This window comes from Hibiscus syriacus, unplaced genomic scaffold (genome assembly GCF_006381635.1).
Source record: "Hibiscus syriacus cultivar Baekdansim isolate YM2019G1 unplaced genomic scaffold, ASM638163v2 tig00008013_pilon, whole genome shotgun sequence".
Taxonomy (NCBI): domain Eukaryota; kingdom Viridiplantae; phylum Streptophyta; class Magnoliopsida; order Malvales; family Malvaceae; genus Hibiscus; species Hibiscus syriacus.
The window spans coordinates 2001-146179 of NW_024062150.1; the positions used below are offsets into that span (position 1 = coordinate 2001).

Genomic DNA, 144179 nt, shown 5'->3' on the forward strand with positions numbered 1-144179 from the left:
ATGGTTTCAATCCATCCACCTGCATATCTTTTAGTAGATAACTGCTCGATCTAATCATTTGGTTCATATCCAGCAATCATAGAGTTCATGGAGACCACGCTCCATTGAGGCATATCATAGAGGACTTGTCTGCATCCCCAATGGCCCCAGATTTGGCATACATGTCAATAAGGAAACTTCCTGCATAGAGGCTCTTATCTAACCAGATTTGACTGCAAGAAATGGACTTGCTTCCCTTGCTCAGACTCTGAACATTTGCACAAGCACTGAGTATACCAGTCAAGGAAACTTCATCGGGAACAATCCCATATAAAATCAGTCTTCGAAACATTCTAAAAGCCTCAAGCTCATTCTAATCTTGTATGTATCCAACAATAATTGTATTCCAAGAAACGTTATCTCTATCTTTTATGATCTCAAATTGCTTCCTTGCATCCTCTAAAGCACCAGATTTTGCATACATATCAACCATGCATTTGCCACAAATAATTTGATGCAAATTGTTCTTTATAATAAACCCATGAAATTGGCATCCTATTTCCAGATCCTAAGCTAGCACATGCACTCAAGATACTTGTATAGGTGAACTCATGAGGGTGAGAATCAGATCCCTTCATCTGAGAAAACAACACGAGGACCTCATCGGCGTATCCATACCCATTTTGCACAAACCTCCGAGCATTGCATTCCACAAGACAACATTTTTCTCATGCAACTCATCAAAACTCCGTCTACGTGACCCACGGCTATGGCTCCGACACCGGCTGACCCTTCCAGAAGATTTGCATCAGTTTTTTTTCCACTTGGGGTTACGCTGTTTTTTTACCACCGATCCTTATGGCCTCCGTTGCTACTTAGGTACTTTCCACTGGAGTGGCGTATTGAATCATCACCGCCGTCGACATTGGAGTTCCACTGGGAAAAGAACACATATGTCACGTTATAGCGAAAGTTTAAGACGATAACAAATGGCCATGTCGCAAATTCTAAATACCTTTGAAAACGATGACGATTTAACTCTACCTCCAGTGCCTCCAACACGGTAAGAAAAAAACGACGAGGCGAAAAAGGAAAATGACACCGAAAAACCGGATGAGCACTCGTCGGCCGAGAGCGGATTCTTACCAGCAGAAGCTTTGAAGAATAAGGTATTAACGACAGAGAAACGGAAATCCTTATTTCATCTTCGAGGAGCTTCTCCACTGATTCCCCCTCAGAGATGTTTAACACCAACTTAAAAATTATACTGTAAACAAAGCCTACGAGGCAAAGCAAGAAGAAACCAAAGAAAATTAAGAAGACAAGAAGATACGCTATAAGATTTTCGTTGGAGACGAATCGCCAGCGAGGTTGTCGAGCTTTGCAACGGATGATACCGTGCACAGTTGACGGCAAGTGAGGGAGAGTTTGTGGTGGTGAAGAAATGGGAGTTTTGTGGTGGCGCATCTCCAACTTTTCTCAGGTAATACAGATGTTACGTGGACTAAATAACTTTAAAAGTCGCCACGTCATCACCGTCACGACCCGTCCATACCATGTCATTGTGCCATTAACGGATTAACGGCGGAGTGGCAAAATTGAAGTGAAACATAAACGTCAATGCTAAAATTGACAAAATTAAAACGTCAACGACATTTTCGATCCAAACATAAAGATGAGTGATATTTGACGTAGATTACACTAATTTTTAATAGTTAAGATATTTAAAATATCTTATAATTTGATAATTAATTTATAATTTTTAATATTACTAAAATTCAATAAAATAATATTTATAATTGAAGACGGTTTGATTCTTCATTATTATTATTATTATTATATATTAAAAAACTTCTACTTGTTCTCTTCTGTATTGATGTTCTGCACACAAACACAGTCACACGCGCAGCCCCTTTGTTTGCTGAAAGCGGAACGGAAGTACTCTATGAACACTGTTCTCTTATTGTTCCATCACTTCAGATTTATTTCTACCCGAAATTCCCAGAAATAAAGTCCAAATCTTTCACTTTCCCCCTTTTCCCAGATTTTCCATATGGAAAATGATCCGTTGCTTCAATACACAAGTCCCCGGAAGAAGCCAACGCCACCGCCCACTTTTTCCTCTCCCCCGAAAACGATGAAGTCTCTCTCCCAATCCCTTTAACCCCATCCGAGTTAAAAGACAGACTAATCTTTGGTCCATCTCCTCATCTTCACAATCTCCATTCGGTTCATCTCTTATCCTCGACGCCTTAACTTCACCCAGAACCTTCCTCTTCTTCTCAAGACAGCACCCTTGTAAATCTCCAGACCCTCTTTTGCAACAGAACCAACTGAACTCACCCTCCACAGCTTCGTGGTTTATAGACCCAGATTTCATATGGGAGAATCCAATCTCCACAGGTCCAAACGGCACCCGCCATGGCGGTGTTGAACGACATCGTTCGCCCTTCAATTCCCAAGCCTCAATTGGGTTCCCAATCCATTGTAAGGCAAGCTTTTGTGCTTTAGTTGTGTATTTGTCTTTGGGTGTTGTTATCTATTGGTTTAATCGTCATAATTTCCTGGGTCATGAAACTCACCCGGTTGTTGATGCCTTGTACTTTGTATCGTCACAATGTGCACAATTGGGTATGGTGATATAATCCCTAATAGTGTGGCTACCAAGGTGTTTTCGATATTATTCGTGTTGGTCGGATTCGGGTTTATCGATATTTTGCTTAGTGGTATGGTTAGTTATGTGCTTGATTTACAAGAGAACTATTTGTTGAGAACCGTTGAAGATGAGGGTCGAAAGAAGGATTCCGCGAGATCTTATATAATTGATGTGAAAAAGGGGAGAATGAGGATAAGGATGAAGGTTGGATTGGCATTAGGAGTTGTGGTTCTTTGTATTGGAATGGTGTTGGTTATGCATTTGTTGAGAGTCTTGGGTGGTTGGATGCATTTTATCTTTCTGTTATGTCGGTCACTACCGTCGGGTACGGTGACCGGGCATTCAAGACGTTGCCCGGTAGGGTTTTTTGCTGCTTGGTTGCTCGTCGACTCTGGCTGTTGCCCGAGCGTTCTGTATTGGCTGAGGCTAGAGTTGATAAGAGGCATAGGAGAATTGCAAAGTGGGTGCTGGGCAGGACATGACTATCTCGGAGTTTCTTGCTGCCGATATTGACAACATGGCTTTGTGAGGTATGTTTTTTATGACATTTGGTTAGTACTTGAATTATGCATCTTCATCTTGTCAAGTTTCTAGTGGTTTTATGCTTGAAGTTTATTTGTTGGTGCAATAATACCTGAAAGGTTAATATACTAATTCCGAAACTTACTGTAGTTTCCTTCTTTCTTCTGTAACTGCTGTAGTCTTTGGTTCATTAGTTGACAACATATTTTGTGTTGGAACGCTGATTTTAGCTTCGTTTGAGTTTCAATATAAGTTATGGGGAGTATGTATTAATGAAAGCTTGAAACAACTCATATTCGGAATCATTAACATGCAATTGCTTAAATTTTCAACTAATAGGTTCTCAGTCAAAGAACTTTTAATTGCATAACTCCTCGAAAAGGAATTATATTTTCTCTCAAGGCCCTATTCGTCGGAATTGCTGTATACATGCTATTCAAATCGCGTGTCCCCCTTGCGAGCACAATTTCTATACCACATCTGCTCCTTCTAATTTGTTCTGTCTGCTTGATCAAGTATATGATCTTCTGGAATTGAGTTATGATAATCATCCTCGCTCTTGTGTGATGCATTGGACGGGTGCTTTCCATCTTATGTCGTAATATGTTAAGCTGCCGTGTTTCCTTCTTATGTGATGATTGAAGTCCTTAAGGTTTACTTCATTTGACTAGATTTTGCACTGGACACTGAATAGTTTCGCTTTCGTATGTTGCATCACCCTCTAACATTCTAGTTCTTAAATTGTTCTTGGTAATTTGTCTGACAATATCTTGTCATGACGTTTTTATTTTATGTTCCTGTACTGTCGAACTAAAGTGTAGTTTTCTTGATTTGTTGTTGAGTATTAATCTTGTTTTCTGTATGCAGCAAATCTGAGTTTGTGATATACGCTGAAGGAGATGGGAAAGGTCTCAGACAAAGACATTATGCAGATCAGCGAGAAGTTGATAGGCTGGATGCTGGCAATTGCGGGAAGATAACTCTTGCCGATCTTATGGATCATAATCATTAATCTGCAAGAGACGAGCTTATAATCATTGTTAAAATACGATGATGGCATAGATAGATAGTCATGGATGGCATCGAATCGTCAACTTCAGAAACGGCTGGTTGGTTAGCATTTAAGGCAAGAGACGGCAACGTTTAAGGTAGTCTTCTTTCTCATCCACAATGCACTATTCAATAGGTGAACCATCTCCTGTTCCAGTTTAATTGGTTTTCAAGGTTAGAAACTTGGTCAGAGAATCCTGGCCAATGTTGGTCGGAAAAAGTCCGATGCCCTCTGACCGGCGGCCTATGTTATCATATGCGGTCAGGGTATGTGTCAGATACAGACATGAGTCCGATATGGGCATGTTCAGTTTAGGGGGTTGGATGAATACCTTTGAGCGTGTCTGAATGTAATGTTTAATCCAAGTGGTTGGACTGGATGAGCACCTTATGTTGGCAGATACGGGTATTTAGGAAAAGTGAAGAGTCGAGTATTTTGTACATTTTCCTCAATATAAATAAATTACATTTATTCTTATCAATATCTTATTCACCTATGCTTTTTCTTTCATTTTTAGGAAAAAATTAATATCTTTGTATTTAGGTTTATTATTTACTTTTGTACAAGTATCTTGGTGATTATTGTCTCCAAAATTCTCTATATTCTGATGCTTTGCAATTTTGATTCTTTTATTATTAATAAAATTCAGTTGCCATGTGTTTAGAAGTCGTGGATGTATTAATTTGACCTTATCAATGCAAATTATTCGTCTACAATAGTTTACGACTACAGTTTCAGACTGTGTTTAGTGGTCAATGAATGATGATCAACAATGATATCTAGAAATATTTTGTGAGTCGATATATATATATATTCTATATAATTCTTTTGTACGTGGTTGGTATAAATTAATTTTAGGCTAGTCACCATTAGTAAATAGACAGTTAGGTCTTAATGGACTTTCGAGTGATTCGAGATCGAATATGACTTAAAGTGAATAATTTACCTTTTGGAGCTGTTACCAACTTTCTCGATTAGATAAGGTCGATACCTAAATTTTATCTTTTACCGAATCTACGTCTTACAAGATATTCATTTGTAAGAATTCGAGAGTCGGTTATGTGTGAGAAATGATAATATATCCACATCATTTTTCGATACCAACACAATTATGAGTTGTTTTAATAAAAAAAAATTAAAGTTAGAACCAAAATTAAAGAGAAGACCTAAAGTATTTATCTTGAGAGTCTATCACAGTAAAATTTAAATAAATTAAGATACAAAATATATAATAAAAAAATGAGTTTAATCTTAAAAAAAAATGAAATAAAAGGGTTACATGTACCGAAATAAAGAAATTAACCTAAAAACATAAATGAAATGGTAAATTGAAACAAAATGTGCATAGAAAAATATTTAAATGACACACAATAATAAATAAATATTAAAATCAATGAATAAATACAATAAAAATTAATTTAAAAAAAACATATATTTTAGAATGATAATTAAAAAAATAATAAAGAAAAGTTAGAGAAAACCATAACATTTTTCATTAACGGTAGATAATTAATTAAAAGAAAAAACTTAAAAAATAAAAAAAATCTTAAATTACAATTAAATAAATAATGAAAAGTTACACCTAAATTTAATTACAAATAATCAATAACATAATGGAATATTCATAATAAATTAAAATTCTAGTATTGGACTCGCATTTAATTTTCTTCGCATGTTGTCTTCGTTAAAATAATATATATTGATTTCCGAGACATTTCAAAATACGTTGAAAACTAACTAAAAGCTACTTTATTTCAAAAATACATCATGCCTAGAAAATATTTGGATTCCACTTAAAAATTTATTGCAAGTCGATTGATGCCTATACTTTAAAATCAAATTCAATAAAAATATTTGGATCTTAAAATTAGGCCAAGTAAAATCGAATATTACATTAATATAAGGAACTCAAATTTTAACATTGCCCACCATGAATAATACGCCTCTGCCATTGATGGTGAAAGGCAGTTTGTTGTTTGTGGCAACATTTTAGATATGTTTCAAGAAGTATAATTTTATTTCTAATTTGTGACTTTCTAATCGATTATTAGGCTTACTATTTTTATTTTGAAATATTAGTTTGGTTTTAAATTGTGACACTTTGGATTTGATTGTAATATCGAGTTTAGGATATTACAACACTTCTATCCATATCACCTCATTGATATTGATGCTCACCTCGAGTACTAATATAAAGTCTACCCTCAAAGTTCTATAACATAAATGGGTATTGATATTACCATATTAGCACCGATACCACCCTATAAATATTGATACTCTCCTAGAATTGATATTAAAATTAACCCCAAAGTTTGAATAAATTCACTCGACATCTATATCAATCCCTTGATATCGATACCTAAATCATTTTAGCCTAGATTTCTACACTAATTTAATTAGTATCGATATTACATGAAATGCACAATATCAAAGTCTAGAAAATAATTTCTAAAGCTTGATAAACACTCCTAAAGCGCCTATATTGCTTATTAAGGACAAATATTATTTTAGTGTTCAAGGGGTTCAATTCATTTAGCAAAATTTTTATTATAGGATTATTTTGACTGACTCCTAATGAACTTTCAAAAATCCTAACACAATATGCTTAAATTGAGATCTCTAGAGATAAAAATCATCTCTTTAACCACTGAATAGCTTTAACACTAAAATATCCAATGTTAAACATCAATCAAACATTTAAAGCCAAAATCAATCATAACAAAAAAATCCTTTCAAGTCACATTCTACATAAGATATTATTTTTTGATGACCATGATATTAAAAGGGATTACACTATCTTATTCTTACACAAAATAAACCAAAGAAGACTTATTGATCAAGATTCACCAAGCTTTCCTTTGCCTCTATATCTAGGGTTCTCCTTGCTCCTATGCTAATCAACACATCAAAAATAATTTCTAATCACTTCAATAATCCAATAAGTCTGAACGAATTTGATACATGGACATGCTTTAGAAACTCCTGAACTACCCCTCAAGCTTAAACCTCTTCAAGACCCTCTTTTAATTTAGCTTCTACAATGGATGATATGAGTCTTGTAATGAAGCTCATAGAATTCTTATAATATTTCTCACTTTAATTGGGGTTGAAATTCCTTCTTTAGGATGCAGATAATGAAGATTGAAGATTTAGAGCGGAATGGGGGAAAAAAGGAGACAAGATGATAAATAAGGGTGGGTGAAAGTGATCATATTCCCCCCCCCCCGCTTAATTCCACGTGGCATCACCCAAATCAACCAAGAGATCAACCCTGAAAATCCTCAATATTAATTATTCTTTAGTCCCTTATTAAACCTCATAAAATCCACTTTTTTAGCGAGTCCATTATCACTCAATTGTCGCCCAACATGCGTCAATAGTCCAATAAGATCTTAAACCGATTCAACAGATTAATTCTTATACTTTGACGCAGAAATAAGCCGTTATGATATTTGTGTATAGAAGAATAGATTTGTCAATAAATAAATAATTTAATACATTTGTTTAAAAAACTTGTGAAAACATTAATTAATTTTTTTAAAAAAAATTCAAAAATAATTATTACACTTACAAACCAATAAATTTATGAAATTACTAACCAACAAGAGTGATGATATATTTATGATTTTATTAAGTTACTTAATATAAGAACCACATTGAATATAAAGAATGAGCTCATTGGTAGAGCAGTTCTTATTGATGTGGGATATGGAGGGTACAAGGGACGGAAGTTGCTCTCAGCCTTAATGTTGGGGGCAGCCTACTATCTTATCTCTCCTTACCCCATTACATAGGGAAACAAGGGACAGCCATTTTATTGAAATATAAAAATTAGATTCGTACCTTACATTTTTTTAATAATATGAGGTAAGTACATGGCAATATCTGATCAAGATAACTTTCAATCTTTTGATATTGATCTCTCACAATACACTCCTAACATTTATGGTGTTCAAATTTGTCCTATAAGAATAACTATTCCTTTACCATGGAAGTCACTTTGGTTCGTGCTCGTACCTTACACTTAAATATAAATATTTAACAATTTTTTTGGATAATGTATTTTTTTTAGTTTTTCATTTTGGTCATTAGCGTGAATTTGTAAATGAAAATAGAAATTGAATGGTAAAGTAAAGAACAAGGAAAATGGACCCCCCAAGGGCAGGATCGAGCTTCTCTAGGCAGGACTTTAAAATCGGTGGAGACCTCGGTCCTGCAGAGCAAGCCCAGAGTTGGTACAGGTTTCTCATTACAAGGTGCACAATACCCATCAATGCCATGCATTTTTCCTTTCTCTATTTCTCCGCCTTCAACTTTCTTTTGCTTACTGTTTTTCTTCAACCAGAAATAACAACAATGCTGGATCATTCAGCTGCTCAAAACTTTGCCATGGCGGAAGCTCCAGAAATACAACTCCAGATGGTAAGTTACCCTTCACTTCATATATATATATAGTTTTGATTAAGAACTTGAATAACCTTATTAATTAGCTACATGCAAATTACTGATTGTTTAGCAGTCGACGAAGACAAACTAGATGAAAATTCAGTTGAGCATGAAACAAATGGAAGCATCACTCGACAAAGAACTACAAATGGTGGCTCCTAATGACAATCTATACATTTTTCCTCCTCGCCGGTCAGTCGATGTCTACACTTCTCGGAAGATTGTACTATGACAAGGTGGAACTAGCAACTGGCTAGCAACCTTCGTTCAAATTGCCGGTTTCCCGATACTTATGCATTGTATTACTTTTCATCGTATAATTCTTCAAGCCAAACACAAGAAAAGCAACATGAAAATGAACACGCCATCTGTTTTAGTTCTTTCGGGTATGTATTTTGGACTCGGAATACTTTCGGCCGTCAGTTGCCTGTTGTATTCAGTTGGCCTTTCGGATCTTCCGGTTTCAACTTATTCCCTCATTTGTGCTTCCCAGTTAGCCTTTAATGCCTTCTTCTCTTCTTCCTCAACTCACAAAAGTTCACCCCTTTCATAATCAACTCTTTAGTACTCTCACGATCTCCTCAGCCCTTCTCGTGTTCCAAAACGATTCCTCAGGCTCCACGCCGGTTTCCAAGGCAAATATGTGATTGGATTGTATGTACGCTAGCTGCGTCGGCAGGGTATGGATTATCGCTGGCTCTAACACAATTTTGCTTCCAGAAGGTTGTGGAAAAACACGTTCAAGGTTGTGTTTGGACATGATAATCACCGGCAATTTGTTGCAACTTTGATAATCTTTGTGGGTCTCTTCGCCAGTGGGAATGGAAGGGTTTGGGCAAGAAATGGAAAGGTTTGAACTGGGGAAATTATCGTACGTGAACGTTTTGGTTTGGATCGCCATAGGGTGGCAAGTTTTCTCGATCGGTGCGGTGGGTTTGATAATGGAAGCGTCTTCGCTTTTCTCGAATGTCATCAGCACGTTGGGGCTGCCTATTGTTCCAGTGTTTGCAATGGTGTTTTTCCACCCGATCCGGGAGTAAGGTCGTTTCTATGGTGTTGGCCATTTGGGGATTTGTTTCTTATGTTTATCAGCACTATCTCGATGATCAGAACTCTGAGACTGGAATAGTTTGAGCAAATTTGTCATGAAACAGCGTTACCTAGATTTCTCTCATGCTTTCCTTCTTGCAAACGGAACTAATTTTATTTTACTCCTAGTTTAATGTTGTTGGTGCATATTTCAAGATCAAGTGCTATACAGTTGATTGCTATTGCAATATTGAATGCTAAAAAATGGGTTTCCCCCCCAGTTAAATCATGGTTGTTTTGAAGCAGATGCTTGGTCCATGGCGTTCATCACTCGATTTACGTTGTGAGTTTAAGCTACAGAATTTATTTATTTATGATGTATGAATGTGTCGAATAATTTATTTCTATCAGGAGTGTAAAGAAAAACCCATTATTGTTTACTTGCAAAGGCAAACAATTTTAAAACTTGTTAAAAAGTAGATCATGTGGTTGCTATAATAATATTACTTCAATCTGGATTGATATTAAATTTGGGGTTCGATTCCAAATGATCTTTTGTTTTCTCCATCAAAACTCGTTAAAAAATATTTGTCAGAAGTAAAAAAAAAAATCCAATTATCATTTTAAACTATGTTGTAACCAGCGATGGTAAAATTAATTGATATGTGAAGCACCTTTTCTTTTATTATTTTGAAAATCATATTTACGTAAGTTGGAGACATTAATAAATTGAATTCTGAGTCAATGCGAGCTTCAGAAATGACCTGTTTTTACTTGATCTAATATATTTATAAAAATACACCTTTCATATATATATATATATATATATATGAAAAACCATTTGAGATGATAGCGTCGATGCTCGATTGATACAGCGTTTTTGAGAAGACCCCGTCCGACACAACGTTTTTAGAGAAACGCATAAAAAGCAATTTGTTTTAGAATATGCATAAATCACCCGACAGACTTTAACTTTCCCATGCCGGACGCATGGAATTTGGTAGGGAGGAGATTTCGGGCATACAATATGGGGCAACAGATTTAGGACTTGTAATTATATTTCAAATTGATATCAGAGATTTCTTACGATATTTTGCTTCGTTTTAACTGGTGGATCATTACTTTAAGTAAGTATTATTTTAATAATTTATATTTTGTTTGTTGTATTAGATAAAATTGTTTCCATATCTTTATACAGATAAAAAGGCGTGAGAAATTGTTTTGAAATAACTATTTGTTAAATTATGATTTATATTATATTTTAGTATTTTTTATAATATTAGTATATATGCGTAACACTTTAATTCGATCCTTCCCTAATCTGAAAAATCGAGTGTTACACGAAATTAACAAAGTACTAATCGATTTTTAAATCATTTACTTGAAAATTGAATAACATCACCACCAAATCGTAATAAGAGCATAAATTAAGTCTACGAAATATAAATTCTGATGGGACAAATCAAAGTACAAATATTAAATGTGATAAAATAAGTTACAACTCAAATATACATGAAGTCAATGAATAATACATACCCTCTACAAATCCAATACATACTATAATAACGCGAATAATTGTAATCTCTAACCCACGACGTTTCATCGATCTCCATCAAAGAACTTACAAACAGAAAGACAACCACAATCTCTATTATATTGCATGCATTCATCATATGAAAATTTTTGTTTTAATTAAAATTAAATTTTATTAAAATATAAAATATTTTGATATCCAATCACACCATAATCAAATATTGATGACGACTCTCAAATTTTATTATTAGAAGAAAATACCAAATTATTCGAGATATATTTTAAAAATCAAACTTTTGAAAATTTTAAATTTATTTTTTTAAGAATTGTCCAAATCGTTTCGACATTTCTCTCCAATTTTTTTTATCGGACTATTTTTTTGAAAAGGTTAATGAAGTCTCAAGTAATCTTGAATCTTTCTACTTTTTTCCATCTCAAAATCATGTCTGATAATTATGTACATTCTGATCATTGGAAAACCACCACCTTTCTTCCTTTGCACATAAACTTCTCAAATAGCCATTTAACTTTGAGGTTGGTGTTCATGTGATGATTATACTTTCAAATTTTGATAATATGACTACATAATTATCTAAGTGGTTTCAATATAGTCATTTGTCGTTAAAAAGAAACGTCATAGCTAATGTGACTGTTATTGACTACCATGAGTTAAAAGTCCACATCAACAACCCGTCTATTTTTAACAATAAGTGTAACCGTTTTAAATAATCATGTGGTCATATCACCAAAATTGAAAGTGTAGTTGTCATATTGACACGAACCCCATGGTAAGTGATCATTTAGTAGTTTTACCCTTTTTACTATACTCTTGTACTTTCATTCTATTCTTTGTTTTTATTTGCTTGACATTGATCGTTTAATAATGATGAAAGAAAAGTAAGAATTAAAATGGCTATTGAGATGAGTCGAAAACATCGTTATTTACTTTCCATATCGGAATCTTAAAAATGTGAAAAAGTTTCGCTTGTAGTTAACAACAATGAGAATACAATTTCAATACGAAAGAATAAAATAAAGATTTCGTATATAGTTATTAAATTAATGTTCTTTATTTGTTGTAATTGTGATGCTAACCGACTAATATGGTGTGTGTTTGCCAAGAATATTTGCCTCAATTTCTCATATTTATTATCGTTAGATTTGGCTTGAAATTAAGTTGGTAAGTTGGAAATTTGATCTTGGTTGGTGGCCAACTTATTGGAAATTTCATCTTGATTGGTGGCCAAACTTTGAACATGGGAATTTCATGTTTGGTGGCTAACTTGTACACATTGAAAAATTCTTTGGTAGGTGGCCAACTTATTTTCATGTTTGATCCCTAAAATATTAAGTTATTTATAAGTTTAGTCCTTAAAACTCAACAAAATAGACCTAAGTATTTCATTGGAAATCATCCCAAAACAAGTTATCTCTCCTCTTGTATTCTTCATTCTCCCACTTTGGGAATTCTAAAGAATTCCATTTGTTGTAATTTGGCGATATAGTGAAGTTATCATCCGGTGTGTGCCCGAGGAGTAGACGATATTCTCGTCGAACCTCGTAAATTTAGTGTGTTATCTCCTTTATTGTTTTTATTCGATTTTTCCATTAAGTTTCAATATTCAAAAGTTTGACAGGTTTATCCGCTGTGCAACCTTTAGTGGTTTTAATCTTGACATTTTAGGTCAATTTTGAAACTACGTTCGTGTGGGAAATAACATGATTTCCCAACAATTGGCATTAGCTTCGGTTGAGGTTATCCTGGTGGTTCCGTTGCTAAAAGATACAGTTTCGTGCTATTGAATATTGTTCGTTGGAATTAAAATGCCAAAATACGGATCAGTTAGACATCAAGCTCTTCATCCGACCGGTGAGGAGGAGGATGTCAATGCAAATTTCTCGGTGGAGTTGTTCGACGAATTCAGTCATTTTGGCATGTGGCAAGGCGAGGTGTTAGACACTTTATTCCAAGGTCTAGACATCACCATTGAGGAAGAAAAGCTCGAATATGTGGAGAAAAATAATGGGGAACAATCAATCGTTTGGATTGCAGCACGATTCGATCTTGTCTTTCAGGGAGCAGAAGTATGGCTACAAGAACGAGACTTCTGCAAGAATGTGAAAGCATTGGAGGAAAAATTCCTAAAGAAAAGCTCTCAGAATCGTCTCCACATGAAGAAAAGATTGTTCAGATTTGATTATCAACTAGGCACCAGTATGAATGAGTACATCATTGAATCTAGTGGCAGACTTATTGGGCATGGATGAAACCTTCAAAGATGAAGATTTTCTTGATATTGTTGTCATCTCTTCCAGATAAATTTGAGCACCTTGAGATAACGTTACTTCATGGTAAGGATAATGTTACCCTTAAAGATATAACTGTTGCTTTGTATAGTTATGAGCTTAGGAAGAAAACCAAGAAGGAGAGCAAGTACGAAGCAGCGGAGGCCATGGTGGCAAGAGGTCGCTCAAAAAAGTCAAAAGCCAAAGTGGAGAGGGAGATCAAAGTCGAAGTCCAGACTAGGAAAAGATGAATGTGCCTTTTGTCATGAGAAATGCCATTGGAAGAAAGATTGTCCGAAGCTGAATAAGAAAGGAAAAGCTACTCCATATGCATGTGTTGCAGAGCATGGTGCAAATGACTCTGACATATCATTGGTTGTTTCATCAACAATATTCTATTCAGATGAATGGATATTATAGGGTTGCACATATCATATGTCCCCTAATCAGGAGTGGTTCTGTGATTTAGTAGAACTAAATGCAGAGTTGTTTATGGGAAATGACAATGCCTGTAAAACTATTGGGATAAGTTCAATTCGATTGAAGAATCAAGATGGATCAACCAGAGTTCTGACAGATGTCCGATACATGCCCAGTTTGAAGAAAAATCTCATCTCGTTGGGAGCCTTGAAATCCAAAGGCTCAGTATCACTATGAGAGATGGAGTTTTAAAAGTCACATATGGCACACTTGTGATGATGAAGGGCATCAGGAAAATAATTTGTATTACTACCACGGTAGTACAATTATTGAGCAGTTGCAGCAGCTTCCGGAGGTGATGATTTGGACGCAACCTAGTTATGGCATATGCGGTTGGGGCATGCTGAAGAAAATCCTTGCAAATTCTGGCAAAGAAATGATTGTTGAAATGTGCAAAGACTTGCAAATTGAACTTTTGCAAGCATTGTGTTCTGGGAAAGCAGAAGAGAGTGAAGTTTGGCACCATTACATAATACAAAAGGTATTGTGGATTATATTCACTCAGATGTATGGGGTCCTTCAAAGATATCGTCTTTGGGAGGAAACCATTATTTTGTAACTTTTAGATGACTTTTCCAAAAGAGTTTGGGTGTATCCGATGAAGTCTAAAGATGAAGTGCTCTAAATTTTCCTGAAATGGAAAAATATGATCGATAACCAGACTGGTAGAAAGATCAAACGTCTTAGGACGGACAATGGAGGGGAATATAAAAGTGACCATTCTTTGACGTTTGCCATGAGTATGATATGTTTGACACTTCATGGTTAGAAATACACCACAATAGAATGGGTTGGCATAGCGTATGAATCGAACATTATTGGAGAAAGTTCGATGTATATTGTCTAATGCTGGGTTAGCAAGGCATTTGGGCTGAGGCTATGACATATGTTGACCATCTCATCAATCGTCTGTCGTCATCAACGATAGGAGGAAAAACACCATTGGAGGTATGGTCTGGAAAACCTGCTACTGATTATGATTCCTTACATATATTTAGATCCACTGTTTATTATCATGTAAAGGAATCCAAGCTTGATCCAAGCAAAAGGCTTTCTTTATGGGAATCACCCATGGAGTGAAGGGATTTGCCTTTGGTGTTTAGACACCAAGAAGATAATTTGTAGCAGAGATGTTACCTTTGATTAATCTGCCTAATAAAGAAGGTAACAATGAAGTTGTCCAGACAAGTATCCGCAGCAGGTGAAGTATACAAAACAGGTAGAGTTTCAGCAGACGATGATCCTAGAAGTTGATGCAACTGATTCTTCAACTCCAATAGAATAATCAGAAGATGAAGAGGTTCAAACCCAAGAACCATTGGAGACACCAGAACCACTTGCAGTTACAAGGCCAATGAGAGAAATTCGTAGACCCTCGATTTGTTGATATGGTGGCCTATGCTCTTCCAGTTGTTGATGATGATATCCCTATCACTTACCAAGAAGCAATACAAAGCTTGGAAAGTGAAAAGTGGAAAAATGCCATGGATGAAGAAATGCAATCTCTCCAAAAGAACAACACTTGAAAACTGGCTCATTACCGAAATGTAAAAGATCAATTGGATGCAATTGGGTATTTGCAAAGAAAGATGGATCTCATAGCAAGAAAGATGTTCGCTACAAGGCACGGTGGTAGCTAAAGGCTACGCTCAAAAGGAGGGAATCGACTACAATAAAGTATTTTCCCCTGTTGTGAAGCATTCCTCCATTAGAATATTGTTGGTCTTGGTAGCATAGTTGAATTTGGAGCTAGCTCAACTTGATGTAAAGACGGCTTTCTTGCACGGTGATTTAGAAGAGGAGATCTATGACTCAGCCAGAAGGATACAAAGATGGTGGTCGTGAGAAATGGGTTTGTAAGTTGAACAAATCGCTATATGGATTGAAGCAATCTCCCAGTGGTACAAGCGATTTGATAGCTTTATGAGGAGGCAAAGTACCTAGAAGCAAATATGATCATTGTGTGTATTTATAAAAGCTCAAAGATGGATCTTTCATTTATCTTCTTTGTACGTTGACAATATGTTGATCGCTTCGAAGAGTCAAAAGGAGATAGACAAATTAAAGGCTCAGTTGAATTAAGAGTTGGGATGAACGATCTAGGTGAGGCCAAGAAGATTTTGGTATGGAGATAAGCAGAGATAGACAGAGAGGGAAACTTTGTTTAAAATAAGCAGTATCTGAAAGGTATTACAATGTTTTGGCATGAATGAAAATACCAAACATGTAAATATCCCACTGGCTTCTCATTTGAAACTTAGTTCTCAATTCTCCTAAAACTAACGAAGAACGAAAGTATGGAAAAGTTCCATATGCTAATGCAATTGGAGCTTGATGTATGCAATGGTGTGTACGCGTCCTGACATTTCACAGCAGTTGGAGTTGTGAGCAGGTCACATGATCCTGGAGAAGGACATTGGCAAGCTGTGAAATGGATTCTACGGTATCTCCAACAAACCGTGGATGTTGGTTTAGTTTTTGAACATAATGAAGCACTTGGTCAGTGTGGTTGGATATGCTGATTCCGATTATGCTGGTGATTTGGATAAGCGTCGATCAACTACTGGTATTTGTTTACTCTTGCTAAAGCCCCAGTAGGTTTGGAAGTCTACATTGCAATCTACGGTGGCCTTGTCTACTACAGAGGCAAAATACATGGCAGTTTCAGAGGCTGTAAAGGAAGCAATTTGGCTTAACGGGTTGATGGAAGACTTGGGAGTTGTTCAAAGTCACATTAGTCTCTATTGTGACAGTCAGAGCGCTATTCACTTAGCGAAAAATCAAGTCTACCATTCAAGGACTAAGCATATCGACGTGAGGTATCACTTTGTGCGAGAGATCTTTGAAGAAGGAAGATTCTACTCAGAGAATTGCATCAAAAATCCTGCAAATATGACCAATGTGGTAACAGTAATCAAGTTCAATCATTGTTTGAACTTGATTAACATCCTGAAAGTATGAACACCTTCGGGTGTGTGGCACTTGTGAGTGCAATTAGAGCCACTACAAATTTGGGAGTTGAAGAAGTTGAGTAGGCTTGGTAATTTCAAGCCAAGTTGGAGATTTGTTAGATTTGGCTTGAAATTAAATTGGCAAGTTGAAAATTTTATCTTGGTTGGCCAACTTATTGAAATTCATCTTGGTTGGTGGCCAAACTTTGAACATGGGAATTTCATGGTGGCTAACTTGTACACATTGGAAAATTCTTTGGTAGGTGGCCAACTTATTTTTCATGTTTGATCCTAAAATATTAGGTTATTTATAAGTTTAGTCCTTAAAACTCAACTATAAATAGGCCTAAGTATTCATTAGAAATCATCCCAAAACAAGTTCTCTCTTCCTCTTGTATTCTTCATTCTCCCACTTTGGGAATTCTAAATAATTTCATTTATAATATTGGTGATATAGTGAAGTTATCATCCGGTGTGGTGCCCGAGGAATAGACGATATATCGTCGAACCTCGTAAATTTGGTGTGTTATCTCCTTTATTATTTTTATTTTTTTTCGGTTTTTCCATTATGTTTCAATATTCAATAGTTGACATGTTTATTCCGCTGTGCAACCTTTGGTGGTTTTAATCTTAACATTTAGGTCAATTTTAAAATTACGTTCGTGTGAGAAATAACACGATTTCCCCCAACAATTATCCCATTAATTTCTCTACACCACCACCTTCTTGAATAAATCCATGAAATAGAATGGAGAAATAAGAAATGAGCTTAGTTATTGTTCCATCTCGGTTTCATCATTTGAAAACATAGATGGATGTACCAAATTTCGATTTTAGATTTAATGAGATTTTTTAAACATTGATAACTAAATTAATAAGATTTTTAAATATTGAAAGATTTTATAAACCAAAATTATTATTATACGAGAACACTCACTATTTTTATTAAATTTTGATGAAAATTCAAATTCAATAACCAATAACTTAAGAATGTGATATTAATAATGATTTTATTAAAAATTTAATTACCAAACATAAAAATATATATAATTAAATGATAAAATAAATAATAAATAATTATCCTTAAAATATCCAAAATAAATCATAAAGGAAAAGTATAATTTTTTTTATCGATTTATCAGATTATGAGTTTAGCTAAATCTATCAATCTTTTTTTATTCAATCATTATTACATAACGATGAAATATAGCATATGTTCTCAACAACCAAACCATGCACATGAATACTCCGGCAAAAAAGAGCCAACTATCGGCATGAATACAGGGAATCTAGTTCATTATATCTCTTGTGAATGATAACAGTACAATTTCATGACAATTTTTGTTTAAACCCTTCCAGTCTCAGATTTCCGATCATCGAGATAGTGCTGATAAACATAGGAAACAAATCCCCAAATGGCCACACCATAGAAATGACCTTAATCCCGGTCATGGGATCGTGGAAAAACCATTGCAAACACTGGAACAATAGGCAGCCCCAACGTGCCGATGACATTCGAGAAAAGCGAAGACGCTTCCATTATCAAACCCACCGCACCGATCGAGAAAACTTGCCACCCTATGGCTATACAAACAGCACGTTCAACCGTATGACTTCCCCATCTTAAACCCTTCCATTTCTCTGCCCAAATTTCCCCCCCCCCACTGATGAAAAGCCCACAAAGATCACCAAAGTTGCAACCAACGACTGGTAGACTATCATCCAACACGATCTTAAAGGTTTCCTTTTCAGAAATCTTTTGGAAACAAAATTGAGTTAGGGACATCATTAATCCGTACCCCGCAGACGCAGCTACTGTACATACAAATCCGATCACGTATTTCCCTTTGGAAACCGATGTGGAACCGGAGGAATCGTTTTGGAATACGAGAAGGGCTGAAGAGATTGTTAAGAGAACTAGAGAGTTGATTATGAAAGGGTGAACTTTTGTGAGTTAAGGAAGAACGAACAAGGCATTGAAGGCTAATTGGGAAGCACAAATGATTGAATAAGTGGAGACCGAGAGATATAAAGACCAACTGAATACAACAGGCAATCGGCTGCTAATAGAACTCCAAGTCCAGAATACATGCCGAAAGAAGGAGAAACAGACGTGGGTTTATGATGATGATGTTGCTGTTGTTTGTGTTGGTTTGAAGATTTGTATGATGAAAGGTAATACAAGGGAATGAGGATCGGGAAACCGGCAACTTGAACTAAGGTTGCCAGCCACTTGCTGTTTCCACCTTTGTCGTAGTACACCTTCCGAGAAGAGTGGCCGTTGACTGACCGGCGAGGAGAAAAAGTATAGATTGCCACTAGGAGCCACCATTTGTAGCTTCTTTTTGACTGGCTCATGATTCCATTTGTTTTCCGCTCAGCTGAATTTTCATCTAATTTGTTCTCGTCTGGTAAATTATCAGTACTTTTTACATGTGAATTGATTCTTTAAATAAATTATGGAAAATCATAATTATATAGATGAAGTGGAAGCACTTACCCAGGATCTGGAGTTGTATTTCTGTAGCTTCCCCCATGTCAAGTTCAGAGTAGTTCAATATTTCAATCGAAGAGATAAGAAAAAAAACTAAGAAACAAGACGAGAGAGCTAAATTAAAGGCGGTGAAGGAACTCTGGGTTGCTCTGCTCTGCAGGGACATCCACTAGCTTTAAAGTCCAAGAAGAAGGTCGATCCTGGCCCCGAGTGGTCCCTGTTTTGATTTTCCTTTACCATTTTATTACAATCCACGCTGAAGACAAAAAATGAAAACAAAGCATCAATCACTCTTTTTGTTTTTATTAGTCGAGTTAATTATGTAGTATATATCTCTTTTAGGAAAAAAGTAACTATTAAATAATAAATATTCAAAAGAGAAGGATTAAGGGGCACGTAGAGACAATCATCTCTTGTAAAAATTTCCAGATTCCCTCCATCCCAGAATTTTAGAATTTCTTCCCTTGATTTAAAAATAATCGTTCATCCTTATCTATAGATATCATATTTAAACTTCCAATTACGAATAATAATTATTTTTTAACCATTAAAATTATTTAATACATACCATTTCTCTTTACTCTTTAATTCGCCTGTCAGTAATAGTTATCCCTTGTTCCCATATGTAATAGCGTAAAGGGGTAAGATAGTAGACTGCCCCTAACACTAGGTCGAGAGCAACTTCCGTAGGAAACCTCCAAATTATAAAATACCCTCAATGGGAACTAACAATTATTTGTTTCATCATTAAAATCACTTAATTAGTACACTGTTCTTTTCTCTTTACTTCGGAGACTATTATGTCTAGCGTTTAATACTCAGTTATATCAAAATTTAATATGCGGTTTACTTAACAACTTCTATATTTTCTTCAAGCACGTGCTAGATTTGTATCCGATTAAGTATATGCAAATTATTTTACCTTTAATACAATACCTAATCTATTAAATGTTGAATTGTAATAGTATATTTAGGGTAAATTATTAGTAACCACCTAATTATAATCCATTTTCATTTGATCAACATTTCTAATACAAATACCCAATTCTTATATGTTTACTTGTAGTAATATATTTTAGGTGAACTATATCAATTACTACCTAATTATAGTTCATTTTATTTTGACCATCATTTTAAATTATCGTCAATTAGGTCACCATACTATTTAAATATTTCAATTAAACCACTTGTCGTTAACAGTAATATGTTGTACTGATGGCAATTAAACAATTTTATATATTACATAAATTCAATCATAATTTTAGATTGATTCAATATAATTATTCAATGATATGACAATACGTGCAATGACAAGATTAAAGGAAAGTAAATTGGAAGAGAGGTAATCTAATGGTAGGAATCGAACCCTGGCTTCGCGTGGCCTACCACTACTCCAGCTTCCATATCATGTTATAGATTTGCAACGCATGCTATTTAATTTATATTATAAGAAATTACAGGATAATAGAAATAGCAATGATAATTAATAGAATCAAACCTAGATTATAAGGGAATATAAAATCATCCAAACATAAAGAAATATAATTATTGAACTATAATTGATATAAAAATTGATTTTTTTCAACTCGAATTGGTTTCGAGTTGCAATTTCATAGGCTCGATTAAAAAATTCAAATTCAAATCAAATTGTAAAATACAATTCGAATAATTCATATTTTTTAGTAATTAGTGGATTTGTTTTAAATTTGAGTCGAGTCCTTCGTTTTTTTTATGTATGCATATCACATATGAAAAAAATATGAATAATTTGTATTGTATATAGGTTATAGAAAGTCACTAAATTGGAATCAATGATATAATAATATTATAAATATTTACAATTAAATTTAAATAGAAACTCAAAAAATGACTTGGATCGAATTTTATAAATCGATTCGAAAAATTTCAAGTCAACTCTGAGTTGTAAAATAGAACTCGTCAACTCAAAATTTTTTACTCGATCGATGAATGCTCACCCTATATATATATAATATATATATATATATATATATATATATATATATATCTAAAATATAATAAATATAAGATTTTAAAAAAATTAAATTAAATTAAATAAATTTTTATCTCACTTCCTTTCTCCGTTTCATATAGTCTAGTTTCTAGAATTTTCATTTAGCAAAGCCAAGTTCTCCTCGCAGAGGAATTTTTAGAAAAAACCATTTCCTAGATATAAGATTTAACTCGATCACAATGACACCCCTTATATCGTTATTTTAGCAAGGAATAAAGTCATGAAAGTGCATGCATGAAGTAGAGAAAACGGAGACAAAAATATATTAAATTTAGTCTAAAAATATTAAACTTACTTTTATTTTAAATATATTATTATTTATATATATATATATATATAATGTAGTCAATTATAATTTAAAAATTACTTTTATTTAATGGTTTAGATGTTTTATATTCCTAATAGACTTGGGCTTGACTCCTTTTGTATTACTTTTATTTTCACTTTTCTGCATTACTTATAAGATAAGATAAATAAATATGTTGTAAGATTGAACAAATGTGGGTGCAAGCATAGCGGTAGGATTGAGTGTTAGCTCTCCCATTGACTTAGGATCAATTACCCTTGGAGTTGCTTCTTTTTTGTTTATTTTCCTTTCCTCACATGGCGACACGTGTCGTCATGTGATTGGAGAGGAAACATTTCAATTAAATATAAATTAAAGATTTCAATTAAATATAAATTAAAGATTCCAATTAAATATCTTGACACATGTCGTATGAATGGATAATTAATATATTGAATTAATTTAAAATTATGATTAAATTAATAGAATATATAAAAATAAAAACTAAATGTGTAATTACAAATTATTTTAACTGTCGCATCAATACAGTCGTTAATTGTTAATAGCAAATTTGATTAAATGTATTTAAATAGTTTGATAACATAATTGACAAAAAATTAAAGTTTGGTTAAAATAAAAATAGACTAGTTAATGGTTAGCGTATAGCTTTATCTATCTTTAAGGGTGCAATATGGTGAGTTTTGCTTCCTTTGCTCTTGATGGGGACGAAGGTATATCCACCGCAGATTTTTATGTATAATTTTGTGGAGTTAATTACAAAATTAAATCATTGTTTTGTGTACAAAATTTATGGGTTGGCTGGACATCAAATAACAATAGCATATAAATGACGTAGTCAATAGTGAGCACATTTATGAGAAAGATTGTGTAGTCTAGATCAAAGGAGAGGTGGATCAATATGAATGTTGATACGACACGAAACATAGAGACGTCAATAAATATGCAGAGACTATTATGTCTTGCTTGTCTAGCTTTTAATAAAAAAATGGTTATCCCTTTTTCTATATGTAATGGAATAAAAGGGAGGTAAGATAGTAGGTTGTACTTAAAACTAAGTTGATAGCAGTTTCCGTAGGAGACCTTCGAATTATGAAATACCCTTTATGAGACTCGATCTCACAACCTCAAAATTAAAAATCTTGTATTCTACCAACTGAGCTGAATAATCATTTCAATACTTTTAGTATGCGGTTTACTTGACAACTTCTATATTTTATTGAAGCACGTGCTAGATTTGTATCCGATTGAGTATATGCAAATTATTTTACCTTCAATACAAATACCTAATCTATTAAATGTTGAATTGTAGTAATATATTTTAGGGTAAATTATATTAGTAATCACTTAATTATAGTCTATAGTAATCACTTAATTATAGTCTATTTTCATTTTGATCAACATTTCTAATAAAAATACCTAATTTCTTATATGTTTACTTGTAGTAATATATTTTAGGTGAACTATATATGTAATTGTCCATTTTTATTTTGTCAATCATTTTTTAATTTTCGTCAATTAAGGTCACCCTATTATTTAAATATACTCAATCAAACCGCTTGTCATTAACAGTTAATTGTTGTACTGACGTGGTAATTAAATAATTTGTATAATTACATATTTAGTTCTTATTATTTATATATTACATAAATTCAATCATAATTTTAGATTGATTAACTATATTAATTATTCAATCATATGACGATACGTGCAAAATTAAAGGAAAAAAATGGAAGAGAGGTAATCTAATGGTAGGAATCGAACCCTGGCTTCGTGTGGCCTACCACTACTCCAGCTTCCATATCATGTTATAGATTTGCAACGCATGCTATTTAATTTATATTATAAGAAATTACAGGATAATAGAAATAGCAATGATAATTAATAGAATCAAACCTAGATTATAAGGGAATATAAAATCATCCAAACTATTAAAGAAAATATAATTATTGAACTATAATTGATATAAAAATTGATTTTTTTCAACTCGAATTGGTTTCGAGTTACAATTTCATAGACTCGATTAAAAAAATTCAAATTCAAATCAAATTGTAAAATAAAATTCGAATAAATCAATTTTTTTAGTAATTAGTGGATTTAGTTTCAAATTTGAGTCGAGTCCTTCGATTTTGTATGATATATGTATATCACATATGGAAAAAATTGAATAAATATATTTGTATTGTATATATGGTTATATAAAAGTCACTTAAATTGGAATCAAATGATATGATAATATTATAAATATTTACAATTAAATTTAAATAGAAACTTAAAAAATTAACTCGACTTGAATTTTATAAACTCGACTCAAAAAAGTTTCAAGTGAACTCGAAATTTTTTTACTCGACTCGATTGAATGCTCACCCTATATATATATATATATCTAAAATATAATAAATATAAGATTTAAACTAAAAAAATAAAATTTTAAATTAATTTAATATATTTTTTGTCTCAACTTTCTCCTTTTCATATACTCTAGTTCCAGAATTTTCATTTAGCAAAGTCAAGTTCTCTTAGCAGAGGAATTTTTAGAAAAACCATTTCCTAGATATAAGATTTAACTCGATCACAATGACACCCCTTATATTCGTTATTTTAGCAAGGAATAAAGTCATGAAAGTGCATGCATGAAGTAGAGAAAACGGAGACAAAAATATATTAAATTTATTTTTATTTTAAAAAATATATTGATTATATTTAATGGTTTAGATGTTTTTATATTCCTAATAAACTTAGGCTTGACTCCTTTTAGTATTACTTTTATTTTCACTTTTCTGGCATAACTTATAAGATAAGATAAATAACATATGTCGTAATATTATGAACAAATGTGGGTACCAGCATAGCGGTAGGATTGAGTGTTAGCCCTCTTATTGACTCAGGATCAATTACCCTTGGAGTTGTTTCTTCCTTGCTTATTTTCCTTTCCTCACATGGTTACACGTTTCACCATGTGATTGGAGAGGAAAACATTTCAATTAAATATAAATTAAATTAAAAAAAAGTTATACAATCACTAATATATTGAATTAATTTAAAATTATGATTAAATTGATAGAATATATAAATAATAAAAATAAACTATAGTTAAAAGATTACTAATAAAACTTTATCTATCTTTTAAGGGTGCAATATGGTGAGTTTTGCTTTCTTTGCTCTTCATGGGGAGACGAAGGTATATCCACCGGAAGATTTTGATGTATAATTTTGTGGAGTTAATTGCAAGATTAAATCTTTGTTTTGTGTACAAAATTTATGGGTATGGTTGGAAATTAAATAGGCGATTTTTCCGATATATCACTGTTGAACATTATATTTCCCGATCAGGCATCGTTCAAACTATATTTCCCGATCTAATACCCTTTGCAGAAAGGTACGGCCCCTGTAACGCGCTTTACGCTGATTTAGTGCCACGTGGGGTAAGGCGTGCCCCCTGAAGCGCGAGGGCGCGACTTACGCTGACATGGTGTACACGTGTGTAAAGCGCGGCCCCGGAGGCGCGTCTTAGGCCACCTAGGAGTATAGCGCAGCGCAAGGACCGCGCCTTACCTTTAACACAATTATATTAGGCGCGGAACAGGGGTCGCGTCTTAAATTTATCTAATATAATTATGTAAGGCGCGGTGCAGGTACCGCGTCTTGTAGCTTTTTCCGGCTATAAATACCCTTCCCCCGGGGTAACTCCTCACATCTCCTCTCGATTAGAAAAAAAATTAATACAACAATCCGACAATCTTCTCATATTTGATTCAGAAGTTCGTGCGATTTTTCGTTATAATGTAATTTTGTGATAAATTTTTTTATTATACTTATTGTTTATTATGATTATTTGAAAAAATATTATACTGAATGTTGTCAATTAATTTCTGTGTTTGTAAAATTAGAAAGCGAGAATATACGTCGAAATAGTTTTGCGGTACATGTAATAATATAAAATTATATTATTTAAATTATTTACGTTTATGTGTAAAAAATTTATTCTGTTATATTTTCGTTCATATATTATTTATTTAATCAACATTGTTTCAGTTGTTTTTTTTGCAGATATAATATTGTCGCACTTTTAAACTCAAAGAATGGTGCGACTTTCAGCTATTGTTTATTATGATGGTGAAATTCGAGAAGATGAAACTGGCATTGTTTTCGTATCAAATGATCGTGTTAAAATATCATTGAAAAGAAACATAACTCTTGAGGAGCTGATAACGAAGATTTCGATGAAGATTCATGTTGGAAGTAGTAGAAGAATGTCGTCGTTGCAGTACAGATTTCCAACATCATTGTTGCCATTAAATTATATAGCGTTCGAACTTTTGAACAATGATGATGTTGAAATGATGGTTAAAGCTCAAAGTAATTATTCAGACGCTGATATTGAGATGTATGCAAATTTTATTCAAGTGCGTGTTGTTCGGGGTCAATTATTAAGCTCGCACTATGGGCTGGCTGAACAAGTTGATCAAGTTGACAGCCCGACGACAGTAATGTGTAATGATTTTAATGCCATAATGGGGAGACATTCATCCGCAACTCCTTACGATATGTACCAAGGTGGGTCGACGAACAATCCGTATGGCAACATCGCGTCGAGTTCAAGGGGAAGACATTCATCTGCAAATCACTTTGACCTTAATATGGAGATGCCATCGACGCAACATCTATGCAGTTTCCATTTGACACGATGGCTTCAAGCTCCAGGGGGAGGCATTCGACTGCGAGCTTTTTCGATCTGAATGTCGATATGCCTTCCAGTTCAAGGCGAAGGCGTACAAGTAGTAGGTTCTTCGACCTAAATGTAGAAAGCATGGAGGAACCATCATCTCCACCAGAAGAACCGTTTCGTGAGCCTGGTGCGGATGGTGCTGAGATTGGACTATTCATTCACCCAGAATCACCGCAATTCAACTCCGATAATGATGATGATATGGATGAAGTTCCAGCAAATGTGGCATAAATTGACCCTCCAACACATATGTATGAAGCTGATTATTGTGCAATGTATGGGCCAGAATTGCATATATGCCTCATCTCGGTGACTATGAATATTACTCATCAATAAATAATGGTGAGTTATATTTAGGCATGGAGTTTTCAAGCAAAGAATAAGCGATGATGGCTATAAAAAAATACAATATCCATAATTCTGTTCAATCGAGAGTCGACCGCTCCATGACAGAAAAATATGTATGTTACTGTGCCCGACGTGAAAAAGGATGCAATTGGATGGTTCGCGTATCGAAGAGGAAGAGAAAAAATAACAGATGGGAACTAACAGTATACAACGGTCCTCACACATGTTGTGCTGGAGGGGTCAACCAAGATCATCCCAACTTGGACTCTGAAGTGATATGCCAAGTCATCATGCCCATGGTAAAAGCAAGCTCTCATATAGATGTTGTTGTGTTGATTTCAGCTATACAATCGCAGTATGGGCACATTGTCTCCTATAAAAAAGCTTGGTTGGCAAAACAAAATGCCATTCTCAAACTTCATGGCGAATGTGATGCATCTTACAACGAACTTCCAGGCTGGTTTAGACTGGTGCGGATGTTGAATCCTGGGACAATTGTGGACTTCGAAACCTCCTATGCATACCATAATGATCGAGTTCTCCACGATCGATGCCAATTCTACCGGGTTTTTTGGACTTACCCACAGTGCGTTAATGCTGTGAAATACTGCAAGCCTGTGGTCCAGATCGACGAGACTTTCTTGTATGGAAAATACAAACAAGTTTTATTATTGGCAGTTGTCCAAGATGGCAATCACAATATTCTTCCAGTTGCTTTTGCTCTTGTCGAAGGAGAAGATACATATTATTGGACTTTTTTCCTCCGAAATTTACGTGCACATGTTATCACGAGGGAAAACATCTTGTTCATTTCAGATCGCGGAGCTGTGATCAAAGCAGCAATGGATTCTTTGGGTCTAATGTAGCAACCACCCTTTATCTAACATAGGTATTGTCTCCGACACATTGCTGCGAACTACCATGGAAGATACAAGAAGAATGATGAGCGTCAATTACTTGTGCGCATGGGTAAGTGAAACTGATGTAGTTTGTTTTCTTTCGATCCTTTTGATCATGTTAGTAAGTTATACATTTTTTGATCAGGTTACGAACTACTTCCTTGAATCTTTGAATCAATGCTTCAAGATTTACGGGCGAATAACAAAGAAGGATACGATTACATCAGCCTCATCGATAAAGAAATGTGGACGAACGCATATGATGGTGGATATCGATATGGACACATGACGACCAACTTGACAGAGGCAATCAATTCAACCTTAAAGGGTGCACGTCACTTACCTGTAGCGGCTTTGGTAAAGACTACATATTTTTGTTTGGGGGCACTTTTTGTGAAGCTCAGGGGACAAGCTCAAACCTGGATGCAAGGCGGTCATGTGTAGAAACCAAGGACACACTAGAAAAACATGTCCACTTCTGTTGTCATCAAATAACAATTGATGAGGAAATGATGTAGTTGTTTATCAATTAATAATTATTGTACTTTAATTTATATTTACTTCAAGTTAATGTTATTCGATAACCGCTGATGAAGATTAAAAAAACGATACAATTATACGAGATTGGACGTTGGCGTTATATTAACAAATAACTGATATCAACGATACAATAAGTATTAAATGGTAAATGATAACTAAATTACAATAACTAATATTAAATGGTAATAAACAAAATAAATTAACAAAAAGTTCAACAAATTTATCAAAATAAATTAAAAAAAATCCAACCATATTAACGAATTAAAGTAAACATTAAATGATAAATAAAAAAATATTACAATAAAAAAGTCCAATAAACAACTACAATAAACAATACTAAATACAAATATAATAAAAACACAAAATCTATCGATGCATGCGACGCGAATGTGTTCCGCAGGGCGGTGGCTGTCGGTCTCGAGGAGGATTTCTTCGTATCACTGGTTGTGACTCCTCGTTGTCATCATCATCAGCATCATCATCATCATCGTCGTTGTCGTCGTCGTCCTGAGCAGCTAAATTTTGTTGATGAGGAGCTGATGACGATGAAGCACCTCCATAGAATAAGGACCCTGGAGGTGTATGACTGACTATCCCTCCGGCCTGCGAAAACTGGGAAAACTCATAAAACCCAGACATCGCTGAGTGTGAAAACTGTACAGGAGGCTGAACCCGCCAAATATCCAGCATATGAACCTCAAGTCAGATTTGCAAACATAGACCCATAATAGCCTCCAGGATGGATCATATAACTCTGTGAAGGTGGCGGCGGCGGGGTTATAAAACCAGGTGATGGTGGCGGTAGCGGCATAACATATGGCTACGGTATGTAAGTCGCTGTAGGCGGTGGCTACTGTGAAGGTCCTACTGGTGCAGCTGAGGATGAACCGAAAGCACCTGCTCTCCGTCCACGAGTCAGGGGACGATGGTATTGTGTCGGTGAACGTCTCTGTCGACGTCATGGAAAGGTTCGCCCTCGTACATCCTCGGGAAGTAGAAACGGTTTCCCGTTACTGTTGAACCACTCATAATAACCCTCACCAACCATCAAGAGGTCAATAAAAATGGGCTCTCTACGGGGAAGACGCCGATGTCAATCCTCCCACAACACGACCCACTTATGATGCCTCACCAGCCAATTTGTATCGGTCTTGCCGCGTCTATCTGTGCTATGAAACTCGTCCATATTGTGAGGTACTTCCGGAATTGGTTGAAAACAACCAAATTGTCGGAGCACGCGATCAGTTGAGTGCCACTCGACGGTCGCATAACATATCAAAGGGACCATCGCCATCCAAACATCTGATGGGCCCCTCAACTCAGGTAGGATCACCATCCTCACATCATCAATAGAATATGGCACCCATTCAAACTAAAACAAATATATAAAAATTTTATCAAAATAATAATCTAATTATATAACTATAATCTAAAATTGATTTTTAAACATTAAAATTCATACATGTGTGCCAGCCTTCTGATAGATGAGCACCCTAATTTTTTCTAAATCATCAGGTAGCTCCTGATGATTTTTCCTATCAGTCGACCACCTATTCAAGAAAAAAAATTTGTTATACGCTATATAAAATGATTAATATACGAAATCAGTTTTATAATTACCTCAAGAGTAGCGGAAATACGAATGGGTTCTTCACAACGGGACATAAAAAGGTCAATCGATACCATGCCCAAGACTGCAGCAGGAGGAGACATCTGCCGATAGTATTTCTGCTGTAGTTAGTGGCTCGACACATCTCCTTGTACAAAAAAGCCAAAACTACCGAGCCACAACTGAGTTATCCGGCCAGACGAAAGTCGACAAGATGTCACAACCACATACAATGAACTTGGTTGCACGATTTGTCCGATATCAGCAACCCTCCTATCAGCTGCAATATGCATGCCCATGCAAACATTTTAACTGCATAATCTGACGCGTCCTCGCTCAACTCCCAAAATTGGCATATAACCAATTTAACGGTATCCGACCACTGTTAAAACTTTCCGGGACACGTCTTAGATTATCCCGACACAAAGCAGTCTAGGAACCCTGCGTGATCCCCGATATCACATCTCCATCCACCGGAAGCCCCAGGTGCATAGCAACATCCTCAAGTGTAATCATGCACTCTCCACACGAAAGATGGAATATGTGGGTCTCCGGCCTCCACCGCTCTACTAAGGCAGAAATAAGGTCTGGTTCTATCTTACAGTGGTCATGATATCTACCTATGTAACTGAATCCAACCTCTACTAAATACGGCAAGACACAACTAGGTATCACTAACTTAAGATTCCTAATAAATGGATCTAATACACGATACTTCTCCTAAAATTAAATAATTACAAAAATTAATTCTTAATTTAATAATCATGCATTAAATAAATCAACAAATAATTACTAATAATTTAAATTAAATTAAAACGTTAAAATGTTACCGTATCAGCAAAGTGTCGAGATATATGATTTCCATCCAAGCGAAGTAGACCGGCTTCCATTTTATATATACAAAAAATTAATTAAATAAAATATTAAATAAATTAAATACTTAAATAAATTAAATATAAAATAATAAAAATATAATAAAATATACCTTAAACAGATATTATAAGAGAAGTTGAGAGAAGTTTGTGTGATGAAAGTGATTGAGGATAGGGGTATTTATAGGGAGGGATTGGGGTGTGAAACGTCAGGATAGGTGGGTAATTATACCCAAGGCGCGCCGCAGGAGGCACGTCTTACTGACGCGTGGCAGATTCTGGGGTAAGGCTCGGCCCCTGCACCGCACTATACCCCTGTACACACGTGTATACCATGTCAGCATAAGGCGCGTTTAAGGGGGCGCACCTTACCTCACGTGATACCAAATCAGCGTAAAGCGCGTTGCAGGGATCACACCTTTCTGCAAAGGGTGTTAGATCAGAAAATATAATGTAAACGGTGTCTAATCAAAAAATATATTGTTCAACGATGATATATCAGGAAAATCGCCCATTAAATAGCAATATAAATGACGTAGTCAATAGTGAGCACATTTATGAGAAAGATTGTGTGTTGTAGATCAAAGGAGAGTTAGATCGATATGAATGTTGATGGGACACGAAACATAGAGACGTGAACAACTTTTATTGAAAGAATTCTTCGTTATACTAATGGTGACTGATTAGCGTGTTATCCAGGGATGGGCATGAGTTGGAACTGGTCGGTTCGATCTCAAGACCATCCCTAATTATGAGTGCACAATAAGTTACGATTTAATTTTTTAAATTAAGTTGTGTGGTGCTTTCGAAAGGTTGTGCTAGGCTTGGGATATAGGGGCATGTAATATGAGAAAAGCTTGATAATTAGACAGAGTTAGACAAAGAAAGTTATTTGAGAACTTTGCATCACTTGAAGATGATATTGCAATAGTTTTAGAATGTATGAATACAACACGACAGTGTTGGCTGCAAACTATGCTACTAGTTGCATTAGGTTCACTCTGTTGGAAAAATAATGGATTGGTTGACTGATATTAATGTTATTAATAAATCTCATCATTTGGTGATAGACATTAATAATAAGTCATTTCATTTGAGTAAACTTATTAGTTATTGATTTAAAGTTACATCTATCTTATCATATCTATTAGCTTTTATCAATTCTTTTCATCGAAGGTCAAGCCTCTTCATCGAATGTTCTTAATCTTTAAATTCATTTTTCCTTCCACTATATAAAAACTAGTTGAGACGCAATTTAAAAACAACTTAAAAGAAAAAGACTTTAAAAGATTGGTTAACTACATTATTGATCATTTATATTTGTGTTTTGTTCATTTTTTCTCATTGATTTCAAAAAGCATAATATATAGTCACTTTTGTTTTTACTTAATTAAGATATGATCACTTTCACTTTTATTTAAGATGTGGTCACACGAGTTAACTATTTTGAACAGTTAACATATTAGGTAACGTGACAATTAAATATTTTGGTATAATCACATATTTGGTCCATATTATTTACATATTCTCTCAATTTAGTTATACTTTTAATAAATTAAAATAAATTTAATCCTCCAATTGATTGACATGTGTCACTGGTGCCACATGGCATCATTCGATTGGAGGATTAAATTTATTTTAATTTATTAAAAGTATGACTAAATTGAGAGAATATGTAAATAATAGAGACAAAATATGTAATTAATCTAAAATATTTAATTGTCACGTCACCTAATATGTTAACTGTTAACGACAGTTAACTCATAAAAACTACGTCTTAATTAATTAAAAATAGAAGTGGACATATATTATATTTTTGAAATCAATGAGGAAAAATTAACGAAACACAAACATAAGTGATCAATAATGTAGTTAACCCTAAAAAAGTTCTTTCAAAAATCATTCTTTTAGCGATAAAGGAATGCAAAATTGTGTTTGACTATTTACTATTATTATGTTTAATGCTTTGATCTTTTATTGTTAGATTTTGGGAGATCGGCGTCAACGTTACTTAAAGCATCAAAGAGAAAACGAATTTGTGTTAAGAAAATTAAAATTTTAACTCTAATAATCAATTTTTAAGAATAGATAGTCGATACAAAAATCCTTCTAATGATAGTACTATAGATGCAATTGGGGGTTGTGATCCATCGTTTAGCTATTTTTGAATATTAGAGTGCACAATAAAAAACGTGATGTTCCAATACGATTCATGAATGGAAAGTCGAGTTGTTGGAAATTTATGTTAATTTGTTAGAGTTGATCAAGTTAATCTGGAAAGAAATAAGCACTCGTTACCTGATTTGAAGACCCTTAAAAGCAATTAAAAGGAGTATCCATGTCTTTAACGATCGACTCCCGATCTGACAATTACCGGGTCGGATCGATTCTCGTCAAATTTATAACGACTAAAAAAATCCAATGTGAATTTTTATGACTAAATTTGGCATTTTAAAAAATAATTCTTAATGTCACTGAAAATATATTTTCTTTTATTGATTGATATATGTAGGTTAAAAATGTACTCATCAAAAACTAGAAATTCGATGGTGTTTCCTTTTTTTTTCTATGTCGAATTATAGATTTGATATGCTAGAGGGCTTGAGTAAGAGTATGATTATGATAGTTGAGGGTCACACCACTCACTCTAGCATTGGTGAGAGTGATTTGACCGTAGTGACTAAAGAGTTTGAGGTTCAAAATAGGAAGGTTAATAATACTTTTATGCTCTTTTATAAGTTTGTAAAGAGGGTCGGTGGGTACCAACGGAGATTTATTTAAGTGATAAGTAAATGAATATCATTTAAGTAATGTTTTAGGTTCGAGTCATTGTGTATATATAAAATTTTAGTTGGGAGATTCATCCACCAAAGTTAATTGTACGACTCGAGTCGGTCTAGATTAATCAATGCAAAACCTTAGAGTTAGAGGGAAACTAAAAAAAAGAGGGCCAGAGGTTTCAAAGATATCGGAGAGCTTCAAGATCATCGAGCTATGAACAATGCCGAGTACACAGTCAGTAAAGTGTTTGAAACGTGATAGAGTTCGACCTTAATGTTGTAACTCTTATGTTGAATGTTGGTTAATCATAGAGTTTTTATAAGCTCGCAGTCATTATTAATATTTTCAGATAGTTAGGAGTTTACTCGAAGCTTGAGAGACTAGCATCCCGTAATGATCGAATCAAGAACAATCTTATTAATGTATGTCGAAACTTATTTTGAATTGAGGCAATGTGGAAACTTTAAATGTGGTGTACGGTTGACTTATCATTTTAGTACTTTGCTAGTACTTATGTCACTTGATATGACGTGTTTTGAATGATAAATTTGAATTTAAACCCTAATTGAAGTTTGATGATATGGCATGCAAGTTGTTTGGCAAAGTTCTCATATAATACTATGGGGAATGTTTAATTCTCAAACTAAAGTGCTCATTCGATTAATTTTTTAAATGATGTGTTTTTTACAGTAAATTTGAGATTTCTCGACGCCTTCAGGGTTAACCAGATTTTTTGGTGGGATCTCCCGACGTTTTTAGGGTGTTGGATTGTTTGTGTTTTCTACGGTAGATTTGGGATCTCTCGACGTCTTCAGGGTGAACCATATTTTTTTTATTCTTGCTTGGATCTCTAGGCGTCTTTACTTGAAATCCATGAAAAAATTTGGCATTTTTACACAAATATCACCTTAACATAAATTAATTACTTGTTAGGCACTGTTTAAGAATATTTTACAGATCAAACAAAATTTTAAATACTTTATATAAAATTAATCATATTTTGTTAGTATTTTATTTAATTTTTTTATTATTTTATTTAATTATTTTATTTTTTTGCAGTTATAAAAATGGAAAGTAGTCCTTGAATAATTATATTCGGATTTCTAAGCTTTTAAACTTTTCTCTCGGCTATAAATACGCTCTCAACACGTGGATATCTATACTGAAGCGACGACATTCTTCTAGTTTAGAGGATTGATGTGAATGTTTACAAGTTGAGAGCGTATTTACAGCCGAGAGAAAAGTTTAAAAGCCGAGAAATATGAATATAATTATTCAAGGACCACTTTCCATTTTATAATTGCAAAAATATAAAATAATTAAGAGAAAATAACCTCAGTGACCAAAAATCCCATATAATATACGATTTTAACCAATTTTTTTCGGATTTGCCAAAATGACCAACAAAATCGCAATGCGATCGCTAATTCGCAACGCGATCTCCATTATCGCAAATCAGTTTCCAGATTCGCAACGCGATTATTACTATTGCAATACGATTTTCCAATTTCGCGTTGCGATTTTCCCAATTCGCAATGCGAATAAGTAAATCGCAATGCGAATTTGAAAAATCGCAATGCGATACTGACTATCGCAACGCGATAATACAAAATCGCAACGCGATACTGACTTTCGCAACGCGATACTTACTTTCGCAACGCGATACTGACTTTCGCAACGAGATATCTGTCTGATGCATTTTGTGAACTATGATAGAATAATGACTTGGGTGAATACAATGCAAGTTTGAAACATATTTGTCTTTGTTTAATATCATGTCTGTTTATTTACTGATTTATGTATTAATTTTTTTTAGCGGCCCGATAAGGTGGATGCTTTACGTCGGGTTTTCCTTGCACGACAGAATTCACGCATCAGACGGCGTGCACGTGCTATTACGTCTCTGTTCACCCCAATGGTGCGAAGACTCCGCAAGAAGAAGCCCGACTCACCTGTCATCCCTCAAGAGTCCCCTCCAATCGTTCAAGAGGCCCCTATCATCCCTCAAGAGTCCCCCCCACCGTTCAAGAGGCCACTGTCATCGTTGAAGAGGTCCCTCCCACCATTCCAGAGCCCGATTCACATGGGGTAATATATCGAATTATTGAGAAACCCCCACCATTGTCGAACATGATGGATGAGAGTTAGCTCTCGTATGAGTTACCGGCTAGTACCCTTCCGGTATCTGAAGTGGAGAGGAGACAACAACCGGAAACAATTCTGGATAATACCCTTTGGGCTAAGACCGCAGTTGATTTTTATCTACATGAGCGGAGCCAAGGGTGTTACACTGACATAAGCAAACTCGACGATGAGATGTATTTGTTGCTTAATCGGTCTTGGTGGGGTGTGTTATTAGGGATTGAAGACAGTGGCTATTTCGATGGGGAGGTAAGTCTTATATTTGTCTTATATATGATTTTGATTAATTTTTTTAAAAATTAATGTAATTCACTAATATATGTCTTTTTTTGTAAAACAACATATTGATGCGTGGGTGTCACGTCTTCTAATAATAAGGAAGCTTAGGAAAAATAAAAAAAATTCGCGATATACAATAATGCCGGCGGCTTTTCACGCAGTTCACTTGAAGAATCAACGAGATGAATCATTTTCATTGGGCAATGGACAAGCTAAACTTTATCCTGCATGGTGGGAGGTCGATAAGGTTAGTGTTTATTTTTTAAATTTTTTAAAGGTGTTCATAAATAAGTGCGCAAATAAATGAATTATTACTTATGATTGCAGGTGTTTATCCCTGTTTTGGAACGTCGTCATTGGCTTCTCGTCCAACTTCAACTCCCATCCCTGAAGTTAATAGTATATGACAGCATGATAAATTACATATCACTGTATGATTTGAGAGATATTATCAAGGGATGGAGCTCTCATTTGGCTAAATTCTTGGATGAGATTAATTATTGGACTCATTCTAGACACAAGAAGCCAAATAAGTTCAATGTCACAGTTGTCAGAGACGAGACCGCGCCACAACAATCGCCGGGAGCCAGAGGGGATTGTGGACCTCTCGTATGCATGTGCTTGGCGCGTTTGACGACGGGAAGCACAGAGTTTCTACCTCCCACCGATAGAGATAGAGCTGTAGTAGGCTTGTGGTTTCGGCATTATATGGCTAGAGCGATATATTCGAGACGCTGCCTACCTGCATCCGCGTTATGAAAGTATCCATTGTTAATTGGTAAGTCAAATGCAATTTTTGTTAACATATATACTCCTTTTGGTTTGAAAATGTTTGGTTAAATACCTAGAATTCAATAATTTGCTGTTTGTAGGTTTTAGATGTGTAGGAAGTCTTGTTTGAGCAAATGTTTGGTTTCTGCAGGTTAATCCTTAAGTGAGCTGCGTGAAATGGATGTACGGGTGCAAAAGTTGATTCATTGATTCAATAATTGATGAGGAAATAAGAATTATTATTATTTTTTGATTGTTTAATTGATTTGTAAAAAATGATTTGTAAATGTTGATTTGTTTAATTGATGTGTACATAATTCTTATTTGTGCTTGTTTAATTGATTGAAATGTAATAGTTAATTTGTTGATTTTCAATCTGCATTATGTTGAAGGCAAAACAGACTATCGCAACACGAAACTGACTATTGCAACGAAAGAATCGCAATGCGAAATGAAAATTGCAATGCGAAATGAAAATCGCAACGAGAAAATCGCAATGCGATTTTGTTGAAAACATTTTGATATTTCGATATAACAAATTAAGTTAAATGAATTTTAAGATTTTCCAAAATGATTTTCTAAGTATATTCGATATAATTATTCGAATATCAAAACATTACTCAAAATATTTCAAAAATCATTTTTAATCCTTACTTAAGTGTAAAATTAAGTTTTAATCTTAAAACAATTTCAAAATAATCTTTCAAAGTATTTCGAACCATTTCAAAGCCAAAAATTCCAGATTGCTCAGAGGGAACCGATTACCCCCCAAGGGGGTACCGATTCCCGATTCCCCCCTGAATGGTTTGGCTCTGAGATTTCCAGAATGCTCGGAGGGAACCGATTCCCCCATAGGGGGTACCGATTCCCCCCTGTTCAATGGTCGAAATATTTGAATTTTACACTTAGGGAACCGATTCCCCATAGGGGGTACCGATTCCCCCCACGCTCCAAACTGTTTTATTAATTGTTTTCACACTAAAACGGCTATATGATCTTCACTAATCATCCCCAACGTTCAAAAGAGATTCAATGTGTATTTAAACAAGTTCTGAAGCCCTTGATCAACAAGAAATCATAGAGAAACAAGAGAGAAAGCATCAAACACCAAGTTTGTGCAAATCAAGCTAATTTTCCTTTCAATATTCATTTTTGCTTTCAAGAACACCATTTGTGCTCATTTGTAATTATCTTTGAGTGTTCTTTTTCTTGTTCTAGAATTGTGCAAACATCTTACCTTGTGAGGTTTTCTTGTAAGTTTGCAAATTTGTAATCTTCTCTTTGGGAAAAAGAGTGTTCTCAAGAGTTGGGGTATACTCTTGAGGGATTTTGTAAGGTTATCTCTTTGGCCTCAAAAGAAAGAACAAAATAGTGAATTTGTTGGAAAATCCTTAGTGTGGATAGCTAAGGTAGTGGACGTAGACTTTGTTTGAGAAAGTCGAACCACTGTAAATCGCTGTGCAATTACTTTCAATTTTTCTGCAAAAGCTTCCACGAAATTTTTAATTGCCAATTCACCCCCCTCTTGGCCGATTCCGTCGATCGATTAACTCAACAATTGGCATCAGAGCCTAACTCATTTGAAGGTTTAATCGCCTCTTGAGTCGATTCGGGAAGAGTTATATCGATTATTAAAGTTATCAATGGCCTCCGCTTCAAACTTCGAATCCGGTCTCGATTCGATGCCCGTCAACAAGCCTCCTTTCTTCAATGGAGCTAACTATGCCTATTGGAAGAATAGAATGATGTACTTCATTCAAGCAAGTGACATGGGAGCATGGAATGCTGTAGAAGAAGGATACATCAAACCTCTCACTCATCCAAGGTTGTGGAGTGAAGGAGAGACAAGAATGTTCCAGCTCAACTCCAAAGCCATCCATATTATTTTTTGTGCTCTTGGACCAGATGAATACGGAAGAGTTTCATCGTGTACAACCGCCAAAGAAATATGGGACAAGCTTCAAGTCACACATGAAGGTACAGATGAGGTAAAGAAATCAAAAATTAGTATTCTAACGCATAGCTATGAAAATTTCAGGATGAAACCAAATGAAGACATCAAAGCTATGACGGATAGATTTTCAACGATTGTCAATGGTCTCAAATCATATGGAGAGATCATCTCAAATGAAAAGCTTGTGAGGAAGTTAGTCTACTCCCTCCCAAAATCATGGCAATCAAAGAAGACGGCAATCATCGAGTCTAAGGACCTATCGTCCTTAACTCTTGAAGAACTTATCGGTTCACTCCTCACTCATGAGATGATGCTTGAAGATGAGGTGGACCTTGATAAAGTTGAAGAGACACCAAAGGAAAAGGAGAAGAAGAAAAATATTGGAGTTGCTCTCAAATCCACAAAAGATGAGAGTGATTCTAATAATGATGATGATGACGAGGAAAGGCATTGTTTGCCAAACGGTTCAGAAAATGATGAGACCTTACCAAGGAAGAAAATTCAAACGAAACGAATGCCTCAAAAATGAACCAAAAGAGAATGACTCAATCATTTGCTATGAATGCAAAAAGCCGGGGCATGTCAAATATGATTGCCCACAATTGAAGAAAAAGGGTCAATCAAAGAATAAGCACAAGGCTCATGTGGCTACATGGAGCGATGAAGAAAGTTCCGATGAAGAGGAACAAGAAGTAGCAAACTTGTGCTTGATGGCATTCGGGGAAGATTCTAAGGTAACCTCTAACTCATCCGATTTTGATGATTTATCTTATGATGAGTTATTTGAGGAGTACAATGGGTTGGCTTCGGATTATGAGAAATTGTTTTTAAAATATAAAAATGATGTTTCAAAATTGAAAAATGAAAACAAACTCATATCCAAAACCAACAACGATCTTGAAAGTAAAATCAAAGATTTGCAAATCAACTAGAAGAGTTTGAAAAGAAAAATTTAGATTTGCAAAATTTACTTTCAAAGATCAATGATGATCATCAAAAGAAAATTGATGATCTTAAAACTTCTTTTGATAAAGTTGGAACAAAACATTTTGAAAAAGGTGGAAATTCAAAATCCAACTTTGTTAGAAAAAGTTTTAGAAACTACAATCATAGAGGTCCCCAAAGAACCTCTAATGGAAAAATCATTAGAAGTATGTGGGTTCATAAAGAACTCATTACTACTAAAGATAAAAATATCCTACACAAATGGATACCTAAGGGGACTAGGATTTTGGAAACTAATGAATATAGACCCAAAAGAATTTGGGTACCAAAAATTAAAAATTATTCTATGTTTGTAGGGAAAGGAGCATTGCTACAAGGCACGGGAAACAAATTCAAATTCATGGTACCTTGATAGTGGATGCTCAAGACATATGACCGGAGACAAAAGCCGGTTCATTGAGCTTAACGCCAAAAATGGAGGAGAAGTGACTTTTGGAGACAATTCAAAAGGTCACATTGAATGTATTGGTACAATAGGTAATACCTCTTCCATACAAATTAAGAATGTTTTATATGTGAATGGATTAAAGCATAATCTATTGAATATTAGTCAATTATGCGATAAAGGATTCAATGTCTTATTTGAAATTAATGGTTGTAAAGTCATTGACATTGCATCTAATCGGATTATGCTTGTTGGTCATAGAATAGGAAACATTTACATGGTGCATTTAGATTCTATTGATATGACTAATTTATGCCTAGTTGCTAAGGATGAGCATGATAGTTGGTTGTGGCATAGGAGACTAGGACATGCTAGTATGAGTGTTTTGCAACGGCTAATTCAAGGAGACTTAGTAAGAGGGTTGCCTAAGCTTAAATTTGATAATGATAAAATTTGTGATGCTTGTGCTAAAGGAAAACAAAAACGAGTTTCTTTTAAATCTATTAATGATGTATCAACTAGTAGAGTATTACAATTGATCCATTTAGATCTTTTTGGGCCAACTAGAACTACTAGCTTGGGAGGAAAACAATATGCATTTGTCTTGGTAGATGACTATTCTAGATACACTTGGGTTCTATTTTTAAGTACTAAAGATGAAGCATTAGAACAGTTCATCACATTTTCAAAAATAATCCAAAATGAAAAAGGTTACTCTATAACTAGTGTTAGGAGTGACCATGGTACTGAATTTGAAAATCTTGGATTTATTGATTTTTTTAATTCTAATGGTATTAGCCACAATTTTTCAGCACCTAGAACCCCTCAACAAAATGGAGTTGTTGAGAGGAAAAATCGAACTTTAGAAGAAATGGCTAGAACCATGCTTTGTGAAAATAATTTGCCAAAATATTTTTGGGCGGAAGCCACAAATACCGCTTGTCATGTTGTAAATCGAGTAATGATTAGGCCAATTTTAAAGAAAACTCCATATGAAATTCTCAAAAATAAAAAGCCTAACATTAGCTATTTTCATCCTTTTGGATGTAAATGTTTTGTTTTAAACAACGGTAAAGAAAACCTTGGCAAAATTGATGCTAAAAGTGATGAAGGAATTTTTCTAGGTTATTCCTTAAATTCTAAAGCTTATCGTGTATTTAATAAAAGAACTTTAGTTGTAGAAGAGTCTATACATGTTGTTTTCGATGATAATCCCCTTCCGAGGAAGGATTCTTCTGTTAATGATGATGTAGGTATTGTACAAGCAAATGACGTTAGACATAACGTTGGAGAATCATCATCAAAGGAAGAAACAAAAGATGAGGAAACTCATGATCCCCTCGAGAATCCAACCAGTGAAGAAAGGGAAGTATCTTTTCCAAGAGAGTACAACTATGTCAAGGATGGTGAAATTATAGGTGATCCATCAAAAGGGGTAACTACTCGATCTTCTCTTAGAAATATCTGTAATTATGTTGCATTTATTTCATGCATAGAGCCTAAGAACATCAAAGAAGCATTAAAAGATGAACATTGGATTATGGCTATGCAAGAAGAATTAAATCAATTTGAGAGAAGTAAAGTATGGACATTAGTTGAAAGGCCTAGTAATAAATCTACTGTAGGTACTAGATGGGTTTTTAGAAATAAACTTGATGAAAGTGGTAATATAGTGAGGAACAAGGCTAGACTTGTTGCTCAAGGCTATACTCAAGAAGAAGGCATAGACTATGATGAAACATACGCTCCCGTAGCTAGGATGGAAGCAATTAGAATGTTATTAGCATTTGCATGTTTCAATGAATTTAAATTATATCAAATGGATGTTAAAAGTGTATTTTTAAATGGTTTTATAAAAGAAGAAGTGTACGTGGAACAACCTCCAGGTTTTGAAGATTCAAATTTTCCGGATCATGTTTTAAAATTGACAAAAGCTCTTTATGGTTTAAAACAAGCTCCTAGAGCTTGGTATGAAAGATTGTCAAATTTTTTAATTGAAAAAGGTTTTTTAAAAGGAAAGGTTGACACTACATTGTTTTTAAAGAGAAAAGGTAAAGATTTATTAGTAGTTCAAATTTATGTTGATGATATAATATTTGGTTCTACTAATGATGTTCTTTGCCAAGAATTTTCTAAGCTAATACAAAGTGAGTTTGAGATGAGCATGATGGGGGAGCTCTCATTTTTCTTGGGACTCCAAATCAAGCAAATAAAAGATGGCATCTTCATTAATCAAGCGAAGTACGTCAAAGATATGCTCAAGAAGTTTGGACTGGAAAATGGGAAACCTCATGACACTCCAATGAGCTCTTCAACAAAGCTTGACTTAGATGAAGGAGGTAAATGTGTAGATGTTAAATTATATAGGTCAATGATTGGCTCATTGCTTTATCTAACCGCAAGTAGACCGGATATTATGTTTAGTGTTTGCTTGTGTGCTAGGTTTCAATCATGTCCTAAGGAATCACATTTACTAGCTGTTAAGAGAATCTTTAGATACCTTAAGGACACTCCTAGTTTAGGACTTTGGTATCCTAGAGACTCTAGCTTTAGCTTGCATGCCTTTTCTGATGCGGATTATGGATGATGCAATTAGATAGGAAAAGCACCTCCGGTACTTGTCAATTCCTTGGAAATATGTTGATTTCTTAGTTTTCATAGAAGCAAAATTGTGTTGCATTATCTACCACTGAAGCGGAATACATTTCAGCCGGTAGTTGTTGTGCACAAGTTTTATGGATGAAACAACAACTTTTTGATTATGGAATTGAAGTAGGTACCATTCCTATCAAGTGTGACAATACTAGTGCTATTTGTCTCACTAAAAATCCAATCCAACACTCTAGAACTAAGCACATTGAAATAAGACATCACTTCATTAGAGACCATGTCACTAAGGAAGATGTAGTTCTAGAATATGTTGATACTTTGCATCAATTAGCGGATATCTTTACAAAACCCTTAGACAAGGAAAGATTTTGGACACTTAGAAGAGAATTAGGTTTAACTAACCTATCTTCACTTAGTGTTTAAAATAATTTAACACTTTTAATAAATACTGAAAAATGCTTATAATAATAATTTTTGATTGCATTCTTGCTATTAGTTAGGGGGAGTTTATGATTCTTAGTGAAAATTAATTTTATGTTCAAATAATGTTTAAAGATTAATTTAATTGTTTGAACATAATTATTTTTCAATATATGAGTTGCCTATACCACTAGAGAAGATTAATTTAGCATTTTATGTGCTTAAAAGTCGGATTTTAGCATTTTGGTGCAGAGGGAATCGATCCCCCCATGAGGGAACCGATTCCCCCTTTGAAGGGGAACCGATTCCCCCCACAGGGGAATCGATACCCCCTGGGGTTCTGTTAAAATCGGGCAAGAACACCCAAAACCCCAAAACCTATTCCGCCGTTTCTCTCCCTCAAACACTCAAATTTCCATTCTTGCCTCAAATCATTGATTTTAATCGGAAATCACTTCAAATATCATCTCCTAAACTTGCAATCATCATTAAAATCGTGCAAACAACATCTAAATCCCCTCAATCTTCATCTTTCAAGGTAAATTTTTCTAAACTCTCTATTTTATTGATTTTGAACATAGGATTAGTTTTAATTAGTTCTAGGTTGAAATAGTGATCGGGCATTGATTGTTTAGTGATTAGAAACTAGATGTTACAACTAATTTCATCAAAAACACAAAAATTTCCAAAATTTTTAAATTTTCGAAATTAAAAATAAAAAAAAATATTGTTTTTCAAATCATTGTGTTTTGATTAAATTATGTTATTGTTATGAAAACTATACATATATTGTTTCTCAAAACCATATTTTTTTTTCAAAAACTTTGCCCATTAGGATTGATTTAGAGAACCTTGAAATATTGAGGACTCAATTGAGTTTTGGGATTAATTGAATTGCATACATTTGTTTTTAAAATTACAGGTTATCCAATCTATTCCGATTTCCTTCACCATGTCTAATCCTAAACGTGCTAGGTCTTCATCTAGTCGTTCACACCGACAACCAAATCCACCTCCAAATCCTCCACCTATTCCAATTTCTAATCCTAATCCTATTGATCCTAATTTGACTATCCAAAATTCGTGTTTCAATCATCCTGGTCCTAGAAATCATCGTTTTTGGTATTATCAATATTTCGACTCTTACAAAATCCGGGAAGAACGTATTCCTTCTCGTCAAACTATGTTAGCTATCAATTTTAAATATCTTCCTCTTTTACAAGAGTGGAAATTTGATAAACTCTTTGACCTTGAACCCATCGTTTACCATCAACTTGTTCGTATTTTCTATTCTAATGCCGTTTGTGTTAAAGACCAAACTGAAACCGAAACCATAGGAATTTGTTCCTACCTTCTAGGACAATTCTTATATATATTGACTCGACTTACATAGCCAATACATTCGGATTAGATAATGAAGGGATTTCAAATGAAAAACAGGTTTTAGGATCTCGTTATAAAAGAAGGGATAGTGCAAGTGTCCTAGACCTTCATGAACGTTTTCTTCATCTAATGATTTCTTGGTGGTTTCGACCATCTGGAGGTCGTTATTCTACTCTTAGAGCCTTAGATCTTTGGTGGTTACATTGTTTCGAAAACAATATTAAAATCAACCTACCTCAGATTATTTTTGCTAAAATTGTTGAAACCGTAAATCTTGTTCCTAATAAAAAACTTTGTTCATCTCTTGTTTACGGTTGTATTTTGAGTAATCTGTTTTCCAAAGCTGGGCTTAGAGTCGGTCTAGATGCCGTTTTTCCTCTTAAGAAACAAATTAACCTTCTTTCCTTAACGAGAGCGGGATGGATTAAGGATAAGGAAACCGGGGGAATGAGTTCGATCTTCTGCAACTACTCCGGGAGCTAGTTCTTCACAAGCTCCACCCGAAGCTGAAGAAGATCTCGAGCTTGAGCAACTAATGCGAGACATCGATGAAGCTGAAGCTGAACATGAGCAGGCCGAGGAGCAGCCCGAAGAGCAAGCACAACAATCGACTCAAATGCCTCCATATTTTCAATCTTTTATGGAGACATTTGATTACCGATATGCGACCATGGATTCGCGCTTTAATTCTATAGAGTCCCATTTATCCACAATGGGAGCTCAACAATTAGAAATTCTTCAGGAAATGCGTGCAAATAATGAAGCAACCAACGCACGTATTAATGACCTCACTAACGAAATGGCCGCTATGCGAGCTCATTTTCCTCCTCCTAATCCGGATATATGATTAAATGTTTTACTTTGTTTTCCAAACTTATTGTTTTAACATTTTGAATATTTTGGAATGTTTGAATTTATGGATGGTGTGAACTTATATGTTTGGTGTGATTTATTCATTATTGCATCATTTACATCATTATTAGCAAATATGACCAATTTTACCATATCACATTGTTTATGAATATTGATTATGGAACTAATGGCTAACGGTTCTCTTGATAGTGATCTTAGCAGCTTATGCATACATATACCTAATCAATTGGCTTAATATTTTTTCACGTTTATTTGAATCTTTTTGATTTAACAAAAAGGGGGAGAAGTGTGTTTTAAGTGTGTTTTTAAAATGCTAAATGGGAGAAGTGTTAAAGTAAGGGGGAGTAATTTCAAAACTTGATTTCAAAATCTTAAAATTACTAAAATGTTTTGTTATATCAAAAAGGGGGAGATTGTTGAAAACATTTTGATATTTCGATATAACAAATTAAGTTAAATGAATTTTAAGATTTTCCAAAATGATTTTCTAAGTATATTCGATATAATTATTCGAATATCAAAACATTACTCAAAATATTTCAAAAATCATTTTTAATCCTTACTTAAGTGTAAAATTAAGTTTTAATCTTAAAACAATTTCAAAATAATCTTTCAAAGTATTTCGAACCATTTCAAAGCCAAAAATTCCAGATTGCTCAGAGGGAACCGATTCCCCCCCAAGGGGGTACCGATTCCCCCCTGAATGGTTTGGCTCCGAGATTTCCAGAATGCTCGGAGGGAACCGATTCCCCTATAGGGGGTACCGATTCCCCCCTGTTCAACGGTCGAAATATTTGAATTTTACACTTAGGGAACCGATTCCCCAAAGGGGGTATCGATTCCCCCCACGCTCCAAACTGTTTTATTAATTGTTTTCACACTAAAACGGCTATATGATCTTCACTAATCATCCCCAACGTTCAGAAGAGATTCAAGGTGTATTTAAACAAGTTCTGAAGCCCTTGATCAACAAGAAATCATAGAGAAACAAGAGAGAAAGCATCAAACACCAAGTTTGTGCAAATCAAGCCAATTTTCCTTTCAATATTCATTTTGCTTTCAAGAACACCATTTGTGCTCATTTGTAATTATCTTTGAGTGTTCTTTTCTTGTTCTAGAATTGTGCAAACATCTTACCTTGTGAGGTTTTCTTGTAAGTTTGCAAATTTGTAATCTTCTCTTTGGGAAAAAGAGTGTTCTCAAGAGTTGGGGTATACTCTTGAGGGATTTTGTAAGGTTATCTCTTTGGCCTCAAAAGAAAGAACAAATTAGTGAATTTGTTGGAAAATCCTTAGTGTGGATAGCTAAGGTAGTGGACGTAGACTTTGTTTGAGAAATTCGAACCATTGTAAATCGCTGTGCAATTACTTTCAATTTTTCTGCAAAAGCTTCCACGAAATTTTTAATTGCCAATTCACCCCCTCTTGGCCGATTCCGTCGATCGATTAACTCAACAGATTTTCATTTCGCATTGCGATTTTCTCGTTGCGATAGCCATTTTCGCGTTGCGATAGCCATTTTCGCGTTGCGATAGTCATTTTCGCGTTGCGATTTCCCCGTTGCGATAGTCAAATGAATGTCTAATAAGTGATAACAACTGAACAGATCATAGCAATGTTCAAACTCAAGTTACTAATACATGCCTAACTGAAAATGTTAAAAGTGCACACATAAAATACACATAATACAACGTTTGCATTTAAAAATCACCTAAGTTAACAGTCCCAAAAGGTGAAGCCGGTTGTGATTGGGATTTTGAAGATGATTGCGATTTTGATTGTCTTTTGCTTGACACCATATGAGCTTTGGATTTTGATGAGGATCCATATTTTGGTAGAGGAAAAGATGATTGTGACCTTGTATAACCACTTTCCTTGCACCGACTACATGTCGATCTCTTCTTCTCTTCACCCTTAGACGGTATACGATCGTGACTTTTTGGTCGGCCAGGTAGCCTTCTGTCCATGGCTGGTGGCAAAACTGTTTGTAAGTCATCTGGTATGTCCCACTCAAAAGGATGTTGCGAAACTAAAACCTGTTGTGAACTTTGAAAATCGCATTGCGATTCTGTATTATCTCGTTGCGATAGTCAGAATCGCGTTGCGAAAGTCAGAATCGCGTTGCGAAAGTCAGTATCGCGTTGCGAAAGTCAGTATCGCGTTGCGATTTTGTATTATCGCGTTGCGATAGTTAATATCGTATTACGATTTTCCAAATTCGTATTGCGATTTACTTATTCGCATTGCGAATTGGGAAAATCGCAACGCGAAATTGGAAAATCGTATTGCGAAATTGGAAAATCGTATTGCGATAGCCATAATCGCGTTGCGAATCTGGAAACTGATTTGCGATAATGGAGATTGCGTTGCGAATTAGCGATCGCATTGCGATTTTGTTGGTCATTTTGGCAAATCCGGAAAAAGTTGGTTAAAATCGTATATTATATGGGATTTTTGGTCACTGAGGTTATTTTCTCAATAATTAAATAAAATAATTAAATAATAAAATAATTAAAAAAATACTAACAAAATATGATTAAATTTATAGAAAGTATTTAAAAATTTGTTAGATTCGTAAAATATTCTTAAACAGTGTTTAACAAGTAATTAATTTATGTTAAAGTGATATTTGTGTAAAAAAGCCAAATTTTTTCATATATTCTACTAAAGACGCCTAGAGATCCCAATAAACAATCCAAAAATCTGGTTAACTCTGAAGACGTCGAGAAATCCCAAATTTACTGTAGAAAACACCCCATTTAAAAAATTAATCGAATGAGCACTTTAGTTTAAGAATTAAACATTCCCTGTAGCATTATATTGGAACTTTTGCCCAAGTTGTTTACAATGATTAAATATGTAAGTTTAGTCAAATTATGAACTGATCATAATTAAGTGTAATGATCACCTGGACAAGTTTTAAAGTTGATACATGATGTGTTAAGCGTATAAAAATATGAAATGACCTATAATGATTAAATGACTACTTCAGTTGTGCAAAGTTAATTTTCTTATGTAATTATGACTTTTGATTTCGAAGGTGTGTTTATTTATGTTATAAATGTGTATCATATATATTTTTAACATATTCTAAGTGTAAGAAGTACGTTCTAAACATATTTATAGACCATAAGATCGATTGTATGTTCATACATATTCACATGACTTTTTAGTTTTTTAAAAAATGGATCAATACTCTTCATGAACGGATGATCCCCCCCCCCTTAAAAGATCGATTCCTTAGTAATTCTTCCTTAAGGTTTTTATTGTTGAATAATGGCTAAGGGTCGTTTGTTTGGTGTAAAATGTTTTACAGAAAACATTTTCTTGGGTTTGGCAATGCAAAATAAACTAGTCAATGTAAAATAATTTACAGTCAAAGGGAAAAAGGGTGTGTTTTGTGGTAAAATGACTTACCACACAAACTCTCTTCTTTCTTACGTTTACAAGAATATTTTCTTGCCTTCTCTTCTCCTCGTCGGCGGCACTATCTTGTCTTCTCTTCTCCTCACCGGCGGTACCATCTTGCCTTCTTTTCTTCTCGCTTCCTTCTTTTCTCCTCGCCGGTGGTACCGTCTTACCTTCTCTTATCCTCACCGACGGTACCATCAAAATTTTCTTTAATCGGCGACACAATGAGTAAGATTTCACTCTTGATTCATTTTTTTTCTCTATTTCCCCCCTCAATTGTACTAATAGAACAAACACCCATTTGTATCTCTCATTCATGTCCTTATTTCAGTAGAAAAATAAAACAGAATGCCTCCTTTTTCTCTACTTCAACGCCCTTGTTCCCGCAGTTGTTGAACGGTTAGGTGACGCCAAACAGCCTGTTAGAGACGCCGCCAGACGCCTACTGCTCACTCTCATGGAGGTAAAGTTACCAGTTTCTTGCTGAGTTTGGGATGCTTTAATGTTTTAGGGTAAGTGGTGAAGAATTCGTCTGATTTCTAAAATGTGCGTGTGTATATATTGTTTCAGGTTTCTTCTCCAACAATTATTGTCGAAAGAGCTGGCTCTTATGCTTGGATATATATAGAAGTTGGAGAGTTCGAGAGGAATTTGCCCGGACGGTTACATCATCAATCAGTCTTTTTGCATCTACTGAACTTCCACTTCAACGGGCAATTCTTCCTCCTGTATGCTCTTTAACATTTCCAAAATGGATTTTTATTTCTCGTCATGAAATGCCACAGAGATTAGCTGACATATAAATTCCTTTATCAGATTTTGCAGCTGTTGAATGACCCAAATTCGGGTGTTCGTGAATCTGTTATATTGTGCATTGAGGTCTGTGAAACATTTCTTCCAGTGTTCTTTTAGAAGAGCTTAGCAACTTGTTGACCTTATGTGTAGGAAGAATTTGACTGTCTTCAAATGAAATATGATTTGTTGTCCTTTTTTTTTGTTATGTTGGGGTCATATTCAAAATTTTAACATATGGTTTATAAGAACTTTCACCATACTTGAGCACACAGCTAAAAGCCTGAAATATGGCTTACATAAGAGGCAGTTCCTCTGTTCTCAGTTATAGAAAAACATGCTGAGCTCCTCATGATAAGCTTTTTATATGCCTTTAGAGGATGGAAATTACAATGAGAAAATTAATATGAATAAACACAGGAACGTGAACTTTGTTTATTGCCATGGTAATTATATTTAACAATTAAACAAAGAGAAACCATCTCAATTTAGGTTGCTTGTCACTCGAGTTTTATACCCTTTTTTGCAAAAAAAAAAAAAATTCATATTCTCGTTCATGAACATTTAATACTCAATATAGAGTGTTTGTACCGGTGTTGTCTGCTCCTTGGATTGGTTTTAATGCAAGTTATTATGCAAAGTGGAGTGCTTCTTTTGAAAAATGTAAGCCATTAATAGTTTTAATCTCTTGTGGAAGAACTATTCGGTAATTATTCATTCGGTGAGTTTTTTCCTTTACTATTTCTGTTTTGGATGGTTTATTAAGTGTTGCAGTAACTGAGAGCATTAGGTCCACTTCTGTTGTTATTCTTGCAAATTGCTCTTAGAGATTTCATGGGTCCTACATTAAAGGTTCTCATATTTGATGGGAAAATTCTGATAAGATAATTTCCTTTCCAGGAAATGTATACACAAGCTGGAACTCAATTAACAGTGACAAATAGGTGATAGCTGGAATAAAAAAATTGATCTCATGCAATGAGTTTTGTGATTAAATGCTATGATCGTTCTATTTTAGGCGATAATGTTCGACAGCAATTGGTGGCCGGCAGGTGAGAGTATGATGATAGAAGAGAGGAGATACTAGGTTGTGGTTGATTTTATGAAAGCATATATGATTTAGAAATTTAGGGATGTTGTAATTTCAGGATTTTAGGTATTTTAAAAAATTAATAATTTTAATTTTTTGAAAAAAATAAAATTAAAAGAAATTAGAAACGTGTTATATATCAGGTATCTAAATGATTTTTTTAAAAGTTATTAATGGTCAAATATGTTAAATGATAATAGAATAAATATTATACATCCATGTTAAATGTTCAAATGGAGAATGGCTAAAAATGCATTCATATTCTATTTCAGGTTATTGTGAAGCAAAATGGAACATCTCAAACTTATATTTTAAGTTTTGAAGAATCATTGTTTAATTCTGTGTTTTGTTCATACACTAACATTTTAAAGTTGAATTTTTAGTTTGGATTGCATCTTTCTTTATATGTTATTGTTTCACTGTTTGGATCATTTTCTTAATTTGTTATAATATTGGATTTATTTGGTATACTTATAGAAATAAAACATTTAATTTCAAAATTTTATAAAATACAATTTTATAAAAACAACTTAAAAATTTTTAAAAGGTAAATAACAAGAAAAATATAAAAAAAATGTATACATTTTTACAAAAACTAGATTTCGTAAATTGTTTTCAGAAAAACTAGCCAAACAGTGTAAAACATTTTACAATGCAGCATCCAAAAAATGTAAAATGTTTTTTGGAAAATGATTTCTGGAAATGTAATTCTTTTTCCAGAAACTGTTTTCAGTGAAACAAACGGACCCTAAGTTGCATTAATTAAAGATCAATAATTTGGCTTAGACCCTAGGTTGGTCACTAAACTTTGAATTGAGTTCAAAATGGTTTAGAATGTGATTTCTTCATGAAACACTGGTTTAAAGTAGGATTTGCATGAATCTTGTTTTGCCACTATTTAATAACACTAATTTCCTAATGAACTCTTCAATTCTATATTTTTAGATGAATCCCATGGTTTGAACGGTCTAGAATTTAGTCCATAAATGATTATTTGTGCAATTGAGTGCTTGATTGAATTGTGATTTAGATTAAATTTGAAACATGATTAATTCATATCTGTTAATATTAAATGGGACGGTTAATTCTGGAAATTTATGTCAATTACGTAAGGTGAGACAACCTGAATATTGTTGTCCACTCGATCAATCAGTGAAAAGTTTTAATCTCATTTTTGCATGAATGAAACCCCGACTTGTATAAATAAATTCGATTTAGTTTTAAATACTTATGATTCACTTAATAATCTCTCTTATTTACCAAATGTGATATCCTCGATCCATTCGAATCTTGGAGTTAAATTAGAAGTGTTATGCTTCTTGTGAAGCTCATATATACGGTTTTCTAGAAATTAGATGGAGGGATAGTATCTAAATACACAACTTTTCAAAATGGAAAAAGAAATATTGATGGTTAAATTTAACTCAAAATATAAAGATTAAATTAAAAAGAAGGTTAAAATTGAGGGATGTTAGTAGGGCTGTAAATGAAATGAGATAGATCGGGAGCTACTTGACATTGACTCGGTCAAAGTTCGATCCACACTCGAATCGAGCTCGAACTCGACTCAAATTCTTAACGAGCTTCTTAATACTCGACTCGAAAAACTCTCGAGCTACTAAAAAAATGTTATATTATAATTTTAGATTTTTTAAAATTACATTATTAAAAATATAATAAAAATACATTATTGATAATTATAAATTTTTAAAAATATATTTTAAAAGTAATATTAGATTTTTGTATGTTCAAATTCGAGTTTGAGTTCGAGCTTGAATCGAGCTCAAAATCTAGCTTCAATTTGAGCTCCTGAATATTTTTTTAGTTCGAACCTTTTCAAGTTCGAGTCGAGTTTCAATATTATATTTTGAATTTGAGCTGAGTTTGATAATTTTTAACTTGCGAATTTTCGAGTCAGATCGAACTTAATTTTAAACTTTTCAAATTCGAGTCGAGCTCTGCTATACACGCGCTCGACTCGGCTGATTTACTGCCCTAGCTGTTAGATTTATCATCATGCCATTTTTCAAATTGTCAAAAAAGAAAAAGAATAGATCCACCATTAGTCCATCCAACGAAGAATATGAATCCCATGTTAAGCAAACTCAGCGTAGCTGGATGTTAAGTGCAGCTCAACGCCCCCTCCAACTCCAAGAATTTAAGATTCAGTAGCCCATATATATAGCTATACATATAGACGTCCTTTTTTAGTCTCTTCAGTCTTCGCTTTGTTATTATCGCCGTCGCCGCCTTCACTTCAATCGACCATGCAAGTCCTTCAATCTTCATCTCTTCGAGCTTCCTCTCTAAACCCTCTCCAAAACCCCAAACCCAAATCCCATTTCCCCCATGTATCAAGACTCCCTCCCAGGCCGACCAAGAAATTCTCTCCCATCACCGCTTCATCGCCCACCCTTTCTGCTCCCAAGCGCGAGAAGGACCCCAAGAAACGGGTAGTTATTACGGGCATGGGGTTGGTTTCCGTTTTCGGGAACGATGTGGATGCTTACTATGATAAGCTGCTGGCTGGAGAGAGCGGGATCGGACTCATCGATCGTTTCGATGCTTCCAAGTTCCCCACTCGGTTCGCCGGTCAGATCCGGGGGTTCAGTTCTGAAGGTTACATTGATGGAAAGAACGATAGGAGGCTTGACGATTGTTTGAGGTACTGTATTGTTGCTGGCAAGAAGGCTTTGAAAGATGCTGATCTTGGGGTCGATAACTTGTCTAAAGTTAGTTCCTTTTTCTTCTTCTTTAGTGGTTTTTGGTTACTGAGTTTTTTTTTAATCGGCTTGTTTTAAGAGGGTTGTCCTTGATTGCATAGTGATTTGCTTCCCCCCCCCCCTTTTTACTTTTAGATCCATAGATAATCCTTTTATTGGCTTGCACAACGTGCCACATTTACAAATCTTGATGCTTTTCTCTGCTCGTTACTGCGTGTTTGCTTGCTGCAACTTTTGTCATTATTTTGTTAAGCAACTTGATCGCTTTGTGTGTGTGTATTCTGGTCATTTTCTTCCTTTTCCTTATCAGTTGCTGGCAATCTTTGTTTTTTTATATAGTTTGACTCAATATATCTAATTCATAATGTGATTTAAGTCATGGGCTCATAAGAATTATTTTGTTCAATTTTTATGTTGAGATTGTCTTTTGATGTCTATATTTCATTCAAGCTCATAGCCTTTTTGTCCCTAATTAGATGCAGCTTTCATATAGAGAATCTGTACATTTTGGAAAATCGAGTTATCCTTTACATTTGATTTAGAGCATCTTCATTGAAACAATTTCAACAATGTTAATATGATCATATTTGAAAGCAATTATTGGTAAGACTACTAATGCTGCATCCACCAGAAATATGCCTTGGAAAAGGTGTATAGAATGTCAAAATTACTGCTTAAGCTTATGATCCCTTTGGATGATTTGTTACCTTATAGACTGAAAGATGCAAGAGCAATAGATATCTTGAGAGTGGAAACAGGTATCTATTCTTTGAGATATGCGAGTAGCAGAGGATATCATATTCGTTATTCTACCTCTTTTAATCTTATATATGTCATATATTCTCCCTTGGTGCTCAAGAATGTGTATTTGTCGTAGATCGATACGGAGCGAACTGGAGTGCTTGTTGGAACTGGTATGGGTGGTCTTACAGTGTTCTCTGATGGAGTTCAAAATCTGATAGAGAAAGGTTATAGAAAAATAACACCATTCTTCATTCCTTATTCTATAACAAACATGGCATCTGCCTTGCTTGGAATTGAGCTTGGTTTCATGGGTCCGAATTATTCAATTTCAACTGCTTGTGCTACCTCCAATTACTGCTTTTATGCTGCTGCTAACCACATCCGTCGAGGGGAGGCTGAATTGATGATTGCTGGTGGAACTGAGGCTGCAATTATTCCTATTGGTCTTGGAGGTTTTGTTGCCTGCAGGGCATTGTCTCAAAGAAATGATGATCCTAGAACTGCGTCAAGGCCATGGGACAAAGATCGAGATGGCTTTGTTATGGGTGAAGGTGCTGGAGTATTGGTAAGCATGCATGTATTAACATTACATTTGAATCCTATATGTGCATGATTTATCTTTTTGTTGGTTGTTTTGTTGTCTATTTCTGGTTACCAATTTATCATCTTGGTTTGCCTCAATTGGTGATATGTGATACTGTTATTAAGAGAAGTTGGCATTATCTTTGACGGAGCCTGGCTCTCAGGTGTTTGTGTGCTCAATGACATACTGACCATTTCCTTTATGATAATTTGCTGTTGTAGTGTGTTGTTTGTAGCTGATGAGCCTAATTCACTATTTACGATGACTTTCTTGGTCATTAGTTTGCTGTTCAGTAGTAATGAAGTATAAATTTTAACTGGGGAAATGATTTCCTGTTATTCTTGCATTTTTTCTGTCTTTCATCACATTGAACTACTTAATTAGACATAATCTTGTGGTAATGGCTCTTTGCTTTTGCACACTGATATTTGGTTCAATTGTTACAGAGCTTTTTTTTTAGAGTTATATTCCATCAACTGATCTTGATGAGAGTGGAAATGCAATATCCTTTATAATGAGTTATTTTTTCTTATGCTTTCCAGGTAATGGAAAGCTTGGAACATGCAATGAAGCGAGGTGCACCGATTATTGCTGAGTACTTGGGTGGAGCTGTTAATTGTGATGCTCATCATATGACAGATCCAAGAGCTGACGGTTTTGGGGTGTCTTCATGCATTGAGAGAAGTCTTGAAGATGCCGGTGTGTCCCCTGAGGAGGTAATAATAATGTTTCAAATGTAGTTATTTTCTGAAAAGTGTGCATAATTTCAAATATTAAAATATGCAAACTAAGCAAGTCCTTTTTTACAGGTTAATTACATCAATGCACACGCAACTTCAACTCTTGCTGGTGACCTAGCCGAGATAAATGCTATTAAAAAGGTATTCAAGAATACATCTGACATCAAAATCAATGCAACAAAGGTAATTTCTTTTCCTCCCCCTCATTTTGCAAAATTTGAGAGGATTGTACTCTAATGTTGATCCCTTGCAATTTGGCTAATTGTTTTTCTTGTTTCAGTCTATGATAGGGCATTGTCTGGGTGCAGCAGGTGGTTTAGAAGCCATTGCCACTGTGAAGGCCATCACGACAGGATGGCTGCATCCCTCGATAAATCAATTTGTACGTTCTCCTTGTTTGTTTAATGCACCTTTTTTATTGTATGTATTTCATTAATGCTTGAAGTGCTAAATTTTTAATGTAGAATCCAGAGCCTTCAGTTGAGTTTGACACCGTTGCCAACGAAAAGCAGCAGCACGAGGTTAATGTTGGTAAGCCCCCTGAATGATCCTTTCAAGACTACATGACAAGTTCCTGTTTAAGTTTCTTCAAGCCTTTAATTTCAGTTTGATTTGGACCAGAACCCCATAATTCTTACCAAGTTCGTTAATTGATTCTCAGCAATTTCGAATTCTTTCGGATTTGGTGGACACAACTCTGTGGTGGCGTTTTCGGCCTTCAAACCATGAAAGTCTGCGTCACTTGGTTCTGCATTTGTTAGGAAAGATGGACAGATAATGAGCTGTTTATCCCTTGTCCAAGTTCGAATTCTTTCGACTTTTTTATGATAAATTTCTTACGTTTTGGTGTTGTAATAATAATTTTAACTGAAATTCTAGAATAGAATTCGGAATCCAAAAAAAAAACCTATTTGCTTGGTATTAGTCTGATTTGGTACACGAGTGTTTCAATAACATTCAAGTCGCAAATGAAAAAACAAAAGCTGAAGATGAACGACTCCACTGGGGATTGAACCCAGAATCTCTGGTTTCGTAGGCCAGCGCCGTATCCATTGGGTCATGGAATCATGCTTTGATGCCTCTTTATGGCCTTCCTACTGAAGGAATAGAAAAGCAAAGAGCCTTATTTTCATAGCCTATGGTGTTTTCATTGAATAATTGAGAAGAAAACAATGGAAAAAGCTCCAGATTATGCAGGCAGGAGGAAAATATCAGCCAATTCTTGTCTCAAGATTAGATACCTATTATGGCTGCTGGGTTGAGAATTGTCCCATCTCATGGGAAGGCATTGTTTCAGGGTGAAAATGGAAAATTATGTCTACAAAAGATCACCTCTAAGGAACTTTAACAGTACATTGGCTTCTAATACGAACTGCACTCTCCTAGCAGCGTTGTGAATCTCCACTTCATACTAGTTTCTTTAATATTCAGCATGATAAAGATAATACTAGTCAAGGTTCAGATTAATGTGGGATTAATGGGTCTGAGAAATGTTCTAAATTAGCTGATAATATGTCCGAAATCAAACTAAATGATAATTATTAGTATCTTTGGAGTCTTGTGATTTCCAGGGTTACTTTGTGCTTCAATCATCTACTCCCTCTGTGAATTGCTTGCAAACTAGCTATTGACTTCATTGTTTCATTTCCTTTAATTACTGAGAGTCAGTCTAACTCTCCAATTCATTTGTGGGATCCAGGAGACAATTTAACATATAATAAACATCAATTAATTTTTCAGTGCCAGTAAGTGAAAGCAACTACTGGCACCGGGTAAAGTTCTAAACAATAGTAGTTATCTCCACTTTATTTTTGCTCTTGAAGGAAGTAGTTATTCACAATACACAATTTAAAAATAAAAGTGGCACAATATACAATTTAAACATCATGATGTTTAGAACTTTACCCGGTGCCAGTAGTTGCTTCCTCTTTTTAATCTTTATTATTATTTAACTGCATCATTATCCTTCAGCTTTCTTTAAGACAAAAAAAAATTTGAATTCCTCAATTAAATAACCTTTATAAAATTTAAATAAGAAACTGACAAATAAATATATAAATTTTATATAAAACTTGACATGAAAAAAATTTACACGAGAGGAAAATTATTATGGTCCAAATTGTACAAGAAAGATATAAATTTAAGCATCATTATCCGCATAAATTTTTATTTTTTAAAATATTTTCTACCAAACAACCTTATTAGAAATTTTTAAAAATAAATTAAATAAAATTAGAATCACAATATTTAACATCAGTTTTAGAAGATTTTTTTTAAAAAAAAAAGACAGTAACACCCGTTAAGTGAATTAACACATCCACTAACATTTATCAAACATAATCACAATACCATTTTTTTCCTTTTATCCTATAGACCCCAACCCCAAAATCCAAATTTTCATCACAAACAAATAAGTATTCATGACATAAAAATGATGATCATACTCCACTTTTTGAACCATTCACCGAGGACTGGGTGTATTTGCTTTTGCTTTACTATATGCATCAAAGGCATCAAAAAATAGAATATGAAAACATATTGACTCCCAACTCAGATAAAAACCTTAAAATGAATCCGAAGTTAGTCGAACAAATTCCTAAGTGCATTACTTTTGGCGCATGGTTCAGGCATCAACACCTTTTGGTTAACCCTTTGAGTCACCACAATCACTGCATTCTCTTGGTGACCAGAGGGTAGGGTTCGCTGCTGAGAAGAAGCCTGTGAGTTGGGTAATTGCTTTTGTATATGCTCCCATTTGTCTTGGAAGAGGTAAAAGAAAGCGATGAAGGAGACTTGTGCTGTGAAAAGTATGGTCCAAATGCCACTGCTTTTCGATGTCTTCTTATGGTAGGCTTCTAAACCGGTGTAGATGTTAATGATCCCCACCATGGATGTTGCTGTCCCAAGAATCCAATGTGTTAAGTACCACGTACTTCTTCTCTTACTTCCTCTGCATGAAAAGGGAAAGAAAATTTGAACCAAAAAAGTAAATGTTCTATTTATTCATTTTTTTGAACTGTATACATATTTGTTTAGAATTTCTTTTAGAGCGAATCTTATAGGGAGAACATCATCCTTTACCGCTTAGGTTAGTCAAGGAAAATTGAATTGATGGTTACCTAGGGGGCCTGAAAAACCCAACCAAAGCTTGCATCAATATGGCACCATAAAGGGCAAGGCCTAATCTTTGGTGGTTGTTATTGAATGAGTTCTCGAAGTTCTTTATGGACACTACAGCCCCCACTGTTGCAAGAAGCACTGCAACTGTCTGCAAAATATGCAGACAATTGGCAAAACAAAACATTAACATATGAGAATGTAATTATATGGGAGGAAATGAAGTACATAATCTCCCATTTCTAATAGTATAAAAAAATACCCATTAATAATATATAATTAAAGTACACACTGTGAGCAAATTCACAAATATTAACTCATAACATTTGCACAAGGAATAAGATAGAGATTATTACCTGCAATATGGCATGGAGATAGAATAAAACTTTAACCCTTGTTCCACCTTCCTCTAATTTATTGGCCATTCTAATGGTAAGTATACCGAGTGGCATTAAGAACCCCATGGAAACCCATAGGATAAGGCCATGAACAGCGATATAAGATGTCATTTGTTCACTCATCTGCAATATTTGTAAGAAAATAATATTAAAATTTTGAACCCTCGTTCTTAAATTTCTGGATCCGCCATTATCCCAGTAGTAACAATCCCAGTAGTAACAACAGACAAATAAACATTGCATGCATGTTCAGTTTTCATGTTGAATTACCTTGTGCCCATTTTCGTTAGTGCTGGTGTGATTGCTGATAACCTCTCCATGAGATGAGCAAGAAACAAGTGGTGCAATAAAAAGATATGATGTTGCAGTAATGGTGGAAAACCTTAGCAAATGATCAGAAACTTGCATTTTTTACTTGTTTATGGAGGAGATAAAGAAAGACTCATTTAGAAGGAAGTGCTTGAACCTTTTTTTGTGGATGAAGAGAGGTAATGAGATATGATTACTGAAATACAAACCTAAGATTCAGTAATGGTTTGAAGAGTTTAAAAGCATGGACAATTAATGGTGCTTGTAGGAGGAGAAGGTTATTAAAATACTATAAATAAGATACAAAAGGTGAGTGAGGGTTATCAGTACCCAATAAGAAATTGAGTATTGTGGGGTTCACATTTATCTATTTGCATGCACTCTTAGGTTGCATTTGATACACAAAGATGGGTCAAGATTTTAATGGATGGAGAGTCTAGAAGGGCGGTTTGTGTGGATTATACAAAGTTGATAATTAAGCTAAAATAATATTTTAGATTCCTCAACCAATGTGTGGTTTAAGTGTAGGATGTGTGTACGTTGCCATTAGATTGAGAATACTTATGAATAAATAATATATTATAAACATCTTAGACTAATTAAAAATATATATCTTAAATGAATTTATTGAGTGGTCTTAGTAGTTAAAGAAAATGTTGTTCTCGCTTGAGGTCATGTGTTAGAGGCTTAGAGCATTTGCGTTTGTCATATGTATATATTATCAATAAATAAAAAAAACTATGAACAAATGTCATCTTATAATACTCAGACTATTAAATAATATATATAGGGTTATAATCCAGTTACACAATATAAATTTTTTTAGTTGTACACAGATTTAACATCATAAGATGAATGAAAATAGATGGTTGAAATTAAAAGTAGGAAATGCGAAGATATTTACTGGGGAAAAATAATCAATATCAATCATCTATTTTCACTCATCCAACAGTCCAAAATGTGTAAAACCAAAGAGTTTTACATTAGATAAGTAAATCATAATCCTATATATATATATATATATATATATATATATAGCATTCAATAATGCATACGTCATTAAATCTTTTGAAAAGATAATAATTGTTCTTTGGACATTAAGAGAGCTGAATTACTGCAATGTTGAAATTGATTTTTAAAAAAGGTGTTTATAAATTCATTTGGGATATTCAAATTCTTTCCCTTTTCTCTATACTTTTTCTTTATCAGTCTCTTTACCTTTTCCTTTTTCAACCTATCATCTCTATTTTTTTTAAATATAACCCATCATCTCTTAGTAAATATGCTTTGCATGTGTTTGATAGTCTTTTCTGAATTGATGACAGGAAAGGTAGAGAACATCGTTTTCACTTTGGTAATATTTTTCCCACTCAAGACAAAGATAACGCAAAACACAGGATATACCAAATTTATAGGGTAAATTACACGTTTAGTACCTAAAATATCAATTTTAGTTTATTTTACAACTTAAATTTTATTTTTTGTAAAATCATATCTAAAGTTTAGTTTTTATTTCATTTTAGTACCTCGTTGTTAAAAATTTTAGTTTTTGTTTTATTTTAGTACTCTGTAAAACTTTAACGACAAGTTTTGAAAAAATAGAAAGTTTATATACTAAAACGGACTAAAATGTATAGTTTATGTACTAAATATGTTAAGTTTGTAACGTCGGGTACTAAAATGAAATGAAAACTAAACATTAGATATGATTTTGAAAAATTGAACATCTAGATTTTAAAATAGACAAAAACTGATAGTTTAGGTACCAAATGCATAGTTTACCCAAATTTTTAAGTCAGACTCCAACTTAATTTGGGATCGATCAGGACTGATAAAAGGGAAGAAAGTTTAATCTAACCATATCGCACGAGCGAAAAAGGGCAAGATGCCCCCTAGAAACTTTCTACTTGAGACTGAGCCTTGACCCGTAGGTTGTAGCACATAAAACCATCGGAGTTTTTTCGGTAATTCTGGCATAACTTTGGGCACTCCACAATGCACTAAAGTGTGCTGGAAGAGTAAATCTTAAGAAGATCATAGTTGAGATGGATATTGATGCCTAGGGTTGGCATCACTACTCACCGAGGATATTGATGCCAAAGAAAGGTTCGACACATCATTTCTATTCACTAGATATTGTACTATAACACAAGTATCGTACTTTAAGTAAGCATTGATATTTGAATAGCTCACTGAAAAGTATTGGTTTTACACATTTGGTATAGTATCAGTACCCTTAAGTAGGGTATTGATACTTTGATATTGAAATACTTTAATCAGACATATTTCTATTAACTTTAAGAGTCTTTAAGCATACTTCTTTTCTACAAATTTACCTAATCACTCGAGGAATAATGTAATTCAATAAGAAGTCGGGACATAGACACCTAAGTTCCTTTATGTAACCTTATGCAAGTTCCAATTACTAACAGGGGTTTAAGTGAGTCATCCTTAGCTTTATCTAATTTATCAAACAAGTATTGACCCTAAAAGTAATGTAACATGCATCCTTATAATATACCAAATGTCATACTTGAACCAAAATAGCCTAGCATGCCCTTTAATGTACCACAAGCATGACACAATTATTAATATTCATATGACATCAAAAGGCATATGATAATATTCTAACATTGAGAATTTAACCATACAAGTATATTAAGCATCAAAAGGCATGTACTCATTTTTCTCAAACGAAAATTTTACCTTCTCTATAATATTTTTGATTAAAACTGAAAATTTTACTTTTTTTCATAATATTTTTTGGTGTAAGCTTCTAAATCCCTCACAATATAACATTTCGGTTACAACAAAAAAATATCATAAATTTATATAAATTTTATTTAAACAGAAAATTAAAATCATCTTAAATTAATCTTAAATTAAATTATCGTATAACCAATCTAATTGCAAAGTTTAAAAAGAAGTAGGGTAAGAGAGGTGCATATAGTGATTGGAAAAGCCCAAGGAATATTTGTCCTACTACGCTCCATTTCGTCATACTTATCATTACGATGCGCACCATCACTAACTTCCAATTTCTCTAAAACACAGATAGGTCCTAAGCTTTTTTTTTTTTTTTTGGCTTACCATCAGTTTTGTGATTGATTCGTAATTTTATGAAAGTGATATCCTAGAACTTATTTTTTCTTTTAAAAATAAAATTATAAGAATAATAATAATCTTGACCTTTAATTTTACTAGTTTAATTATTTAAATTCTTACTATTTTTGCTTTTTTATTATTAATATTTTATTTTTTATTAAATGCGACGGAATAATAATAAATCATTAAATTAATATAAATTATTTTATTCTTATGAAATTTTGATGTCATTTACTTGAACCTTTTATGTTATATCATATTTTTTATTTTTTAAATACAGCTGATGTCGATTTTCAATAAGGATAAGTAACTATTTTTTTATGATGCAACAATAAATTTCAAAATAGTTAACATCAAATTAACGTTTGTTTCGTCATGTTTGCATTAATTTTTTTTTAAAAAGTAAGCATTAATTTTTTAAAAAAAAGTAAAAGTTTTAAAGAATAAAATGATTAAATTAATAAAGTTAGGCCAATAAAAGCATCCTATTAGTTGCGAAAGTGATAATTTCCTTAGACATAATAATAAGTTATAATAAATAAATAAAATAAGACGATCTTTATTCATTATAATGCAAATCATGTTTGAGTTAACTCGTAGATTCTATTTTTGGGTTGAGTTCCATCTTGCATGTTTCTTGTTCAAATGCATTATGGCCATTTACTTCAAAGTATGCATTGTAATGATTAGTTTAGTTATTTTATTTATTTTTAAAATACTATAATAATAAATTTAATCTTTAAAGTCTATATATTTATAACTTTAACTCTGATTTTTTAATTAAATCTATTAATTAATCTTTATTTTTTGATCAAAGAAATAACAACAACAAAATCCTATTCCCATATGTAATGGGGTAAGAGGGAGGTAGGATAGTAGGCTGCCCCCAACGCCAGATTGAGAGTAGCTTCCGTGGAAGACCTCCTGCAGTCAGAAAATTAAAAATATAGATAAAATTCAATGCATGTATAAATAAAATAAATACATAGTTGAACAGTCTTCATATGCAGTCATCATATACGCGTCTGTAATGGGAAGTAATCCCACGACACTCCATCAAAGAAACTTTAATGTAAATGATAATTAGATAGTTAAAATTTTACTTGACGCGACACCCTTTGCGGTGATATATATACTTCATTGTTTATGTGGCATTAATTTATCGATTGTGTCAGGTTAATAACAAGTGGTTAAATGCATAAGTTGTCATTTAATAAATTTATTGAATAATATCAGTAATAAAAGAATGTTATTTTCTCTAAAAAAATTAGATTCGTGTAACTGAATTTATATAGTATGTATATGTTATCAATGATTAAGGAAATTTCTAAACATATATCATCTTACATTCACTAACTATAGAAAAAAGTTGCCAAGTAACCAACTTTTGGGATCGAAAACTTTCTAATATATCGAATGAAGTAAATGAATCTCAACTTGAACAACCAAAGTGGAAATATTGTTCCAAATAAAAAAAATTGTAATAAAATCAGTTATCAGAATAGTTAAACTTGCAAAATTACAAGTTGAATCTTTTAGCATATGATACATGTATCATAAGGCTCACATTAAAGGAAGATGGACTAACGCTTTCAATTGATCTCACGACCAAGCCTTGGAAAATAAGAACAGCTGAGCAACATACTTGCGACTGTTTTTTGAATGAGATCATGATGTTATTTGGTCGACATATCTTCTAGAATTACGACTGGTTGTCTATTAGCTTTTCAACGGTTTTTGAATCACATCAATCAGATATCGAAAACTCAAGATACGCTCATTTTAGTGAAGATAGTTAATATCGAAATTTTTATACTAGATTAATACGAGAATTTATAAATATTATGAATTTTTAATATTTTTATTGATTATTTGTAATATAACTTAATATAGGAGGATTATCATTTATGATTAAATTTATTATTTTATTAGGAATTAAGATAAAGTTGAATCAGTTATCTTTAGTTTATTACTTTTAGGGATTAGGATAATATTGTTATTGTTATTTTATTATTATTTTCAAGTATTAAACAATTATTCTTTCACTCTATATAAAGAGGCTCCTCCCACCATTTTAAATACATATTTTTTTGAATACAATACGTTGAGAGTTTATATTTGCAAGTGTTAATTACTTATGCCTTCGAAGATTCTTTTTATTGAGTTATTTTCAAGTTCTTTGTAAGAGAGATCTTTACATTTAGGTGTATATTTTCATTAGGATTAAGAGGGTTGATTAGAACTATTTATCAAGTTTGTATTTCGTTGTGATTAAGAAGGTTCGATAGGATAATTATCCATCTTCCACAACTCCTTCATCTTTTTCTTTCATTTAAATTCTTCTGCTTTTCATAGTCTAAAATTTTCTAATTTTGATTCCTCAACGAGAGTAACATTCCTTCATTCGCAGTTGCTTCTCTATCAGAATACAGGATTGGTTTAACCTTCGTTCTGTGAAGAAAAAGTGATAGACAGCATGGAAAAGGATGTTGGTCAAGGAAATAATATATTAAATCTTTTGGCAAAGTCGTAGTAATCATTAGGCATTGCGTTAAAATTCAACGATATATTATTAAAGAACGGAAAGTAGATCATCACGGATTTGGCAGGCGATCAACATCATCATTATTCTCATTAATTCTTTTCTTTGCGGTTGGGAGTGGATTAACCTGGTACGTTTACATGCTTGTTAATCAGTTCGTGTGTGTGTATGTATATATATATATATATATATATAAATCGAAATGACATTTTCCTTGCAACTTTATTTTAAAGTTATGGGTTCCATGTTCAAAAGTGAGAAGAAAAAAAAGATAACATTGTCTTTAAAAGTTGACTTAAAGTATAGTAATATTTAATTTGGATGAAACGTTGGTTTTTTCTCTCTAAATAATTGAAGTTAATTATAAAATAGCATTTGTGAACAATATTTTTTAATTATTGAGAGCGCGTGAACACCCTCCTACGTAGTTGTTCAAACTTAAAACTTCAAACAATAACAACATTTTATTTAACCATTAAAATTACTTAACAGATTTAGATTAATTTCTTACCTTTATAGAAACAAAAAAAAAACCTACAGGTGGAATGGTTTCAAAGGTATTTAGTGTAGGCTGATATGATTATGTCAATTAAATGATTAATATAGCTTTTGGTTATGGACAAAAATTGATATTATTAATTAACAAAATCCAATGAGTTAGTAACTGATTAAGTTTGATTGAAGGTAAGATGAGGATGGTGCTTGTGTTTTATGAGGGTGAAGTGCTTGCATATGATTTTCTAATCAGTTCTGATTAAAAAAAAAGATCCCACGGAGTAAAAATAATTCAAATGTTGAGAGAGTTTAAGGATATGTTGTATTGATGACCAACAGAACTCTGAAGAGGCAAGCTTCAACACGACCTGCTCGCTCATTGCCAATCATATGTCGACTTAAACAAGTATTTACACACACAAACACAAATTATTATGAAAAAAAAACCTTTCAGAAAACAATCTTAATAGTTAAAAGGAATATTATTTATCTTTAAATAATCTTAATGGTTTTCTCTAATGAGTACCGGAGAGTTTGATAATGTCAAGTTCTTGGCTTATTTTTGTTCTTTATCTCTCCTTCTTTCTCTTTTCACTCTCTTTGTTTTTCCTTGGGGAAAAAAATCAAATCAACAGTTTTTTTTTTGGTATGTTTTAATATACTGTTTAACATGTGTAAACACACATTTTTCGTCCTATTAGGATTCAAACTCCTAAAAATATGATAGAATTTTAGGATTCAAACTCCTAAAAATAGGATAAAATTTTGCTAGGATTCAAACTCCTAAAAATAGGATAGAGTTATACTATTATTTAAATTCCTAAAGATAGGATCCACAAGCACTATAAATAGCTATTGTAACTCACCATTGTAGAAGAGGATTTACACACAAAACACAGAGGAAAGCACGGAAAATACAAAGACAAAGCTATTGTAAACGATTCGAAAAGGAAATAAAAGGTAGCATCTTTTTTTTTTTTGCATGTGCACGTTATTTTTCTTGAGATTTGGTTCGAATAACCTAAAACGTGGGTTGCGCCGATGACCAAAAAGGAGTGGGGTTTCGAAGTTTCGAACCTAGATCTACTCCCGAGACATATTCATTTTTTTTAGTATTTAATATTCCCCCGATTACTTCAAAATTTGACCCCTGATTTTTTTTGTTCCAATTTAATCCCTTCATGTTTTAATTCCTTTTCTTGATTTCGCATTTTTTACCTATTATACTATATTTTATTTGTTATTACTTTCACTAACAATTATATCTATATATTTTATATATTATTATTTGTTTCCTCCTCTTCTTTTTATTCGTATATATATTATGTACATATAACTACATATATGTATTTTAGTGTTTCATTCTAACATCTATTTATGTATATTACCTTTTATCATTATTATATATATTATATTTATTGCTTCATTTTCTTTATGTGTATTTTATTTATTTATATATATTACCTTTTTTATTTTATATTTATACTATTATTTACTATCATTTTTCTATGCTTTATTTATTTATTTATTTATTATTTTATTTTATTTCTTTTTATTTTGGTTGAATTTATTTATTTATTTTATTTTATTTATATCTAACATGTTTCTCAACTCTTTAAGGGTACATTTTCAATCGAACATAGGTAAGTTTTGGATCGTTATTTTTACCTTTTAATTTAAAATTACAATTTTCTTAATTAAGACAACTGAAAATTACGTAGTACCGAAAAGGCGGTTCAAGGGTGCTAATCCTTCCTTGACCGTAACCGACTCCCGAGCCCGACATATTTCTGGAAAGACGCAGATCAGGTAAGAAATAAGGTATCTGATCAACCCATTTACTTTTAAATAAATGATCGGTGGCGACTCCAATCCATTTTCCTAAGTCGAAGCCCAATTCCGGGGCCCAACCGAAAGACGGTTGCGACAGCTTGGCGACTCCGCTGGGGACCAGGTAAGTGAGTCAAGCTAAGGTAATTTCCAGTTGTCTTTTTAACGAAAAGGGTAAGTTTAAATTTTAAGGTAATATTCCGATCCTTTTTACTTACTTTTGATTATATTTTCGAGTAAATAGTTGGACTAATCGTTTTCTCATGATTTCAGCCTTCAAAGTTTTTTTTCATCTAAGGCTCTATACCCGAGCTCCAATTCCTTTTAAGTGGGGGTGAAAGCGATGCCTTCGTGTGAATTTATTCACCGTGTGGGCCTAGCAAGTAGCCTTCGGGATACATATACCTTATGCCTTTGTGTGAATTTATTCTCCATGTGGGCATAAGGGAATGTTTCCTCTCGAGTTTAACTTAGTCCACACAAACCTGTGATGGGTTTAGGACTAAGGGTCTAGCAAGCCCAAGGGGGCACCGGTAAGGAGAACTCGGGTACCGTTTTTTAAAACCTAAACCGGGAGACCATGGAGAAATAGAGCCTACCACGAAACCACGTTCCAAAACCTAGGATTGTTTTTTTACCTTAACCATATCTTTTTGTGTTTTTTTCTTCCGTCATTTTTTTCGTTTGTTTTTATTTTTTACTAACATTTTTGCCTTTGTGTTTGTTTTCTAGCATTTGCATCATTACAAGAGGCTATTGATCCCTAAAAAGCGTTTGTTATACACAAAATAATTCGAATTAATGGACAAAGGTGTTGTAATACAAGAGATTGAAAACGCTGAGGCACGACTATGGTCCGAGAAGGCTCAGAAAGAGAAGGGAGACAGTCTTCAGGGGAACTATGTGTCAGAACTGGTTAGTTACGCCGCTGTCAGCCTGAAACAGAATAATCTCCAAGAGCTGCGAAACATTTGGGACAGTTGGAAGAATGACAGAAAGCAGAAGTTCAGCCAACGATATGGTGATATCGCCCTCTTGCTCCATATCAAGACTGATGAGCCCTTACTCCGAGCATTAATTCAATTCTGGAACCCGGGATATAGTTGCTTCACCTTTAACTGGGAAGACATGGTGCCTACTATCGAAGAGTATACTACTCTACTGCACTGCGAAAGCATCAAACTAGAGAGGGCATATATTAAACATATCAAGAGTCAGCCTTTCAAGAACGGACTGGCCAAGATTGCAGGGGTTGATGAAAAGTGAGTGACTGATCGACTCCGGCACAAAGGTAACGGGCAAGGAATTGAGTGGATCCACATAAGACAACTAATGAAGGACCACCCTGATGAATGGAAGACTATAGACATTTTTGCACTAGGTCTGTATGGCTTGATCATCTTTCCGAAGGTTTTGGGATGCATTGACGCAGCCGTAGTAGAATTATTTGAACAACTTCCAAGGCGAGTCAACCCAGCACCGACCATCTTAGCCGAGACCTTTCGGTCCCTTAATCATTGCAGAAGAACTGATGGAGGAATGTTCATTGGGTGTGTTCAACTCCTTCAAGTCTGGATTCACGGCCACTTCTGGAAGATAGCGGGGTTGCCTACCGCTGATTTAGCACTACGTATTCACCTTTGAGAGAGTTCATCACCATGACAGGACATGAAGGCGCTTCAAAAGAGAAATGGATGAAAGTCTTCACTCATCTTCAGGACCGGGATATTACCTGGAGAGCCCCCTGGTTGTTCCTCAGTGATGTTCTTTTCAAGTGTGGGAATTCTGACACTATGACCCTATTTGGACTTTGAGGTGCAGTTGGGTATGCTCCGTTGTTGGCACTTAGACAGTATGGGGCACATCAGTTTGTCCCAGCAACATATGGATTATCTATATCAGAGTTTATGTATCACGGTGACAGTTATAAGAAGATGATCAAAGAAGCAGTCGAGTCATGGAAGAAAGTATCTCGGATGGATGTCTAGAAGATTTAGTCCGAACATACCTTTTATTGTTTTTATGTCTCTTACAAGATAAAACATTTTTGTCTGAATAAGGATTATTTATAATAATGGACACTTTTCTGGATCAATGCCTCGAACATTTCATGCATTCTTGCATTCTTGCATTTTTGCCTTTTTGCATTTTCATCTACATTTTAAGCATTTTCACAAACATGAAATTAAGTCGTGAAGGGCTTGATGAAGAGAATTTAACCACATGGAAGCAAGATTGTAACAGTAAGAGCCTGATCAGCTGATTGTAGGACAAAGCTTGCCAGGATGATCTAAGAAAAGAATCCCTATATCCTAAGGGCCACGATGTTGAAGCTGCTAGCTGTTACCACGTAAAAAGCCCCAAACATTCCTCTGAAACCTGTAAGGCGCTTGCCGAAGAAGGAGGCATGGCATATACCATTTGCACTTAGAGGATTGTTTTGTTTGAACACGTCTTTGATCTTTCGCTTAATCTGTTAAATGATTGAATTTATGCTACTTTCTAAGGTGGAGCAATTGAACAAATTTTAATCTTTAGTTCTTCGAATATTAAATGAATTAAGGATTCTTTTAACTCTTCAAGAATTATAGATTTTTGACATATAACAAGATTAGACCTTTCTTATCATGTCTCAAACCCCAAAATGAAATACCTTGATCATTACCAAAAAGACCAAATTTTGACATAACTTCCCTTTGAAATTCTTGAACATTGTCTTTATCTTTTTGATACACCCATACCTTTCTTTGAGTCAAATAAAGTCACACCATTGTCTTTTTAGACTCAAAATTGACATTTTAATACCCAAGGCATTGAGTTGTTCATTTGAACATGAGCATTCTTCTAAGACACAATTTGGGGCATCTCGCCGGGAGCCTGAACATTGAGATATGTTGGGAGCAATGAGCAAAAAAACAATTCATTCGAAATAATTCTATCACGCATTAACTACACTATTTTCATGTGAATGAAATTAATCCTGAAAATCTATCCCCCTGGGGATACCTCTTCTGTGAGGACAATGAGCAAAAAAACAATTCATTCGAAATAATTCTATCACGCATTAACTACACTATTTTCATGTGAATGAAATTAATCCTGAAAATCTATCCCCCTGGGGATACCTCTTCTGTGAGGACTTCCATGTATGAAATGATGAACGACTTTCTTTCTTTATCCCTTTACAACAGGAGAAAATATATATCCCTTGTTTCCCCTTTTGAGCCTGTAGTATTTTTCTTCTGATTCAACCCTAACTAAGGATCACCCTCCACATTGGGGGGCAAGGTGGAAGAAATCTGCTCACATGAGTGAAGACATCAATCAAAAGGAGACACCAAAAGGTGGACCAAATGGCAAGTGCGAAGATCCAATCAAGAACAAAAAAGAAAAGAAGCAAAAAAGTAAAAAAAACAAAGAAAAAGAGAAACAAGAACAAAAGGAAAAAAGAGCAAAAATCAAAAAGACGGTTCAAGGGTGCTAATCCTTCCTTGACCGTAACCGACTCCCGAGCCCGACATATTTCTGGAAAGACGCAGATCAGGTAAGAAATAAGGTATCCGATCAACCCATTTACTTTTAAATAAATGATCGGTGGCGACTCCAATCCATTTTCCTAAGTCGAAGCCCAATTTCGAGGCCCAACCGAAAGACGGTTGCGACAACATGTTTGACTGTTCTCACTTCAATTTAAAAAATGGTTGTCCTTTGTTCTCATATGTAATGAGGTAAGGGGAAGTAAGATAGTAAGCTGTCAAACATATTCCAAATTCTAAACTCGAGCCTTGAATATAACAATTTTTAGTAATTAAAAATGTGTTGTATTTTTTTTTGAAGTTTGACTCACGAAATATAAGATTATCTTTGAGAATAATATTATTAAAATGCAATATTACTATGAGAATGTTGTAATATCTTATTTGGTTTGTTTAGTAGGAATATAAAATTAAAGTGTTTGATTGGAGGAATATAAGATTACTTGAATGTATATTTTAGTATATTGTTTGATTTGTTTTGTAGTAATGTAAAATTACAGTGTTTGGTTGGAGGAACATAAGATTACTTGAATGTGTATTTTACTAAATTATCCTTGTGACATATTTTTTAAGTTAAACTTTAATATTAAATTATAAATATTTGAATGCAAATTCGTAGAAATATTTTAATCGTTATACTATCTAACTTTTGAGGGGGAAATACATTTAACATATAATTAGTATATTAAACTTATATTTTTAAATAATTTTCATAAGTACCATACTTATTTATATAAAAAATAATATAATATGAAAAACATAATAATATGGTCTCGAGTGGATAAAGATATTATTTTTCAACGTATAAAATTCATTTTTTATAACCTAAAGCTAGATATTATTTTAAATAATTAAATTTTTACAATAATATTATTTTTCACCTCATAAAACTACAAATAATTAATATATCGAATATTAAAAATATAAAAAAGTTTAAATACTCAAATTTAGTAATATTTCACTAAATTAAACTCTCTGTATATTATTATTACATTTATCATTTTGAGTAAAAAAAAGAATTGAGAAAGATTATTATAAAATGAATTTATTAGTTTAAGTGTATTCTTGTCCAAAGTGGCAGAAATTGTTTTATACCTAAGAATTGGATGTAACGATATTGCCATTATTTTAACCAAAAAATGCTATTATTGGAAAAAGTATTATTTGATAATGATATTTTCCACGAATCAAATATTTTCTTAAAATTATTCTCTATATCCTTTTTTTATTTTATTTTATGGTCTTTGTTTGTTATTTGATCTAAGCAATTTCACTGAAATTGAGAAATCTAAAATATCCAATAGGACAAATCAAAATCAAGTAGAGCTTCAATCCATCCCATTGTCAAAAGGAAAGAAGAGCCTGAAATGGAAAAGAGCTCCGGAGGGAATAGTTCTATTGTGCATAATCTATTTAAAATTAGTTTAAGATCATTTTCAACCTAAAATATTATCATATTCAAGTTAAAAATTATATAATAATTCATAGCAGTTTCAATTGTAACTGAAAAAATTACATTTCAACATGTTTAGTGTTTATAAACGAAAATTTTATGTATAAAAATTGTTATGAAAAAGATAATATTGTCAATTTTAATATAAAATATTATATTGTCCAACCTAAAAAAAATTAATAAAATTTCCAACTACAACAGAAATATATCATTTTTTTAATCTTATATTAACAAAACAAATAGTACTGTAGATTCTCAAGATGACATTTTGAAGCAAATAATCTAATAATTAACTACAATAGACCCTCACACACTGCAAAGGATCTAATAATTAACCTAAAATAACACTTATAACCACATGTTTATTGTTTACAAATGAAAATTTTATGTATAAAAATTGTTATGAAAAGATAATATTGTTAATTTTAATATAAAATATTATATTGTCCAACCTAAAAAAAATAATAAAATTTCCAACTACATCAGAATTATATCTTTTTTTTAATCTTATATTAACGAAACAAATAGTACTTTAGATTCTCAAGATGACCTTTTGAAGCAAATAATCTAATAATTGACCACAATAGACCCTCACACACGGCAAAGGATCTAATAATTAACCTAAAATAACACTTACAACCAAGCAACCTGAGTACTCAGAAAATTGATTTAAGATGATGACATCATAACAACTCAGAACAAGATAAAATGATATAATGAAATCCAAGGAACTAAGTTCAACCTGTCTGACATCCCAAGCCTTCTTAAATAAAAGCAATACCCAATCAATAAACTGACAGAAATTCATTACCAAAAATTTCAGCACTTTAAACTCCCCTTTACGAAAGAGAAATTACATAAACAGGTTGGGCCTTGACGCCTTGTAGGTGGTCTTCAGCTTCCTGGTAGGTGGCCTCACCTTCTTCACCACCAATGGGAACTTGATCTTTGAGTTGTGGAACTGCTTGGTGTTGTCCCTCTTGCATAGCTTGGCTGGGATGGTTGCTGTCTTGATGATCTGAATGCACGGGAACCTAACTCTGTGGCGAGAAGCCATCTCGGTATACATCTGTTCAACAGCTCCATTCAAAGTTGTATCACGGTATTCCTTGTACATGTTGTGATAACCTGTACGACTTTGATAGCGGAGCCAAATACCATAATTCTTGATCTTGGTAGGATTCTTCTCAAAAATCTGCACACAATTTATTTTAGACAAAGGGAATTGAAAAAATGCATCAAAAAATAAGTTGCAGATCATTTTTTAGATAATCAATATGAAACCATTAACACTTCTTTTCTTTTTCAAAATTAAAATCACCTAATAGAAATAGAAAAAGACTTTTCCTCAACAAGCAAAGGTAAGAGTAAGAAATAACAAGTAAAATTTACCCAAAGTTCCAAACCAACTTGGATTCAAAGAGCTAATTCTTCTTTCAATATCTTTAATCATTCAAATGCAACGATATTCTAGAGAAATAGATGAGCAAGTTATCAAACAGTACTTTACTAAAAAGAAAAGGGTGCCATAAAAGACCAGATACTTCGTAGTCAAGATGCATAAAACTCTTAATGCGTGAACAAAATTCCGGATTACATGTTTCTTTTCATTTGATTACCAAGTTTCTCACAGTATACTTTTTTTAGAAAAATAGCTTATCAGATACAAACTTCCATATACATTGCATAGGCATAAACTAATTGTCAGCAAATCTCACATAACCAACATGACTGTAGCTCTAGAAAATCATCAAAACATAAACCAAAAGGATACTTAAATTCACATTTCAACACAACGCTAAAAATAATAAACTACTTCATATAAAGTGAAACAAAAAATAGATAACACACCAACCTCATTGATAGCAAGGACTTGACCATTGCTCTTCTTAACCTTCTTCAGCTTTCTCAAGAAATACCTGGTTAACATTCAAGGAAAGAAACTTCAATCAAATGGGATTTCATTAAAAACCCAGAAAAACAAGGATGTCAATGAAAACAATCACTAACCAGAACTTGGACTTGGCCCGAACCTCATTGGTGGCCCAAAGCTTCATCCTGTAGATCTTGGGGTGCTCGTCGCTCTCAGTTGGGTGAGCCCTCCCAACAACCTGGTACTGGTGAAACTGCAACCAAAAACAACAACAAATCAAAACTTCTAGGTCTGTAAACAAACCAAACGAAGATATGCTCATATTTGCTCCATTTAACTTTAACTGAATAAACAAAACAGAATTTATTGTTTGTTTCATTCATTAAGAAATGTAGTTAGTTCGTGTTTGTCTATTAAAATGATAAACAAACATAGAATATAACTTTCTTTTAAATCAAGCAAAAATTCTTAAAAGAATATAAATAAATGAACTTAAATGAAAAATATAAATTTAATTAAATGAACAAACATAAACGAACGGATTAACATAAATGAACAAACAAGCACATCATTCATTTAAATAAACAAACATATAATTGTGTTCATGTTTGTTCCTTTAGTAATAAACAAACATAGACAAACTCCACGACCAGTTCGCTGAAGGTTCAAGTCGTTTACATCCCTAAAAACTTCACTCTCTTTTTCCTATGTTTATCAACCACGGCTGGAAACATTACTTAGGCCTTTAATTTCTAATAAGACCCGTTAAATTAACAGACAATCATATTTTTTAGCACACGTTCTACTAACAAATTCCAGAGAAATGGAAAAGAAGAGAACACATGAATCTATAAAATGTCTAACATCATAGAACCGACACCAAATCTAGACATAAACTGCTTAACAATAGCATAAAGCGGGTTATCATCGTAGAATTCTGAAGCTGAAAAGGGTAATAAAAGATCTGAGGAAAGAGAAGCGTCGGTCACCTACCCTGAAAGTAACCATTTCTGAAGAACTGAAGAATTTGGCAGCCCCAACCCTGTCTTTTGCTCAAGGTAGGAGAAGAAGGAACTAGGGTTTCTTCGGCCTATATAGTAGTAGGCCTTGACAGATCAAAACCCTAGATCGCAAAGCCGGGCCGGGTCAGGTTAATTTTCTTTAATTTGTATGGGTTTGGGTTGGGTAGGAATTTTATATATGGTCTAAAATTAGATGGTTAAGGTTTGGGGCTCCTCTCTTGGTTGTTTTAACCATCGTTCACTGGATGTTTTTTTTGTCCCAATACCCCCGTGCAGGTAAAATATTTAGAGTATTGGATTTGCCCAAAATTTATTTAGTAAAATATGACATTTGCATAATTTATACGGAACTCATGGGATATTATTTTTTTAATGGTCCACGCTTAGTGAGTCTTACGCGGATCATTATTTAAATGATGTTATAATGACTCATCACGTTGAGGTGATGATTTTAATAAAAAAAATATTTTTTTAAAAAAATAAAATAAAATAAAAATTTAGAAAATAAAAAAATATTCAATGAAACTCGTCACTTCGAAGTGACAAGTTCCTTCGAATTCAAAATAAACTAATCGTTGACTAGCAGTTACTCAATTATCAACCACGGTGACTTGAAACTCGTCACCTCGAAAAATGAGATGAAACCCAAAACAAAACTACTTTGAAACCCAAAACAAAACTACTTTGAAAAAAAAGGAAACGCCAAAGGCTCATGGTCCCTTAAATCAACTCAGGCAAGACCCCTGAAGGCATGTTGAAACCGAGGAGACCTCCTGTTGGAATCTAAATAACCTAGTAACGATTTAAAAACCCATTGAAAAATACTCACTTTTTGTTTCATGCTTTGATATGTAAGAAAACAAGAAGAAAATCATGTGTATGGAAGAAGAAAGTACCTAAAAACTTGTATTTTTTATTCTTGTTCTTTTTTTTCTTCTATAGAACTTCCTCCCCCTGTTTTCATTCATTTGTTTAGGTTTTAAAGATCTCATAGATTACAAAAAAATGGAAAACAAAAATCTAAGCTTCTCTTTTTCTCTTTTTTTGTTGTGACCGAAAATGACAATGGAGGCTCGGCTCCAACGATCGGCACGGCTCAAAGTGGTGCTGGCAGCAATGGCGGGGCTCAGCTAAGGGAAGCTGCTGGCTGTAACAAAAGGGGTGGGGTACTGCAGCTGGGGCATTGAATGCCCAGATTCTTAGGGATATTGTCCATTTTTATTTATTTTTTTCTTTTTCTATATTTTCTTTTGTAAATATTTGTATAATAATATATGTATTTGGTGTGGACAAAATTGATGATTACAAATAATTTAGTTACATAAAACAAAAATGACATAATTTGAATACATTTTTTAGTTTAAGCCATATTAAAATTATAATTTTAGTGGAGTTAGTGATTGAAGAGAGTTGTAGACACAAGTTTTGTCCGAGTTTTTTATTTATTATTATTTATTTTTATTAATAATAATAATATTATTATTATTAATGTTATTCATTTTTATTTTATTTACAAGCCTTTACAAACCCAAATTGGACCAATTATAAGGGGGACAACCGACCCTAGCATTACATCATATACTGGCCCAACAAATAGGAGCACAGTTAATCCAAAATAACTAAGGTTTTTGAACCCTAGTTCTCTTGCCGCCACCAAGGAAAAGAAATGTTGCGTCGTCGCCATCAGTTGGAGCTACGCCATCATCGTTCTCGTCCTCGGTCGCCTCACCAGACAGAAATCACTGTTCCAACAACCAAAAAATCAACCAAAAAAAATTTTGATCATGGAAAATCCAGGATCCCCACCAACCCAGCCTAATCCCTCTACGTTAGCTTCACCAAACACTATCAACTCGAAAAGACGGAACATGCATGAAATATAAAAGGGAGAGAAGAACCAGTTTCAAAAGGAGAGTATTCGGTTACAAAAAAAAGAACCAACCAGATTCAGAGTTCGCCGAAAAGTCGAAGGGATGTCAAATTTTGGAGGTTTCGAAAGGTATAGTCCTAGATCTACGTGTTTGGGTTCAGATTTAGGCAAGGCTGGTCTCGGATTTGAGTTAGGAAAGTAAAAAATGAAATATTTTGTGTTCGATTGAGATTTTGGCCGGCGGTGGTTGTCGACATCGAAGATTGGTGGCCATGCACTGGCGAGAGACCAAGGGATACTTTTGGGAATTTTCTCTCAAATTAGTTTTGAGATGAGAAACCTTGAGGGATTTTAGCTTTTCTCTCTCTCTATATATATATATGTGTGTGTGTGTTAGGGTTTCTGAACCCTTGAGTGTAGGGTTATTTATATGGGAATGGTCTCAGAGTCCGTTGCCTTTTAACCATGGGAAGTTTATGTTTGCAATACTCTAATCTTTGAATTAATTTATTTTAGTCCTCTATTGAGGTTTTTACATTTTCGTATATTGTTCCTTTATTTCTTCCATATTTCATTTTGGTCACATTAGCTTATTATTTACGCTTCTGCTTCTTTTAATTTTTGGTGTGCTATTTTAAATACTTTTATTTTAGTTCTAAATATTTATGGTTTATTTCCATTTCCTAGAATTTGTATGTTATGTTATTTACGCTTTATTTTACCTTTAAAGTTTATGTTTATTTTTATTTAATTAATCATAAGATTGTACATTTGATTTGTATAGTATTTCATAAATTTATTATATTATGTTTATTTGTATGATTTTCGTATAACATGTTTATATATATATAATCCTTATATTTCCAATTTATATATGTATAATATATTTTTAAATTTACATAAAATACATGTATATAATAAAATATATATTTATGTTTTTTAAGTATTATTTTATTTACATGATATACTAAGGTAAAGTGTGAATTAATTTTTATTACATATTTGTATGTATCGGTTTACTATTAAGTATTATATATATTATTATATTTATGTGATGCATGTACATAGGTTTAGGTTTTAATTTGAATTAATGTGTATGATATCCTCATAAGCATTACTTGGATTCAAATCAATAATGGGATTAAAAGTAATTGGATTCGAAATAATGGGGTGCTAATCTTTCCTCATGCATAATCGACTCCTGAACTTAGATTTTTTATAATGCAAACCATAAAATTATCGCTTTAATTAAAAGTAATATTTTATTAAAATGACAAATATGTTTTTGGGTGTCCAATCACACCCTAATTAAAGATTGGTGGTGGCTCCACAAATCGATTTTGTTTTTTTATAAACACAAGTCCCAGATTATTCGAGGCGAACGTTTTTACAAAATTTTGATTTTTTAATCGTCCAGATTTTAAAAGGAACGTCTCGACAAGAATATTATTCTTTTAGAATTTTTGAATTTGAATAGATATATCTGTAGGATGTGTGTGTTGTCGATGGCTAAGAAATACTGAACAAATATTACCTTATAATCACCTTATACTATTCAAAAATATTAAAATCATATAAATTTTAGAAAAATATATAATTTAGTATATGAACTTAAATTTAATATATTAATTTGTATAATTTTAATTTAATTATATATTTATGATTTTAATTCAATTATATATATTCTAAAAATAAATATATTTATTTTTTAATATTAAATAAATATATTTTATACATATAACACGTAAAGCAGAAAATTATTTGTAAACATTAAATTAAATCAAATTAAAATTATATAGGTAAAATATTAAAATTTATATTTCACATTACATATTTCATCAAAATTTATATATACTTTTCTTAAATATTTTTATAATTTTATAGTTTGATAACTTTTTTCCGAAAATTATAGTTTGATAATTGAATTAAGACTTAATATACTTTTAAGTGATTAAATTATATTCTAAATTGACTTTTAGTGTCTAAAGAATTTTTTGTTAAGAATATGTGTATAATGTTTTCTCTGTTGCACTTTTAGATGCCTACAGTTATATTTTTAATTTTTTAATAATAAAAATATTATTAAAAAAGAAAGATAAAAAACATATACCTGCGTCGTGGCGTCCTCCCTTGCCGCCATCTCTCGACCACTCTTCACCAGCCATCCATCGCGTGCACCACCGTCAATCCAAGTTCTTCATCTTCCTGCGACCAAACCTCGACCATCATCTTTCACCAATGTCAATCATCGTTTGCCAGAAAAAGTTAGAAGTCCCATCGTCCACTTTATCTCCGATCGTTGGAATCACCCATTTTTTATGCAGTCGTTGCTTGAATCATGGCGGTTCAATCTTGGCGGCCAGTGATGGTAAAGAGATTGAAATTGGAGTTTTATTTTCTCGAGATTTTGATTTTTTTAATAATTTCAAAAAATTAAGTTTTTTATAAAAAAAAATAATACTTTTAAGTTTTTATAAAAAGTAAATATTTTTAAAATTTTATATGGCTAACACATGACGGATAACGACTAAATTTATCGGTTGTTACAATCTAGACAACTAAAAGTGTAACGTTAGAAAATTTAGACAGCTATTTTTAACAAAAAAATTATTTAGACACTACAAGTCAATTTAAAGTATAGTATTAAAAGTGTAACGTTAGAAAATTTAGACAGCTATTTTTAACAAAAAAAATTATTTAGACACTACAAGTCAATTTAAAGTATAGTTTAAATACTTAAAAGTGATTAATTATAAACTACCCTAATTGATTAAATTAATTAAAGTAAACATTGAAAATAACGTGGATCTCCTATTTGATTAAAACTTATCACTTCTCCTACATCTTGTTTAGACACATTTTTAGTTCCCTCTCAACCTCAATTATTTTATTCTCTGCTTCCCTTTGGGAGAAAAGGATGAATCCATTTTATCACCCTTTTCGCGATCCTTTCCTTGGAACAATTCTCATATTTAAGAAGAGACCGTAATGCTTCTGCTCCACATGTAGTTTTTTTCTAAACGAGCAATTATAATTATTTTAGATCTGATATACCTTTCGAAATTACTATAGATATTTCTAGATTTTGATTGAGAAGAGTTTTTTTATTTATTCCCTTTTTCTTCTTACTCTCATCTTTCTCTTTATACATTTATCTCTCTTAGAAAAATATCAACCAACAGTCCTTATTTCTTCAAGCGGCAATTTTATCTAATTTAAAAAAGAGTAAATCGTTAACGGTCGACGAGATCAAATGGTACTCATCAATAACAATAATAAATTACACTAATAATATTACTAATAGTAATATAATAATAATAATTTATATTGATAACATTATAATATTATTATTAATAATATCATACAATACTAGTAATAAAATTATAAATTTTTAAAATAATTATAATTTACTAATGTGGGAATAACAATACATTAAAGCTATTTTTTAACTTTAGTCGCCAGAATAATAATAATAATAATAATAAATTTTATATTTTTAATATAATAATACAAATATATTATTAATAATAACATTAAACATCTTTTTTATTTTAAAAACCAAAATATAATAATAATAACATAATATTAGTTAAAATAATAATAATTAATTTTATATTTTGAATATAATAATAATAATAATAATAATAACAATTATGACTACTAATAAATTATTAAAAAATAAATTTTAAATATTTTATATAAATAAATATTTACAGTTTATTCTCTCATATTATTAACATTAATTTGGTTATTGTAATATGTTTACACAACCAACTTACCTCGGTGGTTAAATGAATCGTTATTGTTCCCAGATGTCATAGGTTCGAGCACCAGCGACTGCAGCAGGGTGATTGAGCATTCATTGTCATATGATTAAGAGTATTTAGAACATATATTACTTTGCAATCACCTTAGCTTAATTAAAAAATATATATTAGTGTAAATTTTGAAAATTTATCATAATTAAATACATAGTGTAAATAATTAGGGATAAACTACTATTATCAAACATCTTCAATTCTTTATTTTAATATTAATATTTCTCTAATTTAGCTTAAATAAATGGTATCGCTCTGGTTGTTCAATTTAATAAGTATGAAATAGACTGAGCATATTAAATAAACGTTATTTTTTTCATTTATTTATGTTAAATCGTTGAAATAATGGTGTTAAAAATAAAAATAAAGGGGTCATATTTAATAAAATAAAGATCATGTTACATATGTGATAAAGTCTTTGATAACGGTGAATGATTTTGATAAATTCGTTGACAGTTGATGATAATTTTATTTTATTTTTAATTAGGATTAGATTAAAAATAAATAAAAATATAAAGACTAAAGCTGATTTTTGTAATATTATCTATTTGAAGTGAAATGGTGAGTTTAATTTAATGAATTAAAGTTTGATGTTTGAACCATAAGTATAATTTAAAAACTTTGAAAGATAATAATTTTATAAGAATTGCCCGTCTGGCTCAGTTGGTAGAGCGCAAGGCTCTTAATCTTGTGGTCGTGAGATCGAGTCACACGGTGAGCAATTCATAATTCTGACTATCGGAGGTCTTCACGAAAGCTACTCTCAATCTGACGTTGGGGACAACCTACTACCTTACTTCCCCTCATCCCATTTATTACATATGATAATAGGGTCATCTAATTTTATATTCAATTATGCGATTGAGGTTATTTTTATATTCTACGTAACATTTAAGGAATTATTCATTGATAAAGAATCTAATGCGCTTTGTCACTATTTTCACCTCTTAAAAAGAATTGACCTTTTTAAAAGTTCTCATTGGTGTAAAATATTACTAAAATATAAAAAATAGTTTTCTTTGAAAATTTTAGGTTTATCGCATTGGTGTGTCGTTCATTTTTTCGTCTTTGTTGATCGGCGATGACATCAATTTTAATGTCGGTTGCCGACCGCCGATATTCTTTATTGTTTTTTTCTTTTTTATATCGTATATTTATTTTCTTTTGTTTTTTTTTATTCTCAATAAGTCTGATTGTGTTACACGTTTTCATCTGTATTTATGACACGTTTTCTTATACTTTTTGACATGTTTTTCGGTTCTTTGGTTGTATTTTCATTTATCTTTTTTCTAAGAGATTATTTGACATCTTCACGACTAATCAAGATGACGCTTATCTGATATCTTGTGATCTTTCCTGGTTTAGACCCTCAGATTGGATTTGGATACCCACTTTGTATTCGTGAATAGCTTTTCACATCGCTCGAGTCTGATTTACAGTTTCTCAGTAGTCTTTCAATAGTTTGATCCCCTTTTGTGGTTCGTTTGCCGATGCGATCAGGATTGTTGCATATATCTTTGTTCGAGTTTCTTCGTTAGATTTAATCTTTCCTTGTATGATCCTTATGTGATCTTAAATTGATAGTTTTGTTTCAATAATTATGGGAAACTTTTCTAATTATATGTTTAATTTATAATTTGAGATATTTCTTATTTTGAATAAAATTAGTTTCTTCTTTCAAAAAAAAAGAATATCACCTTTAATTTTTAATTTTATTTTTATTGATAATTTTAAAACTTTAACTTCATTTTTAATCTAACTTTAAAAAACGATTCTCTTGCGTACAAACATCTAAAACTGTATTTGGTCCATGTGATTTAAATTTTCTTTTAATTTGATCTTCATAGTATAAAAAATCATTATTGTCCTTAAGACGACACATGTTCAAGTATCAATAACTACATTAAGGTGATTGAGCGTTAATTATCAAATGATTAAAAATATTCTTTTGATTTTTGTTTAGTCGGTAGAGACATCAATCAACTTGTCTCAGTGATTAAAAGAATCGTTATTGTCCTTAAGAAGACACATGTTCAAGTACCAATAACTACATTAAGGTGATTGAGCGTTAATTATCAAATGATTTAAAATATTCTTTTGATTTTTGTTTAGTCGGTAGAGACTTCAATCAACTTGTCTCAGTGATTAAAAGAATCGTCATTGTCCTTAAGAAGACACATGTTCAAGTACCAATAACTACATTAAGGTGATTGAGCGTTAATTATCAAATGATTAAAAATATTTTTTTGATTTTTGTTTAGTCGGTAGAGACATCAATCTTAAAATTGGTTGTCATTCGTTGGTGATTATTATTATTTTTTATTTTTATACTATTTCATTTGTTTTTCTTTTATTTTTTTCTTAAATTTATCAAATTCTAAGTAAGAGTTTTTGTCCTTGTGACACACTTTTCTTTACTTTTGTGACATGCTTTTCTCTACTTTTGTGACACGTTTCACATAGATTTTGATAAGTTTTCCGCACACCTTTGCGATTTTGTTGGTGCTTCCACAATGATCCTCACAACATTTGTTTTCAGATTGGTGTCAATGGTCACACATTGTCAGATCCCCTCTTTGGTAGAGGGTTGCATGTCGATATAATCATAATTGTATAGCCAAACCAGTATGTCAAATTGTTTGATTCACTCACCACTTCTTTATCACTTGTAAAGCATATTGTTCGATAGAGACAAAATTTTTTATGAAGGTTACTGAGTTCTTTGATGTTAGACGTCATTCTCAATGGAAAATTTCATTTTTTTCATATATTTGGGTTTACTATTTTTGTTTTATGTATGGGTTTTTTTGTGACTGTTCTCTTTAATTTTCTCTTTAGATATATTGTAGTTTTGATTCATTCCACTATTTTTATTAACGAAATCCAGTTGTCATTTTCTAAAAAAAATCAATATATTTATATCTATAGTTTCTTTTAAAAGGTCAAAATCTAAATCCCAAAAGCTACTTGAATCTAGAGACAAATAAAATGTCCAACAATTGAGATTACTTGAAGGGTTCATTTATATGCATAATTTTGATTTAATTATTTATATTTAAAATAAATTTCTTTATTTTAATATTATATAAATATATTTTTATACATATAATATGGAAAGCATAAAATTATTTAGGTTTAATACAATTTTAGGTGCCTAAATTATACCTCAAATTAAATTTTTCTATCTAAAATTTTTTTCGATAAAAATAGGTGCCTAATATTTTTCTTGTTATACTTTTAGGTCCTACCATTAAAAATTAAAAAAAATTGTTAAGTAACACGTGTCATTTAAAAATATATTAAGCAAATGAATGAACTCTTCGAGTAGTCCCAATTGTTAAAATAAATATATCGTTTAAATATATTGTTCATATAAAATAAATTAATATATAATTATATATGTATGTATATCCTTTTAAAATATAAAAATTAAATAATTGAAGATAAAAATATAATTTCAATTAAAAATTATTTTCCATAACAAAAGTTGAAAATTTAAACTAAAAATATAAGATGACAAGTAGTTATCTTGTGTGACATCCTAATATAAAGTTAATTTAAGGCGATTTTCAACTTAAAATATTAGCATGTTCAACATAAAAATTTATACAAATTTATAATTTTTTTCAGTTGCAACCGAAAAGTTTATGAAGGGTTTAGGTCTCATAACCGAAAATATTATGAATAATGTAATATTTTTAGTGACAAGCTAAAATGTTATTTTGTCCAAGCTAAAATGTTACTTTGTCCAAACTAAAAAATTATGTTATTGATAAGATTTTCAGTTGTAACCGGTTTTTGTCTTTTATAAATTTACACTAACGACATGTATTTTATAATTTCCAAGAAGATGACATGGATATTCTTTTAATTAAAGGGTACACAAATGATATTCTAACCATAGGACACTATTTTATTAAGTCCCATAACTATTAAAAGTTATAAAATGGTCCCTTGAGTACATAACACTTCTTTTTGTTGAGTCCACCAACTATTAAAAGTTACAAAAGGGTCACTTAACTATTCACGTGTTTCAAACTCGTCTTTTTTTGTTAAAAAATTGATGATCGTCTGAGCTGGATGTTAACATGATGATTGAGATATGATAAAATATAATCCTAAAATCTTAAACAACTATGTAATTCAAATGATTATGGGATAAAATGTTATCATATATCTGTCAACAAATTAACCTTCAGTTCAAAAACCGTCAACTTTTTAATAAAAATAATGAGTTTAGAATATATAATAATTGAGTGATCATTCTGTAACTTTTATTAGTTTAGGAACTCAACAAAATAACTCTCAATAGTCGAGAGATTTGACAAACCATTGCCTATAATTGAATGACTATTTTATAACTTTTAATAATTAAAGTACTCAATAAAATAATATCTTATGACAAGGACCATTTATGTACTTAACTTAATTAAAATATTGATTTGACATCACCTCTCTCGCCTCTTATGTAAACACCTTTTCAATTACCTCTCAACACCAATCTTTTCATTGTCTCCTCCATTTGGAAAAAATGATAAGAAAAATGATGAATCCCATTTTATTTATTGTGTCACATTTAGTTTGGTTCACGGAATGTAAGATTATCAGAGGAATAAAATTAACGACGAGAATAAGTTTACTGGGAATGTTGCATTTTTGTGTTTGGTTCGTTTAGCAGAAATGTAAGATTACAGTGTTTGGTTAAATGAATAAAAGATTATTTAAATGTATATTTTATCAAATTGTCCTTATTATATATTTATTTTTTTAACAAGTTGAATTCTATTATAATTAATTTATATATTTTCTTTAAAAATTTTAAATTCATAATATATATATATATATAACAAAATTGAAAAGATATATAGGTTTAATGAAATAGTAAAATTTTATTTTAACCCTTGAACTTCATATAAAATTATAATTATAGATTTTTTTGTAAATCTAAAATAGTTTAAAGATAAATTTGCACTTTAACCTTTGTAGAATTTTTTTATTCAATGACAGAAGAATGATATTTTTGAAAGAAAAAAATTTAAGGACAATTTAATCCAAAACGCTGAGAATGTAACAATACCTAAGGGAATGGAGGGAATAAATTCCCGGTAATATACTCCCAAAATACCACTGTTGGGAATAACTTATTACCGGGATTTGAGAATATTTGCAATCCAAACGGAGGAATGACATTGAATTCTCTCTGGTAATCCAAGATTATCTTAACTAAACTCCCCCCTTAGTTCCATATTTTGTCACCCTCTTACTTTGTATCCTTTATGGGAACAAATCTTATATTTAAAAAGAAAGCGAAATGCTCCTGCTCCATACATAATCTTTCCATTTGTAGGAAACGCGATCTCATTAATCACAAATCCCACCAAGTTATGGTAAGTTCAAGCTCAGTTTTCTTCTGCTGTTGGATTTTCTGTTAATTACATTCTCGGTCAATTCACCGTTTTTGTCAAAGATACAGAGCTTTCTCACCTTATCTTCGCCAACGTCCGATCCGATACTTTCATACACACCGGGCATCCCTTCGGTAAAAAAATCTTTGGCGAACATAACATAATTTAATTGACTGGACAAGATCACAAAGATCTCCACTCTCATATCGCTACTAATTTCACTCCCAGAGCACTGTCAACCTACATCGAGTTTCAGCAGCTCATCATTCTTAGACATTTAGAATCCTGGGAGCGTCTCCCGGCGGAGGGAATTCCTCTCCGGCGTTTTGTTCGTGACTTGAACCTCGAAACTTCTCAAACGGTGTTCGTTGGCAGGTATTTATCGAGTGAAGCTCGCGAGAGATTCAGGGTCGATTATAATGATTTCAACGCGGGATTATCGACGATCCCGTATGATCTGCCTGGTTTCGCGTTTCCAAAAGCGAAGCTGTGCTGTCAGCGGATGGTCAAAATGCTTATTGATTGCGTTTCTCAAAGTAAAACGAGGATGCTTGAAGGTGACGAGCCTTGTTGTTTAATCGATTTTTGGATGCAGGGATTGGTTCGGGCCAACGTCGAGTCCAGAACAACGCCGCCGCACTCAACATATGAAGAAATCGGGAGTTGCCTATTTGATTTCCTGTTCGCCGCCCAAGATGCCTCGACGTTGTCGCTCCTATGGGCGGTGATACTCCTCGACTCTCATCCCGATGTTCTCCAGAAAGTCAGGGACGAAGTTTCGAGGATTTGGTGGCCGGAATCGGATGATTTAACCACCGCCGAGCAACTAAGGGAAATGAAGTATACAAAAGCGGTGGCACGTGGGGTGGTCAGATACCGTGCGCCGGCGACATTAGTGCTTCACATTGTAAGGAGGATTTCATGCTAACCGAATCATACACAATTCCAAAAGGAACAATCGTGTTCCCATCGGTTTACGAGTCGTCGTTCCAAGGGTTCACGGAGGCCGACGGTTTCGAACCGGAGCGATTCTCCGACGAAAGGCAGGTGGAGGTGGGATTCAGAAGGAACTACCTGGCTTTCGGGGCCGGCGCAGGTGCAGGTGCAGGGTGCACACCAGTGTGTGGGACAAAGATACGCACTGAACCATCTGGTTCTTTTCATCGCCATGTTCTTGACGTTGCTGGATTTCAAGAGGGATCGAACTGACGGCTGCGATGAAATCATCTACACTTCCACAATGAGTCATAGAGATGGCTGCAAGGTTTTCCTGTCAAAACGTATCCAAATATCTTAATAAATGCTGCGGTCTTTACTGATGAGATGAGGGGATAATAATAATAATAATAATAACAATGATCATAATAGGGTTTCCATCTTAGGCTAACTTGGTTGTAATAGAAAAGCAAATTTGAAAATAATCTCACTTCTCGAAGCAAAACTCATAAAGAAGCCACGACAATACAATAGAAAACACGACATATTACATATTTCATCCCTTGCAAGCAAATATATATGAAAAGAACACGTAACTTTACCCAATTCTAACCCAAAACCAGAAAGTAAGCCCAAAAGATAAATCCAATCCCAAGCCATACTCGAACCACTTGGTTTCTACTGCACCCTGAAAACCAGACTCGAACATCATCCACAACCGGACCACACAGGGAGCTCATGTCATCGGTTCTTGTATTGTAATAAACACTGTAGAACGCGATTCGTGTACTCTCAGCCCTGGCAGTGAAGTTAACAATAGCGACCTGGAAGGTGGAGTTTGATTCGGGCGTGTAATGAAAACTCCGTGCCTGATCTCCTGCAAAGGTCATAACAGCGAGTGGTTCCTTGCACTTGTCCCTAGCATGGCCCAAAGAAAAGCTCAAGCTGTATTGCTTTTCTGGTTTCGTTTTCACCATTTGAGAAATGATGCCTTCCTTGCCCGAGACCAACTCCACGGCACGTTTGCCCTCCGGTACGGCATAATGGTTGGAGTCGATGTATCGAACCGCCCTGGTAGATTCGACCATCCATCCTGGTACTGGGGACGTTTCTTCGTCGAGGTTGGTTGGGAGTAGGACTCCAAGAGATACATTTTGGAACATCCAAGGGCCGAACTCAAAGCCACCGTTATCTACTGCATTGTCTGAGATCATATGCATATACTATTAGATTATGTATAATTTATAATATTATTATAAAATATGACACAAAATTAAATGATTAATTATGTTATATATGTCATAGGTATTAAAGTATCGTGTAATCAAAATGTTTATATCATAAATTGTATTTATAATTGCGGAATAAAATTATAAATACTTAAACTGACATATTTTATATAAAAAAAGTAGTAGTCTCCGAAAAATATGTAAACTTATATTACTCTCTCTGTATGAAAAGTTTTTACTATAGGAGAAAATTTCTTTTCTTATAAGATCATAAACAAGAAAGAATCAAAGATTTCAAACTTTCAATTCAAGTTTGCTTTCGTATCTAATAGTTTATTTTCAATTATTTGACATGATAAATCATGGATTCTTAAGTATCAGTTAGTTTTTAATTCTAACCTATATTGCTATAAGCAAGACGTTTAATGGGAGCCGAAGGGAAGAAGAACAAATAAGAAACAATTTACCTTTTGGTTTATCGGGAACTTGTAGTTTCTTGATGGCAATATCATCAATGATAGGTCCACATTCCGGGTCATCTTCCATCCCCGGGTTTTTAAAATTCAACCGCACTTTTTCCTCCGCCGCCGCAAAAGAAATCGAGTAAGGGTCCCAGCCTTGGACGTTGTACAGTGTTTGGAGATCGACCGTCTGCGATGCTGGAGGCACCGACACGTTCAATGACTCCATCTGCGCGCAAGTGCGTGCCGCACTGAAAGTAACAGCATAGGATGATCCTTTCTCCACCGTCAGTTCCTGGCTGATCTCCGCGTCGTTCCCTAATCTAACGGCATGTGTGCCTCGGGGAACAATGAGCACCATCCCTCCACCCACACTTTCCCCAGACGCCACCAGCTCCACCGTGCCGATTGATCTCCAGCTAGGGATCTCGACGGGCCCATCCGTTACTGCCTCACTCGGGAAGCCGTTCAATGGACGTGTCTCGAAATCACCATTTGCCACCAGACCTATACAATAAATGCAATGTAATTTTTTCTGTTCAACATTTGGTAAAAATTATTGTCCATGGTATTTGATTACATACACCCCATTAATTACCACCAAAGACAAGTATGATTATCAGTACATGTGCGGATAGGATGACGACATAAAGATTTGAGAAAATAAGTACAATAGCAGAAATGTTTCACTGTCGATAAAATTTTGCTGATGGTCAGTAAATCTCTCTGTTGGCCCATCAAACTAGCAGACAAATATTTTTGCAGTTTCCTACCAAACGAAAATAATAAATTATTACTAACCCATATTTTTTCGTGTATTGCTTTTCAGATTAAGTATATAAATAGGTGCTTTATTAAATCCCTTCTTTATTATATTTTCGGTTATTAAAAATTATTTTATAATTTTTAAATGTAGAACATTATTTGTTAAGTTTTTTTATTAATAAAAATTATAAAATAATCATTCATCTATTCATATGTTTTAAACTTTTTTTTTGTTAAAAAATTAATGTATATATGAGTTGAATATTAATATGCTAATTAGAATATGATAAAATTATATTTTAATGATATATACTAATACCGTCATTGCTTTCAAGCATTGACTCGATGATATAATGTTTTAAATACTGACTCGAAGGTATAATATGAGCGCAGAACCAATCCACATAATACAACTCAAAAGATTCTAAAATCAGAATTTATCATATCTTAATCAATAGGTTAACGTCCAATTCAGACGATCATCAATTGTTTAATAATTAATGACAAATTTAATCATATAAATAATGTAATGATCATTAGGAAGAATCAACAAACTAACATCCCATATGTTACCTTTACCCTGTTTCTAACTCTAACGTGTGGCTGAAATTACAGTGATGGAATTCATGCCTGACACTTGCAACCAAAAAGCTATTATTAGCTCGGGTGAAAAAAACAAGTCTTGGGATAACCTTATCTTATTTACTAGCCTCACACTGAAAGAATAGTTCATACCCTGATAAGGAAAGAAACTTCCTAGAGAAAACGATACGCCGAACACTGCATGCAGACAAAAAGGAAGAAGCTTTCATTTCAAACATGGACAAAAAAAATGAAGAGATTGATGTGAGATTGGTCCCAGCCCAACATGAACCAGCTACCAGTTTCACTTGACAGTGTGAGCCCTACCCCGCCGGTTCAGCCCATCTCACTTTCTTACACTATCCCCTAAGCAGAAGGGTTTGGTTCGCATCATGACCGTAAGACAGAACTTAGCTGGAAATTTGGGATTCTGTACAAAAGTGGAAAAGGATTTGTCGAAAGAACCCTTGTCGTTTGTTATATTAGGGAGAGAAAGAATAGATATTTTGGGGTAATTTAACCCTTTTTGGTCATTTCGCTCACCTTAAGCACCCATTTGTCAAAATCATTTAACCTCAACAAGTTCACTTTTTGACATCGTCATTCATTAGTTTACCGACTTTTCTCACTTCAAATAAATAGCCCTCTTCTTATAGTAGAACTATGTAATTTCAAATTAGTTAGAGGTATTGATTATACCAAAACTAATAGGTAAAGAGAGAATCTATATTATTGGTTAGAGTAAAGTATGCATTTAGTACTTCAATTATTATTTTTATTCCGTTTTGATCAATCAATTATTTTTTCTTAAATCATAACCTAACGTTACATTTTGATTTTATTTTAATTACTCACCGTTAAAAATTAATAGAACCATTGATGTGACATTTTAATTTTTTTTTGATGATGATGTGATATTATTTTATGATAACACATCAATATCACAATTAATTTTTTAACAGTGAATGATCAAAATAAAATCAAAACTCAACGTTAAGTATACTTTAAAACAAAAGATAGTTTGTTGATCAAAATTGAACTAAAGCGACAGTTAAGGTACTAAATATGTAGTTTACCCTATTGGTTAATACCGTAACTTTCGGCCTGTGCAAAATGATAGAACCCCTCGTGGGTGATTCGTCATGTACGCGACAATGACTAGGGAAAAGAATTCATCTAATAATTTGGGTGCAATTTTTCTATTTAAATCATATTTGAAATTATTACCAGTCACTAACTGTTGTTTTAAAATTTACACACTTTGAATTAAGACGGACAAGAAAAAAGAAGCAAAAGATTAAGGTCCTTGGGAGACACTTAAGGCCCACCTTTAAACTTATAATTAAAATTCAAACCAACTTAGAATTGTACAAATACCTACACAGACTCCATTGAAGCTTTAGTATTTACTGAAATTATACAACAAACGGTAAATGAAGGTGATTAGAATTTGCAGGAAAGGGAAGAAGAAGAGATTAGAATCTTTACAGGAGATTCATGTAGGAATTTGCAGAGAATGGCCAAGAATTGAAGAACTAGGCCTTTTAAATAGAATCAACTTATTATAACCAATTTAACTTGTAATCAGAGCTCTTTGTGTTGTGAACAGATAAGGAACATGACAAAAACCCATGCAGCATAACTCAACTAAGTTGCAGCAAAATATGAAACCCAGGAAAAAAAATGTAAGAGCAGATTGAGAATGGAGAAAGAGATAAAGAGCAAATACCATCTTGAGCCAGTGAAATTGACGAGAAATGAGCAAAGGTAAGCGTCAAAAGTAAGACCCATTTGTTTCTTGAAGAGCTTTCTGTCATCTTCTCTGGCCCAAATACAATCCTTCCTTCTCTTCTTTGGTAAAGGCTTTCAGCTTCTCTCTTTAGCTCCTTTTACTCTCTTTTTTCCCCCCTTTAAAGTCTAGACGATGAAAGAGAGGCAAACCGGGATCTCTTTTTAACTAAAAGTTCCACTTGTATCTCGTCTGTGTCGCTATAGCTCTTATATTTGAGAACTATTAAAATCCATATTACCAAAAAAAAAATCAGGGTAAACTACATGCTCAATACCTCAACTATCTCTTGTGTCCGGTTATGGTCACTCAACTATTTTGTGTTCCAAAATCATACCATATGTCACGTTTTGGTTTCAATCTAGTCACCTACTATTAAAAAAATTAATGGTGATGTTGACGTATCACCATAAGTTAATGCCACACTATTATTGTTTCTTTTAAATATCACATTAGCAATTCTGTTAATTTTTTAATGATGGGTGACCAAAATGAAACTAAAACATAATTGCAAATACAATTTTTAAAAAAGTAAGGCTTAAATGAATCAAAGGCCCCTGAACTTTCAAAAAAACCAATGTGGCCCCTATCATTTTTTTTTATCAATGTGGCCCTACAACTCGAAAAAAGAACCCAATGGGCCATTTGACCAACGTTTTCCATCATTGACTAATAGTTTCGTTAATTCTTATTGAGTAAATTAAACCATTCATCACTCAACTATTTTCTTCTCTTCTATTTTGGTCACTAAACTCTAAAATTTTTCAATTTTAAAAATCTTAGAGGCTTCAGGAACTATGGTTGTAGTTAACTCATTTTACCCCATTTCTCTAACTTATTCCCTCCCCTTCTCGCCATCGCCGCATTATTGCTCCTGGGTTTTTATCATAAGAAAACCCATATCAAATAACTCTTGGGTTTTCATCATAAGAATTAAGATAAAAAAGCACAATGTGTGATTGACTAATATTCAAAAATCCACTTTTTAAACAAATAATAGGTAAAAAAATCCATGAACTTCAAAGAGATGAAATTAGAGACGAATTACTATATATGATGACGAAGAAAAGGAAAAGAAAAACAAAAAATCCATGAAGAAATAGAGCTTAGCAGGAGGTTAGGCTTAGAGGGCAACCAAATTAAATTTTGGTTTCAAAACATGAGAACTCGGATGAAGGTAAGTGGATGATCTTATTTTGTTTTACTGTACAATATTGATGGTTGAATTGATCTACACTTGTGTTTGAAATTCTAGACCCAATTGGAACACCATGAAAATGTAATTCTTAGGCAAGAACACGATAAACTCCGTGCGGCCCCTCAGGGTTAATTTTATTTGCAAAAAATAGTTTTTTAAAATCTTTAATGCATGATAGGGAAAAATAACAAAAGGAGGGTTCAAAACGTAAAATTTTAGATGACGTCTTGAAACCAAAGGAGAATTCGAGTTGAAAACTTGAAAAGGCAGCTCGAATACAAAGATTGTTAACTACTGCACAGAAGACGATCTTATACATCTCTTGATAAAGAACTGCACAACCCAAAGGCGCTCACGAGGGCTGGAAACCAGTGAACATTTTTGAAAGATAAGCATAACGACTACTTCATCATATCAATGAACACGAGAGTCAAGAAAGATATACATTAACCAAAGAAACCAACCTGAAACACATTACCTTCCCAAATCAACCTGAAACACTTTACCTCCACAAGTTAACCTAAGCCTTAAATCAACATCAATATTTAGACTTGTCAAATATATATATACTCTTTGAAGGATTAAAAGAGCATTTGACTTACTTGATATTCAATGAACTCTTGCTTTGAAATTTGCTTTGATTGTGAGCATGAACAAAATGAAAACATTTAAAAAAAAACTTATGCATCAAAGTTTTTTTTTTTTCACAAAAGAGGAAGAAAAACATTTTCTAACATGGTAATCTCTCGAAAAAGAGGTCCTTGAAGTGGACGAGGCTCATTCTGCCTGAAGTAAAGAAGCAAGATCACAAACAGAAGTCAAAGTAAAGATATGAGCGAAGGGGGAACACTCAAGATGTCCCCAGATTTATGAATAACAAAGCCAGAAAATTAGAAGATCCAAGAATGAAACTATTCACAATTTTGTGATAATGTCAATATCAATGACTGGTCAAGAAGCAAACAACATACTAAACAAGAAGGGACACGACTTACTTCGAGATTTTCTGATATCTCAATTCATATCAAAGAAAAAATTGGTCAATTCTTAAGTGTCCATATGTTTTTAAGACCTCATAGAAAGGGAAGGCCCCTAAACTATTTGACCATAACAAGGAAGACACATGGCGGCAATTCTGTTTGCCCAAGATGATAGCTTGTTGTCATTGACGAATGGAATGATAAACAAATCATTCAAAATCAAATATTGACTCTCGAAGGTCCTATATTGGGGCATTCCGAAAAAATCTTGATCATGTGGAGACAACAAGATCGAGATTAAGAAGACCCTGAATATGAGCATTACCACTTTGAGTGTCAAGGTCAAAAGATGAAAACAAAAAGAGCTTACCTTGAAAAATAGACCATTCATGCTTTAGTTGGAAGACGATTCCTGAGAAACAAATTTGATTGAACGGTTGAGTCAATGACATAAATTGCTTCAAGGCCATATACCTGATCATAAAAAGAATTCGAGAGAGAAAGCATTTCCTCCGAAAAAAAGACAAAAAATAAAGACCACAAGCTGATCAGGATGATCCCCTGAAGATTGCAAACCTGATCTGGCAAGTTGCTACATCGATATTGAGGCAAGATCCATTCAAAGATGATCAAGTGAAGTAACACTAAGGTCTTCACTTTGATGCGAGAAGAAGAATGATCAACATTTCTTCATGTAAGAAAGTCATGCATTTCATTTAGATACATTTAAGTGCATTCATATTGTCATACATATATACATAATTCTTGCAGATTTTCCTACGAAATGAGAGAAAGAAAAGAAAAATCAGAATTCAAGCCTCAAAAGGAGGGAATTACATTAAGATTGGTAGAACCTCAAGAATTGAAGAACCCAGTACATAGAACAATAATCATTTTTTAAGTGGGGAATGTTACCCAGCTAATGTGATTTTTTAAGAAACTAAGTCTGATTTTTAGAGGTTTTTTGAAGATTAACATGGTCTTTCAAAAGAATTTTTAAAAGAAACTAAGTATGATTTTTAGAGTTTTCTTGACTTGATGTTCTTAAATGAGTTTTTAAAGAAGCCAAGTCTGACTTTCAGAGGTTTCTTGATTGAGATGATGTTTTCAAATAAACTTTCAAAGAAGCTAAGTCTAATTTTCAGAGGTTTCTTGACATGATGTCTTCAAATGAATTTTAAAGAAACTAAGTTCTATTTTCAGAAGTTTCTTTATGATTTCTTCAAATGATTTTTTAAAGAAGCTAAGTCTAATTTTTAGAGTTTTTTTTTTTTTATGATTACTCAGTCAATATGATGGTTTCAAAAGTTTTTAAGAATTAACCTTGATTTTAAGGGTTTCTCGATGAGTAAGTCTCTCGAGCCATCAATAAGTCTTTCGAGCATGATACTTAAATCCTTCGGGTCATCTATAAGTCTTTCGAGTAAGATGATAAGTCCTTATGGCCATCTATAAGACCTTCGGGCAAAATGTTTTCACATAATTTTTAAAAAACAAATACAATTTCCAAAGTTTCTTACTTAGTAAGTCCTTCGAGCCACTAGCAAGTCGTTCGAGCATGGTGATTAAGTCCTTCGGGCCATCCATAAGATTTTTTAGCATGATGCATTTAAAATGGACAACAAAATTCGTAGCGCTAAAATGACATCATACATATTCAGGCACTTACAGAATATGAGCACACATATTCTTCCTATCAACTTTAAATATTTAACATGAATTCAAAAAATAACAAAGATTTCAATTCATGATTTCGTGAAAAAGAAGACAAGTTTCAGTAAATATTCGATCCACAGTTTCACCTTTAAAAGAAGTGGATCTCAGCAAAGAATTAAGGACATTTAGTTTATTACCCTCTAGGTTACTCAAATGCATATCAATGACACATGATGATCTTTTGCAGGTAAAATTCTTCAAAGAAATGATAGACCAAACATTTTCGAGGAAGGGTTCGTAATGAGAAGAGCTTGTCCAACGAGGAATAAAAAGTTCATAATGAGAAGAACTTGTTCAAAAATCGGCATTTCCGTCACACAAGGAGATATATCAATATTTCAAAAGAATGGTTCATAATGGGAAGAACTCATTCAATGAGAAAAAAGAAGTTCATAATGAGAAGAACTTGTTCGAAACTCGGCACATCCGTCACACAAGGGGATGAATTAACATTTCAGAAGAAAGGTTTGTAATCAGAAGAACTCACCCAATGAGGAAGAAAGAGTTCATAATGAGAAGAATTTTTTCGGAACTCAACAGATCAGTCATACAAGGAGATGGATCAACAATTTTGAAGAATGCTTCGTAATGAGAAGAACTCAGCCAATGAGGAAGAAGAATTTCATAATGAGAAGAACTTGTTCGAAACTCGACACATCCGTCACAAAAGAAGATTGTAATGAGAAGAACTCACCCAATGAGAAAGAAGAAATTCATAATGAAAAGAACTTGTTCGGAACTCGACACATTCGTCGCGCAAAGAGATGGATCAAAGTCTCTGAAGAAGGGTTCATAACGAGAAGAACTCACCCAATGAGGAAGAAGAAGTTCATAATGAGAAGAATTTGTTCGGAACTCGACACATCCATCATACAAGGAGATATACCAACATTTCAAAAGAAGAGTTCATAATGAGAAGAACTCATCCGATGAAGGGTTCATAATGAGAAGAACTTGTCCAACAATAGATAATAACTTCGTAATGACAAGAGCTTATTCAACCTGGAATCGTTCATTACACAAGGAGGTGGATAAATGAAGAGTTCATAATGAGAAGAACTTATCTGACGAAGGGGTTCATAATGAGAAGAACTCATCCAACGAGGAAGAATAAGTTCGTAATGAGAAGAACTTGTTCAAGCTGGGATCATCCGTCACACAAAGAAATGGATTAACGAAGAGTTTATAATGAGAAGAACTCACAAAAAATAATGAAGCTAAAAAATGGTTCTTTATATTTTTGCTCCATTCCCGTTTCACAATAATGAGAAAAGAGGGGCAACTGAAATCACTATTTTTTATTTTATTATTACTATTGTTATTATTATATTACAAAAATCCATAAAAATCCAAAAAAGGGGAAAATACAAAAAATTAAAAAATTAAGGGAAATAATCCCAAAAAGTCTGGTTGTCCTGCTGTCTGCACCAGCGCCTAACACGCTGATCGCTTACCACCGTCGTCTGACCCGTCGATCACCTGTACCAAGCTCTCATCAGCATCATGCAAGAAAAATCAAATGTAATTAGGTTCTATAAAACCCCCAACAAAACACGATGTAAGGAGGATGAACTCTCCCCATTTTTACAAAAGCAATACAAAAAGGCTTCCTCCATTTGATTCATACAAGAAAATAAAGCAAAGCATTCCCATATTTTTAGCAATCATAATACCAAGTTTTTTATGTTTCTTTCTATTTCATTTCAACAGAATCAAGCATCTCTTCTCCCATATTCGAAACAATCAATAAAATAAGCAACCGATTTCATATTTTCGAAGTAAAAATACAAAAATAGAGAAAAGAGGAATCTTACCCTTCGGTCAAAACCATTCACCCGCGTTAGAGACCCCCGTCGCTTAATCTAAAAGGTAAGAAGGCACATTGTATCCCCCCGGGAGTAACATACTTCAAAAGTAGCTCGATCCAATGGCTAACGGATGACATCAGCAGGGTAGAAGTCGGAACATTCTCGGCCATTTTCATGGAGTAGAGGATGATTCTTGCAAAACCGAGGCGAGTCTACCCATGATTTTTGGTACTGAATGGCCACCGGGATAGCGGCCGGCACAGTGGTAAGGCGGTGGCCGACAATGGAACTATTTGTCAGTTTCTAGAAGGTATAGAGATGGTCGAGGGAGAGTTTAAGCTTTTTTTTAGCTTTAGGATGAAAATGAATTAAAAAAAAAGTTAGCTTAAATACCAAAAGTTTAGGTGTTAATCGTTTAAGAATCCCTCTTAGTTTAGCATGTTTTTACAATTAGGTCACTAATTTATGCCATTTTGATTTTGTTTCGAATTCATATGTCCTTATTGTGTCATTTTTCTTTTTGTGTTTCATTATTTATCATGAAGTAATTTTCTAGGTTAATGGCGTTTAAGCCATCATACATTTAGCGTGTTTTTACACTTTAGTCCGTGAGTGATCATTTTTTTTTACTTTTAATTTGATGCTCTATTTTACATTTATTTTAATTTGGTCACTGAATAATAAAAATGATGGTTTGCCTTCTATTTTATTTTAGTCCTTGTTTTGCCTGTTATTAAATTTATAGTCATGTTTGAATTTCTGTAATTATTTTTGCCATATTTTAATTTTATTCCTAAAACGTTGATTGAGTTTCTACTCCCTTTTTTATTTGTTAGTTTTGCCTTACCCCTTAATTCATGCATATTTTCTAATTAATAATGTGTATGTTGTATTCATATTTTTTTAACTTTAGTGTGAGTATGCTTTTAGTTCAATTCCCATTTTTGTTTGGTTTTTCCTTGTTTGTTTATGGTTGATATTTTTCCATATATACGAAATTATGATAATCCTTGCCATTTATCTCGCCATTTACGTTCATGTATATTTTTTAATGTATACTCATTTATTATTTGAAGTTACTATTTTCATATATTCAAGTTATATATTTATTTGATATAATTGATTAGATTAACAGTTAAAGCCTCGACACTAGGTTTAATTTCATCTTTAGTCTCTAACATTAGGCGGTGATTCGATTTGGGCTCTCGCATGAAAATGCCCGATTGTTCAAATCAATTATCCGATTTCATAATTGGTTAATAAAAATGGTAGGATTAATATTAGAGACCTCACTTTAGATTTAGTCCTTTAGGTTTTTTAATTTCATAATTTGACAATTTTAAGCTAGAAATCCTTTAACAAACTCACCTAGTAAAATTAGGATTATAATCAATCAATTGATTGATTGTACATATTTTTAAAGATAAGGTATTGTTCACTTATTTAGGAAATCAATAGTATAGTTCCGCCATTAATAAATTATAATAATTACCAAATGCCATTACATTATTTCTCATTAAAATAATCCGTAGTCAAAGATGAACTAATTTAACTTTGACTTAGTCACTAAATTTTTCACTGTTCGATCAAATATGAAAAATTACACTGATCTATGCTAAATTTCTATGATCTAAAATATGGAAATAATACTTCCAACACTTATCTAGCATCATTCAAATTTTTGTAAAATTTTGGTTCGATTCTATTATCTAATTTTGATATCGAATTTTATCGCTTTATAGCTTCTAACACAAATCTCGTACCGAAAATCTGATTACCACAAAAATCCTTGATTTAGGTCAAACTATTCATTTACAAATTAAAATATATAACTTTTCCAAAATTACACTTTTGGTCCCCTAAACTTTTACAAAGTTTATACTTTAGCTATCAAACTTTCAAAACTTATATTTTAGTAACTAACCAGAATTTGGGGTATTGCACGCATCATTATGGAAGTTGTTTCCACCTCTACCATGCAAATTCTCTAGAATGGTGCCCTCATGAAGGAAATTAAACCCTCCAGAGGTATCCGATTAGGATGTCCTCTCTCCCCGATCTGTTCGTTCTTTGTGTTGAGCAGTTGGGTCAGAGCATTCAGTACGCTATGGATACAAATATTTGGGAACCAATGGTCATGGCTCGAGGTTGCCCCCCTCTCCCACTTATTTTTTGTTGATGACTTAGTCTTATTTTGCAGGGCTAACTAGGATCAATCCAACCTCACGAAAGTTGTTCTCGATCAGTTCAACAGATCTTAAAGGCACAAGGTTAACTCAAACAAGACGAGAATGTTCTTTTCCAGTAACGTTGATCATAACTTAGCTCATTCGATGTGCTTGTCTCTCGATTTACAATACTCTACGGATCTTGGCAAATATCTCGGCATGCCCCTATTCTATATCCGGGTAACCAAGAGCACGTTTCAGTTCATTGTCGATAAAGTCAAAAAGGAAATTAAGTGGCTGGGTGGCGAATAGTCTTTCCTTTGTGGGTTGCGTCACGCTTGCTAAGTCTACTCTCATGGCCATACCAAACTATTTCATGCAAATTGTTGCTATTTCGAAAGGTGTCTACGACAAGATCGAGCAAATTACCCGTCGATTCATTTGGGGAAGTTTGTTAAAACAAAGGAATTACTAAAAATACCTTGATATATTAATTTATCACATTTACATCACTTATATAGTATTTACAACAGAGGCTAACTGCCTAACTAATCCTTTAACAGAAGCTTGAGGAATACTGATTGGGACTACATCTGTTGAAGCATTAGAAAGATCCTCTGAATCAGTTGAAGAAGGATTAGTGGAGATTTCTGAAGAATCTGAAGGCAAAACAGAATCTGAGGAAGGAATTTGTTTAAGTGAGGAAGGGAATGAGAGTTGTAAAAAATCAGAGTCAGGTATATCAGGACGAGGTGGAAAAAAAACTGATTGGAGGAAGCAAATTTAAATGGAAAGCCATCTTCATGAAAAATGACATCTCGGTTAACAAATAAGGTTTTTAAGTCAAGATTAAAAAGAATGTAGCCTTTTTTAGTAGTAGAGTAACCTAAGAACACAACAGGAATGGCTTTTGATGAGAATTTATCACTATAGTGTGGCTTAGTTGCATAGCATAAACAACCAAAGACTTTAAGATGAGACAAAGATGGTGATTTGTGATAAAGCATCTCAAATGGTGTTTTCCATTTAATCACAGAGGAGGGAAGCCTATTGATAATGTAACATGCAGTGAGTACACACTCACCCCAAAATTTAATAGGAACATTAGAATGAAAACGAAGAGCTCGAGCAACCTCTAAGATGTGTCTATGTTTTCTTTCAGCAACACCATTCTGCTGAGGAGTACCCACAAAAGAACTTTGATGAACAATGCCAAGGGAAGAAAAAAAAGGGGAACATTCTGAATTAAAAAATTCAGAGCCATTGTCACTCCTAATTATTTTAACAGAGGTAGAGAATTTAGTTTTAGCTAAAGAAATGAACTGTTTTAAAGAGGAAATAGCATCATTTTTGTGCTTCAACAGATATAGCCAAGTCATCCTAGTGTGATCATCAACAATGGTAAGAAAAAACCTATGACCACTGTGTGTAGAAACTCTATATGCACCCCATAAGTCAATGTGAATAAGCTGAAACGGGATGGCAGACCTAGAGTTACTTATAGGAAAAGGTAATCTATTTTGTTTAGTTAAAGGGCAAATAGAACATTTATGCACCAAATCATGTTGAAATTTAACAGAATGCAAACAATCTATTTTATTCATTGTAGACAAAGCAACATGCCCTAATCTAGCATGCCAAATACAAGTGTCAAGCTTGGCAGAATTCATACAAGGTGTAGTAAAGGAAAAAAAATTGAAGGCTGGGGGCTGAGGAACGGACAAACCAGAAGCAAAAGAAGCAGACTCAAAAAAATATAATCCTCTAGACTGCCTACCAATCCCCTTCACCCTTCCAGTGCAGAGATCCTGTAAAAGGCAGAAGTCAGGGTAAAAAGTAAAAGAACAATCAAGATCATGAGTAAGCCGTGATACTGACAGTAAATTATGTTTGAACTGTGGAACAACAAGAACATTATCAAGGCTATAATCTGAAGTGAGAGAACATGAACCCAGATGAGTAACAGGGACCTTTTTTCCATCAGGGAAAAAAATGAACCGAGTAGAGGAATCACAAGGACTAAAAGAATTCAAGCTCTTAAAATCAAATACAATATGGTCAGTTTCTCCCGTGTCAACAATCCATTTAAGCGAAACATTTGAATGTAGAGGATCGTTAGAAGATGTACCTGCAATGTTAACAACAGAATCTGCAGGTGGTTTGTTCAGCAACTGCAAGATGTGTTCATACTGTTCTTGAGTGAACAGCGGAGGAGAAGAAATTGCTGAATTGAGTCGAGTGGAAGCAGCCACCGAGTCAGTAGAAGCTGTTGAATTTGCCACAACATTCGAAACTGCCTTCTTTTTAGTAAACTTGTAATTGGAAGGAAATCCAATTAGACGATAACACTGGTCCTTCTTATGGCCTTTGATCTTGTAGTAATCGCAAGTACCAGAAAAACGCTTTCTCTCAGAAGAAGCAGCACAACTAGAGAACAAGGCCACCGAATCAGGTACAACAGCTATAGAGAGATGAGAACGCTGTGATTCCTCTTGAATCATCATGGAATAAGCTTGATTCACCGTAGGCAAGGGCTGCATAAGCAAAATCTGGCTCCTAATCGCTGAGTAAGACTCGCTTAATCCCATCAAGAATTGAAATAATTTTTGTTGAATAAGATGTTTCATATTCTGCTGGGAAACATTACAGTCGCAGGCAGTAAACGGGATCAAAGATTCATATTCATCCCATAGCATTTTCAACCGAGTAAAGAAAACAGAAATGGTGGATTCACCTTGACAGAGAGTGGCAATCTCTCGATGTAAAAAAAATATGCGAGAACCATCAATTTTATCAAACCGCTCCTGCAAATCGTTCCAAACTGAAGCAGCGCTGGAGGCGAACACGAGTCCGGCTGACAAATCTTTGTTGACGACATTCAAGATCCAAGATAAAACCACAGCATTACATCTATCCCACTGTACTTGCAACGCATCACTGTAATCGCTTCGTTGAGAAGAGCCATCGATGAACCCTAGCTTGTTTTTTGCAAGTAATGCAATCTTCATTGAACGACTCCAAACACTGTAGTTTTCTAAGCCAATCAGTGGCTGAGAAAATAGCAAAAGGCCAGGCATATCAGATGGATGGAGATAGAGTAAGTGAGTGAAGTCAATTCCTTCTACAGTAGGCATCATCGAGAAAAAGAGGGAAAAAACGGGGAAAGAATGTAATCAGGCGAAAAAGGGGCAAAACAAAAAGGAAGCAAAAAACAGAAGCCACGAAAGAAAAGGATCGAAATTAGGCTGATACCATGTTAAAACAAAGGAATTACTAAAAATACCTTGATATATTAATTTATCACATTTACATCACTTATATAGTATTTACAACAGAGGCTAACTGCCTAACTAATCCTTTAACAGATTTTTAACTTCCCTAACTGACTTCTAACAACTTTTATTCTTAACAAAGTTCCATATCCCGAAACTTCTCTAATCTTGCAGATTAGATTCAAAAAGAGGAAGAGACAAGTTTAGATTCATTTGGGATATGGAAGTTTAGGGGCGTAAGCTGGGATAGTAACTCGGTTGATCCTTGTACATGGGACATGGTGGCTTGTTCTGCTGAAGGTTTTGTTATCTCATTGCAAGGAACTGTGCTCCATTCCTGCACTAAACTTTGAATTGCTAATTTTTTTTATTAAAGAAAGTGAAATGGGAGTTTGATTTAGAACAGTATCAGGTATGCTTTCACCCAGCATTGGAAACTTGAGTCACCTAAGGACAATGTGAGTCCTCTGCCTTTTCTAATTCTTTTATGCAATTCCACTGTTAATTCCTTTTATGGAACCACTTCATTGTTGCATGGCATAATAACCTTTTGTGTAAAGTTGATGTTTTAGAAATGAGTAGGTTGCCCAAGACATTATTTTTATGGGGTATTCTAAACTTAGTTACTTGGACTTGGTTTTGAGTGCGGATATGGTTTATGTAGGGATTCAAATCACGGTCGAGTCGCATTTACAGCGATTGCGGGCATAGCGGGCGTTATTGTTGTAATTGTGGGTGTCGTGGTCATATAATAACGGTCACGGAGGGTACCGCTACCTCTATATCACGGGTGCTATCGCGGTCGCTATTGCGCTAACATGGAATTTTTCTAAGTTTCCAATGTATTTAGAGGATCCTTGGTGCTCATATTCCCATGTATGTTCTAGGACACAAGTATCAAGTTTGGGATGCAAATTACGTAAAGTATTTACATTTGGTGGTAACATGCAATCAATGAGAAAGTAAGTTCTTTTAAGATGATGTAGTCTTAAAAGTTGATTTCCTTATGCAAAATGCAATCAATGAGAAAGTAGGTTCTTTTAAGATGATGTAGGTTATTTTAACATGCAAAGGCTATTTTAGATTATCCTTTCATCGTTTCTTATGTATCATATGTTCATTTAATACATTCAAGTGTAGGTAATCTAAATTTAGGTATTTTTTTATTTTTTTATTTTTCTTTTGCAGCCCGATCATTTTCAAGGCAATACATACGATATAGTATCTGCTTTCCAGGTAAACATAATGTTATGCCATAGGAATGGTGTTTTGCTGGTTGATTATTTATTTCTATTTATATCTTCATATTAGCTGGGTATTTTCATGGTTTTGGAGTTTCTGTTTCTTCCTCAATTTACCATTTTCCAGACCCACCCTTGCTGCCAGTTCTTTGATTTTAGAGTGAATTGCAAGAAAATTTCTTGGATTAGTGCAATGTTTTTCTGGCAAGTAAGAAGGCTTACAATTTAAGATTAAAATGAAATATATAAAGTTTTTCTTTTCTAGAATTTTAGTTCTTGCACTGGACATTTTGTGTTTGTGTACAATTAAGAACCTCATGGTGGTGCATAGCAGATAAGGACCTACCTTATCTGATAATATTTTGGTTTGTAAAGGGTGATGTGTTGTTTACTTTTGTTTGGAAGTTAATATTATTTATCCAAAAAGGAGAAGTTTTGTATTTTTTGGTGAAGAGTAATGTCATATCTTTCTTGTGCTGACAGAAAATTGTAGTTGTAGTAGATTGAGTCCAGTTAGTTCGTTTCTGGTGTTGGTACATTGACACATTGTGGCCCTTTCTTGTTGCATTTATTTTGGTTTTATTCTCTTTGAACGAAGTAGTACCGATCCTTGAAGGACGGAGTTTACTTCATTGGTTTTTCTTTTCACTCGTGTTCTTCTACCCTTTTATGAGTTTGAGGATTACATTGAGGACCAACTAGTTTAAATTTGTTAAATTTCTAGCAAATTCTTTAGGATGTCTTCCATATGCTAATATCCAAGTCTTTAAAGTTTTCTTTGCTTAGTTACTGATTAATAATCATTTACTGATGTTTTACTTTTGTTGTCTACATGAGCCTATGTAATATATATATATATATATATATATATGCTCATCAATCTGAAAACATGCCAAGCAAGTAGCTTCAACTTCTATTGGCATGGATAAGAGTTGGATAGATTTGTCAATGGTAAGTAACGAATATCAAAATGGAGTCGAAACTGAAGCAAGGGAAGCAGAGAGAATCAACATATCAGAAAAAATGTGAAGACTTTCAAAATCAACTTCAAGCTATGATGCAAATGATACGACAAAATCAACTCTAGAGTCTACCATCTTAGGTGTTGTTATTGTTTATTCTAGTTAACAATGTTGAACTACATTATATTTTACGTTAATGTAAACTTTGATTTATTATATCTTTAGGATGTCTTCCATATGCTAATATCCAAGTCTTTAAAGTTTTCTTTGCTTAGTTACTGATTAATAATCATTTACTGATGTTTTACTTTTATTGTCTACATGAGCCTATGTAATATATATATATATATATATATATATATATATATATATATATATATATATATATATATAGCTCATCAATCTGAAAACATGCCAAGCAAGTAGCTTCAACTTCTATTGGCATGGATAAGAGTTGGATGGATTTGTCAATGGTAAGTGACGAATATCAAAATGGAGTCGAAACTGAAGCAAGGGAAGCAGAGAGAGAATCAACATATCAGAAAAATGTGAAGACTTTCAAAATCAACTTCAAGCTATGATGCAGATGATACGACAAAATCAACTCTAGAGTCTACCATCTTAGGTGTTGTTATTGTTTATTCTAGGTAACAATGTTGAACTGCATTATATTTTACGTTAATGTAAACTTTGATTTATTATTATGGATTTAAAGTTTGTTGTTATGGATTTAAAGTTTGTTGTTATGGATGTCAAGTTTATTGGATAATATTACAAATTAAATTTGGTAATAAAAGAATAGAAAACAACATTTGAAAAATTAGTTTTAATTCACGGCATTTGTATAACAACGCCACTAAATACATTGTCAATACTAGCGTTTTTCACTAAAGTTCTAGATCTTTTGCGACTTTTATGCAGAAAACGTCATTATATACGTAGTCAATAGCGCCGTTTTACATTCACAAAACCACTATATGACATAACATTTAGCGGCATTTTTGGGATTCTCAGCACACCTTTTCGTCTAGGTACAACACTCTCAACAACCCCCCATTTAGTGGGATTCATAAAACAAACATAACATTAGAGTTCTACTAAGATTCAAACTCCTAAAAATAGGATAGAGTTTTACTAGGATTCAAACTTCTAAAAATAGGATAAAGTTCTACTATGATTCAAACTCCTAAAAATAGGATCCACAAGCATTATAAATAGTTATTGCAACTCACTATTATAACACACGATTTACATACAAAAATACAGAGGAAAACACGAAAAAATACAAAAGCAAAGCTATTGTAAACGATTCTAAAAAGAAATAAAAGGTAACAACTTTTTTACCTTGATTCGTTCATTTCTCGTATGTGCATGTTATTTTTCTTGAGATTTAGTTCGAATAACCTAAAACGTGGGTTGCGCCGATGACCAAAAAGGGGTGGGGTTTCGAAGTTTCGAACCTAGATCTACCCCCGAGGCGTGTTTCTGTTTTTAAATATTTAATTCTCCTCCTCTAAATCAATTTTTTTGCTTCGAAATTTGCCCATTGATTTGTTTTTCCTTTTGATTTGGTCCCTTACATTTACGTTTTAATTATTATTATTTTATTTATTTAACTTTATTTATACGCACATTTCCCTTATTACTCATTTTATTTAATTGCTTTGTTATTTTTTTCATGTAATATTTTTTTACATTTTATGCATTTTTTTATTTTATTATATATATATATATTTTATTTATTTTACTCACTATTTTATCTTTGCTTTATTTATCTTATCTTTTATTTAATTTGTTTTTTCTTCATTTTAATTTTATTTATTTATTTATTTATTTCTTACATTTTTATCTAATATGGTTTTTTGACCTTCTTAAGGGCACACCTTTAAAACTATCTAAGGTAAGTAATTAGGATCGTATTTTTACCTTTTAATTTTAAATTACAATTTTCTTAATTTAAGACAACTGGAAATTGCGTAGTACCGAAAGGGCAGTTCAAGGGTGCTAACCGTTCCTTGACTGTAACCGACTCCCGAATCCAAAACATCTTTGGAAAGACGCATATCAGGTAAGAAATAGGGTATCCGATCAACCCATTTGTTTTAAAATAAATGATCGGTGGCGACTCCAACCCAATTAATCAAGTCAAGCCCAATTCCGGGGCCCAACCGAAAGACGGTTCCGACAGCTTGGCGACTCCGCTGGGGACAGGTAAGTGAATCAGATTAAGGTAATTTCCAGTTGTCTTTTTAATGAAAAGGGTAAGTTCAAATTGTAAGGTAACATTTCGATACTTATTGCTTACTTTTGATTATATTTTCAAGTAAATAGTTGTACTAACTGTTTTATAATGATTTCAACCCTTCAAAGCTTATTTTTCACTTAAGGCTCTAAACCGGAGCTCTGAACCCTATTTAAGTGGGGGTGAAAGCGACGCCTTCGTGTGAATTTATTCACCGCACAAACATAAGAGAATGTGTTCTCTCGAGTTTAACTTAGTCCACACAAGCTTGTAATGGGCTTAGGACTAAGGGTCTGGCAAGCCCAAGGGGGCACCGACAAGGAGAACTCGAGTACCTTTTTTAGAACCTAAACTGGGAGAGTATATGGAATTAGAGCCCACCCCAAAACCTCATTCCAAATCCTAGGATGCTTTGATTTTATTTCTTGCTTTACTTTCTGTTCAAAAATGTGAACTAGACAAATATGCGGTTTAGGATTTGTTTGAAATTAGCATGTGGGATAAAGATCATGTCCGGGTAGGAACAATAAGCATGTGGGGTAGGACTTTTATTTTTTATGATTATTTTTTATTATTTTCACCTCACTAACTCTTTTTATTTTTGTTTTCTTTCATTTTATTTTCATCACTTGCATCATTTAAAAGAGGTGTCGATCCATCAAAAATGTGTTTGTTAAACATGAATAATCTGCATTAATGGACAAAGGGGTTGTAATACAAGAGATGAAAATACAGAGGACAGTCTACAAGGCGACTATGTGTCACATTCAATCCAGAAGACGTGGTGCCCATAATTGAAGAGTATATCACTCTGTTGTATTATAAAGGACTCGGAATGAACCAGGTCTACATCAAACACAATGAAAGTGTATCTTTGAAGAATTGACTGGCAGAATTTGCAGGGGCAAAATGAAGGTTACTGATCTCGGGAGTCCCTTCAAAGACAACAATGGCAAAATGATAGCTGAAATTGGAGACCATTGCTAACGAATTCAAGAAACAGACAAATGAACTTCACATAGTTCCTATCAAATGAGGGCTCCAATGACATATTCGTTGGAAACATGTTCAATAAAAAATAAATGACAGAGATGCAGTTATTCGAGACTTCTTGGGCCAGTACAAAAAGTAAATCAACATTTGCACTGTTCATGCAGAGAAGTCAGAGCTGTTCGATAGGTTATTCAACCGGAGACTAGTCAACATGTCAGAAGCTATCATGATATTTTTGTCTCTTAAAAGATAAAACACTTTTGTCCCCAATAAGGATTATTTATAATAACAGGCACATTTTTTGGGTCAATGCCTCGAACATTTCATACATCATGTATTCTTGCATATTATGCATTATTTTTATTTTCTTTTCCGTTTTTCATTTCATCCACATTAACTAACAAGAGATGTCTCATAAAAGGAACAAACAAGCTTTGTAAGAAAATTGAAGATTACCGGAAGCGTGTCTGAAGATTTACATCAATGAATGAGATACTAGCGTGTGTTAGTAAGATCGAGAAAATTCAAGAGCAAATCATGGAAACCCAACGAGAGATAATTGATCAAACAAGAAGATTTCAGGATGAATCCAGAGAACATATGACCAAGTAAATGGATATGATAAATATTGTGATCCATGGAGAGAAGCCACTAGTGGATCCCATTTTGGATGAGACTATGAATGTTGGTGCTGAAACTGAAACGATAATGACCAGAGGACCTGTTAAGGAGCCAGATATTTCAGGTCCGCCCCAAAAACCAAATATGGAAGGTTCCACTGGACCAACCATGGAGAAGGAGCTTTTCCTTGTGAGAGATAAACTTCACTCAAAGAAGAGGGTCATAGAATGTGACCGAATGCTGATCAAGAAAGCCAGGAATGATCAACCTCTCATAATTAGAGGTTCTACCCCTTTTCAATCATCAAGACAGGACACTCAAGTTCTATCTATGAAGTCATTGCCAAATAGTCTCTCGTCATGTAGACTAAATGAGAAGAAAAACAAAGTGCATGGTTTTCAGTTCCCTCCCTTCCACTTTTCGCTGAAAAAACTATATTCTAAAATGCTCACAGCTGGATTGATTACACCTGGATATGTCAAGCCACAGTGGCCCCCGAATGAGAAGTGGACCTACAAGGAGATTCCTTGGATAAATCGGGATAGAACCCCATATTATTCAGTTAAGGTTCCTGGCAACCTTGAAGACCCTTTAGAACAAGCAATTCAGGAGTGCAAGTTAGAGAAAGGGATGAAGGTCCAAAACTCGGAATCTGTCAATTCAATAGAGAATGCCTGCGAAGAACATAAGAGGCAAAAGAATGAAAAAGTAAATTTAAGGGCCTCCGTGAATATAATCCGAGACTGGCCCGTGGGTTTAAGAATCAGTGAGACAGACGCAGCTTCAACACCTGTATCAGATTTCCTGAAGGTAAGAGGGATTCTGGGTAGCTCAGGAGGCTTGACGAATATTACGCCCATCACAACTACAATATGTGTTCGGGATCCAACCAAAATTATCATCACCGAGGAAAATCATTTTGGATATAAATTTGGGCCCAATTTCCAACAACCAGGGAAGGAAATGCTAATAAATCACGAAGAAATGGGATTTTCCCAAGAAGATGATTCGGAGGAAGCAGAAATTGATGCGTCTGAGGGTACATCAAAAAGAGCCCCGACCAGTGAAACAAATGAGGAGTGGGGAGCCAGTACAGATGATAGCCCTAATCCAACTAGTAGGGCACCCAAATGAGGCCTTATTCCATTTCTGGCATCCTGTTTGAATTTGTTTTTTTGAATTTTCTTGTATTTGGAACTTATTTTTTAAACTTTATTTTTGGATATTTAAATAAATTTATGTTGAATGTTGAATCAAATTTAGAACTTGAAATTCTTTGAATATCAACTGAATCAAAAAACTCTCTAAATGATTCGAGTTACAAATCTTTGATAAATGATCAAATACCAACACTTGTTTTTACCCCAAAATATGTGCTTAAACACCATACCATTCTCTTTTAAGAATCGATATAGCCCTCTCCTTTCATAAGAGAATGAACAATTGGCTTGGTATTAGATATACATAAGGTGTGGACAACATGGGGCATCCTTTTGCATATGACATTACTATGCTTTTTATTTAAGATGTTTAGTGATGATCATGATCTTCACAGATGGAATAGTTGAGTAGGTAAATCAAGTTTAGGTTAGTTGCTTGGAAATTGAACTCTAAAGATGAGATTCCTTGACTTTTAAAAACACCTAGACTATAACATGTTCTTCTTGACAAACTTAAGAAATTGGATCCGTATACCCAGATTATAATATTATATATATACAATAAATCTTGAGTTGTGCCTCTAGAGCAATTGGTTAAACGCATCGGCTTTATGGATAATATTCAGCTAGCCTGATAAAGGTAATTATACTATACAATAAAGCTTGAGTTGTCCCTCTATGGCAATTGGTTAAACGCCCTAGCTTTATGGATAAGATTCAGCTAACCTGATAAAGGTATTTATATATTAAGCTGTCCCTCTAGAGCAATTGGTTAAACGCCTCGGCTTTATGGATCCAGCTAGCCATTTAATGGCAAATTTAAATAAGGAGTTTCGGTAAAATGGACTAAGGGAGTTAAGGAACACCTGTTATAGTCAACTTCACATGAGCACTCAGGAATTTCATTTTTAGACCGATATTTTGGCACTGCCTTTGTTAGAGGAGCCTACAAAGCTTGAATAAATGTAAGATTTCAGAGAACCCAAATAGAAAGTCTAGCAATTGATAATGCTAGTTGTGTTATTTTGTCCGCATCCAATTAAAATGCCAAGCCAAAGAAAAAACATGTTGCAATAACCGAAAAAATGACATTTTTTTATTGGCTGAAACCTTAGGTCAACCTAAAGCCAACTCATCCACTTGAATATTTGTCAAAGAGCTGTAACTCTAAAAGCATTAAAAGAGCTTTTGATTCCTTTGATATTCTTTTAACTCGCATTTACAATTTGAATCAATTGTGAACAATATTTTACATCATTTTTATCATTTTCCCTCCTAAAACAAGAAAAATGAGAAAAACATTTTTAAATAGAACAGTCTCAGATATGAAGGGTTTTTAAAGCTCAAGCTTGAAAAAGGATGGGGCACGATCGATTCCATGTACCAGATTAGCAGACAAAACACGAGACTCCAGTCCAAGAGATAAAACATAATTCATTCATGTTGCATGCATCTTAGACATACCTAGGTGCATCACATTCATCATTTTAGCATACAAGATTTTTGCAGCTTTTTGAGTTAAGTTTCGACTTCATGACGAATGATACTCGATTCGAAAGCGCCTTTAAAGAATGATGGTGGTTGCTTAACTCAGCAGTGAGAAGCTACACCTCAACCAACTTGACATCTCAGAACCAATTTCAGATAGGTTCGAGAACTATTTCAGATCAAATCCAGTTCGACTCAAACTCACCATGAGCAACATGTTTTCAGTTAACACTTTCAAGCCAGATTTCAATTCCACGACGGAAGATATCCGGCTGACAGAATTTATCTTTGGGCTTTCATATAAAGGGGAATCATCCAAAATCATATTATTTGGTTCAGACTCGCTCAGGAGAACACCTGAAGAACTATGACCAACTTAGATCTGTGAAGGGAAACCAATTTTTTCTGTTTGCAGCATAACTCAAGGCTAGAAGGGTTATTTGCCAACCAAAGACCTTTGAGTTCGACTATGCTAAGCTCCAAGGCACATCATTTGCAGCATAGCTTAAGTCGAGAAGGGATATCTTCCAAAGATCCTCAAGTTCGATTACACTCAGCTTCGAGGGCACATCATTTACATCATAACTCAAGGCTAGAAGGGTTATCTGTAACCAAAAGACCTTCGAGTTCGACTACGCTCAGCTCCAAGGCATATCATTTGCAGCATAACTTAAGTAGAGAAGGGTTATCTGCCAACCAAAGACCTTCGAGTTTGACTACGCTCAGCTCCAAGGTACATCATTTGCAACATAGCTTAAGTCGAGAAGGGATATCTACCAAAGACACTCAAGTTCGATTACACTCAGCTTCGAGGGCACATAATTTACAGCATAACTCAAGGCTTGAAGGATTATCTGTAACCAAAAGACCTTCGAGTTCCACTACGCCCAGCTCCAAGGCATATCATTTGCAGCATAACTTAAGTCGAGAAGGGTTATTTGCCAACCAAAGACCTTCAAGTTCGACTACGCTCAGTTCCAAGGCACATCATTTGCAGCATAGCTTAAGTCGAGAAGGGTTATCTGCCAAAGATCCTCGAGTTCGATTACACTCAGCTTCGAGGGCACATCATTTACAGCATAACTCAAGGCTAGAAGGGTTATCTGTAACCAAAAGACTTTCGAGTTCGACTACGCTCAGCTCCAAGGCATATCATTTGCAGCATAACTTAAGTAGAGAATGGTTATCTGCCAACTAAAGACCTTCGAGTTTGACTACGCTTAGCTCCAAGGCACATCATTTGCAGCATAGCTTAAGTCGAGAAGGGACCAAAGACACTCGAGTTCGATTACACTCAGCTTCGAGGGCACATCATTTACAGCATAACTCAAGGCTAGAAGGGTTATCTGTAACCAAAAGACCTTCGAGTTTGACTATGCTCAGCTCCAAGGCATATCATTTACAGTATAACTTAAGTCGAGAAGGGTTATTTTCCAACCAAAGACCTTCGAGTTCGATTACACTCAGCTTCGAGGGCACATCATTTACAGCATAACTCAAGGCTAGAAGGGTTATCTGGAACCAAAAGACCTTCGAGTTTGACTACGCTCAGCTCCAAGGCATATCATTTGCAGCATAACTTAAGTCGAGAAGGGTTATTTTTCAACCAAAGACCTTCGAGTTCGACTACGCTCAGCTCCAAGGTGCATCATTTGCAGCATAGCTTAAGTCGAGAAGGGATATCTGCCAAAGACCCTCGAGTTCGATTACACTCAGCTTCGAGGGCACATCATTTATAGCATAAATCAAGACAAAAAGGGTTATTTATCACCAAAAGACCTTCGAGTTCCACTACGCTCAGCTCCAAGGCATATCATTTGCAACATAGCTTAAGTTGAGAAGGGTTATCTGCCAACCGAAGACCTTCGAGTTCGATTACACTCAGCTCAGAGGCAAACCAAGTTTACAGAATAACCCAAGGAAAAAAGGGCTATCTGTCAATAAATTGGTCGAGTTTGACTCCATTCAGCTCGATAACACATCAATCACGCTACTTTCCGATGGCTGTCAAGGTTTTCAAGTTAAGAAGGGGACCTGGGTTAAATGTGCCTTAGTGACAAGCAATCATTTTCAAACAGCATAGCTTAAGTCAAGAGAAGCTATCTGTCAACAAAGATTTCTGAGTTCGCCTGATCCAAGGTCTTTAAACCGAGAAGAAGACCGAAGGGCAACGAGAAGCCACGTGCTGATTCAAATTCCGAACTACGGCTTCAATTCCATATCATTTCAAGATGATATCGACTTTACGACGGATGAGTCATCCGCAACTCAATTTGACAAGGAGTTATTGAAACATCAGAGTCAATTTTCAACTCCACCAAACGAAAAGCGTGTCTTTTATTCTTTGCCCTATCCCCATTACACGACTATGGGTAAAGAGGGGCAGCTGTCAACACACCTTTTTGTCCGGGTACAACACTCTCAACAACCCCCCATTTAGTGGGATTCATAAAACAAACACAACGTTAGAGTTCTACTAAGATTCAAACTCCTAAAAATAGGATCCACAAGCATTATAAATAGCCATTGCAACTCATTATTGTAACACACGATTTACATACAAAAATATAGAGGAAAACACGAAAAAATACAAAGGCAAAGCTATTGTAAACGATTCGAAAAAGAAATAAAAGGTAGCATCTTTTTTACATTGATTCGTTCATTTCTCGCATGTGCATGTTATTTTTCTTGAGATTTGGTTCGAATAACCCAAAACGTGGGTTGCGCCGATGACCAAAAAGGGGTGGGGTTTGAAGTTTAAAACCTAGATCTACCCCCGAGATGTGTTTTTGTTTTTAAATGTTTAATTCTCCCCCTCTAAATCAATTTTTTTGCTTTGAAATTTGCCCATCGATTTGTTTTTCCTTTTGATTCGGTCCCTTACATTTACGTTTTTATTATTATTATTTATTTATTTAACTTTATTTATACGCACATTTCCTTTATTACTCATTTTATTTAATTGCATTGTTATTTTTCTTTTTTTCATGTAATATTTTTTTACATTTTATGCATTTTCTTTTTTATTTTATTATATATTTTTATTTTTTTAGATTACATATATATATATATGTTATTTTTATTATTTGTTTTATTAATTTATATATATTTACTATTTTTATGTTTTATTTATTATATATATATATATTATTTTTACTTTTTATTATTTTATTTATTTGTTTTATTTATATATTTTTTCTTCTTTTTTTTTATTTTTTATATTTTTATATTTTTTAGTCACTATTTTATCTTTGTTTTCTTTATCTTATCTTTTATTTAATTTGTTTTTTCTTCATTTTAATTTTATTTATTTATTTATTTATTTATTTCTTACATTTTTATCTAATATGGTTTTTTGACCTTTTTAAGGGCACACCTTTTAAATTACTATCTAAGGTAGTACCGAAAGGGCAGTTCAAGAGTGCTAACCCTTCATTGACTGTAACAGACTCCCGAATCTGACACATCTTTGGAAAGACGCAGATCAGGTAAGAAATAGGATATCCGATCAACCCATTTGTTTTAAAATAAATGATCGGTGGCGACTCCAACCCAATTAATCAAGTCAAGCTCAATTTCGGGGCCCAACCGAAAGACAGTTCCGACAGGGATAAAACGTCACAAAATAAAAGATAAATAGTGACGTTTAGAAAAAACATAGTTAAATATTATAACCTTTAGAGACGTTTGTTTCAGAGGATTTTTTTGTGGTGTTTATTTTTACGTTATAGGTGTTTAGCGGCATTTTTACTGAAAACGTCGCTAAAAACATATTTTGCTGTGCAACCAATATCAGACAGATAAGGGAGTTCATGCACCGTCGGTGGACTGTTACAGTGGGCTCCATCCCTCGAGCAGACAATGCTCTGGCCGACAGGATCGCTAAACACGGACGGGGACAGCCCCTGGGGCGTGCTATCCTTGGCCGCCCTCCTCCTGATGTTCAAAGAGCTCTCGACGCTGATCTGAAGTTTGATTCCTATAGGTGCAAGTAGGTAGTGCTCCACCCAGAACTATTTCATCATAGGTTGTTATTACTGACTCACAACTGCTTCTCGTATTAATTATTTAAGAGAATTCGTTATACCAATTAAGTGATTAAAGAGAATTTATTTTTTAAGAAAATTTAGATTCCAAAAATTACATTAATGTGTATGCGTTATTGATAACTAATTTTTTTAAATAAATATTATATCATAATTACTCTACATTAATTAAAAGATATTTGTTGAGAATCTTGTTGCTTTAAATTTAAGTTTTATTATGTATATACATTATGAGTTATTTTTACTCTATATTCATATATGAACTTAATTTATATATTAATTATTAATTTGATTATAATTTATAATTATTTATTTTAATAATAATTGTAAAATATATTTTTTTGATAAATTTTAAATATAATTTTAGTCTTACTTAGAGGGGAGAAGAATGGAGCATTCTAGAAGAAGGAATGATAATATTTCTAGTGGGTCTATAACTAATAACCTAAAAAAACATGAGAAAACAAAGCTTAACAACTTGACTAACAGACTAAATATATTTATTTAATTAACAAATATATTTGTAATTATATTGTGATTATATATATATGGGCATGATCTAATTACATTATATATAACTCTTTTAGTTTTACACGTTTTTAGAACCATTGGACGAGAGAAATTAAAGGTTGAGATTAACATTAGAAAATAAGAATATATTCACTGGAAAAAAATAATGAGTTTATCTCAACCTATAATATCTCTCAATCCAAAGATACTAAAAAATATAAAACTAAAAAAGTTTACATAATATAAATATATATATATATATATATATATTAGCCTCAAATAACACGAATGAATTCAAATATTATAATTAGAATTAGAATTTCAAATATATTAAATGTTACTTTCGAATTTTAACAATTAATTAGCCCAAATCTTAGTTCTACTTTTCTGGGATAGCTTTTGTACCTAATTTTGGTATTAATGTGCAATATGATACTCAATTTTTTAAATTACTTAAACAATGTCATTTTTTTTTCTTTGAGTACTTAAATTATTTTTAATCAAATTAAGTTATCAAACTATTAAATGTAACCACTTTAAGTATTTAAACTATTTTTTATTAAAATAAGTCCTTAAACTATAACTCTTTTATACTTTAAATAGCTAAACTATTTTTTGTCAAAATATTTATATGATGTATTAACATCTTATTAATCAAAAAATATTTTTTTCAACTGAAAAAATTATAGGACTTAAAATAATTAAATACAGTAGTTTAAGGGCTTAGTTTAACCAAAAAAATAATTTAGATACTTAAAACAAAAAGAATGCATAATTTGAGTAATTATTTTTATTTTAAGTCATTTTTAATGGTGTAATTAAGTGTTTAATATTTCGATTAATTACACATTCGATTTTGATTGTTTTACTTATAATTTTAATATCATTTAGTTATAGAGATAACATGCGTTATAGATTAGAAGTTAGGCGTTTAAATTCTAAATACGAACGCGTGTAATTTTTAGAAAATGTCAAGTACTCAATTGTAGCAAAAACAAAAGTTTGTGTCAAACTGCATTAAAAAAGTAGGTACCTAAATGTCCTTTAAAAAGAGTTAGATGCCTAATTCTTAAAAAAATGGTTAGTCATCGTATATATAGAGAGAGAGGGGGAGGGGTATGATCCAAATACACTGTGTAAAATTATTTTAGTTATATACTTTTTAGGATCATTAGATAAAAAATTAAAGGTTGAGATTAATAATAAGAAATAAGAAAATATTCACTGGAAAAAAAACAATAAGTTAATGTCAGCTTTTTATTTCTTATAATCTAATGATCCTAAAAGAGTTTTACACAGTGTAAGTGGATTCCAAACCCCTCACATGTGTTTGTATATATATTCCCCTCATGCAATGATCCTAAAAAAGTGAAAAACTAAACGAGTTTTACACGATGTAATTGAGATTAATAGTAGAAAATAAGAAGATATTCATTGGAAAAAACAATGAGTTAATCTTAGCCTTTGATTTCCCCTCATCCAACGATCCTAAAAGAGTTTTACACAATGTAGGTGGATTCTAAACCCCGTGTGTATATATATATATTACTCTCATCAAATGATCTTAAAAAAGTGAAAAACTAAACAAATCTTACACAATGTAGATAGATTGTAACCTCTCTCTCTTTTCCTCCCGCTCCCGCTCCCCCTCTCCTCTCTCTCCCTTTCTATTGTTAATTTCAGCATTTGATTTTTCCTCATCTAATGATTCTAAAAAAATATAAAACTTATTAATTTTACATAGTGTAAGCGTATCTTACCTATATATATATATCAAAATTAAATACAAAAATTTATATTTTCTGATAAATTTTAAATATAATATTAATCATACTCCTTTTTATAAATAGTATAATAAATTATCCGCAATAGACTTCTATATAACCGGCGATGTCAGAATTTTTAAATTTTAATAATGTTTAGTTTAGTTTTGAAGTAAATTTTAATTTTTTTAATTATGATTTTAATAAAAAAATAAACGATTTAATTATAATTATCTTAAAATTAAACTATAAATCCTACCATTTATTTTTTTTAAAATAGGGAGTACAATGAATTGTCGGCGATAGACTTCTATAATCGGGGGTGACAGAATTTTTTAATTTTAATAAGTTCTAGTTTAATTTTAAAGTAAAATTAAATTTTAATATTAATTATGATTTTAATAAAAAAGTAAATGATTTAATTATAATTGTCTTAAAATTAAACTTATACTTTTATATGAGGTTAATCACGAAAAGGTATTTGAATTTTTTAATATTTTCTAATAAAGACAATTTATTTATTAATGTATTTTGATGTATTGCATTAGTTTCTAGAATTTTCTGATACTAATACATATTAACATAATTAAATTAAAATGATATAAAATTTCACTATACTTAGTAATTTGATAAAAATAACATGTTAATTTTTTCTATTTTAGATTATTGGATTTTATTTGAATATGCAATTTACGTTTGAAGATAGTTTTCTCATGATACTTAACTCTGATTTACGATTGTCAGTAGAATTTAAGTAATTTGATTTATCGTTGTGATTCATTTGTCAAAACAATCAGATTTGCTTGTAACTAAATTTTGTTCGAGTATTTTTAGAGAGTTTTTAATATTTTTTATACATCTTAAATATTAGTTTCTTGTGGCAATGTTTATAGAAAACATCTTAATTATATGTTTAATTTATATTTTTTACTATAAAAATTTATTATAGTTTTAGCTATATTATTTAATAAAATTATATAATTTTTATTTGCATTAAAAATTATTGAAACTTTACAACTAAAAAATAGTGGAATAAGGTTTTTTTAATTGCTATGGAGCCTTGGTTAATTTGAAATATCTTGTCAAGCTTATAAAAATCTGTGACCACTAAGTCCTAACTGTGGCAAAATTGACAACTTAAACCACCTAAATCGTTACTAATATACGCAATGTGGAGAGTTGAGAGAATGAGTAAGCATGGGCAACTCTTAAATAGCGACACGTATTCACGAGAAAAAAGGAATTTGACTATTTTTTCTAAATCAAAGACGAGCCATTTGTCCATAGCACTATCGCACCGCGTTTTTATTGAAATATCATCCATCCCATCTTTGTGAGGACATTCCGTTAAGAAAAACGTGAATGACGATTCGTGTCTTTGTGAGATTTTTAACTTGTATGTAAGGCGTAAATAATGATTTGTGCCTTTTATTATTGGTAACACCTGAGCAACTCGATTTTTAAACCCTCCCATCCCTTATAAATAAGAATTTTCTCTATGAAAACATCACCACATCAAAATTACTTGTTTATATTTTTACTTTTATGAATTCCTTCTAATTTTGTTGTAAGGTAAAATTATTTTTTATTATATTATATTTATTTCATATATTCGGGCAATTCGTGATATGTACTGTAGATCTACTACTACCGTCAGGACTACAGTTGGCGACACCAAGACATTCCCGGTGGAAATCGGACTCCACCAGGGGTCGGCTCTTAGCCCTCACATATTCGCCTTGATTATGGACAACATCTACTGTGCGACACCAGACGGTGTTCCATGGTGTATGCTTTTCGCTGACGACATTGTCCTAATTGCTGAAACAAAAACTGAGCTGAATAATAGACTTGCTACCTGGAAGACTGCTTTGGAAGAAAAAGGTCTAAGAATCAATATTGAAAAGACAAATTATGTATGTTCAAACTTCAGTGGAAACCAAAACGATGAAGATGTAGAAGTATGCATAGAATGACACATTATCCCCTCAAATGATTGTTTCAAGTACCTAGGGTCTATGATACATAAAGATGGGGGTGTAGATGAAGACGTTACACACCGTATAAAGGCGGGATGGCTAAAGTGGAGGGCTGCTACTGGAGTTTTGTGTGACAAGAAGGTGCCTCTAAAACTAAAGGGAAAATTTTATAGAATGGCAATAAGACCAGCGCTGCTGTATGGATCAGAATGTTGGGCAATCAAGAATGATCACGTAAGGAGGATGGAGGCCGCAGAAATGAGAATGCTTCGATGGACATGTGGTAGGACTCTGTAGGACATGACACCTAACTCTGCTATTAGGATATACTTGGGGGTGGTGCCTGTATCCGAAAAATTGAGGGAGGGAAGACTACGGTGGTTTGGGCATGTCCTTAGGCGACAACCGTCGGATGCGGTCAGGAGGGTAGAGTCGATTACAGTCGACGGTGTCAGAAGGAGATGACGACCAAGACGGAAGTGGGAAGACTGCTTGAGATCTGATTTGAAGGAATTAGCCCTTGCCGAGGACATGATACCTCTGATAGGAAAGTATGGAGACTTAAGACCAGGGTAGTCGAGTAGTGCGGTTCACAGCCATAGGGTGTAACATCTCTGTCTTCTTTTTTAATGTCTTTGTAGTACTTTCCATGACTTCTACTTTATACATGTTTCTGTCATTGAAATGTATGAAGGCTTAGAACTAGGGTATCGGAGTAGTGTTGCCTTAGTTTAAGAACTAACTCATTTGAATTTATTCCTTCTCGTAGCTTGTTATTATTGACTTTTGTATATCATTTCTATTCATGTTTCCTCTTTTTAAATTTAGCTGGGTCTTACATTTTCAGTCTATATGCAGAGATTTCTATGTAGGGAATTATTTATTTATTTATTTATATACGCATTTGCATCTTATCTTTATTTTTAATTTTCTGACTGCCGAAGGTCTTCCACGGAAGCTGCTCTCAACCTGGCGTTGGGGTCAGCCTACTACCTTACCTCCCCCTTATCCCATTGCATATGGGAATCAGGGTTTTGTTGTTGTTGTATTAGTATTTGAATAAATTTTATTGTACTAATTATTTTGTATTTTTTTTGCGGTTGTAAAATTGAAAAATGGGATCATACCTCGAGATACTTTTGCTGATACAATAACAATATAAAATTATGTTATTTAAATAATTATGAAAAATTTTAATTTTTTTGATTAGTTTATATTTTAATTCATATACTATTTATTTAATTAGGCGTATTTCAGCTATTGTTTTTTGTATATATAAGACTCTCAATCTTTCAAACTCTCAAAATGACGTATATTTCAGCTATTGTTTACTATGATGAAGAAATTTGAGAAGATGAAATCGACGTCATCTTCGCATAAAATCATTTTGTCAGAATATCCTTCAAGAGAAACATCACTATTTAAGAGCTGATAATGAAAATTTCAAGAAATGTTCATGTTGGAAGTACTAGAAGACTGTCTTCACTTCAGTACAGATTTTTAATCGCAGTATTTCCGTTAACTTATATAGCGTTCGAACTATCCAACAATGACGATGTTGTTATGATGGTTGATTCTCAAAAATCAATATTCAGATGCCGATACATATATATATACGAAATTTGTTGAAGTGTGTGTTGTTTGTGGTATGTCATTATGCTCTCACTATGGGATGACTCAACAAGCTGATCAAGTTGACAACCCAACTCAAGTAATGTGTAATGATTTTAACTCATTAATGGGAAATCCACATCATGGTGTCATCTCATAAAGTTCAATGGGGAGAATTCATCAGCAACTTCTTACGATCTGTACCAAGGTGGCTCCACAAACAATCTGTATGACAACATCAAGTCCAGTTCAAGGGAAGACATTCATCTACTAATTTCTTTAACCTAAATATGGAGATGCCCTCGACTTCAATATCGAGATGTCTTCAAGTTTAAGGGGAATACATTTAACTACCAACTTGTTTGACCTAAATGTCAATATCGTGGAGGAACCCCCATCTCCACCAGAAGAACATCTTTGTGAGCCAGGTGCGGATGGTGCTGAGACTGGACTATTCATTCAGCCAGAATCGCCGCAGTTCAACATGGACTCCAATGATGATGATGTAGATAAAGTTCCCACAAATACGATACACACCTAACCTCCAACACACATGTATGAAGCTGACTATGGTGCAATGTACGGGCCAGAATTTGTAGATATGCCTAATGTCGGTGACTACAGATTTAACACATCAGTCAATGATGATGAGTTATATAAAGAAATGAGTTTTCATGCAAAGAAGAGGTGATGATAGTAATTAAGAATTACAACATTCGTAATTTTGTTCAGTCCAGAGTCGACCATCCCACCACTAAAAAGTATGTATGACACTGTATTCAACGTGATAACAGATGGTTCGCGTATCGAAAAGGAAAAGAAAAAATATAGAAAGTAACGGTATACAACGATCCTCACACATATTGTGTAAGAGGGATCAACCGTGATCATCCTAACTTAGACTCCGACATTATCTGCCAAACCATCATACCTATGATAAAAGCAAACTCCCATATAGATATTGTAGTGCTGATTTTAGCTATACAATCGTAGTATTGGTATACTGTCTCATACATGAAAGCATAGAAGGCAAAGTAGAATGCCATTACAAAAATTCACGGTGAATGAGATGCATCTTACAACGAACTACCAAGTTAGTTTAGGGTAGTGGGCAGGTTGAATCCTGGGATAATTGTTGACTTTGAAACTTTCCATGCATACCACAATAATCGAGTGCTTCGTGATCAATACCAATTCTATCGACTTTTTTGGACTTACCCACAGTGCATTAATGCTGTGAAATACTGCAAGCCCGTGGTCCAAATCGATGAAACATTATTGTATGAAAAATACAAGCAAGTTTTACTGTTGATAGTTGTCTAATATGGTAATCGCAACATTCTTCCAGTTGCTTTTGCCCTTGTAAAAGGAAAAGATATAGATTCTTGGGCTTTTTTCCTCAGAAATGTACGTTTACATGTTATCACGAGGGAAAAAATATGTGTCATTTCATATCGCAGAGCCGGGATCAAAGCATAAATGGATTCTTTGGGTCCAATGTGCAACCACTTTATGTCCAACATCGGTACTGTAGCCGACACGTTGCTGTTAATTATCATGGAAGGTTCAAGAAAAATGATGAGCGCCAATTACTTGTGCGTATGGGTATGTCAAAATGATTTTTATTTCTCAATCATTTTCATTTTTTATGGAAACTTAACAGTAAGTTTGTAAGCACCATTTTCAACATCCTACCCACCATCACATTTTTTAACACCAACCACCACAATCCCTTGATTCATGCAGAAACAGGCGCCTCACCCATGCTCCACTATTGTTTGTCTTTATTTCCTTTGTAATGGGTATTTAACCACCCAAAAGCAGTGTAAGAAAGGGAAGAGGATAGATTAGCAAAAAAAAAAACCAATGTAAAACAGGGGAATTCGAAAAGAACAAGGAGAGTGAAATAATTGTAAGGCTTTTTTCTCTCGTTTTTCAGAATAAATACAAAAAAACATTTCGTTTCTAAAGCAATTTTAATTTATTTTCGAAATACATAGATTTTTTTAGCAATAAAAAAAACCGAAAATCGCAACTCAAAGGTATCTAAGCTTATGTTTATTCCCGTTTTTTTCGTGTTTGTGCATGTAAGTATTATCAATTTCTAAAAAATAATAAATAAGTTAGGGATTTTAGATTTACCTTGCTTCTGGAGTGTTCTTCGGGATAATCGTATCGCCGATTTAAGGTGGAAGGACCACCGCTTATGGTGGTCTGTGGCTTGGTGCCGGTGCGGTGAGCTTGCAAATGATGGGGTTTTTGAGTTGTTAGTTTAGTTCTAAAGGATGAGGGAAGGAAGATTAGGAGAGTAATTCACGCAGAAATGAAATCTGGAAAGGGGAGAGTATTAAACTTTAAAGATATTTGGTCTAATTAGGCATTAGGTCCTCGGGTTCTAAGGTGCTTTTGTTGGGTTCATATAAATCACGTATAAATCCCCTCTTCAGCTTATTTATACTATGGTCACTTTTTTATTTTATTCCGATTATTCATGATGATGTTGTTTATTTTAATTTAGTCACTGTAATTTCTTATTTAGATACTATTATTTTAATTTTTGCATTTTGGTCACTTTTTATTTCTTATTGAGTTACTAACTTTTATTTTATTGTATTTTAGTCATTATTATTTTATATTTATACAACTACGTCTTTATTTTATTTTATTTTTTTAATGTTTTTATTATCTTTTGTTTTAATTATTTTAATAAAGTTTATTTTTAATTGTTTTGTTTCAAAGTTGTAATTCTAAATTTTATTTTTAATTAGGATTAATATTCGAATCAAAATTAGAAATTAAGATGACACTGTAGTTTAATTGGGGCAATTCGAGTCGAGTTTTCGCATTATACGCCCGAATACTTGAATCAATTGTTCGATTAAAATTAATTAATGATTAATGTTTTCTAAAAATTTTAGTTTAATAATTAGGTTAGTCCCTTAACTTTAAACACGTTCAATTTAGGTCCTTAGATTTTTAAGTCTTTTTAGAGCTCGGTATTTTAGTTCCTTGACACTTTTAATTCCCGAACTTCAATTAGACTTTAAATATTGACATAATTAAATAGGTTAAATAGAACCTCCATTTTAGCTTAGATTTCAAACTAGTCTTTTAATTTAGAGGATAATTCGAGTTGGCCCTCGCGTAAACGCTCGAGGGACCATATCGATTATTCGATTCAACAATAATTAAAACCAAATAGGACTAATATTAGAGCATACGTTCTTAGGCTTGAGTTTCTAGGTTATTTAATTTTCATAATTTGACACCGTAGGTTAGAAAAAGCCTTAATTTATTTTTAGTATAATTAGGATTAAATAAAATTTCGCTTGATTGCATTGTTTTTAAAACTTAAGGCATTGTTCACTTATTAAGGAGTTAATAGTATATCCTCCGCGATCGTGCTCAGGGGGTGACTACTGGTAATTCCCTAAATAAGTCGACATCTTTTTCAAAACCGCATCATGTTTTCTAAAAACGAGGCAATGTTCGGTTATTAGACACAATAGATGATCTCCCACATTTACGCTCGGGGGCGAATGCTATCGGTCTCAATAAACGAATATTCTTTTCAAACTCTGCATCCTTAATGATTTTTAAGTTAAATAAAGATCGAATTCAAAATTTCCAATTTTAAATATAGGGTAACCAACTAGGTACCAATTTTTGGGCGCTTGTGGGGGTGCTAATCCTTCCCCACGTGTAACCGACTCTTGAACCTGATTTTTGGATTTTTACAGACCCCAAAACTCGATATTTTATTAAAATAAAATATTTTATTAAAATCACCCGGTTTTTATGGTGTTCCAATCTCACCTTAAATGATTGGTGGCAACTCCTCACATTTTTAAACGATTTTCAAAGAGAAAACCCCCGAGTCGGTATCGGTCTTTCCCCGCTCGGGCAAAAAACGGTGTCGACAGCTTGGCGACTCCGTTGGGGACCTTTGTTTTTAAAACAAATTAAGAGTCGAGCCACGAGTTGGTTACCATGTATTTACTATTTTGGAAATTACGAGTTCGATCTTATTTAATTTACTGTTCATTATGTTATTTAAAAAAAGAAAAAAAACATATTTGACTCTGGTTAATGCTTACATTTTTGTGAATATTTAAGATTGTTGCATATCATAGCTCTAAACCCGAGCTTAAACCTGGTTTACCTAAGTAGGGAGAAACGTCACACCTCACGATGAGCATTGGGCTTCCTTGTGTGGGTCTGATAAAGTATCTCTGGAAAACATCCTAAGTTTCCTATCCGGATATCGGATCTGAGGTACGCATTTAGTGGTGTGATCCCCTGAGCTGAACCTGATTCGCAAGTCTGAAACGGGCCAGAATCGGGGGGCAACCTTAGCAGGTTGTAAAGATGGCTTGGGAACCTTTGCTAGAACCCAACCTCATATAGAGAATTTAGTAAACCTACTCGCTAAAGCCATGTGGATACCTAGGAGAACTAGAATGCATGCGGTTAGGATTATTAATTTTCTTTGTATGTCTTTGTTTCAGTCTCAACTTTGAGTTATATTTGTTTATTTTTTGTAAGACTACATTTATAGACTAATCTTTTCAGCTAACTTGATTCTTGTTGTCTTTGTTTCTACTAACACTGGTTTCCTTTTTTCTGCTCTTATTGTATTTTTGCATGGACATGACATATCATTCAAAGGTATTGATCCCTAAATGACTGGTCATATAGAAGGTTCTTGAAAAACAATACCACAACAATGCCTTTCTCTGGGATCAACAGGATTTCGAAGATGCTCCACGTTAGATCGAGTAGTTAGGGGGAGTCGACCTACCAAGGAGACGAGCCGGACGTATACCTGCTGTGGTAACAAGTTGAATTCAAGAAGATTCGTCGCTGAAGCCAATAGTTGAATATCACAAACCAGCTCAAGAAGACTTCTGAAAGAAAGAGGTGAGGTATAAGCATTGAAGACGATGCAGTACCAGATGCTTGCAGGAGCTAGGCAACTTGCAGATAGACCAGATTTTCACTTCTCCAGTGTACCGAGACATTGTCAGTTTTTTTAGAATTGTTCTAGGAATAGTTATTTTGGGATCAATTCATTGTTGCATTTGCATCTCGTATTTTGCACTCCCATTTTTGTATCATTGCATTTGCATGTAGATCTTTTCATCTTTTGCATTAGTATATACACATTGTGCATTCCATGTTATATATTGCATCTCAACATTTGCATTAATCACAGATCCTGAGAGTAATTCACGGAGAATCTTGTGATAAATATTTTGAGGTAAGATGAAGTAACCCTATTTGCACAAAAAAAGAGTTTGAGAGCTATGAATGTGGCGCTATCATCATCTGAAGATCAAGGCACCTCACTGAGAACAATGGGGCATTAAAGTGCAGGGTTCAAAATTTAATCGATTCAGGGGCATGGGCATTCGATGAATAATGGGGCATTCTGATGCAAACCGAGAAAAATCATTGCAGCCACTATGAACTTTTGATGCACTTGCATGTTGTCTTGTTTGAATTTCTTTTCTTTCTCTTTTCGTTAAAAAGTTTGTAAGCCACTTGACAATTGAACATTTTAAGTAAAATGCTACCTTCTAAGGTTATGAGCAAAGAATAATTTTTAGACTCAGAATTCTTTAAATATCCACTAGATTAAAAGCTCTTTTAAGAATCAGAGTTATAGATCTTTGATAAATTGACAATATTGAAAACTGATAAAACAAAGACCTTTGACCTTACCACAGATGATACACTCGAACCCCATACCCTTATCTTACAGGGACTACTATAGTCTTCTCCTCTCATGAGGAAACGACTAAAGGCTTAACATTCAGGTATGAATAGGAGCGGACAACATGGGACATCTCTTGTGTATGACATTGCAAAATTGCATAGACTATACTTCTGTTAAAGACATTCAGTGATGATCCTAATCTTCACAAATGGATTGGTGGAGTGGATGAATTTAGTTTAGGTCAGTTGTTTGGGAACTGAGCTTTAAATATGGAATTTCATGACTATCAAATACACCTAGACTATAACAAGTTCTTCTCGATGAGCTTAGTAAATTCTAAATCTGAATGCTCGAAAGGCTAATAAATTATTACTATAGAGCTGAGCTATTCCGCTAAAGCAATTGGTTATAGAGGCAACTCAAAAGCCCTGGCTTTATGAATAGATTACATTCAAACCATGACATTGATCGGATACTTGGCAGTTCGGTGTTTGCTCCACTGTGATTGTCAGGTCAAAGCTGAATTCAGCTAGCTAGACAATGGCAAATTAAATCAAATTGATCTAAAAATGAGTTTCGATGAAAATGAACTAAGGGAATCAAGGAACACTTGTTATAGTCAACCTCACACAAGCACGCAGGAATTTTATGTTTAGATTGATGTCCCTGCACTACCTTTGTTAAAGGAATTCTATGAAGCTTGAACAAATGAAATATTTTAGAGAACCGAAAAAAAGTGTTCTAGAAAGTCTAGTGATTGATTATGCTAGTTGCGTCATTTTGTCCGCATCCGATTAAAATGTCAAGCCAAAGAAGAGGGGCATCTCGTAAGGTTCACAATGACCGAAGAAGAGAAAACATTTCAATGACTGAAACCTTAGAAACTTAAGGGAGCTAACTTGAAACCAACCCATCAATTTTGAAACTTGTCAAAGAGGTATAACTTTGAAAGATTAAAAGAGCTGTTGATTCTTTTAATATTTACTGAACTCATGTTCTGAGATTTGCTTCAATTGTGAGCCTAAAAGAATGACGTTTTCTTAAATGAACTTTCCATATTTTGAAAATAAAAAGAAAGAAAACATTTTCAAACAGGACAATCTCTCTAGAGAGTTTAGCCTGGAAATTGACAGAGGTCCTTCAGACCTAGAAGCTCAAAACCAGAAATTGGGGCAAAGAATTTGAATTTTAGGGAGCCAAGAAAGAAGATGTTTGCAGAGAAATGTGATGGTACACCCTGGTGTGAGAGAAAAATGACGACGAACGGATCAAGAAGAGAACCAAGATTGCTTGAGCACATTTTCACTGCTATTAATCAAGAAGAACATGCATTACACATACATGAATTTGAATTTTTGCATCAAACATCCATCATCAGGATAGTTACATCCATATACATTTTACAGATCTTTTAGGAGAAGATGATATTAAAAGATAACAAGATGTCCTCAACAAGAGGGAACAATCATCTTCAGATTCAACATTTCCAAACAAATTTTGTCTCGCTTGAGATAATCTCATTGAATATGAAGGATTTATCTCACTTTATATTATTTTTCTTAAAACAAGATTTTGTCTCGCTTGAGATAGTTTCCCTCGAAACAGAAGATTTTGTCTCGCTTGAGATAGTTTCTCTCGAAACAGAAGATTTTGTCTCGCTTAAGACAGTTTCCCTTGAAACAAATTTTGTATCGCTTGAGACAGTTTCTCTTGAAACACAAAATCTTTGAATATGTTTCTCTTGAAACAAATTTTGTCTCTCTTGAGACAGTTTCTCTTGAAACAAAAATCTTTGAGACTGTTTCCCTTGAAACAAATTTTCTCTCTCTTGAGACAGTTTCCCTTTAAACGAGTTTTGTCTCTCTTGGGACAATTTCCCTTGAAACAAATTTTGTCTCTCTTAAGACAGTTTCCCTTGAAAGAAGAAATGTATCTCACTTGAGATGATTTTTCTTAAAACCAATTTCATCTCGCTTGAGACAATTTTCCCTTGAAACAAGAAATTTTATCTCACCCGAGAGAGTTTCTCTTAAAACAGATTTCTTATTCATTTTCATCCAGATGTTGAACATTTGACAGGAATTCCAAAGTTAGCAAGGTTTCATTGCACAATTCCATGCTGAAGAAGATTTCAGCAAAGAATCGATTCACGTCTTCATCTTTGAAAGAAATGGATCTCAACAAAATTTGAGGACCTCTGGGTCAATACTTTTGGGTACTTCAAACACCAAATTATTGACACATGATAATCTTTTGCAGGTTTGAAAAATCTTCAAAGAGAAGATAAATCGATCAACTTTTCCAGTAGAAAATTCATAATGAAGAGATACATCAACTTTTTACTAGATTCTATCATAGAAAGAGATAGATCAACACCAACGTCTCGTTCGATTCCATCACAGAAGGAGGTGGATCGACATTTTTATTTCGCTCAAATCCATCGCAGAAGGAGTTGGATAAGCGTCAATTTTTTGCTCGATTCTATCACAGAAGGAGGAAGATCAGCATCGATATCTCGTTCGATTCCATCACAGAATGAGATGGATCGACATTTTTATTTCGCTCAAATCCATCGCAGAAAGAGTTGGATCAGCGTCAATTTTTTGCTTGATTCTATCACAGAATGAGGTAGATCAGCATCGACATCTCGTTCGATTCCATCACAGAAAGAGGTGGATCGACATTTTTATTTCGCTCAAATCCATCGCAGAAGGAGTTGGAACATCGTCAATTTTTTGCTCGATTCTATCACAGAAGGAGGTAGATCAGCATCGACATCTCGTTCGATTCCATCACAGAAGGAGGTGGATCGACATTTTTATTTTGCTCAAATCCATCACAGAAGGAGTTGGATCAGCGTCAATTTTTTGCTCGATTCTATCACAGAAGAAGGTATATCAGCATCGACATCTCATTCGATTCCATCACAGAAGGAGGTGGATCGACATTTTTATTTCGCTCAAATCCATCACAGAATGAGTTGGATCAGCGTTGATTTTTTGCTAGATTCTATCACAGAAGAAGGTAGATCAGCATCGATATCTCGTTCGATTCCATCACAGAAGGAGGTGGATCGACATTTTTATTTCGCTCTAATCCATCGCAGAAGCAGTTGGATCATCGTCAATTTTTTGCTTGATTCTATCACAGAAGGAGGTAGATCAGCATCGACATCTCGTTCGATTCCATCACAGAAGGAGGTGGATCGACATTTTTATTTCGCTCAAATCCATCGCAGAAGGAGTTGGATCATCGTCAATTTTTTGCTTGATTCTATCACAGAAGGAGGTAGATCAGCATCGACATCTCGTTCGATTCCATCACAGAAGGAGGTGGATCGACATTTTTATTTCGCTCAAATCCATCGCAGAAGGAGTTGGATCAGCGTCAATTTTTTACACGATTCTATCATAGAAAGAGGTAGATCAGTACCATCATTTCGTTCGATTCCATCACAGAATGAGGTGGATTGACATTTGTTCGCTCAAATCCATCGCATAAGGAGTTGGATCAGCGTCAACTTTTTTTGCTCGTTTCTATCACAGAATGAGGTAGATCAGCATCGACATCTCGTTCGATTTCATCACAGAAGGAGGTGGATCGATATTTTTATCTCGCCCAAATCCATCGCAGAATGAGTTGGATCAGAGTCAACTTTTAACTCGATTCTATCACAGAAGGAGATAGATCAACATTGACATCTCGTTCGATTTCATCACAGAAGGAGGTGGATCGACATTTTTATCTTCGCTCAAATCCATCGTAGAAGGAGTTGGATCAGCGTCAACTTTTAGCTCGATTCTATCACATAAGGAGGTAGATCAACATTGACATATCGTTCGATTTCCATCATAGAAGGAGATGGATCGACATTTTTATCTTCGCTCAAATCCATCACAGAAGGAGATGGATCGACATTTTTATCTTCGCTCAAATCCATCGCAGAAGGAGTTCGATCAGCGTCAACTTTTTGCTCGATTCTATCATAGAAAGAGGTAGATCAACACCAACATTTCATTCGATTCCATCACAGAATGAGGTGGATCGACATTTTTATTTTCGCTCAAATCCATCGCAGAAGAAGTTGGATCATCGTCAACTTTTTGCTCGTTTCTATCACAGAAGAAGGTAGATCAGCATCAATATCTCGTTCGATTTCATCACAGAAGGAGGTGGATCGATATTTATATCTTCTCTCAAATCCATCGCAGAAGGAGTTGGATCAGCGTCAACTTTTTGCTCGTTTCTATCACAGAAGGAGGTAGATCAGCATCGACATCTCGTTCGATTTCATCACAGAAGGAGGTGGATCGACATTTTTATTTTCGCTCAAATCCATCGCAGAAGGAGTTGGATCAGCGTCAACTTTTAGCTCGATTCTATCACAAAATGAGGTAGATCAGCATCGACATATCGTTTTATTTCCATCATAGAATGAGGTGGATCGACATTTTTATTTCGCTCAAATCCATCGCAAAAGGAGTTGGATCAGTACCAATATTTTGCTCGATTCTATCACAGAAAGAGGTAGATCAACATCGACATCTTGTTCGATTCCATCACAGAAGGAGGTGGATCGATATTTTTATTTCGCTCAGATCCATCGCAGAAGGAGTTGGATCAATGTCAATTTTTAGCTCGATTCTATCACAGAAGGAGGTAGATCAGCATCGACATATCGTTCGATTTCCATCACAGAATGAGGTGGATCGACATTTTTATGTTCGCTCAAATCCATCGTAGAAGAAGTTGGATCAGCGTCAACTTTTTGCTCGTTTCTATCACAAAATGAGGTAGATCAGCATCGACATATCGTTCGATTTCCATCACAGAAGGAGGTGGATTGACATTTTTATTTTCGCTCAAATCCATCACAGAAGGAGTTGGATTAGCGTCAACTTCTTGCTCGATTCATCATATATGGAGTTGAATCAGCAATAACTATCTAGAGGGATCAGCATTTCCAGTGGAGAAACCAGGATGAGAAGAACCCATAATCAGAAGAACTGAAGATGAAGACTCAATCAAGAGAACGAAGCAAAGATGAAATCATTTGCAGCAAGGACTCGACGATTTCACATAATGAGAAGAATTAACATTCCCCAGTAAAGAGTTCGCAACGTGAAAAGAAGAGACAAAGATAAAAAAATGGTGCTTTATTATCTTTGCTCTATTCTTGTTTCACAGTAATGAGCAAAGAGGGGCAGCTGTAAGCACCATTTTCAACATCCTACCCACCATCACATTTTTTCAACACCAACCCCCACAATCCCTTGATTCATGCAAAAAAAAGGCGCCTCACCCATGCTCCATTATTGTTTGTCTTTATTTCCTTTGTAATGGGTATTTAACCACCCAAAAGCAGTGTAAGAAAGGGGAGAGGATCGACTAGCACAAAAAAAACCAATGTAAAACAGGGGAATTCGAAAAGAACAAGGAGAGTGAAATAATTGTAAGGCTTTTTTCTCTCGTTTTTCAGAATAAATACAAAAAACATTTCGTTTCTAAAGCAAGTTTAATTTATTTTCGAAATACATAGATTTTTTAGCAATAAAAAAAAGAACCGAAAATCGCAACTCAAAGGTATCTAAGCTTATGTTTCTTCCCGTTTTTTTCGTGTTTGTGCATGTAAGTATTATCAATTTCTAAAAAATAATAAATAAGTTAGGGATTTTAGATTTACCTTGCTTCCGGAGTACTCGTCGGGATAATCGTATCGCCGATATAAGGTGGAAGGACCACCGCTTATGGTGGTCCGTGGCTTGGTGCCGGTGCGGTGAGCTTGCAAATGATGGGGTTTTTGAGTTGTTAGTTTAGTTCAAAAGGATGAGTGAAGAAAAGAGGGAAGGAAGATTAGGAGAGTAATTCACGCAGAAATGAAATCTGGAAAGGGGAGAGTATTAAACTTTAAAGATATTTGGTCTAATTAGGCATTAGGTCCTCGGGTTCTAAGGTGCTTTTGTTGGGTTCATATATTAATGGGTAAATCACGTATAAATCCCCATCTTCAGCTTATTTATACTATGGTCACTTTTTTTATTTTATTCCGATTATTCATGATGATGTTGTTTTATTTTAATTTAGTCACTGTAATTTCTTATTTAGATACTATTATTTTAATTTTTGCATTTTGGTCACTTTTTATTTCTTATTGAGTTACTAACTTTTATTTTATTGTATTTTAGTCATTATTATTTTATATTTATACAATTACGTCTTTATTTTACTTTATTTTATTTTCTATTTTTAATGTTTTTATTATCTTTTGTTTTAATTATTTCAATAAAGTTTATTTTTAATTGTTTTCTTTCAAAGTTTTAATTCTAAATTTTATTTTTAATTAGGATTAATATTCGAATCAAAATTAGAAATTAAGATGACACTATAGTTTAATTAGGGCAATTCGAGTCGAGTTTTCGCATTATACGCCCGAATACTCGAATCAACTGTTCGATTAAAATTAATTAATGATTAATATTTTCTAAAAATTTTAGTTTAATAATTAGGTTAGTCCCTTAACTTTAAACACGTTCAATTTAGGTCCATAGATTTTTAAGTCTTTTTAGAGCTCGTTATTTTAGTTCATTGACACTTTTAATTCCCGAACTTCAATTAGACTTTAAATAGTGACATAATTAAATAGGTTAAATAGAACATCCATTTTAGCTTAGATTTCAAACTAGTCTTTTAATTTAGAGGATAATTCGAGTTGGCCCTCGCGTAAACGCTCGAGGGACCATATCGGTTATTCGATTCAACAATAATTAAAACCAAATAGGACTAATATTAGAGCCTACGTTCTTAGGCTTGAGCTTATAGGTTATTTAATTTTCATAATTTGACACCGTAGGTTAGAAAAAGCCTTAATTTATTTTTAGTATAATTAGGATTAAATAAAATTTCGCTTGATTGCATTGTTTTTAAAACTTAAGGCACTGTTCACTTATTAAGGAGTTAATAGTATATCCTCCGCGATCGTTCTCAGGGGGTGACTATTGGTAATTCCCTAAATAAGTCGACATCCTTTTCAAAACCAAATCATGTTTTCTAAAAACGAGGCAATGTTCGGTTATTAGACACAATAGTTGATCTCCCACATTTACGCTCGGGGGCGAATGTTATCGGTCTCAATAAACGAATATCATTTTCAAACTCTGCATCCTTAATGATTTTTAAGTTAAATAAAGATCGAATTCAAAATTTCCAATTTTAAATATAGGGTAACCAACTAGGTACCAATTTTTGGGCGCTTGTGGGGGTGCTAATCCTTCCCCATGCGTAACCGACTCCCGAACCTGATTCCTGGATTTTTGCAGACAGCAAAACTCGGTATTTTATTAAAATAAAATATTTTATTAAAATCACCCGATTTTTATGGTGTTTCAATCTCACCTTAAATGATTGGTGGCGACTTCTCACATTTTTAAACGATTTTCAAAGAGAAAACCCTCGAGTCGGTATCGGTCTTTCCCCGCTCGGGCAAAAAACAGTGTCGATAAAGTTCTACATTTGATGCTCAGATTACGAACTATTACCTGAAATATTTGAGTTAATGTTTCTAGATTTGCGAGGAAATAATGAGGAATGATATGATTATATCAGCCTCATCAACAAAGAAATGTGGACAAATGCATATGATGATGAATGTCGATATGGACACATGACGACCAACTTGGTTGAGGCTATCAATTCAAACTTAAAGGGGCACGCCATTTACCAGTTGCGACTTTGGTTAAAACAATATATTTTCATTTGGGAGCGTTTTTTGCCAAGCCTGGGGGACAAGCTCAAATTTGGATGCAAAACAATCATGTCTATCACCCAAGACTAGTTACAGATCTACAAAAAAGAATTATTGCATCAAATGGAATGTATGTAACAATCTTCTTTAGAACCAATGAATTATTTCATGTCACAGAGATACCGCGACCTCTTCAAGGGATTCAAGATAACTCGTTCAAAGTTAATCTATGAGACAGATTGTGTGACTGTGGGTTTTTTCAAGCTCTGAAGTATACATGCTCTCATGTCATAGCAGCTTGCTCTTATACCCGTCAAGACTATAACCGCTTTGTGGATCCTGTATACCAACTTTCAGAAGTGTTTAAGATATATGAATTTGAGTTCCCTCATAGGTAATGAGAAAAGCCCTAATAAGGTTCAGAATTAACATCTGATTATTCCAAATCCGTCCTTATTGAGGGAGATCGGTAGTCCAAAATCCACTCGAATTCATTATGATATGGATATTTGAGAGACATACAGAGAAAATAAAAGATGTGGACATCGTAGAAACCTATGATACAATATGAAAAAATGTTCATCTCTTTTTTCATTAAGTAATCGTTGATGTTGTGATTGATGTAGTTGTTGTTTATGAAATTTAAGTTTATGTTATTTAATTTTCATTTACTTTCAGTTAATGTCATTTGAGCATCATTGATTAATTGACAACTCAAGAAATTAAACAATAAAAACAATTTGAACAAACTAAAACAAGAAAACGATACAACTAAAAAAATAAAAACAACTAAATAATAAAAACAATTTGAACAATTAAATAATAAAAAATTAAGAAACAAAATAAATAAAAAGTCTATAATTAAATAAAAACTTTACAATTGCTGGTAAATAAATAAAATTAAATAAAAACATAACGAAATAAACAAATCTATTGATGTCAGCGACTTGAATGTGTTCTGTAGGGCATTGGTTGTCATTGTCGATGAGGATTTTTTCGTATAACTTGTTATGGCTCCTCACTCTCATCATCATCATCATCATAATCATCATCATCATGAGCAGATATATTTTGTTGACTATGGAAGAATGACGATGTAGCACCTCCATAAGAATAAGGACCTTGGAAGTGTATGACTGACTATCCCACCGCTCATAGAAGATTATGGAAACTGCGAAAACACTAACATCGATGAATGCAAAAACTGCACTAGAGGTATCTGTGCATGTGGTGAAGCTTCACCCGCCAAATAACCAGCATAGGAACCCCAAGTTGGATCTATAAGTATGGAAGTATAATATCCACCAAGAAGGGTCATAAAACTCTACAGTAGTGGCGACTTTAGTATGGAAGATGTGGCGTCTGACCCGAATGCAGTGGCATATGAAATAGATATGGTATCATTTGAAATAATTGTAAAATGTACAGCGGTGTAGACGGTGACTGCTGTGATGGTTCCGGTGCTACAGTTGAGGATGAGCCAGAAGCATATGCTCTTCGTCCACGAGTCGGGGGACAATGATGTTGTGATTGTGGGCATCTTTGTCAACGTCGATAAATGATCCTGCCTCGTGCTTCATTGGAAAGTAGGAACGGTTTCCGGTTCGTGTTGAACCACTCATAATAATCATCTGCAACTGAGTAATGATCCACATAAATGAGTTATGTAGGAGGAATGCATCCACATCGATCCTCCCATATCATTACCTACTCAATGTGCTTTAGCAGCCAGTCAACTTTTTTTTGCCCCGTCTATCTATGATATGCAAATCGTCGAGATTTTTAGGTGTTTCCGGAATATATTGTATAAAACCAAATTGGCGAAGCACGAGATCAATAATATTCCACTCAACAATAACATAACATATCAGAGGGACCACCGCCATCCAGACATCTAATAGGCTTCTTAAGTGATGTGGGATGTAAATCCTCATTTCTTCAGTAGAATAAGGAGCCCATTGAAACTAAAACAAATATATATATATATATATATATATATATATATATTATCAAAACAATAGTCTAATTATATAATGATAATTAAAAGTATATAATAATATTTAAATACATACCTCTGTATTAGCCTTCTTATCAATGAATAGCCTAATTTCTTCCAATGCATCAGGTAAATCCTGATGATCTTGTTTTGCACTTGACCACCTATTCAATGAAATAATTTTTATTATATACTCAACAAAATTATTTATATAAGAAATCAGTATTGAAATTACCTCAATAATCGCGGGAAGACCAACTGGTTTTTCACTACCAGACATAAAAAAACATGTTATACCATGCTCAAGACTGGAGAAGAAAGAGACATCCACCGGTAACATTTTTTTTATAGTCAGTAGCTCGACACATTTCCCGATACAAAAATGCCAAACTTGTGGAGCCCCAACTGAGTATGCCAACATGATGAAAATCTGCAATGTAACACAACCACATACAATGAACTTAGTTGCACGATTTTTCGGGTATCAGGATCCCTCCTATGAGTTGTAATATGCAAGCTTGTGTATACATTTTAACCTGCTCCTCAGAGGCGTTGCGACTCAAATGTTGAAAAGTTGTATCCAACCAATTTAACGGTACTCGACCACCATTGAAATTAGACTAGACACCTCCAAGATACTATTTGAACAAGAAATGTCAGTCATATGCGCCACCCTAGAAATCACATCCCCTCTACCGGAAGCCCCAAATGCATGGAAACATCATCCAGCGTAATTGTGCACTCTCCACAGAGAAGATGGAATGTGTGTGTCTCTGGTCTCCACCTCTCAACCAATGCAAAAATAAGGTTGGATTCAAGGTTATAGTGTCATTCATATTTTGCTATGTAACTGAATCCAGCCTCGACTAAATACGGCCATACACGAATATGTATCTCTAACTTAAGGTTACGAATGAATGAAACTAATATATGGTCTCTCTCCTAATTTAATAGATATTATAGGAATTGAAATATAAAGTAATATTAAACAAATTAAATAAATAAAACATTAAAAATAATTAATATTACAACAAAATTTAAAATTGTTTTCGTATTGGTAAAATGCCTCGAGATATGATTCTCATCTAAATGTAGCAAATCGCCTTCCATTTATAACTGCAAAAATTAATAAAAAGTTAGTATAATAAAATTTAATAAATTAATAATTTATTGATTTATTGATTTATTATAATACAATAAAAATATTTTACATTCTTAATTTGAGATTTTAGTGTGGTTTGGAGGTTGTGTTTGGGGAAGAAGGGAGGGGTAGATGAGTTTCTGTAAATGTGGGAGGTGGACGGTTGAGGTATTAAATGAAATGTGTGAATTATTATCTGCGCCTTACGTACGTGTCAGAAATCCCGTGAAGGCGCGGATGGCCATCCACACCTTTCTTGACGTGGCTCCAGCTCGGAAAGAACCCGCAAAGGCGCATATGTAAATCCGCGCGTTGTCAGAAAGGGTGCTAGATCGGTACTATTAAGAGAAAGGGTGCATGACATGTAATTATTAAGTATACGAGTAATATTTCGGTAAAAACTCCTTCATACAAATATGGCACCTTCCATGGGTTCCAAATCAAAATTATTGCCCCGTGTTTGAAGAGTTGCTTTCAATACTAGTCCTATAAACCTACACTATCCATGAAAGCTTAGTCTTCTCCTTTTTTTTTAAATTATTGAATGAAAGCTAGAAAATGTATATTCTGTATAGTGTTAATTTTTTTAATAATATGAGTTATTACAAGGTATTATCATATTTGTTTAGTCTATTAATAATACATTTTGCAGATGTGGGTGCTCAAATCTAAGATTTCTAGGAAAATTAACATTTCATTTTATCACTTAAGTCACTTGATGAGTTATATATATATATATATATATATAAAAATTGTAAATCTAATCCTAATACTATCTAGAGGGGAGGAGAAGAAGAAACTCTAGGAGAAGGTAGATGAGTTGGAAATTTAAGTTGCTTCCCGAATCCTAATGTACTGTTTTAAAATTTATTATATTAATAACCCACTTGCTATTGCATTTTTGTATGAAGGTATTATCGGAATGATTAATCAATCACAATATGATCATGTAGGGCTTAGGCGCGGAACATGTTACTTTTTTTTTTCTGGGTTACACCGAACATGTTACTTTAAGCAGTGAAACTCTGTATAATTGTTAGAATATTATTTTGCAATGTGACTCCCGTATTGTAATACGACTTATGGCATTGCTTGTGATAGATTTTCAGTTTTTGGAAAGCTGACAATTTTTATGACATTTTAAATTTGATTCACGGATGGAGTACTTTAGTAGTAAAATAATTGTTGTTATTTATTGAGATTTTAGATTCGAGTATTAAAAATGTCAAGGGTGTGGATATTTAACGAAAAATGATTGAGAGTTATATTTAGACAAATATTATATTATACTTATCCTAGAATTAAATTAATTAAAATAAATAAATTTGATTAGATAGTTACAACGTTTAAAGGATAACAATCGCAATCTAAGTCAATTATATGATTTGAAAAGTCAAACATATTAGTTTAGAATCATATATTGATTGCCTAGGTACCTATGAACTGAAACTTACTTAAAATGACCTAATGAGCTGATTTTGGAAATAACGTACCGGTATTGAGTCCAAGTCCAATTCATATATGAGTTGAAGCTCTATTTCTTATAGACTTCATAAAACTTGTATCACGTAGTTCCATTTTGTTCTAGTAAAATTAACCTCCTACCATGTAATTTTTAGGCTAAGAGACGCTGATGCCATTCCTTATCTAATCCGTCAGAAGCTTTCCGATAGAAGATTTTTTTTTTACTCTAAATTTAACTTTCATAGTTTTGATTTCGTTTGTGGTGTCTCAAATATATTGAAAGCAAAAACTAACATATAACGAATTTATAAGTCATACGATATTATTACAAATTTACATATGACTACAACACTAATTGTTAGTTCACAAATACCACTAAAATATTTTTTTAAGCTTTACACAATATTATATATCATTTTTTTCTTTAAATAAAATTATATATTTTAAGTGTTTATGGATTAGATGTGAAAAAAACGATCATTTCGTAGAATCTTTAAATCGTGCTAATTTTACTCTGCTTATTTGAGTAACCTTGATCATTTACTTGAAGATAAAAGGAGGGAGTTATGAGATTTTGATACTTATCGCATCATGTATTGTTATAAATAAGTGATTTAAACCCGAGTATGCATTGTGTGTGAGTACGTAGTCAGTATAAAGAAACTCTTTTTTTTTAATTAATTACAAGAATAATTGCATAAATTAATAATATTATGTTTCAGATTACGAATGATTATTCTTTGTTCTTGTATCGTGATGACATCCAAGATAAATACAGCTGTTTAACAAGTTATTGATTTAATAAAATTAAGCTTTCTTGATTTAGCTGCTGCCGACATATATATTGATGTATTGATAAATCCAAGAAGTACTTATGGGTTTAAAATTAGTGACACATAATACATAATACTAATGTGCACCGATAATGATATATACTACTAAGTAAAAATATAGTAAAATATATAAATAGTAATTGAATTTATTAAAATAATTTTATCTGTCAATAAATTTTTAAAAATTATAAAATAAACATTAAATTTCAAATTTTAATAAAATATATATAACGACGGTGAAATGTTGTTAAGGGGTGGTGTGACATAACAAATTAATAGATAATATTTTATTTTGTCCATCAACTATAATTAAAATGTCATTTTTTTATATTTTTTAAAATATTTTCAAGTAATATTTTCTAAAAAAATAAAAAAAATTAGATCCTTTTAAAAAAATATGAAAACAAATTATTTTTAAAATTAAAAAATATATATAATTTTTTGAAAATTTTCATTCATCAAATTATTTTATAAATAACTATTTATTATTCGTTCTTGTATTTGTAAAATTGAATTATCAAACAACATAATTTTTTTATTAAACTATATGATTCAAGCATTTGACTTTTATTTAAGAAGTTTAAACACAATTTTAAAAATACATCTAGAAAATTATAGTCAAACATAAATAAAAATAATCGAAACAAACCTTAACTTTTAATAATGTATCAAAAAATTTATATGGTATAAATTCAATATTTATAATAAGACACTTAAAAATAATATTTAATTTATTTATATCTATTTTGTTTTCAATTCAATGAACATGATAAAAATTATTTTAATTAAAATAATAAAATAAAATTTTAGTTACAATTAAAGGGTTAAATGGAATATTTTCTATTACTTTAATATGTCACATCATTTTTTTTTAGAATCAACTAATTTTATTTAAAATATAAAATATCTCAAATTACATTAAAGATTTTCAATAATAATCGTAAATTAAACACATAACTAAGAAAATTTCATATAATCATTGAAGCAAAACTAGCAACTTAAGATCAAATAAGGACTATACAATGAAAGATTAAATTTAACCAAAAAACTTGAACAAAGATAGATACAAACAGATCTGATCGCATCGGAAAACGAACCATAAAAGGAGATTAAGCGATTGAAAGACCACCGACAAACCATAATTCAGACTCGAGCGATGCGAAAAGCTATCCACGAAAGCAAATCGACTATATGAATCCAATCTGAGGGTCTAAAGTAGAGAAGATCAACAAGATATTAGATAAGTGCTATCTTGATCAATCGTGACGATGTCAAATCAACTCTTAGAAAAGAAATAAATGAAAAAATGCAAAAGAACAAAAACAATGCCAAAAAGATTTAGAAAACGTGTCAAAATGGCAGATGAAAACGTGCAATACAGACAAACATTGAAAATTAAAAAACAAATAAAAATATATATGATATAAAAAGAAAAAGACAATAAAGAATACCAGTGGTCAACAACTAGCATTAAAGGTGGTGTCGCTACCGATCAAGAAAAACAAAAAAGAAAATATATGACCGACACACCAATATCACATTACATCTTTAATGATAAATAATGACATTGTATTTATTTTGTAACAAAATCTAAAGTTTAATCTTATATTCCTATTATATAACTTTTAAAAATTTGGTGTCAAAAATATTATTTTGATATAATTTAATATTTATTTATAAAATTTACCTTATAAAATTACCGGTGGATATCAATGTATTACATCCATTTTAAAAAAATTCATACATGTATTATTTCTAAACTAATTGGCATTTGGAATGTCAATGTTTGCGCATTTTCCAATGAAAATTCATCTTTAAAATATGAAAACGTCAACATTTTCTAATGAAAATTCATCTTTAAAATATGAAAACGTCAACATTTTCTAATGAAAATTCATCTTTAAAATTCATACTAAAAAATATGGGAAAAATATCAATTTGATAAAAAAAAATACATGTGTAGTGTGTTAAAGACACATAATTACACAAGTCCAACAATAACATGCATATTAATTTTATATTCAATCATTCAAAAAATATATGTTTAGAAAATTATATATATATATAATGTGGGATTTAAAAACTCCAGTGAACTTCTTTAATCCCACGTTGTGTAGTAGATATAAGATTTTTTAAATGTTTAGATATAATATTTTAAATATCAATTTTTTGAGTGATTGAATATAAGGTTAATATATGTGCACCACCATTGTTGTCCAAACAGTGCTCGTCTTGATACGCACCACATGCGTTTGGTTTTTTTTTTTAACAAAATCCACATACTTTTTTTAACAAATTTTTTTCTTTTCTTGCAAATTGTGCCTTCTGCCACACCAACGAAAAGTGCTTCTTACGAAACATGTCTTTGTCTACGTGCAAAAAAGATGTTAATTTATGCATTAATAGTTTATGAGTAGGGCTATAAATAAGACGAGATAGATCGTGAGCTATTCAATATCGACTCGGTCAAAACGCGATAAATACTCGACTCGAATGAACTTGAATTGAGTTTGAGCTCGACTTAAGTTCTTAACGAGCCGAAACAAGCTACTTAATACTCACTCAAAAAACTCGTGAGCAGCTTAAAATATAATATATTAATATTTTTAAAAATAATTTAATATTAATAATATTAACATTTATGTGTTTTTTTAAATGCATTATAAAATTTTCATGTATTTAGGGTTCAAGTTTGGGTTTGAGGCTTGTTGGGAAACCAGGCTAAGTAACACGGGAAATAAACGAACAGTAAAGAAAATAAAGAACACAAGATTTAATGAGGTTCAGCAAGATGCCTACGTCATTAGGAGCGATGAGCGATTGTATTCTTATTATTAGCAAAAATAATAACAATTAGGTTACAATTACATAATATAAAAGCAACCTTTGTTCGCTTCGCTTAACTCTGCTTCAACATCTGTCCTCAAACTAGTATATGAGTCATACCTAACAAATCTCCACCTTGGCGAATATCCTTCCCCTTAGGAAATGAAATAGAAAACTGGGAGTTTACTAAACATCAAAGTGGGTTGGGCTACCACGCTTCTCTAGCAACTGTAAACATTTAACAAGTTTAAGCAGTGCATGAACTTGTCAGTAGTAACTGACTTGGTTAACATATCAGTTGCATTCTCACTAGTATGAACCTAGTATGAACCTTCCGTAACAATATCTCTTCAGATGCAATCAACTCTCTAATCTTGTGAAACCTCACATCAATATGCTTAGTTCTAACATGATACACCTGATTCTTAGCCAAATGAATAGCACTTTAGCTGTCACAATGCAACTGAACTCCACCTAGCTGAACACCCATAAAGCTTCTTTTGGAACTTCAACTGCTGCCATGTATTCAGCTTCAATTGTAGATAATACCATAATAGACTGAACAGTTGACTTCCAACATATAGGCCCTCCACCAAGAGTAAACACATACCCAGTTGTAGATCTTCTATCATCCAAATCACTTGCATAGTTTGAATTCACATATCCTACAACCAAAGGATTATCCTGTTGATTACAAAAAACAATTACATTCCTTACAGTG

General features: G+C 33.4%; 4 protein-coding genes, 1 long non-coding RNA gene and 4 pseudogenes across 5 annotated transcripts; 5 read left to right on the forward strand and 4 right to left on the reverse strand.

Annotated features, from left to right (window-relative positions):
* The first annotated feature begins 2032 nt into the window (after window positions 1-2032).
* LOC120201761 lies at window positions 2033-4299 on the forward strand (annotated as a pseudogene).
* Window positions 4300-8770: 4471 nt separating this feature from the next.
* Window positions 8771-9834, forward strand: LOC120201924 (annotated as a pseudogene).
* Window positions 9835-18272: 8438 nt separating this feature from the next.
* On the reverse strand, window positions 18273-19470 carry LOC120201762 (annotated as a pseudogene).
* A 29385-nt stretch (window positions 19471-48855) lies between these two features.
* Window positions 48856-49391, forward strand: LOC120201801. The gene is made up of 3 exons (XR_005523676.1): window positions 48856-49001; window positions 49105-49236; window positions 49344-49391. It is a non-coding gene; the product is annotated as an uncharacterized LOC120201801 (long non-coding RNA).
* A 3491-nt stretch (window positions 49392-52882) lies between these two features.
* Window positions 52883-56245, forward strand: LOC120201807 (3-oxoacyl-[acyl-carrier-protein] synthase I, chloroplastic-like). Its single transcript, XM_039202338.1, has 7 exons — window positions 52883-53387; window positions 54256-54687; window positions 55248-55421; window positions 55515-55628; window positions 55726-55827; window positions 55910-55976; window positions 56107-56245. The coding sequence occupies exons 1-7, from the start codon at window positions 52923-52925 to the stop codon at window positions 56172-56174; spliced, it is 1422 nt and encodes a 473-aa protein (XP_039058269.1). The 5' UTR covers window positions 52883-52922; the 3' UTR covers window positions 56175-56245.
* Window positions 56246-57809: 1564 nt separating this feature from the next.
* LOC120201763 (cytochrome b561 domain-containing protein At4g18260-like) lies at window positions 57810-59539 on the reverse strand. Its single transcript, XM_039202301.1, has 4 exons — window positions 59231-59539; window positions 58919-59083; window positions 58565-58713; window positions 57810-58395 (listed from the first exon to the last, which is right to left on the reverse strand). The coding sequence occupies exons 1-4, from the start codon at window positions 59366-59368 to the stop codon at window positions 58026-58028; spliced, it is 822 nt and encodes a 273-aa protein (XP_039058232.1). The 5' UTR covers window positions 59369-59539; the 3' UTR covers window positions 57810-58025.
* A 13375-nt stretch (window positions 59540-72914) lies between these two features.
* Window positions 72915-75154, reverse strand: LOC120201808 (60S ribosomal protein L18a-like). The gene is made up of 4 exons (XM_039202339.1): window positions 75097-75154; window positions 74241-74356; window positions 74086-74149; window positions 72915-73425 (listed from the first exon to the last, which is right to left on the reverse strand). Exons 1-4 carry the CDS (start codon window positions 75109-75111, stop codon window positions 73084-73086), a joined length of 537 nt encoding a protein of 178 aa, XP_039058270.1. The 5' UTR covers window positions 75112-75154; the 3' UTR covers window positions 72915-73083.
* Window positions 75155-85996: 10842 nt separating this feature from the next.
* On the forward strand, window positions 85997-87515 carry LOC120201925 (annotated as a pseudogene).
* A 148-nt stretch (window positions 87516-87663) lies between these two features.
* LOC120201809 lies at window positions 87664-92125 on the reverse strand. Its single transcript, XM_039202341.1, has 3 exons — window positions 91921-92125; window positions 88851-89351; window positions 87664-88358 (listed from the first exon to the last, which is right to left on the reverse strand). Exons 1-3 carry the CDS (start codon window positions 92006-92008, stop codon window positions 87763-87765), a joined length of 1185 nt encoding a protein of 394 aa, XP_039058272.1. The 5' UTR covers window positions 92009-92125; the 3' UTR covers window positions 87664-87762.
* Window positions 92126-144179: the final 52054 nt, after the last annotated feature.

Excerpts from the sequence above, each read along its gene's own strand:
- LOC120201807 (XM_039202338.1), top strand. The coding sequence starts at position 52,923 with ATGCAAGTCCTTCAATCTTCATCTCTTCGAGCTTCCTCTCTAAACCCT. Across the intron at positions 53,388-54,255 it reads GGGTCGATAACTTGTCTAAA|ATCGATACGGAGCGAACTGG; the intron begins GTTAGTTCCTTT and ends TATTTGTCGTAG. Across the intron at positions 55,629-55,725 it reads TCAAAATCAATGCAACAAAG|TCTATGATAGGGCATTGTCT; the intron begins GTAATTTCTTTT and ends TTCTTGTTTCAG.
- LOC120201763 (XM_039202301.1), bottom strand. The coding sequence starts at position 59,368 with ATGCAAGTTTCTGATCATTTGCTAAGGTTTTCCACCATTACTGCAACA. Across the intron at positions 59,084-59,230 it reads CTAACGAAAATGGGCACAAG|ATGAGTGAACAAATGACATC; the intron begins GTAATTCAACAT and ends CAAATATTGCAG. Across the intron at positions 58,396-58,564 it reads GGGTTTTTCAGGCCCCCTAG|AGGAAGTAAGAGAAGAAGTA; the intron begins GTAACCATCAAT and ends CTTTTCATGCAG.
- LOC120201808 (XM_039202339.1), bottom strand. Across the intron at positions 74,150-74,240 it reads CGGGCCAAGTCCAAGTTCTG|GTATTTCTTGAGAAAGCTGA; the intron begins GTTAGTGATTGT and ends AATGTTAACCAG. Across the intron at positions 73,426-74,085 it reads AAGTCCTTGCTATCAATGAG|ATTTTTGAGAAGAATCCTAC; the intron begins GTTGGTGTGTTA and ends AATTGTGTGCAG.
- LOC120201809 (XM_039202341.1), bottom strand. The coding sequence starts at position 92,008 with ATGACAGAAAGCTCTTCAAGAAACAAATGGGTCTTACTTTTGACGCTT. Across the intron at positions 89,352-91,920 it reads AATTTCACTGGCTCAAGATG|GTCTGGTGGCAAATGGTGAT; the intron begins GTATTTGCTCTT and ends TTTATTGTATAG. Across the intron at positions 88,359-88,850 it reads AGTTCCCGATAAACCAAAAG|ACAATGCAGTAGATAACGGT; the intron begins GTAAATTGTTTC and ends ATATGATCTCAG.